The sequence below is a fragment of the Suncus etruscus genome, chromosome 8, assembly GCF_024139225.1.
Source record: "Suncus etruscus isolate mSunEtr1 chromosome 8, mSunEtr1.pri.cur, whole genome shotgun sequence".
Lineage (NCBI taxonomy): Eukaryota > Metazoa > Chordata > Mammalia > Eulipotyphla > Soricidae > Suncus > Suncus etruscus.
In genome coordinates, this window is record NC_064855.1 from 58,129,763 (window position 1) to 58,273,941 (window position 144,179).

Sequence of the window (144,179 nt, forward strand, 5' to 3'; positions counted from 1 at the left end):
ATACTGATTGATTAATATGATCATCTCTTTTTTTCTCCCAAAATTGCATTCCACATGACACAACCCTGTCTTGTTCACACACAAAAAAGCTTATAAACATGGTCTCTCTTGCATCATTAACATTTCATGCACAAATAATACATTTTGCTTGCACAATCTGCATTATCTAGAGAGCTTCATTTCTATTCTGAGTGTTGGGGAGAGGTACACCTAGCAGTGGTGCAGGGAGGTTGCTCTGTGCTTAGGGGCCTAGTCTTGCTCTATAATCAGGGGCCATACCAAGTGGTACTTAGGGGACCATATGTGGTGCTGAATTCAAACCATTGTTGAGGCCATTGCAAGACAAAGTGCCTTACCCTCTGTACTACTTTTTTTTTTTTTTTTGGTTTTTGGACCATACCCGGTGATGCTCAGGGGTTATTCCTGGCTATGCACTCAGAAATTGCTCCTAGCTTGGGCTTAACCCTTGTGCCCCATCTAATCTTACTTCATTTTTAATATTCAAGAGCTACAGAAAATTAGCAAACCTTTTCCCCAAAAGATAGCTAGTGTATTATAATGAAATAGAAAGTCCAGGCAACTTTGATTTCCCTCATTGAGAGTACTATGAAGAGAAAATCAGAGAAATAACAATTTGCATCTTCTGTCCATCCTCCAATACTTGCTGCTGGTAAGAATGGAGAGATGATTTAATGCAGTAATCTTCACAGATCACCGGGGAGGACAGAAGGTTTAAGCAAGGCCATAGTTTAGCAAGAATCATGAGAAAAGACACACACTTTGATAGAAACACACTAGTAGGCTAGAGAATAAGATGCAAACCATTTAACATCACCTTTTTTTTTTCTCATACTAAAATCTAGTAAGCCATGACCACTAAATATAAACAGATGTATGTATTACTTTTTTGGGGGGGGTGGTTCTGGTTCTTTGGTTCATGCCTGGTGGTGCTGTAGCTATTACTCATGGCAGTATGAGGGGATTATGTAGTATCGTAGGATGGAATCCAGTGTCTCAAAGCACAGAAACAAGTACTCTATCCTTGGCCATATTCTTGGCCCTAGATATACATTTTATTAATATTTAATTTACACCAATTATCCAGTTAAATAATTTATATAATTGTTATTTTCATGTGTATATATGACATATCCTTTTACGAGACAGAAATTAATATAATTAAAAGGACTGATTAAGTGCTCACTTCAGCAGCACATATACTAAAATTGGAACGATACAGAGAAGATTAACATGGCCCCTGCGCAAAGATGACATGCAAATTCGTGAAGTGTTCCATATTTAAAAATAAAAAAAAAAGGACTGATTGAACAGTAGGAATGAAACTGGTGTTTCCTTTCAGTAGAATTTGGTGAGACAAAGAAATACCACACTTCCTCAATGGGAATCCTAGATATGAAATACGATTATGCAGATGACCAAGGCTTCCTTGCATTCCCCACAACCAAAAAAAAAAAAAAAGAAAGAAAGAAAGAAAGAAAGAAAGAAAGAAAGAAAGAAAGAAAGAAAGAAAGAAAGAAAGAAAGAAAGAAAGAAAGAAAGAAAGAAAGAAAGAAAGAAAGAAAGAAAGAAAGAAACTTTCACTTGGCTAGGATTTGGCACAAATTGGGCCAATCCTAGATCAGAGTGTTGCCAAAAACAACAGGTGAATTTCATCTTATCTCCTGAGACAGCACTGGCCATTGGGCAATGAACATGGTCACTGACAATCTGCAACCCACACAAGGAGACAGCGCCCAGCTCCCAAAGCTGAGCTGACTTCTCTCAAATTACTTGCTTTCCCCTTACCCTAAAACACACACACACACACACACACACACACACACACACACACACACACACACACACAGAGTAAAACCACTAATCACAACTTATATAATAATTATTTTTCTCTTTATGAGTGACCCATGAAACACAGAACTGTTTTTTGTTTGCTTGTTTGTTTGTTTTGGCTTTTGGGTCACAGCCGGCAGCGCTCAGAGGTTACTCCTGGCTCTACACTCAGAAATCGCTCGCTCCTCGCAGGCTCGGCGGACCATATGGACTGCCGGATTCGAACCACCACCCTTCTGCATGCAAGGCGAACACCCTACCTCCATGCTATCTCTCGGGCTCCTGTTTTCCTACTTTTAAGAAAATGACCTGTGAAGCCCAGAATAATGTGAACATTTCTATGTTCAGAAATAAAATGGAAACGAAACTATATAACTTCTGTGCAAAATCATATTTTTAAAAAATGTCCTCAAGCTTTCGAATATGCTGGCTTTTTTTTTACTAGCTCAACCATTTATCTGAAGAAATTAACAACATTCAGGATATATTATAAATACTAACTTCCTATTTTATTTTTTAAAAGACAATATCTTGTTTCATTTTTTTTGTCTCCTCCTAGCTTGCTTGAAAATTACTGTGAAAATAAAACAGGCATATTTTATAGGTATTTAAACACTTCTAAATAGCATTCATATGCATAAGCATTCACAAATTCTATGGTAGCTAGCAGAAAGGTGTGAATGTTTCCGAGGCTAACACCATTACACCAAATTTAAATCACAAATTTCTGCTGAAACCTGCCAAGAGAGCTGCAGAAGAAAACAGATTATGAAGCCCCAGGACCATTTATAAAAGGGAGAACAAAACCAATCAAAGTGATGTTGTCCCTTAAGGTCCACAAGCTCTTATGTTATGGAACAATACTATTTATAAAGAGGGAACCCTAAATCCCAAGTAGCTCGGGTAACACGGTTCTATTTCCATACTCAACTGAGCAGGTTCCCAGAGAGTCTCTAACTTTAACCAGGGAGTTGCACTCCTCCCCGAACCCCCAATCACTCAGCTTCCAGAATCCTTCACCCCACTTCTAATCAAGTTTTCTTGGAAATCGAGTCCTGCTCATGTGAGCACAAAGTCCTATTAGAACGAGGACCGTTGGGGGCCCGGAGTGATAGATAATAATAGCGGGTAGGGCGTCTGTCTTGTGGCCAAGCCGGGCTTGATCCTGGCACCCCATTTGGCCTCCCAGTCCTACCAGGAGTGATCTCTGAACACAGAGCCAAGAGTAAGCCCATGAACACCGCAGAATGTGGCTCTTCAAACCAAAAAATCCAAAGGAAGATGGTTGAACATGTTGATCCCTTCACTCAGAATGGATCTCTTGGGAGGAAAAGAAACAAGCAGGTACTGACCCACTTAGAATCCCAGGACCCTTTTTTTCTTGGGGTCGCAAACTCTTGGAATTCAACCCCTGTCTACACCGCAGCTCCGCATACAGTCGGGACTTGGAGATGCGGGGACCGACAGTAGTTCTAAAGCGTCCCCCGGAGAAGGATGCTGAGCGCCCGCAAGGGAGAGGAAGGAATGGGATGGCTGGATTCTAGGGGACAAAGAGAGACTCCGGGAGCCACCAGGGCTCCACCCGAATGCCGAAGCGGCTCTTACCTCTCGGAAATTGACGGCCGGAGCGTGTGTGGCTGCAGGAGAAGCTTGCGGGACAGAGAGGAGTGCGCAGAGCATCCCGCGTCCCGGGACTGCGCGCTAGCCAGCAGTGCCCACTTCCCGCAGCCCCACCCCGTCCCGCCCCCAACGGCACCCCGAGAGGAAGGGGGGCCCCGGGAGGGCGGAGCTGGCCCATCCCCACCGTCCTGGGGCAGTGCATCCTCTCCTGCTCCAGCGCGCCCGGCCCTGGCAGTGCAGGAAAAGGCCCTGGAAAGCTGTCGTGGGGAGCGTCGGGGAGTCCCGGGGCTGCAGGCCGAGCCCGGTGCTTAATTTAGGGCGCGCACCCGGTGTCCTCTCATTTCCAAAGCCATCGCTTCTCCCCGAGTGGACGAACCATTATCCCGTGAGCTTAGTGTTGCAGAAGAAAACCGTTCGAAGAGTGCAAATTATTTATTTTATTCTTTCACGAGAGCCAGATTATTTAATTGCATTAAAAAATCTCAAATCTGCTAGTGTTAACTTTTACAAAAGAGGCTAGAATTCAACTCATTTAACAGTTGCGCTCGCCTTTCTCTATCATGTAGTGTGCAGCCGTTGTTGTTGTTGTTGTTTTTTTTGTTTTGTTTTTTTTTTACCATTTGGTTTTCTCATGCAAAACGATGCCGTTTGAACAGTTGAAACTCCTGTTTTGTCTAATAGAAATCCGAAGAGTGTCACCTCTGGGAAACAAGTGATTGGAAAAAGACACTAAGAAAATTTCGGGTAAGATTTTCCCAGTTAATGTTTTTTTATTTTATTTTATTTTATTTTTGCTTTTTGGGCCACACCCGGTGATGCTCAGGGGTTATTCCTGTCTATACGGTCAGAAATCGCTCCAGGCTTGGGGAACCATATGGAAATCCAGGGATCGAACCCAGGTCCATCAGGGGTCAGCCGAGTGCAAGGCAAACTCCCTACCGCTGTGCCACCGCTCCAGCCCCTTCCTAGTTCATGTTTTGTTGTTGTTATTGTTGGAAATGCATACATATGAAGCTAGAATGGATATAACCACCCTCCCTCCTCTTTCTAGACCAGATTTTGGGGAATCTTTAAATTAGAAATGAAAAAAAACAATGACTGTGATGAAGAAAATTATCCTTTTTCTTTTTAAAAAAAAATATATAATATAAAATCTTTAAGCATCATGATTACAAGCATGATTGTAGTTGGGTTTCAGTCATAAACAGAACACCCCCCCCTTCATCAGTGCAACATTCCCACCACCAATACCCCCTCCCTCCTTCCCAACCCTTGCCTGTATTCATGACAGGCATTCTATCACTTATTAAAAATGTCAGAATAATTGTTAGTGTAGTTATTTCCCTAACTGCACCACTACTCTTTGTAGTGAGTTTCATGAGTTGGTCCTCCAGGCCTTCATCTCTATTGTCTCTGGGGATTATTACAATAATGTCCTTAATTGTTCTTAAAACCCATACATGAGTGGGGCTGGATAGCGTGGAGGAAAGGCGTTTGCCTTGCATGCAGAAGGATGGTGGTTCGAATCCTGGCATCCCATATGGTCCCCGAGCCTGCCAGGAGAGATTTCTGAGCATAGAGCCAGGAATAACCTCTGAGCGCTCTCAGGTGTGAGCCCAAAACCAAAACCAAAACCAAAAAAACCCCATAGATGAGACCTGTTCTGTGTTTACCTCTCCCTCTGACTTATTTCACTCAGCATACTAGATTCCATATACATCCATGTATGGGAAAATGACTTCATCTCTCCTGACAGCTGCATAATACTCCATTGTGTATATGTACCACGGTTTCTTTAGCCATTCATCTGCTGAAGGGCACCTTGGTTGTTTCCAGAGTCTGGCTACTGTAAATAGAGTTGCAATAAATATAGGTGTAAGGAAGGAATTTTTTTTTCGGCCACACCCAGTGACACTCAGGGGTTACTCCTGGCTATGCACTCAGAAATCACTCTTTGGTTTGGGGGCCATATGGGATGTGGGGGGGGGGGCGGGAGGATCAAACCACAGTCCGTCGCTAGGATAGTGCGGGCAAGACTCTAGACGCCTTACCACTCTGTATCACTGCACTGGCCCCATCAAGGAATTTTTTAATTGTATTTTTGTGTTCCTAGGAGTGGTGTAGCTCGATCATATAGCTCAATTTCCAGTTTTTTGAGGAATTCCATATTGTTTTCCATACAGGCTGGACTAGAAGACATTCCCACCAGGAGTGAATGAGAGTTTCTATCTCTTCACATCCATGCCAGAACTGATTGTTCTTCATCTTTGTGATGTGTGCCAGTCTCTGTGGTATGAGATGACAACTCATTGTTGTTTTAATTTGCATCTCCCCGATGATTAGTGATGTGGAACATTTTTTATATGTCTTTTGGCCATTTCTTCTTTGAGGAAGTGTCCATTTCTTCTCCCCATTTTTTGATGGGGTTAGATTTTTTTCTTGATAAGTTCTATTTTTGATATTAGCCCCTTATCTGACGGGTATTGGGTGACTTCCCAGTTAATGTTACGTGATTTGTGCCTTTGTTAAAACTCTCAGTCAGCCTAAGATCAACCTCTGCAACTCACAGATTGAGATTCCATCTCAAAATTTAAAACTAACAAACAAAAAAGCAAACCAACACTGTAGACCCTTGACTTTTACTAATTTATTTATTGGTGTTGCTCTGAGCCTAGTCCTGTTTCTGCACTCAGGGATGATTGCTGGTGGTGGGGATGATGCCCGCTAGACTACTGCTCAGATTCCTCTTTTATTCTTTTAAAAGGTAGAATTTACTCCGTTACTGAGATACCAAATTTATTAAATTTGGGATAAAAATAAAAACTAAATCTATGGTATCTTTGGTAGCTAAAATAGATAGCAAAAGGTGATTTTGTTAAGTAATTGTAGCAACACTACAAGAAGGGTTTAAAGTTATCCCAGTTAATTACTGGTGGTTTATCTAATCTGATATCAATTTATCAATTCAATTATTTTTTTGTTTCTTGAGTCATACTGGGTTATGCTCAGGGTTTACAACTGCTCTGTGCTCAGAGATCACGCCTGATATGTGTATGTGGTTCCAGGGATGGAACACCAGTAGACCAATTGCAAGCCAATTAAGTATCTAGCCCGATGTACTATCTCTTTAAACCTAACATTTAAAAAATGTTATATAGTCACTAATATATTTAGTTTTGAAGACCAAAGCTTAATGAGATAAAAGGGACTTGAAGTTAAGCCTAGCCGTGCCTTTGTAATATTGTGTAATTACTTCCTATTTTCCTCTACTGTGAAAAAAAAATACAATAGCCACATTGAGTTTTGTGGTGACCATATGATCATATATATAGTAAGCACCTTGGTCCTGTGTTAAGTTTTTCAGGTACAGTCTCTCCCAGAAATTCACACTTGTTGGGAGAGAATGACCTACCTAAACCCGGAACCTAGGCTCATATGGCTGGAAAGGCCTTATTGAAATGCTTGGTTCTGTTATTGTTGTTCTGTGCCACACATGGTGGTGCTCAGGTAAATACCTGGCTCTGTGCTCAGCCTAGATGGGCTCTGGGTATCACCTATTGGGTGTCAGGAATCAGACTTGGTTTGGCTGTATGCAAAGCAAATACCTACCTATTGTACTAGCCTAGTGCTTGTTTTTTTCTGTCTCAATTAGAATTCTTGTTAAACTCTATCACTGTCCTTATTGAACAGTTGGAAGAACAGTTTAATCTTTTCTTGAAAAGCAATATAGGGGTGGGTTTGGGGAAGCTTTTAAAAGAACAAAGGTATGTATGGTCTTGTGATGAGCAAAAATGAGTGAGTTACCAAGATATCTTGAAGTCTTGCTCTGAATCAATGACCTGATCAGTGATCTTGTGCAAATTTTATAAAACTTCTCTTCTATCTCCAGAGGAACATTTATATATGTGGAGAAAACTTTTATTTCCCTAGGTAATATACTTTAAAGAAAAGCTCTTATTTATGATCATCAGGACACAAAAAATACAAATGACCCAACATTCATACTGTAATGTAACAAGATCTTACATGTGTGTTGACCTGACATTTCTGGAGAGCTTCCCACATTAGGGTTACAGCCCATGTCATGAATTTGAATAAGAGCAGAACCCAGACAGACTAAGTCCCAACAAGTCTGCCTCTAAAGTATCTTTGAAAAATGGTAAGGACACAGAGTAAGGTCTGCAAGGTCAGGAAATAAAAAATTTGCTGTGTACAATCACAGAGCTACTCCAGAATAAATTCATGTATATATGACATCCTTGAAAGTAAAAGAAACCCACCTTTCTATTTTCCTTTGGCATCAAGGTACCGATTAAAGAATAGGACAAAATTACAGTAATGTCCATGGGACTAATAATAATCCCATGAAACTTATAAACAGTAAAGTTGTGTAATAGAAATAGAATTTTCCAAAGCAAAGTGATTCTGGTTACTGGGAATGATGAATAGGAAGAAATAATGAAAGGAAAACTGTGCAGACAAGAGCAATGTGCATAGAAACTTGAAGGGGCATTCCTCATGCTCCACCGCCTTCATCCTATAGTTTCTTCCTACTGACACCTCTTGATCTTTTGTGAGTCTCCTACATCCTCTCTCCTTCCAAACTACCAGATCCCACTTCAGTTTTCCACAAGATACTGATGCCTGTTTCATTATATACCTAATTCCATCTTCATTGGTGTTGCTTATATATATCCCTTTTATTGCTTCTAACTTCATAAAAAAGAATTATATCTTACTCTTTTCTTCTAGTCCTCCAATGGCCCAAAAGTTTATTATACTAGGTCAATTTATATAAAAGTCAAGTGTTTTTAAAATTAAATAGCAGATCAAATAGGATCAAATAGAGTCAAATTATACATAGACATACATATCAGAGTCCATTCATTCTGTAAATATTTTTGGGGGGTTTTCTGGGCCACACCCATTGATGCTCAGGGGTTACTCCTGGCTATGTGCTCAGAAATCGCTCCTGGCTTGGGGGACCATATGGGATGCTGGGGGATTAAACCACAGACCATCCTAGGCTAGCACTTGCAAGGCCGACGCCTTACCTCTAGTGCCACCACTCCAGCCCATAAATATTTCTTGATATATGCCGGGCTCTGATAATATATAAATGAATAAATTCAATGTAAATGGCAACTCTTGCTACTAGGGCTCACACTTCACTAGGTCTATCATTGCCAGGATTAGCAATAAACTTATATAAACTCAATCATACTCATTGATACATATGTTTAAATAGTTTATTGATATAGAAAAGCCTGTTCTAGATATATAGGTTTTTATATTGTACTTATTTTAGTCATACAAAACTCATGCTATTTAATATTCTTTGGGAATTCTACTCATGACTATATATAGATCTTTATTATCTAGTAGAGATTTTATCATTTCAAATATGCTCATTTGCAGACCCTAAAATGTAAATAGTAGATAAATTGGGACTATGCTGTACCAAAATGAAAAGCCTTAAACTACTGGGCAAAGGAGAACCATTGAATATATATAAGCATGAGAAGGAACTGGTCATATTAGTGTGATAAACAGGGAATAAGAGATTACACAGACAAGTGAATACGCCTAGTAAATCAACACTGGAATTCATATCAGGCATTAGAAACAGAAAACAATTCATTTCCTATTCTTTTAAGAACAACACGATATAGTAAAAATTGACAGCCATAAATATTATAATCAGCTCTTGAGAAAATCAAGAGAAAAATCAATGAATTGGCATATACTAAAATTTACATTTCACATACTTTTCAAACAGCATTTTAAAAGAACAATAAGTTATGTAAAAACACATTTTAATTTTGTGTATTTTGTTTTTGTTTTTTTCAGGCCACACCTATTTGATGCTCAGGGGTTACTCCTGGCTAAGTGCTCAGAAATTGCCCCTGGTTTGGGGGGACCATATTGGACGCCGGGGGATAGAACTGCGGTCGCGATCTTTCCTTGGTTAGCACTTGCAAGGCAGACACCTAACCTCTAGTGCCACCTCGCCGGCCCCACATTTTAATTTTATAATAATTTTATCTTCTACATATTAACTACATTTAACCCAGGAAACACTTATCAATGTAAATCAATTTTGACAGTATGTGATTAGAAATATTCTATTACTGTAAATAGATTTATGCTTCTAAGAAGAAAGATAGGAAAACCAAAAATCACTATCAGTGATAAGCACCAAAAGAGAATGTTTTTGCACTTAGGACCTGATTGGTTTTATGTGTTTAAATATATATAACCTTTGTCCATGGAGGACCAAAATAATATGTTATTCAACAACAACAACAAAAAGGATAAAAAAATATATATATTTGGAGAGATCAGGAAAAAATGGAGAATATCCACTAAAAAATAAAATTAGTCATATCTGTTGTTTAGTGTGTGACATGTACAGATCATAATCATATGTCACTTTTCTTTCTTCTCATTCTACAGGAGAATCACCACCTGGATTGGTTTCAGCCTGTTCTTGAGTCCATGTGGGATGTTTACTGAAGTTCATAGTGAGGCTAAAGGAAGAGCTTCTGATCTGGAAATGGGATAGGAGGAAGCCGAAAGCTAATAAATCTGGATATGAGACTCTAAGACTTAGGAAGAAGCCATGCCAGTCCTTTCATGACTATTCCCTTTATCCCCCTCAGCTCTGCTTCAGAAACCTGTTTCTGAGAAAAGAATGGGATGAACAAGTGTTAGCGCCTGCCTGAAACTCTATGACTCCAGACTCAAACCTGCTAACACTCCAGGTGAAAGTCCCCAAAGCACCAGGTACCCAGCAGAGTAGCCTCCCAGAGTGAGAGGACCACCATTTGGGCCTCCCGAAAGTGACTGTGCAATATTTCTGCCCTCCATAACACAAAACAAGCACAGCTGTAGTCCAGCATTAAGTTCACAGACCTGCAACAGCTATAAAGGGAAAGCAAAGCAGAACCCACCATATTAAGTGAGTGGAGAGTGTGGCACTGAAAACTTTACCAACACTTACCAGCTATTTATCATCTTAGAAAAGAAATTTAGAGAGGAAATGTTGAGGATGTTTAATGAGCTGAAAGAAACAATGGTACAGATAACCAATAAAACAGAAGAGACAGGACAGCAGAAATGGCAGAATGAAAGAATTTGGCAGGTCTTAGCAGCAAAGTAAAAGCAGCTGAGGACGATCACTGAGCTCTAAGATCAGATTCAGAAAACCTCTATCAGCCTGTAGCCTCAAAATAAACAGAAGATGAGAGAACTTTGGAATAAACTCCAGAGGAACAACCTAAGAATCATCAGGATTCCAAGGAACTAGGTGATTCTGCTGAGATCTTAGAACTGATGAGTACATACATCCAGATTCAAGAGGTTAGTAAGATACCAGCTAAAAAAGACTTATTCATTCTATATTCTACCATTCAGAATGCTCTATTTTTGTTCACCTATTGCCACACCAATATAAATAAATGTTGAACTATGTGGAGGTTTTCTGTAATAATCCCAAACCATTAAATCTAGATACAGTGTTTAATTTTACTTGTAACTACATACAAATGGTGAGATTATAATTTATCTGTGTAATTTAAAAAAAAAAAATAAGTCACATGAGACACATAGGGATGTGTATGTGTGTGTGTGTGTGTGTGTGTGTGTGTGTGTGTGCAGTGTATGCATATGTGTACAAATTTATCAGAGTGAGCGTAACCTGGGTAGAAGACTGACACAAAATCAAGTTTACACAATGACCTGAAAGACCTTGTCAGCTAGAAATGGTACTTGCCGCAAAGTAAACAAGCCTGTGGCTGAGCACTGGGGGGAACTAGAATGTGTCACCAAAATGTCAGTGACAGATTTGAATAGAAAGACTATAAAATGCTTCAGCCATAGCATCCCTATGCCCCAATAGGATGCTAAATTGACAGGCACTTCTCCCTAAACTGACAGGGATCAGAGAATGGCTCTAGCTGCATTTGGAGGGATTCCCTGGGGCTGCAGCAGAGGACTCCTGCCACTTCCCCAAAGTCAAGGGAAGTCTGTAATGTAGCCTCAGGCACCTTAATCCCTGGGAGTGCCAAAGGGATCCAAGTAGGAATCTGGATATCCCCTTTTTGGGGCCAAAGGTTCTTTCAATACAGATTCTATTGAATGCATGGCCCCAAATCAGTACTACCTTCTCCTTCTAACTCAACCTCAGAAGAGGAATATCTTGTCTCTATGAGGTGCTTAATTTTGAGTAAATCACAATATACTGCATGCAGTACAGCAGTAATAGATAAAATCAGGCTATTTATCCACTTTAAAATGTAAGCAATTAAATCCACTACAGTCAGGTTTTGTTATCTCAGTAAAACTTTCAATTAACACAGTTTCTCCATACAACTTCTTAATATATGGGGCAAAGGAACAAATATTGCTGGAAGATGACAGAAAGAATTATGCAAAAAAATTCCATTCAGTTTTGATTCTCCTTAGAAGAAAAAGAACTTCTACTGTTTATTCTTCATCCACTGGTTTCAAGATAAAGGAACACCAAAATTCCTGTTAAGTCAATGGGAGGTTCTCCTGACACTTCTACATGGATAATTCCTTGGGAATTCTTAAACTGCTCTACTCCCCAAATTTGTAATACCATCCCTGGGCATGTCAATTTAATTCATTTCTCAAATTTCTAGCATTTTAAAAACAAAATCATATATCTTAAGTTTTTAAACATCAGCTATAAAACCACTAGAAACATGAGTCTATTCATATATATGTTCATATATTCATATATGCGTGTTTGAGTCAAAAATCTTTTTTTGCTGTGTTTTGTTTTTGAACCACATGGTGATCCATGTTGCTCATGGATTACTCCTGGCTCTGCAATTAGGAATCACTTCTGATGGTGCAAAATATGGGATGCTGAGGACCAAACTTAGATCGGCAAATGCCCCAAATCTTTCCTTTTTTTAAGGTGCTTTAATCGTCTCTTACAGACATGTTGATGACAAGCAGAACATGCCTGTAGAAGGCACCTCACTGGCATACTGAGGTTCCATGTTCTGTTCCAATGTGTGAAGTTAACTATTCCAGGTATCACTTGCTTTATGAAAACCCTCTGAAATGGAAACATTAAATGCAGAGACATTTTTAAAATTCCATAAATTGGTCACACCAAAATCAGGACTTAAATTATTCAAGCTTGTCTCCTGAATAAAATCCCTTCTTTATGAAATGCTCAGAGTTGAGGATTAACTTAAAAATCCATATTTCAAGCTAAACTCTTGAATGTCTTCTACAACTCTAATGTGATTAAAATTCATATAGGCATTCATTTTTCTGTAATTTCCTATATTCCAAATAAACTTCCTATTTAAAGAGAAATTTTATAGTGCAATGTTCCATTAAATTCTCAGTTTATCAGGGTTTACTCTTAGCTCAATGTCATATAAATTCTACATGCTACAAGAAGGCAAGAAGTACTTAAAAAAATCCTTAACTTTGTGTCATAAATAAATTTGGATAAAACCGCAAGCCTTCCACAGAATCATCTCGGCAAAGATGGCCCATCTTCTCTGCAAGAAGTAACCTGAGAATTGAGAGGGAAAGCCACAATTATATATTCATCCAGATACACAAAAATAAATTATAGTAAAAAGCAAGGGCCACACTTACCTTTCTTTTGCCAAGAGGACAGACATTCCTACAAGCTTAGCAAATTCTTCTGATGTTAGCGATCCCTTTTCTGAAACCTAACAAACATAGAGCAAAATAAAAATTATGTATGTATACATACATACATATAAAAGTGTAAGGTTCACGTAACTTGAACTAGCTAGTCCTGCCCCCCAGTTAGAGGGGGAAATAAGGGAGGCACCAGGACCAAACAGGTGCAAGACTACTAAATAGTATAGGCTAGGTACAGAGGGGACCACATATTCTGGCAGCCCTGGGGGTGAGGGAAGAGCATATGGGAGGTAGGAGAAAAACGGAAGTGTAGGGAGGACAAATTGATGATGGAAATCCCCCCTGATTTTATGTAAATATGTACCTAAAATATTATTGTCAACAATATGTAAGCCACTATGATCAAAATAAAAATTATATTTAAAAAAAAGTGTAATAGGTACAAATGTAGGAAGAACCCAGTGTACTCAAGAAATTATTCAATTTTCTACTAAAACACAAAGAATTTTTACTGTAGAACTAAATCTTTTTCACTAACATGAATTTTATAAAAGCTGAAGGTGTCAGAACAAATATAGAATAGGATCAAATATTAATTTGTTAAATGGAGTTGTATCCTCCAGACAGAAACCATGTGTGTGTTTTGTATGTGTTTGCATTGTTTAAATTATGAGGTAGGTTTGGAAACTGGGAAAAATGATGAAGACAATGTTACACTTATGGTGGGACTGGTGTTATAACACTGAATGCCAGAAATAACTATATGATAAAGAATTCTGTAAACCAATGATTAAAATAGAAAAATTTTAAAAGTATTTAAATATATGTGGTGCAGACACATTTCATTATTTCATAATTTAAATAGTGAATTTATGAGTTATTTAAATTATATAGGTTTCATTATTGAAAGCAATACCTTAAGTATCCTAATGAGTAAGATCGGCAGTTTGGCCAGTAAAATCTGTCTACATCAGTGTGAAATTTCAACCATGGACCAATTATAGTCTGCATGTGTAAGAAAGACTAAATAGCTTCAAACTACAGTTGCTTTACATATTTTTTGAAGAAAATTATAGCATAAAGTTTAAATTGCTGCTTAGCAGTTTTTGAAAGAAGTTCAATAGTGAGTCACATTTTAATCAACAAAATTAAAATTCTTTCCTTGACATTAGTAGCCACATAAAAAGCAAGCATTTCACTAATTCTATTTCCTCTGATAAATGTCATTTCAAAATGTTGTTAAAGTATAACCTTGACTCATATTTTTTGTTCATAACAAATTGTTTTAACAATATAACCAATTGTTTTCGCAAAGAATTTAACAAATTGTTTAACATTACTTCTTAGTTAAGTGATATTCAAAAGGAAATCCTGTTTCTCAAGTTACTAAGCATTCAGGTCTTCATGGCAATTCCTAATAACGGGAGGAAATCAGGTTCACATACTGTCTCTAAGGCTGAGGCCACCATTTCCTCTTCCTTGTGGGACTGCAGCTCAATTACCATGACACCACTGTCAAAAACTCGGAGCCTAAAAAAGCCAGGTGAGAAAACAAAACTGAATATCCCGGATCTCCTGCTGCAGGAGGCACAAATATTTTTTTACTTTCTTTTAAGTTTGAGGGCAAAAACAGAATCAACACAAAATATTTACAACATAAGGACTATAAGGAATCATAGCATAACTTTAAAAAAATCACTTGAAGACAGATCATAAATAATGACCTCAAATCCATCATACTACATAAAATAGGACTGGCTATGGGTATGGGGAACCTGTAATTCACAGCTGGATATTTGCAGTGCTGAGTCTCACAAATGCTTAAAGGAAAGGGAGCTGGTTCTTTTGACCTCATGATGTGCCCAAGTAGGTAATAGTGGGGCCATTAGCTCCCTAGAGTAAAGTAGGGTTCTCAGTGGAGTGGAGAGGTCAGGATGACAAAAGATCATGTGGCCTAACAAAATTTTTGTTCCTAAGAATATCATGTCAAGAGGATGATATTCTGGCTCACCATGCAGGACAAACCTGGCAGGGCTTTTGTAGCTATTCTTTACAATCAGCCTGACAAAGAGGTTCTTTTTACCTGAGAGGCAATTTCAGTGCTTCCAGCATCTTGCATGCATTCACTAAGTCTTCGGGTGAGAGCAACTAATAGGGAAAAATGAAATTGAGTACACACTGCAAAACAGAGTGAGGCTATATAATTATAATGCTCACTACAATGAATGAGAACATTTACAAGGTATCAGTCATCAAGGATTTGAAGCTTAATCACTGAGGCGAAAAAGAATTAACAAAGAAGCAAAAGCTTTATTCACTAAGCCATGCTATCCCATAGAAATATAATGCAAGGCATATGGGCAATTTTTACATTTTCCGGTTGCCAATATTTTAAAAAAAAAAGATGAAACTAACTTTAATGAAAATTTTATATGACTTATTAAATAAAAATAGACATGATCAACACAAAAAGCTTTTTTCCCTTCTTTTGGGGGCTACACCTGGTGGTACCCAAAGCTTACTCCTGGTTCTGCACTTAGAGATCACACCTGACAATGTTTGGGGAACATATGGGATACCAGGGATCAAATCTCGGTCAGACATGTGCTAGGCAAATGCCTTACCAGCTATACTATCGCTCCAGCCCTATTATAAAAATAAGCATTCTTACTGATATAGTTAACATTTCTGTACTTGGTAATCAAGACTTTGAAGTCTGGTATGTAATGTACATTTGCAGGATCTTTTCAATCTGAGTGATGTATCAGATGCACAAACTTGATGCAGTTGGCTAATGGCTACCCATCTGGAGCACAGCAGTGCAGCCAAAAAAAAACCCTGCCCAGTGTGAATGCAACAAGCAGAGCTCTAAATCACATAGAAAAATCTCAGAGCCAAGCTAAGCTAGGGCTGGTACAAATCCCTATCAAATCACAGCCTGCAAGTATAGTCTCATCATAGTCTTAATTTCTGTAAGCCACTATTTCCTCAACCCCCATTTAACTCTGGAATGGGCTAATGTTCCTGATAGGATAAAGTGAGGTGGCAGAGTGGATAAGCACTCACTCATGTCATGATTTGAATAAGAACCAAGCAGAGCTTAACTGGCTGACCTGGGGTGAAGGAAGAGAAACAAGTGTGAATCATTTGCATAGGAAAAACTCCTGACACCCCAAAACAACTTGTCTACTAGGGTACAGTATCTAGAAATGTGCAAACAGTGGGAGGACTACGATAGTGAGGTGAATGGAGAGTTGAAGAATAGCATCTCTGAATTCAGGGTCAGAGGAGTAGGGCAGCTCTTGCATGCAGGAGGTTGGATGTCCAGCCCAGCTCAATAATGAACTCACAAGCAAAGGGCACAACATACAATCTTGCTCAGCACTATACAGAGAGAACATTAGGACCAAAAGGTACCACTCAGCCCAGGCCTAAGGGCCTGAGCAACACATCCTTGGTTCCTACACACTGATAAGGAGGCTCCCAAAACAAAGACAGACAAAACAGGGTTCAATCAATCCATGGCTATATTTAAAAGTTTTGTTTTAATTAAAAAAAAAATGGCCAGAGAGATAGTACACCAGATAGGGCTCCTGCCTTGCACATGGTTGACTTGAATTCAACCCCCAGGACCCAATAGGTTCTCCTGAGCTCCACCAGGAGTGTCCCCTAAGCATTGTTGGGTCTGGCCCCTCAAAATAAGAAAGAAAATGAGTCTCAGAGAAGCTGCATGGCTCCAGGTGTCCAGCAAAGCACTGGAAAAAAACAGAGAACAACATTTCTCCATGACCCCCAGAGTAGTCCTCTGCTCACTGTCCTCTGCTCTCAAAGTTTTCATAGTCCCAACCCATCTTCATGTATTCTTGATGATATAGGAAAACAGTACTGCATTAAAGAGAATATATTTGTTTAAACTGTTATTGAACTACTGAGTCTTACTTCCATTCCTCGGGCTCGGTTGACTAAACAATACACCTCTGTGAGTGACATTATTCCCCCTCGTTCCTGTTGAAATAGAAAACAAAAGTCGTGTTGCCATTATCACAGTTGGCAATTCACAGCAACAGAACTCATAAAATTTCTCAAGAACCTTAAAAAAAATGGGATTCAGATACATGTGAGGGAATCTACTTAAATGGGATAGGAGATATAAAATCCAGTATTAGAATGTATTACAATATTCATTTAAATAAAAGCAGAAGTTCTAGACAGATTTTCAAAAAGTGTAACTAACTAAATGTTCAGGTTTCTCATATTTAAAATAAAACAAGTATATAATCAAATAAGAATATTATCTTTTCACAAACTGAAATGAAACAGCAATTTAGATGATGCCGAACAAGTGCTGCTAATAACACACAAAAACAAGTGAATGGCTGCTGTAGACATCCTGAACGAAATGCATGGTTCCCTCTATTTCGGGTTAGGGCAAGAAAAAGAACTAGAAGCGGAAACCAATGGAATTCAAAAGAAAATCATAAAATACTTCATGAATAGATTTACTGTAATGTCTCTTGACTTGAACAAATCAACTGTAAGAGGAAAAATGGGAGGGTCAGGGAGATGGACTTTACATGCTGCAGGATCAGGTCAATTCCTGGAACCACTTAGCCGTCTAAACACCACACTCTCTGGGAATACTCCCTCACCCCAGTTCTTCTGGGTGTGATTCCCCCCAAAAAGAGAAAATGTGACAACTATTTCATATTTTAAATTTTATTTTAAATATTGTAGAGTAAAATGGGATTATAATTATATTTAAAGGTATCATTATCAATATTACTGAAATATTAACATGTAAAGTAATTTCTGAAATGTGTCTGACAAGAGATGAGTGGCTAAAGAAACTCTAATACAACTACACATGGATACTATGCAACCTTTAGAAAAAAAAATAAAGTTATGAATTTTGCTTACACATGGATGGACATAAAGAGTATTATGCTGAGCGAAATGAGTCAGGAGAGGGAAAAACATAGAATAATCTCACTCATCACTGGGTTATAAAGAAAATAAAAGACAGAGTAGTGATGATATCCAGAGACAACAGAGATGAAAATCAGGAGGACCATTCCATGATAGGTAGCTTGCCACAAAGAGCGGAGAGTACAGTTAGAGTTGAGAAGGTCTATGTAAAGGACATTCATGGCACACCTTCATTTGCAGTAGTACAAACTACGATGTCACAAAAAGAAGGGGGAGAGAGCAAGAGAAGGAGAGAGGGGGGGGGGAGAGAGAGAGAGAAGTAAAATGAATGTCTGCCTCAGAGGTAGGCAGGAGATGGTGGGTGGGAGGGAAAAGGGTATTGGGGAGGGTGAGAGGAAACTGATGCAATGGTGGCGGGAAATGCATACTGGTGAAAGTTGTTATAAACTGTGACTGCAAATTAATCATAAACAACTGTATTTGTGGGAAAAAACCTGTATTGTGAACAACCCTGTAACCATGGTGTTTAATTTAAAATAATCTTCTTTAGTAACATATAAATGAATGAAAATTAGAAACAATTATAAAGTTGTTGACAAATGTGTACTGGGGCCAGAGCAATAGCATAGTGGTAAGGCATTTGCCTTGCATTGGGCCAACACAGGAGGAGTCCCGGTTCGAATCACGGCATTCCATATGGTCCTTCAAGCCTGCCAGGAGAGACTTCTGAGCACAGAGCCAGGAGTAACTCCAGAGCACCATCAGGTGTGATCCAAAAACCAAAATAAAAAAAAGTATACTGAATTAATTTGAATTTCTAAATGAAAAAGTAACATGTTGCTTAAGTAGTAATCATAAGATGAAAAGAATTATACTCATGTTAATCTTTCTGTTGACCTGGAAATAATTTCACACAACTTCAAAATGACCAGGTAGGGTTTAGTTCTTACCTCTAAAGGTGCCTGCAATATGCCAACCAGTTGCTTGGCCAGCTGCATATGGTACTGTGTACCTGAGCCATAGGTCTCCCTGGTAACTGGGTTTGCTATTCCCATGCTCAGCAAATAGGATTTAAACCTGATGGTCTATAATAAAATGAGAAAAGACACAAAAAGAAACTATGCAGAATTAGTTTCCCCACTCCAACATTTGAAATCTTTCATTCATAAATTCAACTTTACTCAATTATTTCTATGTCTGCTCACTTTTTCCTATTATGTTTCAATATTATAAACTAATATTACATTCCTACTAGCTCCCTGCAGGCAAAAGTTTAATTTCTATTATACCTTCACCTATCCTGATTATCTCATACTCCATTTACTTCACTGGTTTGGTATGAGAAAAAGATTAGATAACCATTATGTTGTGTCTAATGCCAAACAAATGAGATGACAGAAAACTCTGAAGGCAAAATAGCTGTGATCAGAACGTAGATAAATTTCATTAAATACATCAACCTTGTGAGTATGAACAAAATGGTCATTCCGTCTACATTTAAATCAGTTTTTTACGCTCCGAGAAAAGGACTGTATTATTCTTTACTATTTGAAATAATAGTGTTTATGATAGACCTTTTCTTTACTACTTTTATCTTCAAATCCCAAAACTCTAAAAGAAATTAAAATACTCTATCAAAAAAGCACACCAAGGAATTCTCCTTTAGAAGACCTCTTTTTTTTTGGGGGGGGGGGTCACATCTGGTAACACTCTGGGGTTACTCCTGGCTATGCTCTCAGAAGTCGCTCCTGGCTTGGGGGATCATATGGGATGCCGGGGGATCAAACCACGGTTCGTCCTAGGCTAGCGCTGGCAAGGCAGACACCTCTAGCGTCACCGCGCTGGCCCCATCCTCCTTTAGAAGACCTCTTATAAAATTTGGGGCTCCCCAGCCTTCCTTTCCCTTCTTCCTTTCTTATGAATTTGGCCATTTGCTCTTTGGTCCCTTGCTTTCTAACTGCTTCTGGACAAGAACCTGAACATCTGTCCCTGCTATGACATGGGGAAAGCACACTGCACCTTTCCAAGCTTGCTCATGAAACTTCCAAATCTGGGCTCCTATACAGATTAAACTGTTTGTGTGAGTGTCCACCAGGAGTCAAGGAGATGCTCCTGCTGTCCCAACAAGGACAGAGATGGAGTTTGGATCAGGGTTGGGCTGAGGGGACTCTGCCCCAGGATGACTGAGAGCATTTAGGCTACAGCACTAAGAGGTACAGAAAAAGGAAGCAGTTGTTTCTTGTGGTTTTAAACATTGATATCATTATGATTCTCAAATGTTCTGTATGCCAATGAGAGCTGGCTCTGTGCTTCTGCTGGCCTTATCCAAGAGGCCTGGTTGGTTAGAGACAGGTGGTGTGGCCAAGAAGAGACATTGTAGAGGCAGATATTAGCCAGCAGGTAATGGCTGGGAAGATGGGCCTGGCCACCTGCAGGGGCACAGGCTGGTGAGAAAGAGGGTTCAACCCAGTGCTCTTTGTCCCTAGAAGCATCATGTAGTAAATGTAGAAGCTAAAGCAGTGGGTAGGATTTGTAGCAGCTGTAGTCCACTCAGGGCAAAGAACAGAGAGCTCCCTGCAGGGATCTTAATCCAAAGTGAGTGCCATGACTGGGAATTCAGGATGGTTCAAGCAAATGTAAATCAGAAGATAAACCAAAAAAGCAAGCACAGTGATAAATCATCAAAACATCGTCAAGTTATTTGTGACATCTAGCTTCAATTACTTTAAAACCCAACCTATTGGGTCTGTGGGTGTGGCTCAAGTGCTGCAAAACCAACTCGTTAATTTATTATTCTTAACCAGTTAATTTAAAATTAAAAAAAAACCTATTTACCTCATCTTCTGTGATGTCACCTTGTTTGTCTTTAATCTTATTAGCAATTGATTTTGATAATTCCACCATTTCCTTAGCCTGTTGAGAAGACAATAAAATGTAGAAGAGAATGTCTCCAAAGTATCTAACAAAATAGTTCTACACCTATCACAATTGGTCTAATTTTAATAAGTGTTGTAAGTACTTAATTTTAATACCTTGACCATTAACTTGCTGAGGTCTTCAAATGCCTGAAAAAAAACAAAAAAAAAATGAGTTTCTGTTGAAGTAGAAATAGTTAGAAGCTTTAAAGCAATAAAGTACCTATTTTCTTCCCTATTATATAAATTTATAAAATTTTCTTACAAATCTCAACATATCTATGTAAAATGCAAGTAATAACTCACCTTAATTAATAATTTTTAAAAACCCAACTTTTACATAACAAACTACTCAGTAAAACGTTTTGTTCCCAACAAATTATACTGATAAAGGAAAAGGTAAAGCAAGTTCAGAAAAGATTCTTTATATACAGTTACTAATTTCACATAGTAAGAAATTTTTTTGCTGATTTAACCTAAAACCATCTCCTGATGAGAGAGCAAGTCTCAAAAGCATGCAGAGTTTTCCTGGTTCAATCTGGCAATTGCCACAACTGTGAGATGTGCTTTTTTTTTTTTTATTTTTTGGTTTTTGGGCCACACCCGGCATTGCTCAGGGGTTACTCCTGGCTGTCTGCTCAGAAATAGCTCCTGGCAGGCACGGGGGACTATATGGGACACCGGGATTTGAACCAACCACCTTTGGTCCTGGATCGGCTGCTTGCAAGGCAAACGCCGCTGTGCTATCTCTCCAGGCCCGAGATGTGCTTTTTCAAGGACAATAATGTGGCTTTAATGTCAGGTGTGATCCACTGAAAAGAGACTTCAGCCTCTGAATAGTAAACCACTAAATTGGTAGATTTGGCTCTCGTGGATGTCACAAAAGAAATACATCTAAATGCCACTAGAATGTACTGAAATTAAAATCTCTTGAAACTTTCCTTTACATGTGGCTAGAGCAATAATACAGTGAGTAAGGCATGTGCCTCGAACGCGGTCAACCAGGTTCAATCTCTGGCATCCCATTTGATCCCTGAGTACTCAAAAGTGATCATTGAATGCAGAGCCAGCAGTAAGCCCTGAGCACTATTGGGTGTGGCAAAAAAAAGTTTTATTTACAGCACTGAAGAACTTCTTCAAACAGAAACATATTTATAACAAGCCATTTCAGTTACTAAAAAGATAGTTTTAGTACAGATGATCTGATAGCTAAGATGATATTTTTTTTTAAATATAATAAAGCATAGTCGAGCCACATAGAGTTGTGGTTAGCAAGCTTGATACATGCCCATTTAATTTACATGCAGGAAAGGAGCCCCCATCTGCAAAAGAATTTTGTTAAATGAATAGAATGTTGTGGAAGTTTCTTATGGCCGACTCACCAAGGCCAATATTGAAAACAAAGGGGAATGTACACACACCTAACAGGAATTTCCTCAGATAAACAAAAGGCTTGTATGCTGGATTCTTATCAGCAACAGTCAGCAAATGCAGGAAACCTTTTGTGGGAAACTCTGGGCACCAGCTCTGAAACTAAATAATCCTAACATTGAGGGTGTGAAGGGCAAATCACACTCCAACCTGGTTTTCAAAAATAAAACTCTCTGCAAGCTTAGATTTTCACTCTGAATATACAAATAGATCCCCCCCCTTAACCTATACAAAGAACAACCAATTTTATATGATGAATTTTATGATAGATCACTTTACTTACTGTGTCAATATTTTCACAATAAGCTATACTATAAGTAATGTGATCTACATGAGATCTTACTGCTTATAGTTAACAAAATTCTTGTAATTCTTTAAAAGATTAACCTATAGGGTTAGGAGCAAGTACAGTAGGTATGACAGGTTCATTCCATGATACCCCATTGAATACAGGTTCAATCCTCTAAGTCCTACCAGGAGTGATCCCTGAGAACAAAACCAGAAGTAAGCCTTGAGCACTGATGGGTGTAGTCAAAAATTTATTTTAAAAAGATTAACCTATAAATTTTTTGTTTTGTTTTGTTTTGTTTTGTTTTGGGGCCACATTGGCGGTGCTCAGGGGTTACTCCTGGCTGACTCAGGGGACCATACGGCATACCGGGATTAGAACCACTGTTGGTCCTGGGTTAGCTACTTGCAAGGCAAACACCCTATGACTGTGCTACTACACTGGCCCCTAACCTATAAAATATTTTAAGTTATTCTGAAACTCAAACAGAAACTTCCTCAATCTTATTTCTACTTTTATTATAAAATTTGGAAGAAGCTACCTGTCTATAACATGGGTGGAGAAATTACCTACAATAAAAATTAAAGTAATATATAACATACAATTCCATTCTATCCTTAATATCTGCCACTTCATAAGGACCTTCTATGCCTATGTCTCATCCACAAGCAATATTTTTCCTTTCAGTTCTGAGAAAAAGAGCATCTATTTTTAAATGATGGGGTATCCTCTTAAGCTAATTCACAACACTGTTTCTTTTTCCTTTTTTTTTTCTTTGCTTTTTGGGTCACACCCGGCAGCACTCTGGGGTTACTTCCTGGCTCTATGCTCAGAAATCGCCCCTGGCAGGCGCAAGGGACCATATGGAATTCCGGGATTTGAACCACTGTCCTTCTGCATGAAAGGCAAATGCCTTACCTCCATGCTATTTCTCCAGTCCTTCTTTTTCCTTTTTTTTTTTTTTTTTTAAGTTTCTGGGCCACACCTGGCAGCACTCAGGGGTTACTCCTAGCTATGTGCTCAGAAATCCCCCCTGGCGGACTCAGGGGATCATATGGATACCGAGGAGAAGACCTGGGTCCATCCCAGGTCAGCTGCATGCAAGGCAAATGCCCTATTGCTATGCTATCACTCTGGCCCCTCACAGTACTATTTCTGATACATGTTCAATCACTACTTTGGTTATTAGCTCAGTAATGAAAACCAAACCTGGCAGTACTCTGACTCTACTCCTACTCTACTCTACCGTATGGGGTGTGGAAGACTGAACCGGGGTCAGCTGAGTGAAAGGCAAGCACCCTTCCTGCTGGACTCTCTTTCTTCAGTCCGAATACTATATTCTTAAATGCCCAATATTCTTGTACATGCTATTCCAATATACAAGATCCTGTTCTGGTATTTCCTGCATCTCTCCACCTGGAATCCTCTGAGTCCCGTCTGATCGTCTCCTAGTACCAGCTCCTCTTTTCGACTTTGGAGTTCATCTCTTGGCTAACAAGGCATCCCTGGGCCCAATAGAGACCTATGTTTTATACTTCTCTTGAAGCCCCTATTTTCTCCTAATGTGGCCTTTATTGCTCTATAGAGATAAAGCCTCTATGCCTGTTTATGTTGAAGAATCATCATAGTGTCTGCAGCTTTAATCAGGGCTCACACAGAATAGGAAGTAAGGTCCATGTGTCAAATAAATCAGTGACCTGTGTAAGAATTACACAGGTTAGACTTAATTACCTAATCTACCTGAAATCATTAGTCTGGTCACAATCAGAAAAGAAGGTTAATAACACATCAGCTCCCAACTCTGAAAATATCACAAAGAAAGGATGACAATAAAAGTCACTGACAGAGGGGCTGGATGGATAGTACAGAGGTTAATGAGCTTGCCTAGCAGGTGTGTGACCCTGGTTCTACATACAGCAATCAGAGTACCACCTGGAATAACTCTCTGAGCATAAAGTCAGGAGTAGCCCTGAGCACTGTCAGGTATGACTCAAAATACCATACTCTCCACTTCAAAAAAAAGTCACTGAGGGGCCAAAGCAATAGCACAGTGGTAGGGCATTTGCCTTGCATGCAGCCAACCCCAGACAGACTCTGGTTCAATTCCTGGCATCCCATATGATCCCCCAAGCCTGTCGGGAGCGACTTCTGAGTGCAGAGCCAAGAGTAACCCAGACCAAAACCAAAAAAAAGTCATTGAAGAGCAACAACACTTCTGGGCAGCTGGATGGTTAAGAAACAGTAAATGACACCCTATCTGAGAATCAGAAGATCTGAGCTCTAAGTCTTGTCTCTGGGTCTGAAAGGATGACTTCTCTAGGAGTAAGAACCCACTATTGTTAACATGCTGAAGGCATATGGAAATCGAGGGTATTTTTAATCTCTAAACCTAGATAGGCTACTAGATCTCAAAACCAAAACCCATGGATAACATACTATGAATCTAAGGAACATGATAATCACAAAGACCCCAAGACACATCATGAGGTAGAACCACAAGACCTTGATGTAAAATATCAAACTTTAAGCTAGAGAAAAGGAAAGCGACAGTGGGACCAATAAATGCAGAATAAGAGAACCCCCGTGAGCCAACAGGAGTTCTTGTGAAAGTGGACAGAGCCATCTACATTAGGGCAACCTCTAACACAGGGCAGTTTTGCCCATGCCAGTAAGGGGGGAGTAGGAGGAGACCCCAATGAGGACTGAGGCAGTCTTGAAACTGAATCACCTCCAGACTGGGGAGAAACTACTAAGAAAGGAATCCAAAAGTGAGCCTTCTAACACAGCATGAAGAAAGCAGAAGGGGGAGCTGTGATCCAAGAGTCAACTGGAATTAGGATTTCTTGGCAAAGATCAGAAATACAAATTCCCCAGGGCCGGAGAGATAGCACAGCAGTATGGTGTTTGCCTTGCATGCAGATGGACGGTGGCATCCCATATGGTCCCCTGAGCCTGCCAGGGGCAATTTCTGAGCGCAGAGTCAGGAGTAACCCCTGAGCACTTCAGGGTGTGACCCAAAAACCAAAAAAGAAAAAAATGAAAGAAATACAAATTCCCCATGACAATTTGCAGTTGACTCCAATAGTAGATAGCTACCCTTGGCTTGACTCCTGGGACCACAAACACTAGTGACAATAATTTTTTTTTTTTTTGGTTTTTCGGCCACATCCATTTGATGCTCAGGGGTTACTCCTGGCCAAGCGCTCAGAAATTACCCCTGGCTTGGGGGGACCATATGGGACGCCAGGGGATCGAACCGCGGTCCTTCCTTGGCTAGAGCTTGCAAGGCAGACCTTACCTCTAGCACCACCTCACCAGCCCCTAGTGACAATAATTTAAAATATATATATTAGCTCCACTATCTATCCAAAGCACAGACTCAACAACACTGAAAACATGAGACCTAAACTGAAAATACTGAACTCTTAATGTGCCAGCCACAGGGTATTGGATGGAGGATGATGAAGTATGAGGGTACTAATGATGGGAGTTGACACTGGTGTTGGGATTGGTGTTGAAATATATGCCTAAAACTCAACAATCAATAATTCTGTGAACAACGAGTCTTTAATTAAATGTTTTTATAATTAACTCCAGCAAACTCAGTCAAATCCTATACTGAGTTATGATAAGAAAACAAGGGACAAAACAACATATACAATGAAAACATGCCCAAGATCAGTCAAAATTTTACCTCAGTAAGCACTTTAAAAAAATCCTGGACCAGAGGGCTAGCTCAGTAGGATGAAGTACATGATTTTTTATGCAGGAGGTCATGTTCAATCTCCAGCATCTCATGAACTCCATCAGGATGAACCACAAGATCAGAGCAACACCAGGAATAGCCCCAAAACTATTGGTTAAGGGAACAACATATCAAAAAGTATTCATTCATATCAACATTTTTACAACATTTAATGGTTATAGAAGTTCATAAAGCTTCTACTAAAGGGGGCCAAAGAGATACTAGAATGGGGAAGGTGCTTGACTTTGCACACAACCAAGCCAGGTTCAATCCCTGGTACCCCATTTGGTCTTAGGAGCACCACCAGAAGTGATCCCTGAATGAAGAGCCAGGAGCACTGCTGGGTGTGGCACAAAAGCAACAAAAAACAAAAACAAAAACAAAAAAACAAACAAAGAAAACAAGCTTCCACTTAGGAAGCCTAAAGAAACATATTGTAAGAAACACAATAGTAGTAGGAGACTTTAATACCCCACTAGATAGACTGATTCAATTTCACCACTAAATAGACTGATTAGCCAGTAAGAATACTGATAAAGAGACAAGAGCCCTAAATGAACAGCTGTAAGAACTAGGATTATTGGGCATATACAGGGCTCTCTACTCACAGAAAGCTAAATACACATTCTTCTCTCGTGCACACAAGATGTTCTCGAGAACAGACCAGTTACTAGGACATAACTCAAACATACATTAATTTAAAAATATAGAAATCATGCAAATATTCTCATGATGCCATAAAAGTAGAAAATAACCACAAAAAGAAAATGGGAAACTTCCAAAACTTGAAAATAAATAAAACACTGGCTTAAAGAGGAAATCAAGGAAGAAATAAAAATTCCTTGAAATTAATGAGAACAAAGATACAAGCTATCAGAATCCCTCAGACATAGAAATAGCAGTATTAAAAGGGAAATTTATAGCAATGCAGACCTACATTTAGAAAGAAGTTCAACTTAACAACTAAAACAGCTCAAAAATCTAAAGAACAAGTGAAACTAAAAAGTAGTATAAAGAGGGAAATATTAAAAACTAGAGCAGAAATCACAAATATAGAAACAAGAAAGCACTACAAAGTATCAATGAAACTAGAAGTTGGCTCTTAAAAAAAATAAACAAGGGGGGCCGGGCGGTGGCGCTGGAGGTAAGGTGCCTGCCTTGCCTGCGCTAGCCTAGGACGGACCGCGGTTCGATCCCCCGGCGTCCCATATGGTCCCCCAAGAAGCCAGGAGCAACTTCTGAGCGCATAGCCAGGAGTAACTCCTGAGCGTCACAGGGTGTGGCCCAAAAACAAAAAAAAACAAAAAAAAAACAAAAAAAAAAAATAAACAAGGGGTCAGAGTGGTGGCAAAAGAGGTAGGTAGGGCATATGCCTTGCATGTGCTAACCTAGGATGGACCATAGTTCGATCCCCAGGCGTCCCATATGATCCCCCAAGCCTGGAGCAATCTCTGAGCACATAGCCAGGAGTAACCCCTGAGCGTCACTGGGTGTGGCCCCCAAACCAAAATAAATAAATAAACAAGATAGACAAACCTTTACCTAGATTCATGAGGGAAAAAAAAAGAAAATATCCAAATAAATTAAATCAAAAACGAAAGAAAAAATTATAACAGATCCCTCAGAAATTAAAAATATTAAGAAAGGTTACTATGACCAACTTTATGCTCTGAAACTAGAGAAACTAGGGGAAAAAGGGACAGATTCTCCGTCTAATATAATCTTCAGATATGAACAAGGAGGAAGCAAAAAGCCTGAACAGGCCAATAACAGCAATAAATAAAAATAGTAATTAATAACCTTCCAAGAAAATAGTCTTGGTCCAGATGGGACGACTGGTGAGTTCTATCAAAACTTCAAAGAAGACTTAGAGCCTTTACTCCTTAAGTTCTTCCAAAGTATCAATGATACTGAATCCTTCCCAATACCTATAAAGTTAACATTATACTAAAGCTAAAAGAAAAGAGAATTTCAGGACTGGAGTGACAGTACAGCAGATAGTGTATTTGCTTTGCATGCAGTTGACCTGGGTTCAATTCCCAGCATACCCTAGGGTTCTCCAAGCCTGCAGAAGTAAATCCTCAGCATTTCTGGGTGTGAACTCAAAACAAACAAAAAAGAACTTTCAGACATATCTCCCTGATTAATAATAACACAAAAACCCTAAATAAAATCTTAGAAACCAAAAGAAAAATAATACACTGTGATAAAGTGGGATCCAAGGTCAGGAATGAATCTAAATACATATATACAAACTAAATACATATAGACAAGAATGTATCAGAGCTGTTCACACACACACACACACACACACACACACACACACACACACACACACACACACACACAAAATGAAGAATGACTGAAAAAGACAGCTAATCAGAACTGTAGTGTAAAGGTTACCTCAGAAATGTTTTTGTCAGTTTCTTTTCTCTTTTCTTCTAGTTTTCTTTCAATACCAACAATTCCTACAGCCCTTATTCTTCCTGGCTGAAAAACAAATGAAGAAAGTAAAATATACAAATATGAAGGATACAATCTTTTGAACTACCACATTATGTTTTCAGTGACGGAAAACGACCTACAAAGAACCATAGAAACACCTCATACAATTAGATCTACTTTCCTTCCAAAACATGTCCATTTTTGGCCACAAATTCAATTCCTCATAAAGAACTGAACATAAATCATTGGTATATTTTACTCTGTATTTTATATGTGAATCAAATTTCCCATTCAGTTTTGTTCTTTGGCAAATTATTTTTCATGGATAAATTATTTCATAAGGTCTCAAATGTGCAAAAAGTTGCAACTAAATTTATGGTTCTTGGCAGCTGTCATTTTTACACATTTGAGTTTTTGTCCATAGCAGATGGTTAATGTAGTCTGGCCTGGAAAACATTACCCTTAGGTATTGTCTATTCTCTCAAATGCGACACTAATGAATGGAATGAGATATAATTTCTATTGCCCCCAGAATTACTCTGGTTAACAGTCATTTATTTTGTTATTCAAATAAATGTCACTTAATTTATTTACTGTCCACAAACACTAAAAAATCATATTATTTTTTTGGCAAGTTCCATAATGAAGTATTTTCTGTAATAAAGATCCATATACAGAGCTGAGAATACTAAATTTTAAGGAATAGTTTAAAGGACCCAGGGGACAGCTGAGGGGCTCAAGGCATGAATTTAGTAAGACTGAGGCAATGAGTTAAGGGCTAAATTCCCAGGGGCTCTGATGACACACCCCAGTGTCTAATGGCTGGTGCACAGACAAGAATGTGAAAGTCCTGAAACTTAAGTGTGTCTTATCCAGTGAGCACTGCAGCCACCGATCTGTGAGCCCTCTACCCAAGCATGTATGGCCTTCTAGCTTCAGGTAGCAAAAATGGAGGAGAAGTGGGAAAAATTAAAAAAGAAAAAAATGTTTTTTAAAATACCTGGGAACCTCCTCTTGTTTGCAGTGATTGGGAAACTGGAATATTTTCCCATCTTCTCTGTGTCATCTCCTCTGACAAACGCCTGTAAAACTGTTATGCACATATATACTTTAACTAATTGGTCAGATTGTATTATCCTGAGACAAATTATTATTTAGCACTTCAGCTGAAAGATCTGTCCTATTGAATACAACTGATGTCTATCATTCAGAGACATCAAAGGCAACCAAAGGAAGTTCTTTTCTTAGATCAACTTCAGAAAGCACAAAAAAGAATAAAGAAGGAACTGACCTATGTAAAACGAGCTATTGTCAACAGATGAGTGACAATGAAATAAATAGGCTTACTTTAAACAATCCTTTCTATATGCAGATTGTTTTTAGTCTATAGGGAAATAGATGCAGTACCAAGAAAAAATATAAAACAATTACCCTTGAAGAAAGTAGAGAATAACTGGTCTAGATAAACATTGCTATACATACATGTGCGCACACACATACACATACACACAATTCAACTATATTTTCAAACTACTGTGAGAATACTTCAATTAGTCCTTTATATTTGTTTTCTATGAACTAAGGGGCACTTGAAGTGCTGTAGGAAAAAAGAACAAATCATTTATATTATTGATAGGCAGAGAAATACCTATTTATTAAGGTCTTAAAGATAAATATACAGGGCTAGATAAAATGCTCAAAGGCCTGGATGCATGTAGGAGGCCAGGGTTTGATCTTGGCACCACATATGGTCTCCTGAGCATCACCAGGGCAATGCCACCATAGTTGGGAATAGACCCCAAGAATTTTACTGGGTGTAGCACAAATCCTTCACTCACCAAAAATCAAACATACAATTTATCAATTGTATATATAAATATATACTATTAAGTATTTAAATGACTAGATTTGCATGAAAATAATCAAGACAGATAGCCAGAATTAAAGCTAATGAGCTTTCAGGTATGAAGTAGCTTAATATTCCACAGCACTATGCTCTCTGTCAACTAGATTAAAATATATTATGGAAAACTTTAGCAGTAGTCTACTAGTATTAATATATTTAGTAGATTTCCAGCTTCTGTTTTTTCCTTGTGATCACACCATCCTGCTTTCTATTTCATAGAAACTTAAATTTAATATTCTTCATTAATCCTGGGGGCCAGAGAGATAGCACAGTGGTAGGGCATTTGCCTTGTACATGGCTGACTCTGGACAGACCTGGGTTCGGATCCTGAAAACCCAGATCCACTGAGCCTATTAGGAGCGATTACTGAGCACAGAGCCAAGAGTAACCCCTGAGCGCTGCTGAGTGTGGCCTAAAACCTAAAAAACAAACAAACAAAAAGAAAAACAATTTATATTCTTTATTAATCCTTAAGTACATATAGTTGGGATTTTCTTGGGGGGGGGGCAGGGAGGCCACACCTAGCAGTGCTCAGGGGTTGTTCCTGGCTCTGTGCTCAGGAATAGCTCCTGGCAGACACTGGGGGATCATATGGGATGCTGAGGATCAAACCCAGGTCAGTCCTGGGTTGGCCTCATGCAAGGCAAATGCCCTCCCTGCTGTGCTATTGCTCTAGCCCCCATATAGTTTCTATTGTTTAAAAAAAAAGTAAAACTCAATATGTTGTACAATATTGTCCTCATCATATTAACACACAAATATATTTTCCAGCCCAATTTTATTCATATGAAAGCTTACCTCAATCTGGCCATGCTCTTTGAAAGATAGTTTGATGTAGGAGTTTCTGCTTCTCTGGAATGGACCTGGTTCCTTGTGAGGAGGAGCTGGGTGAAGATGAACCACTATTTTGGCACTAAGGAAAGTGAATATAACATTTTACTGCCTTCAGAAAGTTTTTAATTCATGTAGAAATAAACATCCAAAAAAATCCTTTTAAGGGGCTGAAGCAGTAGCACAGCAGTAGGGCGTTTGCCTTGCACGCGGCCGCTCAGGATGTACTTGGGTTCGATTCTCAGAGTCCCATATGGTCCCCTGGAGCCAGGAACAATTTCTGAGCGCATAGCCAGAAGTAACCCGAGTGTCACTGGGTGTGGCCCAAAACCAAAAACAAACCAACCAAAAAAATCCTTTTAAAGTTGTATTAATTTAGGTTTTTCTGTTATTTTTGTGTTTTTGTTTTGGGGCCACAAGACAAAAACTGGAATTACTCCTGGCAAGCTTGGGAGAATCATATAGGATACCAAGAAGTAAACACCCTGCCTACATATATACATTATACATACATACATACATACATATATATATATATATATATATATATATATATATATATATATATATATATATATATATATATATATTCACCCCCTGTGTTTTGTATTTGAACCTGGGCATCCAGTGGTATAAGAGGAGGCTATTACCACCTCATTGCTTGTTGGATATTCCTAGCAGTGCTCAGGGGAATCATGCAGTGCTAGGAATTGAACCTGAGTCTCCTGATTGCAAAACATAAACTCAATTTCTCAGTCCTTTGAGCTATCTCCCTATTCCTTAACTCAGTATTAATGAACTTTTAAAAGTATCAACACCTAAGCTACAAACCAATAAACTCAAGTTAGATAATCTATAAATTAAAAAATGTGATTTTCAAAGGTAAGTTCAAAATACTTTGCAAAATTTAAGGTGCCTATGATTTTATTTTAATTAATGGGTTGGGTTTTCCATCTATAGAGTCAAAAGTTAGCAGAGGGCCAATAATTCTGCTAAAGCATACTTCCTTACTTATTTAAAAACAAATTGTGAAAACTTATCAGTGTAAAACTGGCCAGCTGACAAATTATTAAATCCCTACCCAAAACAAAAATTCTGTAGTGTCTTTTTGGAAAATGCCACTCTATCAACAGTATGATCTAGAAAGATTATGAATAGCAAAAACAATTCTTAAAATGTTGCTGCTCTGTGAACACAAAATACGATAATGCTATGTCTAAAGTTCTACACTATAAAAAAAAAACCTGTATTTTTCAGTTATGTTTTCCCCCAACTTACCTAATATATAACCTATTAAAATTAGCAAAACCAAACATTTAACTCTTCCTAGTGTATAGGGTTTTCTTTATGACTATAGATTCACCTACTCTTCAAATTACTTTCCATATGTATGTTGGTCCAATTACCATGTAAAAATGAAGCAAGTGTCAAGGCCTTCTTAGTGTAATAAATGCTCTGGGTTAGTGAACTAACACTGGCCTTGTAAAGAGACTTTATCTATTTCCCTGTAGTGAACATTATCCAGTAAGTTGAGCAAATAAACACTGTAAGTAGAATCATATCTCAGTCGTTCTAAGAGGAAAATTTATAGCTTTGAGACCATTCATCAGAAAGAAGGGGCCTATATAAATGGCAGAACTTATAAAATTGAAAACACTTTGAAGGGTTTTCCTGCCTTTGACTCTGGTGTCTTGGGCATAAGAACTGCACACACACACACACACACACACACACACACACATACACACACACACACACACACACACACAAACTGCACAAATAACAGGTTTTTTTGGTTGTGTTTTTGTTTTTAATTTAGACACATCCACATCCCACAACCTCTGCCATGTAAAATAATTCAGCTTCACAACTAATCTCAGAAGAGATACCAAGTCCATGAAACTTCCAGGTACACTGGTCTTTGGGCTGAAAATTCTAGGGCTCCCTCAACACGAAGGTGGGCTAAGAATCATCCCAGTTCAACAGATCCTGGAGTTCCTGGATCTGTGTATGTGGTCATGTGACACCAAAATTCCACAATACTGACAGCTGAAGAGGAGCACAGCAAATTAGGTGGTAGTATAGAAACTAACGCTTGATAAGAGAAAACAATAACACAGAAAGCTCAATTAGAAACAAATAGCTCAGTAAATTCTCAGGCAATGACTTTAATAAGACCATTATTATAAGATATAGCAAATTTCATATATTTTTACTGAATTATTTCTTAAAAGTCCACTTAGCATTTTGTTGTCACAAACAATAAATAATAAATTATTTTGTGCCTGCTAAGGGGTAAGCTTGTGGGGTGTGGGGTGGAAATTGGGTACAGTGGTGGAAAGGTCATCACACTGGTGGTAGGATTGGAACATTGAGTGTGCAAAGGAACTGTATCAGGAATAACTTTGCAAACCACAGTGTTTAAATAAAATTAGAAAAATATTAAAAATAAATTAGTTTTTAAAGTTTTACTTTCTAGAGGGACCCCCGACCCGACTGCAGGCAGGGCGAGTGCGCCACTCGGCCACCTCCCCACATGGGTACCCAGAGAACCCTGCGCCTGACCCACTCTGCGCAGCTGGGAAGGGCTAGAGCTTATAGACCGGCGAGCTTTGGTCTACTCCCCGGACCTTGGAGTATCCTAGAGCAGCCTGCCCCCTGAGCCCCAGAGTGGACCTGGGACTCCCAGGGGCAAAGAGAGAACGCCAGGTGGGTTTGACTGAGGGAATTTCCTCAGCTCAGGCTCAGAAGGGGTGGAGTTTCGCTGACTCACAGGGAAAGGAGGGAGGACAGGAAGCAGGGCTCAACAGCGCCCTCCAACAATGTGGCCAGGAGCAAAACTGCACTAGCTGCCAACAAAAGGAAAAAACAAACCAGGACATACTAGAGAGCATAGGAGGAGCCAAATCTCAGCGAGCTCACCCAACAGACCCCTCTAGAACCACGCTCAGGGAGGGGACCCATCCCCACGCCACAGGGGGCAAAAGCAGGCTGAACTCCTAAGGCACTGCACTCCAAGCCACACCAATAAATGCAAAGAAATATGGGTAAATTAAGGAGAACCCTAACATCTGAAGATACAGAGAGAAACCCTAGCAAGAAGTCCACCAAAACGCACAGATCCATTAGAAGGAGACTTAAAAGCAGCTATGAAGAACGAAATGGAAGCCTTGATAAGTGAAATGAAGGAAACGCTAGCCACCGAATATAAGAAATCCATGGAGGAACAAATCAGTCAAATTAAAGAAGAACTGTCAAAGAATATGAGACATTCCATACAAAGGGAAATAAAGGAGTTAAAAGATAATGCAACAAGCTATATGAGCAGGATCACACAGATGGAGAAGCACATTGAAGAACTCGAAAGAAAACTGCAAACAAAAACGACCAAGAAACCAGCAAGGAAATAAAAGGCAAAGCACTGGAAGGAAAAGCCTAGTATCTAATGAACAAGGACAAAAGAAATAACCTAAGAATTGTGGGTATGCCAGAAGGGGAGGAAATAGGAAAAGGGGAAGAACAAGTAGTCAGGGAAATATTAACAGAAAACTTCCCCCACCCTCTAGAAAAAAGATTCGGTGCAAATCCAGGAAGTGAAGAGTCCCTAATAAAATAGACCCTAACAAACCAACACCAAGACATATAGTAATCCAAATGGCAAAAACAAAGAGAAAGATGATCTCCTTAAAGCAATAAGGGAAAAAAATAAACCCCCAAGTACAAAGGAAGGGACATAAGAATCAAATCAGATCTCCCATTTGAAATAATTCAAGCAAGAAGACAGTGGAATGATGTATATAAACACCTGAATGAAACTTCCAACCTAGGGTCCAATATCCAGCAAAACTCTCATTCATATGGGAGGGCAGACTAAAAACATTCTCAAACAAAAACGAGCTTGCATTATTTGCGCAAGCGCAAACAAAACCACTCCTAAACGACCTACTCAGAGACGAATTACACAATCCAAACCCCCGATTGTAACAACAGCCACCCTACACAACACAACTGCACAACAGACCTCTCTATCAATAATCTCCCTAAATGTTAACGGACTAAACTCTCCCATTAAGAGACACATCATAGAGAACTGGGTTAGAAAACATAAACCAGACTTCTGCTGCCTGCAAGAAATACACCTACAACTACATGACAAGCACAGGCTCAGAATAAAAGGATGGAAATTAATTATTCAGGCTAATAGAAAACAAAAAAGAGCAGGGACAGCCATTATTATATCAGACCAAATTCCATTCAACCTCAAAAAAGTGATCAGGGAAAAGAGGGACACTACTTACTGATCAGGGGAACACTAGATCAAGAAGTACTAACCCTGGTCAATATTTATGCACCTAATGTAGAGCCAGCAAAATATGTGAGGCAATTGCTTGCAAACCTGGAGAAACACATGAAGGGAAATGTGATAATTGTAGGAGATCTCAAAACTCCACTATCACCACTGGACAGATCCACCAAACAGAAAAACAGCAAAGAAATAAGAGCCCTAAATGAAAAATTAAAAGATCTAGGGCTAATAGACCTTTATAGGACCCTCGATCCCCAGAAAACAGAATACACATTCTTGTCAAGCCCACATGGAATCTTCTCCAGAATAGACCATGTATTAGGATACAAATCTAACCTATATAAGTCCACAAGTGTAAGGATCATTAGAAGACCCTAAGATCACTATGCAACAGAGGTCAAAATTGACTACAAAAAGAAGCAATGGAGAAAAACTAATACCTGGAGATTAAATAACATTCTGCTCAACAACAGCTGGATCAAAGAGCAAATCAAGGAAGAAATAAAAAGATTCCTTGAGACAAATGATAATGAAGAGACAACCTGTCAAAATCTGTGGGACACAGCAAAAGCAGTAATTAGGGGGAAACTCATAGCAATACAGGCCTATGTCAAGAAACAGGAAAATGACAAAACCAACAGTTTAAAGGATCACCTCAAGGAATTGGAACAACAGCAGCAAAGAAATCCAACCACAACCAGAAGGCAAGAAATAATAAAAACCAGAGCAGAAATAAACAACATAGAAACTAAGAAAACAATACAAAAAAATCAATGAGACCAAGAGTTGATTTTTTGAAAAAAATAAACAAGATAGACAAACCACTGGCAAAACTCACCAAAAAAAAAAAAAAAAAAAGAGGGAAAACACCCAAATCAGTAGGATCATTAATGAAAGGGGAGAGGTTACAACAGAACCCCAAGAAATACAATATATCATGAGATCATATTATGAACAACTATACTCAATTAGACTAGAGAACCCAGTAGAAATTGAAGGATTCCTGAAAAAAATACCATCTTCCAAGACTGGATAAGGAAGACCTAGAAAGCCTAAACAGACCAATCACTTCAGAGGAAATTGAAGATGTAATTAAGAAACTCCCTAAGAACAAAAGTCCAGGTCCAGATGGATTTATAGGCAAATTCTATCGAAAATTCCAAGAAGACTTACTACTACTTTTCCACAGGCTCTTCCAAACCATCGAAGAAACAGGAATCCTCCCCAACTCCTTTTATGAGGCTAATATCACACTCATTCCCAAAGATGGCAAAGACACTACCAAGAAAGAAAACTACAGACCAATCTCACTAATGAACATAGATGCAAAGATTCTAAACAAAATTTTAGCAAACCAAATCCAGCATTTTATTAAAAATATCATACATCATGACCAAGTGGGTTTCATCCCAGGAATGCAAGGTTGGTTCAACATATGCAAATCAATCAACATCATACATCACATCAACAACAAAAAAGACAAAAACCACATGATCATATCAGTCGATGCAGAGAAGGCATCTGACAAAATCCAACACCCATTCATGTTGAAAATACTAAGTAAAATAGGGTTAGAGGGAACCTTCCTCAAGATAGTTACAGCTATCTACGAAAAGCCCACAGCGAACATTATCCTTAATGCCGAGAAACTAGAAGCATTTCCACTAAACTCAGGAACTAGGCAAGGCTGTCCACTCTCTCCACTCTTATTCAATATAATCTTAGAAGTCCTAGTAATAGCAATCGACAAGAGATAGGAATCAAAGGAATCCAAATTGGGAAAGAGGATCTCAAACTATCTCATTTTGCAGATGATATGATGATATACATCGAAAACCCTAAAGAGACCACAGTAAAACTCCTAAAAACAATTAACCAATACAGCAAAGTGGCTGGCTACAAAGTCAATACACAAAAGACAGTAGTGTTTCTCTACACAAATAATGAAGTTGAGGAGAGAGAGATCAAAAATACAACTCCATTTATAATAGTATAAAAAAATATAAGGTACTTAGGAATCAACCTTACAAGGGAAGTAAGTGAAGGACCTATAACAGGGAAACTTCAAAACACTCCAGAAAGAAATTGAAGAGGATCTAAGGAAATGGAAGAACATCCCATGCTCATGGGTAGGTAGAATCAACATAGTCAAAATCAATATCCTACCAAAACTACTATATAGATTCAATGCAATCCCAATCCAAATTCAGACATCATTCTTTAAAGAATTAGAACAATCAATCATAAAATTCATCTGGAACCACAAAAGACCCAGGATAGCCAAACACATACTAAAAAACAAGAAGCTGGGTAGCATCTAGCTACCTAACCTGAAGCTATACTATGAAGCCATAGTGATCAAAACAGCTTGGTACAGGTACAAGGACAGAGCCTCAGACCAGTGGGTTAGGACAGAATTTCCAGACACAAACCCTCAGATATACAGTTAACTAATATTTGACAGAAGAGCTAAGAACTTGAAATGGTACAAAGTCTTTTCAACAAATGGTGTTAGTACAACTGAAAAATGACATGTAAGAAATTCAAAATTGACCCATACCTCACTCCTTATACAAAAATCAACTCAAAAAGGATCAAAGACCTCGAAATTAGACCCGAATCTATAAAATTTATCGAGAATAAAATAGGTACAATACTCAAAGACCTATGTATCAAAAAGATCTTCAAGGATGGAGCACCAGGCAAGAGCTTTGGCGTCAAACATAAACAAATGGGACTACATCAAGCTGAAAAGCTTCTGCATGGCAAAAGAAACCCTACATAACACAAGAAGATAGTTAACTGATTGGGAAAAAATCTTTTCACTCAACATATCAGATAAAGGGCTGATATCCAGAATATACAAAACACTCAGAAAACTGAGCCCCCCAAAACCAAATAAAGGCATAAAAAATGGGAAGATGAAATGAATAGACACTTCTCGGAGGAAGACCGAAAGATGGCCAACAAATACATGAAAACATGCTCACCTTCACTCATCATTAGAGAAATCCAAATCAAGACAACAATGAGGTACCACCTTACACCAGTGAGAATGGCTCACATCAAAAATAATGGGAACAGCTTCTTTTGGCAGGGATGTGGTATGAAAGGCACTCTCATCCACTGCTGGTGGGAATGCCCCCTATTCCAACCCCTATGGAGAACAGTCTGGAGAGTGCTCAAGGAACTCAGAATTGAGCTGCCATTTGACCCAGCAATTGCTCTCCTAGGTATCTACCCCCAAGTCGGAAGGACATTCATCCCAAAGTATGTGTGCACCCCACTATTTATTGCAGCACTCAGTATAATAGCCAAGTCTTGGAACCAACCTCGACGTCCAACAACAGACGAGTGGATCATTAAGATGTGGTATCTATACACAATGGAATACTACATGGCAGTCAGAAATGATCCAATCATGGACTTTGCAGCAACGTTGATGGACATAGAACATATTATGTTAAACAAAGTAAGTCAGAAAACGAAAGATAAATACAGAATGATAGCATTATTCTGAAGCACCCAGAACATGCACCTTATATATAACTAATATTCAACAATCAAATAACAGGGTTTACAGGGTAGAAACTCCAAACACTGTTGTTGTTTTATTTATTTGGGTGGCCGGGAGTAAGTCTTAGGGGGCCATAAATGACTGTGTTTAGAGACCTGGGGATCAAACCAGGACTGCAGCCACAAAAGCCACATGCAAGTGTCTTGCGTTCTGTATCTCTCCCTCCAGTTCTTAAATTCAAGTTTAAACAAAATCTATTCTGATGATTGATTTGACACTGATCTTTGAAGAAGGTTAGTGTTGAAAAACTTAATGAGCAAAATCAGTTATTTCTCTCAGAAGAATCTCTAAATTTTAAAAACTAAGTGACATGTTTTTTTCTCGTTTCCTAAGCCAAAATCTAGGAAATTATGGTAACAAAGGTTCTGCTCAGTCTCTGTTGTCAGAATTGGGCCTCTGCACTAAGAAATCTTGATTTTTGTAGGAGACCTGGGCTATAGCCTAAGGTAGGGTTTTCCTTAATGTTCTCAAGGTACGTTCTGCCCAGTCACAGTGTCAAAGTCAGTTTTCTCTAGTTAGCGCTCTTATTTTTCATAGTTCAAAGAATGATACATCTTCTGATTTCCACCTAGTGTTAGGTGATGCGATAGGACCTCCTGGTCTTAGGTTAAGTTGTCATTTCCTCGCTGTCCTCGTTGTCATATTAACACTGGCACAAGTATATCTCCCAACGGAGCTTAGTTCCTGGTGTTGTTGCAGGAGGTTGTTTCAGTTCTACGTCTGGGATCTGGGATTTGAGAATGAACTAACACTGTCTAATCTCGTGGAGACTGAGTTGTATCCACATGATATATGTCCAGGATGGGAGGCACCCTTGTATAAAAAGTGTGAGTTCTTATCTTTAGAAGATAAGATCTTGTGTCTGAGTCCATGATTTCCCCTTATTTACTGAGCCTATACAAAAATATATGGTGTCCTTTTGTATCGCTGGTGCTATTCCGGGTAAGGATGACAGGCTACACACACAGTATCTGTGGTATAGTCTGAGCTTTTGACCCAGGCAAGACGTTTTCTTAGATTTTGTATAAAGCAGCACCAAAACTGGAGCACATGATACAAAAAACGGAACACACCAACAACTCTAGCCTTGTTCTAGGACCTGCGCAAATACCAAGATTGCTTGCTACAGTGGCCTTATTTTCTCATCTACAACCTGACACCACAAAAAAAAAAAAAAAAAGAAACTTTCTTTGACTTACATGTATTATTATTATATTAATTATATTATATGTTATGTTATGTCACTATATTATGTTATATTAGTTTACCTTATTAGGTTAATCAATTTTATCCTTTAAATGAATTCTTACTTAAAAAAAAAAAAAAAAAAAAACAACTTTAGTTTGCCCTGAAGAAAAAAAAATAAATAAAAGATAAAATAAGGCCTCCCAATTCTTACCACAGGCTATGTTCTTTACACTGGCTGTATAGAAAGAGGAGGTACAGTAAAGGCACCCCATATACACCTCAACACAGGCCCTTTGCCGGGTATGTATTGTGAATTGGGGGACAAAAAAAAAAAAAAACAAAAAAAAAAAACAAAAACCTGGGATATGGCAATGAGAAGTTATGGAGCCAGTGGTTGTTCCCATGACAATATGCTTCAAGAGTGGAGAAACCCTGAATCTCTTAGGCCACGGGAATTTCCTTCCTTCCCCAATACTTACTGTGCCTATACAAAAAAAAAAAAAAAATGATGGGGTAACACCAAGCCTTGCCACTGCACCACTTTTTCTGGTTTTGTTTTGCTTTATTTTTTGTTTATTTTTTGATATTATCTCACTTCTCTTTTTTCTTCCACTTTTTTCTTTTTCACTTTTGTGGATATCATTCGGTGATTTTTTTTTCTTTCTATTTTAGTAGTTGATACTTTTCCTTAACCTTTTTATCTCCAACAGAATAGCATAACTTGAATCATAAAATGAAGGGGGAAAAGAATGATACCAGGACCAATCAAATGAACACGTAGTATAAATAAAAAATGACCAGACTGGAACACCAAACAGAATAGATACCCAACCTATAACAAGCTGTAAGGTGGAGACCAGTTACACTAGGATTCTGGGGGGTAAAGGAGGGATATGTGGAAGACAAGCTGGGAACAGGAGTGGAGGGAGGACAAAATTGGTGGTGGGAAAGCCCTTTATTCATTATCACTATGTACTGTAAATAATTCTGTGTAATGAACTTCAGTCACAATAAAAAAATAAAAAACTGAATGACAGAAGTACAGATAGGCAAAAGTAACAGTCTGTGAAAATACACACAGTGAGATGATCCACATTCATTTATTATGATCTAGCGATATTACCACATACCTACTACTGGATTCATGCTTCAAGGTAGAAAGATACTGACTTAAGGAAATTCCTGACTAGTGATGTTTATACACACCTAAGCAATGATCCCCATGTATGCAATCATGAAACAGTAATAAATAAACTAAGTTAATTATTACTTGACAGGAAAGCTTTTGGTAAGCAGTAACAAAAACTGTAACACAGACCTCACCTTTTCCCAATTCCAGCTGCTTGTTCCTCAATGAATACAATTTGGGAGAGTGGAATGGCCATGCAGCACTCCTAGGAGAAAATAGACAGAAAACTCACTGAAGAATTATTAGATTCCATCAGGAATTATTTTATATCATGCACTAAGAGTGCCATATAACTATAAGGTACATAATAAAAAATATCATAGTAACTCTGTACATCAGTAAGATAAACATTAATTCTATTATAACCATGTTAAACTAAGCTATAAGTTGAAAATAATAATGATCACATGAAGAATAAAAAATAAGAATTTGGGGGCTGGAGAGATAGCACAGCGGCGTTTGCCTTGCAAGCAGCCAATCCAGAACCTAAGGTGGTTGGTTCAAATCCTGGTGTCCCATATGGCTGGTCCCCTGTGCCTGCCAGGAGCTATTTCTGAGCAGATAGCCAGGAGTAACCCTTGAGCACTGCTGGATATGCCCCCCACACACACACAAAAAAAATAAAATAAAAATTTTATTCTAGTAATTTAACATAAAGAAAAAAACAAAATAAAAATGAGTTGCATTGGGGCCCGAGTGGTGGCACTAGAGGTAAGGCGTCTGCATTGCAATTGATAGCCTAGGCCAGACCAAGGTTCCATCCTCTGGAGTCCCATATGGTCCCCCGAGCCAGGAGCATTTCTGAGTACATAGCCAGGAGTAACCCCTGAGCATCAAACAAGTGTGGCCCAAAAAAAAACAAAAAACAAACCAAAAAAAAAAAAGAGTTGCATTTTGCTGCATGGAAGAATTGAAGCAGTTTAAAAGCAATTGTAACTACTTTATTTTTTAATATTAGCTAATCTGGCCCTCAGTAATGTGTAGTTATTTTAAAAGAAGCAAACAACATTAACAATTTTAAGGCATGCATTGTTAATATGGGAAATATTGTCATTAAGGCAGTAAAAGATCTTGCAATGTTTAGTGGCCTTTCAAAGGATCAAAGCATTGGGCTGCACAAATAGTCCAGGTCTGTGGCCTATCCCTGGCACCTCAAATGTCCTGAATACCATGGGACGAACTCCTGGGCATGGCCCACAAAACAACGAAGGTTCATAGCTCATATATAGGATGAATTTTTTATGGGTGTGGAGATAAGCAATTAGGAAAAATAATCGAGAGCTTATTTAACTAATAACAGTTTCAAGTAAAAGCTGTTTGAAATAGACACCAGAGTTACACATAACTTGCTTTCTCTTTAGAGGGACGAAGCAAGAGGGTTTCTCCTCTTGCCATGAGTTAGAGGTGGCTCTTTGGAGAAGGCATTGTCTAGGGACATTAAAGTCTTTTTTAAGGAGTCCTGAGGATGGATTAGACACGGAATAGATCCACGGAATATTCGGGTATGGGGTAGGATCTGGGTGGTGGTGTTAAAAACAGGAAATCACCATCTTTTCATCGTTTTCTCATATAAACACTTCTGTATGTTTGTAATGACTAAATAGACAACCCTCTAACTCCTCTCTGCACTCCACTCAGAGATCACATTGGACAATCTCGACATTCTGTAAAGGAAAATTTATTAGATCCATTAATATTTTCTCAGAAAGAAAATAAGGAAAGATTCAGTGGCTTAAAAATTAGAGCATCTCACATGGTTTTTCTGATCTCTCCATATTAGCCGGTGTGTACTAAGAAGAAGGGTTCCAGCATCAAATTTGATCTAGAAAAACAAGGTCATCATAAAACATCAATTAATACGTGATTCAATGTGGACCAGATGTTTTTTTTTCTCAAGAAATACACAACAGTAAATTTATGATAAAAACTACCATTTCATAATTAGGTTTGCTCACAAATCAAAGAGAAACAATGTTATATTCTTCAAAGTCAGATTATTTCTCGTTTTGGGGTCACACTAGACAGTACTCAGGGTTTACTCTTAGCTCTACACTCAGGGGTCACTCCGGGAGGGCTCAGTGCTAGGGATCAAACCTGACTCTGCCACATGTAAGACAAACACCTTACCTGCTTGTGATTATGAGCATCAGTACTTGATGGGTTTAAAAAGGGAGGGGATGAAGTATAGTATATTCTTCACACATATGGAAAAAGCAAGATTCAGGTCCTTGTATGCATAGTATGTTACAAATTTAAATGTAAAACAACACTGTATTTTAATTATATAGATATTGATGTGTGAAACATCTACACAATTCTCCAGAATGTGAGACTTTTCTCTAACTTACTTAGAAGACAGAAGGATCTTACTGAAATTCAAGCATAGGGATGTGAACTTAAACCTAAGCCAGAGGACATTCCATTGCTGTCAATTAACAATGTGAAAATGTACAATGTTGTTGCTCTAAGTGAAGAAATTGTGTAATAGTTCCCTTCGGGGATTATGAGTTAAACCTGATAGGCAAGTTTAGGCTAGAATGCTTTCCTTACTCATACGGAGAATAAACTTTAACTGCTTGAAGTGGATCTAACTTAAGGCACTTGCTAAATAAACTCTTAGCCTATTTTTAAAACAACATTTTGCTAAAAAAAAAATTAGAAAAACACATTGTAGAAAATACAGAAAAATCTTACAACAAAAATGAAGTCATTCATAAGCATATCAGTTCATGTAGGTGTATAAGTGCATATGCTATAGATATATGCATATTTTAGATAAAATGAGACCATAATACTTATAGTTGTATAGCTTTCACTGTGCATGCCGATTTCACATCTTCATGCCGATAGGGACATGCTTTGACTTAATCAACCAAGCCATATGGTGGACATTCATATTGCTTCCATTTTTTTCCTTCTATTTAATATATATATGAAACCAAGCTAAGATGAGCATTTTCCTTTGTTCTATTTTTATGCAACTCTTATTTCCCCAAAGGCAAATTCCTAAAAGTGTAGTAGTCAGCTGAAAGAAAGTAAAACATTTCTAAATGGGGCCGGGCGGTGGCGCTGGAGGTAAGGTGCCTGCCTTGCCTGCGCTAGCCTAGGACGGACCGCGGTTCGATCCCCTGGCGTCCCATATGGTCCCCCAAGCCAGGAGCAACTTCTGAGCGCATAGCCAGGAGTAACCCCTGAGCGTCACCGGGTGTGACCCAAAAACCAAAAAAAAAAAAAAAAAAAAAAAAAAAAACATTTCTAAATAACCTGGTATATGTTGCCATCTTGCTCCTTTACACATGCCTGGCCTTCCTGCATTATTTCTTTAATTAGCTAAGCCACAGAAGCTTCTGTAAATTGAAACAAATGGCCTGTCTGTCTATACTGCTTATGAAAACAAAACACTATCTGGTCATAATAGGGCCCTGAGAACTCTGTATAAGCAAACAAGAAACATATTAAGAGGAAGTGCTTAGGGCCCAGAGAGATAGCACAGCTGCGTTTGCCTTGCAAGCAGCCAATCCAGGACCAAAGGTGGTTGGTTCGAATCCTGGTGTCCCATATGGTTTCCCGTGCCTGCCAGGAGCTATTTCTGAGCAGACAGCCAGGAGTAACCCCTGGGCACCGCCGGGTGTGGCCCAAAAACCAAAAAAAAAAAAAAAAAAAAAGGAAGTGCTTAGGTAGAAAGAAAGAGCAGAGGCCAGAGCTCCACTAGACTGTGACCCCCATCAGGTCACTCTGTTCTCACCTATCCAAAGATGGTCCCAGAGTCCCCATCTTTGGGGGCACTATCAAATACTGGCAGTGTGCTGAAGAATTAGAGCAGAGCACACAAAGAAAAGGCCTATTCTGATTCCTTTAGAGATTTAAGTCCTGCCACTCCTGAACAGAACACAACCCAGAGGCTCATAGCCAAGTCCTTGCTCTCTTGACCATTTTCTAATCAGTAAATATCTATGGGACCACTGAGAGGATTAAGACTGCCTAAAGCTCCAGGCACATATAAAGAGCTTTAATTACTCAGGTTTAGTGATTTGCTTTGGTTTTTATTTGAATTTGGGGCCACACCTGACTGTGCTCAGGGCTTACTCCTGGTTCTGTTATCAGGAATCACTTTTGAGTTCTGTGATCAGGATCATTCTTAGTTCTGTGATTAGGTATCATGCCAGCCCTGGCTCTCGAAACTATACAGGGAGCTGGGGATCGAACCTAATTTAGACAGTGCAAGGAAAGTGCCTCAGCCTCTGTAATCTCATTTAGGTCCTGGCTTTTAGCTAAAATAAATAAATAAAGTACTAGTGCATACAATGAGGAAGAGGATAAAAGATCTTTTGAGGAACAGAAGACTGAGTAATGAATGGACATTTCTATCCACTAGGAGTGGGAGCCCAACTAACGTTTTAACCATCAACGGATCTCAATCAAGTTTTTCCTATTTTCTTAAGCCTCTGCCATTTCTTTCGCTGTCAGCTAAAACAAACAGTAAAATGTGTCCAAGTAGAGCATGCAAACTTCACATTGATTTTTCAGACACTGGTATTATGGTATTATGGTTCTGATATTTTCACCATCCATATTGAATACATCACAGTTGTGTTATGAGTTGGCCACGTTGTACCTGGTGTGCATGTTGGAATGACATTTAGGACCACAAAGAGCAGTGACTTCCGGCAGGGAGTGACTTTGGAGACGACTTTAAGACCCAATCTAGGACTTGGTTCATAAATCTCTTTCAGAGGGGAAACAGGAGATAAGATTTATCATGCACGACCTGGGTTAGATCTCAGACATCGCAGAGAGTCCCCTGGGCTCTGCCTAGAAGTGATCCCTAAACTCAGCCAAGAAGTAAACCCAGAGCACCGCTACTTCCAAAACTCGGGTGGAAGCCTCAGGCTGGTGTAAGTGCCAACCTTGGGAGAGGCAAGCTATACATATGCATATATACACACATATATACAAATAAATATGCATACACATGTACAAACACGAGAAGTTTGGTGCACAATAGAGGGGGAGGAAGGAGAGGAAGTTAGCTACAACAGGCCCGGCACACTAGGATCCCTCTGGCTCCAAAGGTCCCACAAGCAGAAGATCCCCGCAAAGGAGGACCCTGGGACTCATAGCCAAGTGCTCCCCCGGCCCACGGTTTGCAAGTGGCGATCAGGGTCACCGGGAAGCCGAGACACAGAGGCCAGCCAAAGGGGCGCGCCACGGGCGAGCAGGCGGGGCGGGGCGGGGCGGGGCGGGGCAGGACGCGGAGGCGCGGTGGGCGGCGCCTCGCACGACCTCCGGGAAGCGAGTCCGGGTGGGAGGGCCGGGGTCTCGGGCCTGGCCGGCCGGGCCAGCGTTGCAACCCGCGAGGCCGAAGCGCGAGGCCTGGCAGCCGGCCGGTCCCTGTGCCAGTCCCAGTCCCCGTCCCCGACCCCGTCCCCTCGGGCCGCGCGCACCTTCCCCAGCCGGGCCCCAAGGGGCGGGCGGGCGGGCGGGCGCCCTACCTTGTCCTCGCCGTCGTAGACGCGCACCCCCCGCTGCTGGATCACGAGGGTCTCGTTGATCTCCAGGAGGCCGCTGGTCCACACGAACCGGTCCATGGCCGCCTCGCCTCCTCGCCTCCGCCGCTCGCCAGAGCCACCGCTCCAGCTCGGGAACCGAGCGTCGGCCTGCGGCGCCTCCTAGCGGCCGGCGGGGCGGAGCGGAGCGAGCGAGCCATCAGGACGAGCGCAGCTTCGGGTTCGGCGGGCAGGTCAGGCCTGGCGCGCCCTCCGGTGGTTGGTCCTCCAGTGACCCCCTCAGGTGATGTGTCCCAATCGGCCTCTACTTCTTCTTCGGTTTGATGGGCCACACCCGCTGATGCTCTGGGCTTCTGCGCTCTGCGCTCAGAGCCTGGGAGATCATAAGGACGCCAGGGATCGAACCCAGGTCCGTCCTGGGTCAGCCACATGCAAAGCCGACAGACAGACGCCTTACGCCCTGTACCATCGCTCCAAGCCCCTGCAAATGTTCTTTTATCCATGCAATTAGAAATGAAGAACTCAGAATTTATCAGATATAAATAAAATCTTTTCAATTTCCAAATAAACAATCTTCAAACCATTTCAAAATAAATAGGTATTGGGTTTTCTTGATACATTTGGTTTTTTTTTTTTTTTTTGGTTTTGTTTTATTTACTTTTTGGTTTTTGGGCCACAGCCGGTGATACTCAGGGGTTACTCAGAAATCGCCCCTGGCTTTGGGGGACCATATGGGACGCCAGGGGACTGAACCACGGTCCATCCTAGGTTAGTGTGTGCAAGGCAGATGCCTTACCACTTGCACCACCGCTTTGGCCCCTAGCCTCTACTTCTTGTACGTTATCCTTGCATATTTTATACATTTTTATTTTATGTCACTTTATGCATATTTTCATTGTTCATTAAGGGTTGCAAATAACTCTCCCTTCCATTGATTATCTAAGGCCAGAATTGTTAATGTGCAGCTGTCATCAATATGAAGTACGATCCGGTGCCCCTCTTTTTTTTCCCATTAAGATTATTGTGGGCAAGGGCCAGTACAGCAGACAGGGATTTTACCTTGCATGTGGCTGAACCTGGTTCAATCCCTGGTACCCCATATAGTTCACCAAGCCTGACAACAGTGATCCCCTGAGCACAGAGCCAGGAGTAAGCTTTGAGCCACCGAATGTGCTCCCCTCTTCCAGGGGAAAAAACCAGTTATTTCGAGCAAAGAGGCCATTATGGGGATTAAGGCATTTACTTTGCACAGGGCTTGCCAGGGTCCTCTGAGCCCTGCCAGGGTTGATCCCAGAAAACAGAGCTGTATGCCCTGAACACAGCCAGTGTATACAGAGGTGAAGGCTCTTTTCTTGTATACAGTTTGACACCGGTTCAGTCCCTGACACCACATATGTTGCCTCGGGTACTGCCAGGAGTGGCCCCTGAGCACTACTGGGTGTGGCCCAAAGAATGAAGGAGAGAATCAAAAAATCTTGAAGTCAGAACTTTGTTCTTTTTAGTGATTTTTTTTTTTTTGCTTCCCTAGGCTCTTTGCTTGCTATGTTAAACTCCAATTATTAATTTCTATAGAAAACCATGTAGGATTTTGGCAGGGATGGTACAGACTAAGTTGTCTTAGAGAAAATAGACACCCTAATAAAATAGGGTCTTCTGAATGATGAGTATATCTTCTCTTAGGAGTTCTTTAATTCTACTTGGCAATAACCTGTATTCCCCCACAGGATAACTTTGCTAGAAATCCAAAGCTTCCTAATCCAAATTCCTGTCAGTGCTACTCTTGCTAGACTAACTCAGCATGCAAACACTGCAGTCCATTCATTCCCTCCTTCCTGCCTGGACTAAGTCCACCCTTGCCCTTGTCTTCCTTTGACTCTGAAAATTGGCCCACCTGTTCTTGCAGGTGATTGCCAGCTCTGATTCCCAGACTCCATGAGGAACAACTGAAGACGATCATCTATATTCCAGGTGTTGTGTTTTTGTGATCTTTTAGAAAAAAGGCATGCTTTCCCTCCAAAAATTGGGGGGGGGGGAGACTTTTTTTAATTTCTCAAGAGATACCATTCCTTTTTTGTTTTATTTTGCTTTTGGGCCACACCTGGGGTTCCTCCTGGCTATGCGTTCAGAAATCGCTTAGCTGGCTTTGGGGAACCAAAAGGAAAGCCGGACTGGGGATCGAACCGCGGTCCGTGCTAGGTTAGCGCGCGCGAGACAGATGCCCTAACGTAGGCGCCACTGCTCAAGCCTCAAGACTTGCCATATTTGGAGTGGGTGCCTCCGGAAATCTGGGAGAAGTGACAGCTGGGAAAAAGCAGACCGAGTTCCGGAGCGTTTCAAAGCGCGTGTTTGGGTTTGAAAACTGGAAACAGCCGGCGGAGAGCTGCCCCAGCGAACCTGCCCCGCCCCGCCCCGCCCCACCCGACAACTGCAGCCCAGGCCACGCCCCTCGAAGCCCATTGGCCCATTCAATTCGCGCCGTGCCCAATAGGTGGCGGCAGCGGCGGCGGCGGCGGCGGCGGCGGCGGCGGCCGCGCCTTCCGTAGCGGAGCCGGGAAGTCAAACGCTGCGCCTCTCGCTTCGGTGTCAGCGGCGGGAAAACCTCCCGGGTCCCGTCGGAAAATGAGCGTCCCTGAAGTGCCCCGGGACCTGCAGCTGCCCCCGAGCCACAGGGCGCAGTCCGCCTTCAAAGGTGAGCGTGGGTGCCCGAAGTCCGTTTGCGCCGAGGGGCTTGGAGGTTCCTGGGGCCGGGGCCTCTACCCCAGAGTCCGGAGCCGGTGTCTAGAGGTGCGGGGTGGGGAGGCTCCTCTGCGGGCGCCCCCCAGTGTGATGAGGGACCCGCTGGATGGGGATCTGGAGTTGTTGAGGATTTCAGCAATGCTGCTGATGCTTTGTCTTGCAAAGCTTTGGAAGACCGAAGAAGGAAAATCGCACTTGCTCAACCCGATTCTGACTGGCTCTTCTGGTTGTTTCTTAAAGCTTTGCATGCAGAAGGATGCGTGTTGCCTGGCTGGCTGGGATTGTGGGTTCCAAAACAAACCAACACACACACACACACACACACACACACACACACACACACACACACACACACACGAAGTTCTCCTGACTTTTCATTTCTGCACAGTTGAGAATGTAATTACTGAACTGCGATACTTTCTTATTTACAAGGTAAGTCATGTCGAACATGTTTTTAATAGTCTGATGCTATTTTGTTCAACTCATGCTTACTTGTGACCCCTTTGTGATTGTTTAGAGCAAAGAAGACAAAAACTTACAGAACATCTCTTAAAAAGAAAAACCCTTTCTGCGTGCAAACAAGAAAACCAGATATTGCCCAGGTGAAGTCACATTTCTTTTATTGCAGATCTGTAAGGTTATTAGGACTTTTAATACAAATGTATTTAGCTTTACAGATGCTTTTAAAGTTATTGGTCAGAGAGGACAGCAGAGTATGTCAAAATATGGTCTCCCAACACCATCAGGAGTAAGCCCTTAGTACTGCCAGGAATGGCCCCCAAACACAAAAATGCCCCGAGTAGCCATATTTCTTAAATTACTTTTAAAATATAAAATGAGGGTTTTTTTTATTAATTTAATTCTATAGTCTGTTTTTTTTTCTTCACATGTGATTCTTTTTGTATCATTTTGCTTTTTTGGGTACTTTGGGTTCAAAGTCTAGAATGTGTACTCTCAGCACATCTCTGTTTGGACTAATAACATCAGATGTTTAATAGCCTCATGTCACTAATGAATTACTAAGTAGCCCACCATGAGGTCACTTGTGTTAATTTATTTGCACCTTAAGAGATAACAGTTAAGAGAAAAACCATTCCTGTACTTTCATGAACTCTATGGCAACTACTGGGGCCTTCAAGCCTCTACCCTACAATGCTTTGGGGGAGGGATAGGATGGTGTGAGCAGTACTGGTAAGGAAAATAGACTCCTGCCCACATTTCAAACAGGCTAACACCAGAGAGCTTGGGCAAACCACCAAAGGTTACATGATGTAATCATGGCATGCATTCAGGATATCCTAAAGATGGGCAGTCTTGCTTTGTACTGGGGAAATAGACTCCTAGTGTGCTCATGTCCTTGAGATGGTCTCATTCTGGCTTTGCAGATGACGTGCTTAGGGTTTTCTGCTCTGGACTCTCCTACCAGCTGCCTGCAAATGCTTTGTTCACCCATCAAATATTTTCTAAAATTGAGCACTTGCTCTTTGATTGGGTAGCCTAGCCTTTCAGAAATGAGCTTTAGCTGGGTCCGCTGGTGTAAATGACCTGAGTTCTCCCAATTCTCAGAGCACGCTGCATGGATTTTGCTGGTTCACAGTGAGAATGTCCACAACTATCATCTCCCTGATTCCAAGAAAACAATTTGAAAGCATATTGTGTATGCCAGAATACTGACTTTTAGCAATGCTACAGTGTAATAGCATTTTCATTTTGTGCAATAAGGAATCTGGAGGTGGCCCTCCCAAATGTGTTGATTTTTAATTGAGATTAATAGTTTCATCCCCTCTTGAGACGTGTCTGTTATTTTACTTAAAATTTTAAGATAATTTGATTATGACTGAAATAAGTCCTCTAGAGTGGACAAAATCAAAAGACCCCTCACTCCAGGGAGAATGATTACTAATGTTTTTCCAGGCTTTTTCTGTGTGTGGGCTTTTGAGTGGTAGAGACCTGAGTTAGAATCTTCAAGTTAGACACTAAAGCAGGGGTCTCAAACTCGCGGCCATTTGCGTACTACATTTTGTGGCCCTGCCCTAGAGGAATCTTGTTTTGTTTTGTTTTGTTTTAGTTGTTTGGGTCACACACCCCAATGTTCAAGGCTTATTACTGACTTTGCACTCAAGGATCACCCCAACTTTGCCTCCTGCGGCCCCCAGGTAAATTGAGTTTGAGACCCGTGCCTAAAGGCAGTGTTTAATCTTTGTCTTTTCCTTCATATTAAAATGAGGTAGAAAGAGAGCCCCTTGGAGATTAGTGAGATAGTAATGTGGTGTACTATGCTGTAAGTGATAGCTAATATTCATGATCTCGTGCTTTGTGCACAGTAGACTTGTTCTTTATTCTCCTGTTCTCTCAATATCATGATAGTTCTTGTGGATAAAAGCGAGATGACTCAGGGCTGGAGCAATAGCACAGCGGTAGGGCATTTGCCTTGCACCCTTGCACTCAGTTGACCCAGGACAGACCTGGGGTCAATCCCCGTGTCCCAGGCCAGGAGCGATTTCTGAGTGCATAGCCAGGAGTAACCCCTGAGGGCCACCAGGTGTGGCCCCAACCCCCTCCCCACAAAAAAAAAAAAGACTCAATGGACTGAGTACATGCTTTGCATGTGAAGACCCTGGTTGGATCCCAGCAACCTCATGGTCCCCTAGCACATGGCAGGAATAGACCTGGGATGGCCTAAAAACAGCAACCCTTTCAAAAAGATCTTTTGAGGGACCCAGCGGTAACGCAGTGGTAGGGCATTTGCCTTCTTGCCTTGCACGCGGCTGACTCAGGATGGACCTGGGTTTGATTCACAGCGTCCCCTATGGTCCCCCAAGGCAGGAACAATTTCTGAGCGCATAGCCAGGAGTAACCCCTTAGTGTCACCGGGTGTGGCCCAAAACAAACAAAAAAGATGCAACTTAAATATTGTGAGCTTGAGCAGCATTTTTTTAAAAAGACAAATAGAGGTGTAGCTTTTCAGAATTAACTTTATTTTATTTGGATTTTGTAGCCACACCTGGTGGTACTCAGGGGTTACTCCTGGCTCTTTCTCAGAACTTACTCCTGGTAGGTTCAGAAACCATATAGGATGCCAGGGATTGCATTCGGGTTAGCCACATGCAAGGAAGGCATGCCGCTATATTATGACTCTGGCCCTCTAAATGTGTATTTTATAATTTCTATAAACTACATAAATTTATATAAAAATAAATATATAAATTATATAAATATTATTATATTATTATAATATAATTTATGTTATATATTAAATATATATAATAATATATTATTTATTTTAAAATATAAGTAAATATATAAATTAAATAATTTATGTAAATTTATATATGTATAAAGTCCCATAAAATTCGGGACTCTCCTGCTTTTTGATAATTCAAGTTATGTCACTTTCACGATGCCCTATTAGCACCTGGGCCAGGAAAAAAGCACACACGCACTCATCTCTCTCACTGTTTGTGCTCCAGAACATCTCTCTGTAAGGCCCTACAAGGTCTATGCAACACAGCTCCTCTTTGGCCCCCCCTCATTGAACTGCCAACCTTGTTGACCAAGCATTGGTGAGAATGACCCTTGAGGCCCTGAGCACTGATTGGAAGCCATGCTGCCAAGAAAAAGTGTAGTATAAACTGTTCCAATGCCACTTCCCCAAGCAAATTGAGCAAACATGTGAAAAGTCAGGTCATCAAAATTATATAGCAAGTTTCCTTTGCTCTGAAGCTCTGAAATGCACATTCTCCCCCACCCAACACATCATACACACTTTAATTTTTCAGTAGAATCCATTGCTGGTCTTCTCTCTTTCCCCACCTCCATATTATGCAAAATGGTTTTAATCACCTGTTAATGGAGTTTGTTGTCTTTATTACCCAGTCTATATCTGTAAAATTTAGGTGTTAAATGCTTGAAGGAACAATTTTTTTGAGTATGCATTCTAAATGCCTTGCTAACTAGGAACTAGAGCCCATAGTTAATAAGTTATGCTGTATTTTTGCTAAATTTAATATTTCTTTAGGAAGAGCTATTAAATGTTAATAATAATAACTTGATACAAAAACTAGGGGGCTGGAGTGATGGCACAGCGGTAGGGTGTTTGCCTGACTATATGGGACAGACCCGGTTCAATTCCCAGCATCCCATATGTTACCCTGAGCCTGCCAGGAGCGATTTCTGAGCGCAGAGCCAGGAGTTATCTCTTGAGTGCAGCTGGGTGTGGCCAACCCCCCCCCCCAAAAAAAAAAAAAAAAACATCTAAGTCAAAAGGGAATTGGGCTGTGTGGAAAAGGTGGTTTGGAATGAAATTATAAAGTGTTTTATAGCACCTGGAGGTTTAAGACTTAAATAGCTTAGGTTCTTCAGCTGTCTTGTTTATTCAGTTAGATCATCCTATTGGAAAGAAAAAATCAGCTTATGAGAAATAAACTTCAACTCGCTTTGAAATAAAAAATTTTTATTTCAGTTAATTGTTAATATTTGTTCATTTCTCTTTTTAGAAAGGAAACTGCTTTGGTAGAGGTCTTATTTTATTTTTATTTTTAATAGGCAACACCAGAGTGTGATAACGTCTAAGGTTCGAGTCCAAGGAGAGACAAAAGTTGCAAAACCTAAAGCAAAAATGGTAAAGAGATGTACCTAGTCCATAAAGTCTTCATTTTCTAAACTCTTGCTGAAATGAGTTCTGAAATAATTATTTGTTTTAAATAATTCTTTTAGGCTAATAAAGAAAATGCTGGTACAACTACAGGGAACAAAAATAATATATTGATGGAAAAAAATTGTATTCCTTTAAAGCCATCTAAGGAATTAATCAGTCCATCTAAAGCAGTTGATACACAAAATTTGTGGGATAATAATCAAACTTTGCCTTTACTATTTAAAGATGAACCCCAAAGTCAACATATGACATTAAGCCAAGCATTTCACTTTAAAAACAACAGTAAAAAGAAACAAATAATTCCAGAAAAACCAAGGCAAGAGGCTAGCATGCCCAAGAAACCTATTCTTGGATCTTATCGAGGCCAGATTGTTCAGTCGAAGGTTGATTCGTTTAGAAAACCTCTTCAAGTGAAAGATGAGAGTTCTGTAACCAACAAAAAGCCCACAACTACTGTCCCAAAAGTGACAGCCACAGTCACAAAGCCTCACCCAGTCAATACAAGCACTGTCACAGTGAAAAGTGAAAGAGCATCAAACATAAGGACTACCACAACATTTCTGAGCACTTCATCGCAGAACAGATCACTTGTGCGCTCCCCTATTAGAAGTTACGAAGAGAATCAGGACCCCATGAAAAAAGGCATCAACAGACCCTTTTCTAAGGTCATTGCTAAGAATGGACCTTGTGAAAAAGGAGTATTGAAATTAAATGCAGTAGCCTTAGGTGTAAAAATCAGTCCTTCTCAAGATATAAAACCAAATAAAGCACTATCAAGAAGTGTGATACCTGTAGTTGTATCCAGGCCTGCTTCATCTTCTAATATCAAACTGACAGAAACATCAAAAACCGCAAACCAGAGCAGACACACTATAGCAAAAACAACTCTTGCTGGCAAATTGACTTTGCCCAAAGAAACTGCAGAAGAGAGAAAGTAAGTATGTCTTAAATTACTGGCAAACTTTTTACTTAGTTAAAATATTGATTTTACATTAGTTTATGACTATAGGTTTCAGGTATTTAGTATTAGTATTTAGTATCTGCATAAGATTTACCAAAAGTCTAAGTTAGCTTAGTTTTTGATATACTATTTGTGAATATAGCTTACAGTTTTCTTGAATACATTCAGTTTTGTTTTGTGTGTGTGTGTGTGTGTGTTCCCCACTATCAATATTGCAAATTTATATTGTGGAATAGAGTAACTGAAGGTATCACGTGTGAGTATGTTTTATTAGGTTGTTTTACGTAAACTACATTAAAGTACTAATGAAACTGGGAGATCATTCTTGTGAAAGCTCAGTATTTTTCCTCAGACTTTTGAACTGTACATGGAACTAGTATGAAACTTCTTTAAGATCTGAAAATGTTTTTAACATTTCCTCTGCTTGACAGAATTCTCTCATCACTGTTATTCTGTTATTCTCATCACTGTTATTCATAATGTTATTCTGCTGCTTCTACCTACAGAGCTCGTCTGAATGAATGGAAAACTGGTAAAGGCAGAGTGTTGAAAAGGCCCCCTCACTCTGTGGTTATTCAGCCTGAACAGACAGGACAAAATGAAAAAGCAGTGGGGTCCTTTTGGACGACCATGGCAGAAGAAGATGAACAAAGGTTATTTACTGAAAAAGTAAACAAGACATTGGCTGAGTGCCTGAACCTCATTAATGAGGTAAAGTCTATGCTATATACGTGTGGTATTTTGTAGTTTGCATATGACTTTCATATGCATTTTACAAACTATAAGTGTCAGCGCATTGTAACCAAGCATATATTTCATTATGTGATAGTGACCTAATGCTGATTGTGAGATTGTTTATCTTTAGCCTTTACCAGATTCTGTTTTCATTTAGTATATCAAAAGAATATATTTTTATTTTCATTTATGTTCAAAGTATTCTATTTTTCTAAGATAAACTGAAGATGGATATTTACTTTACATTTCCAATACTTATTTTTCAGTGTATTTACAAATTATTTTTCCCACTTAGTACCTTTTACCAAAGATTAACAACACAATTAAGCAAGTCATTGTCATAGATACATGTTAATTAAAGTAATTTGTAAACAAAATCCCACCAAACCAGCATTTTTTCCATTAGGGGCCATATGATTACCCTGTAAGCTTCTAGGATAATCAGGAGGGCCATGGATGAAAATTTCTGCTCAACTGTAGATTGTTTTGTTAATAGTACAGAATTTTTATGTCCACTATTTAACTATACATACTTTTCTAGAAAAATTATTCAGATTAATTTTAGCATTAATATGAAACTAGTTGAGAGCCCTGCATATTTCTCATATTTGATGGGTAAAAATATCTGAAATATAAGTGGAATTTTACAGTATACTGAAAGATGAACATAAAAAGTAAGACATTTTTTATTATTAATGTTTCTCACTACTGGTTTGTACTTTTTGCTGCCTTATACTTCTGGGCTTCCCTGCAGTGCTCCAGGATTCCAGGGTCCTCTCTCAGCAGTATTAGCTGAGAGAGTAGTAATACTGGAGTTAACAGGATAACTCCCAGCAGCATTCTGGAAGGATCGTGTGATATCTTGCCAGGGGGTCAGACTGTGGGTTTTAAATGCAAGGCTTGTACACCAGCCCATTAAACTCCTGCCCCTGATATGTTTGTTTCTTGCAAACCATTGAGAATAATGGGGTATTACACATAATAGTGTCTTTTTAAAATTAATAATCTATCAATGTCTTACTACTGAATAACGATATTAAACGTATTTAGCAAGTTACTCATTGTTCCTTGGATAAAAGATTTCATTCATTGTATATCTTTCTATTTTAGGGATGCCCAAAAGAAGAGGTACTGACCACGCTGAATGACTTAATTAAAAATATTCCAGAAGCCACAAAACTTGTTAAATATTGGATATGCCTTGCACGTATTGAACCGATCACAAGCCCTATTGAAAATATTATTGCCATCTATGAGAAGGCCATTCTGGCAGGAGCGCAGGTGAGATAAAAATACCAAACTTCATTATTATAATGTATATAATTCTGAATTTGTTGAGAACACATCACAATTTAAAATAAAAATATATGTATATATAATAATATTTTAAACCTTTTAAACTTAAAGAAAACTTGACAGCTTTCAAAAACTAAAATTTTATTCACATGTGGGTGTTTTTTGAAAGTTTTTAAAAGCCAAATGAGTTGTATTACAAAAGCTTCTAAAACATGCTCATGTAGTAGGGATAATCAGACCAAAAACTAAGCTGAAATGGACATTTAATGAAACATAACTGGGGGTCTGGTGGAGGGGTACAACCTCTGCCCCACTTCTTCCCACCTCTCCACCCTTGCCAGGTAGGACATGTGAGAACTGCACAGCCTGAAGGCATAACTAAAGTCAAGGCTTCAACAAGAAAGCAGTACTGTAAAGAGAAAGACATGACCCAGAGTAGAAATTACAAAGTAAAATTAGCCCAGAAAATTGAAAACATATTTGGTGAATGGTGAGGACTGTTTTAGAACTGTAATTCAGAGCTTTCCTTTTGTATAATATCTTGGATATCTTATTAATAATGGTCTCAGAAGAACATAATTAAAATGCATATTTTGTCTGAAATATATTGACAATTTAGTGAGCTTTTGAATCAGTATGTTAGACCAATTTTAAGTTGTTCAGAAATACCTGTAAATATATATTTATAATCATGAACTTGAATGTAGGAGAAAAGAGCACACTTTATAATATAACTTTAAAATTTAAACAATGTAATCAACTCATCACTAAATACTAATGGTATTAATTTGTTGCTTATTAATTTTGGTTGTGTCAGGTAAGCAGCTTTTTAACTGATGAGCTAGTCATTGCATTAACTTTAATTCTTCAAATTGGAAAACAGCCTTTTAACTGTTTGAGAATAAAAATGTTCTAAGACATATGCCTCAGAACCATGTCCTAATTTTAAAATAAGAAATTTAGGGGATGGAGAGATAGTACAGTAGGCAGAGCATTTGTCTTGCATACAGGCTGACCCCAAGCACCATATATGTTTCCCTGAACACTTCCCCAGAGATGATCCCAAAACAAAAAAAGTTTAGTCACTGGTTTTTATATTTTAACTTTGACAATTGAATTTAGTGTCTGACAATATAAAACTTATGGGTTTGCTTTCTTCATTTAAACAAACGAAGCCTATTGAAGAGTTGCGGCACCTAATTGTAGATATTCTAACAGCAAAGAGTCAAGAAAATGTTAAATTGGGTAAGTTTCTTTTTTTATCCTTAAAATGAATTGTGATTTTATTACTAAATTTCTTTGAATGATTTTATTTTTTATTTTATTTATTTCTCTATTTTTATTGAAGCATCACAATTACATACATGATTATAGTTGGGTTTCTGTCATAAGATGAACACCCCCTTCACCAATACAACATTCCCACCACCAAAGCCCCCCATCTCCCTCCTTCTCCACCCCCAACCTGTAGTCAAGACAGGCATTCTACTTCTCTCACTCATTACCGCTGTTATGGTAGTTGTTAGTGTACTTATTTCTCTAACTGCACTCACAATACTTTGTGGTGAGCTTCACATCATGAGCTGGTCCTTCCGGCCCTCTTCTTTATTGTCTCATTACAGTAATGTCTTTTATTTTTCTTAAGACCCATAGCTGAGTGAGATTATTCTATGTCTATCTCTCTCCTTCTGACTTATTTCACTCAGCATAATAGTTTCTATGTTCATCCCTGTATAGGAAAATTTCATGACTTCACCTCTCCTGATGGCTGCATAATATTCCATTGTGTATGAATTATTCTGTTTTTTTTTTTTTTAGCTTTCTTTTGGGGGGAGTTGGGTCACACCCAGTGATGCTCAGGGTTACTCCTGGCTAGATGCTAGAAATCGCTCCTGGCATGGGGGACCATATGGGAAGCTGGAGATCTAACCTAGGTCCATCCTGGGTCATCGCATGCAAGGCAAATGCCCTACCACTGCGCTATATCACTCCAGCCCTATTTTTTAAACTTTCAAGGTTTGTAGGTTACCTCTTTCTCATACTTCTGTTGGCACACCTATTGAACTTTCATTGGGAGATAGAATAAGAACAAGGATTTGTCGCTGGAAATCTGAAAGTTCTCTCACCTTTATAGTTCTTGATTTAAAAAATAAGGCAGTTTGACTAAATGATTGAAGAAAACTTAGGTGAAAACCTTTTGTCATCTTTTCAATGCTCTCTTTCTGGCTCTGAAGCTGTGGGGCTACATATCTGAATCTGGGGGTCACTTAAAAGCAAATTTGTTTATGATTTATGCTTAGAGCTTATTCTGATTCCTAGCTCTGTACTCAGGGATCACTCCTGGTGGTCTCAGGAAACAAAATGGGGTGCCAGGTATAGAACTTGGGTCAGCCAAGTGCAGAACAAATGCTCTACCACTGTAGAAGGCCTAGGACCTTCTTTTAATTTCTACTCCCTTCCTTCTAACTGGACAGTGCTGAGGTCTACTTTCACCTGGGAGGGTCGTGGAATCATATATGATGTTAGGGACACAAACCTGCCACTGATTGTTTAAAACACAGTTTGAATGTCCTTTTATTGTAATAATCTTTTTCCCACACACTTAGATTATATTGATCTGTTTTGTACACTTTATTTTTTTTCTCTGCAATATTTAAAATTAGGCACTTAAGTATTTTTTTGATTACTGAATCCATAATTTTTCTCTCTCCACTTCTTCCCACTGAAAAGGCCATCATTTTATTATATAACTGAAAAATACTTTATTAAATTTTCTCTGGAGAGGTTCAAAGGGCCATAGTATGTTTTGCATGTGAGGCTCATGTTCTCCTGCATTGCAGGAGCTTTCTAGATGTGGTTTTCCATATCTTTCTCCCCATTATAATTTTATAAATCTTTAGAGGGCATAGCAGCTTTGTGGATTTACCAGAATGTCTTTATGAATATCTTGTATCTAACCTGTTTCTTTTGTACTGTTTTTTAAATTTTTTTTTTTTTTGGATTTTGGGTCATACCTGGTGATGCTCAGGGGTTCCGCCTGGCTCTACCCTCAGAAATCGCTCCTGGCAGCCTCATGGTACCATATGGGATGGCAGGATTTGAACCACTGTCCTTCTGCATGCAAGGCAAACACCCTACCTCCGTGCTATCTCTCCGGCCCTATTTTTTAAACTTTCTTTTTCATATTGCATTCTCTGAAATCCTTTTTTTTTCCCCTCCCAAGAAAGCAAAGGAAAGGATAATGAAATCCTTCTCTAGCATCAAAGACTAGAAATTTAGGACAAGGATCTGGAAGATAGTTCAAAAGGCTGAGAGTCCATGTAAGTGATGCCCATAATGCAAAGGCATCCATTTGTTCAGTAATTCCTAATTCAGAAAGACTTACTTGATTGAACTGGCTTTCTTACTACCTACTTAATACCTTTCTTTTTTTTTTTTGTTTTTTTTTTTTTTTTGGTTTTTGGGCCACACCTGGCGGTGCTCAGGGGTTACTCCTGGCTGTCTGCTCAGAAATAGCTCCTGGCAGGCACAGGGGACCATATGGGACACCGGGATTCGAACCAACCACCTTTGGTCCTGGATCGGCTGCTTGCAAGGCAAACACCGCTATGCTATCTCTCTGGGCCCCTTAATACCTTTCTTAACTAGTATATTTATCATTTTACCATCACCGATTTTTATTTTTCATTCTCCCATTCTAGACCATTCTTTATAGTGACCAAATTTAATTGCTTTACATTTTTTTCTTTATTGGGAGGGCCTTTCCTGGTGACCTTAGCGCTGCTCCTGGATCTGTGGTCAGGGCAGTGTGGGCTGGTATTTGAACCAGTGACATCCACTCATAAGGCCTTAATATACCTGATCTCTCTGACTTTTAATTGCATTATTTATCTTTTAAGTTGTATTTGTTTAAGTTTTATCTTATTGTTTATATTTATAATTTATATTTATTGTTTATATTACGTTAATTTATATTTATATTATTGTTATTGTTAAATTCTTTATTTAAGTTTGTTTGGGTTTTTTTGGGGGTCTCACCTGGCTGTGCTTAGGAGTTAGTCCTAACTCTGCACTCAGAAGTCACTCCTGACGGGCTCTGGGGACCATATGGGATGCTGGGATTCGAACTGGGGTCCGTCCTGGATTTGCTGCGTGCAAGACAAATGCTTTACCACTGTTCATCGCTCTGGCCTCTGAGTTGTTTTTATTTTTTTTAAGCAAACTTTTTTTGGGGGGAGGGGCCATACCCAGCCATGCTCAGGGGTTATTCCTGACTACATTCAAGAATGATACTGGCAGTATTCTGGGAAACAGAGGATGTGAGGGATTGAACCCAATCCCTGGCTATGTGCAGGGCCGTAGTGCTCTACCCACTGTACTTTCTCTCTGGCCCCCAAGCAAACTTTTTTTTTTTTTTGCAAAATAATATCTTTTATTTTTTAATACATTTATTTGGGTTTCAATCATAAAAAGAACATCCTCCCCAGTGCAACATTCCCACCACCAGTGGCCTGATCTCCTGCCTCCCCCACCCACTGTCTATATTCAAGACAGGCATTCTATTTCTCTCGCTCATTACCATTGTCATGGTAGTTGTTAGTGTAGTTATTTCTCTAATTGCAATCTCCACTCTTTGTTGTGAGCTTCATTTTATGGGTCGGTCCTTCCGGCTCTCATCTCTATTGTCTCTGGGCAGTATTGCAAGAACAACATTTATTTTTCTTAAAACTCATAGATGAGTGAGACTATTCTGTGTCTATCTCCCTCCCTCTGGCTTATTTCACTCAGCATAATAGATTTCATGTACATCACGTATAGGATAATTTCATGCTTCATCTCTCCTGATGGCTGCATAATACTCCATTGTGTATATGTACCACAGTTTCTTTGGCCATTCATCTGTTGAAGGACTTCTTGGTTGTTTCTAGGGTCTGGCTACTGTAAATAGCACTTCAATGAAAATAGGTGTGCAGAAGGCATATTTGTATTGTGGTTTTGTGTTCCTAGGGTATATTTCTAGAGTGGTATGACTGGATCATTTCCAGTTTTTTGAGGAATCTCCATATTGTTTTCCAGAAAAGCTGGACTAGATGGCATTTCCACCGGCAGTAAATGAGAGTCCCTTTCTCCCCATATCCCTGCCAGCACTGATTGTTCTTCTTTGTGATGTGTGCTGGTCTCTGGTGTTGAGATGGCACCTCATTGTTATTTTGATTTGCATCTCCCTGATGATTAGTAATGTGAAACATTTTTTCTTATGCCTTTTGATCATTGTATTTCTTCTTTGACAAAGTGTCTATTCTCCCCCTTTTTAATGGGGTTAGCTGTTTTTTTCTTAAGTTCTGTCAGTACTTTGTATATCTTAGATATTATATTAGCCTCTTCTTTGATGGGTATTGGGTGAATAATTTCTCCCATTCTATGGGTGGCTTTTGTATCCTAGTCACTATGTCCTTTGAAGTGCAGAAGCTTCTCAGCCTAATATAGTCCCATCAGTTTATCTCTGCTTCCACTTGTTTGGAGAGTGACGTTTCCTCCTTGAAGATACCTTTAGTCTCAAGTCATGGAGTGTTTTACCTGTTTTACCTACATGTTGTTTTATGTACCGTATGGTTTCGGGTCTGATATCAAGGTCTTAAATTTATTTGGATTTGACCTTTGTGTGTGGTGTTAGATGGAGGTCTGAGTTCGTTTTTTTGCATGTGGCTGACCAGTTGTGCCAACACCACTTGTTGAAGAGGCTTTTCTTGCTCCATTTTGCATTTCTTTTTTTGGCCACCCCCCTTTGATGCTCAGGGGTTACTCCTGGCTAAGTGCTCAGAAATTGCCCCTGGCTTGGGGGGAACCATATGGGACGCCGGGGGATCGAACTGCGGTTCTTCCTTGGCTAGCGCTTGTAAGGCAGACAGGACACCTTACCTCTAGAGCCACCTCGCCGGCCCCCATTTTGCATTTCTTGCTCCTTTATCAAAGATTAACTGATTGTATGTTGGGGAACATTCTCAGAATACTCAAGTCTATTCTACTGATTTGAGGGTCTATCTTTATTCCAATACCATGCTGTTTTAATGGCTTTGTAGTACAATTTAATGTTGGGGTAAGTGATGCCTCCCAAAATTCTTTTCCCAAGGGTTGCTCTAGTTATTAGGGGGTATTTATTGTTCCAAATGAATTTCAGGTGTGTTTGATCCACTTCATTGAAGAATGTTATGGGTATCCTTAGAGAGATTGCATTAAATCTGTACAGTGCTTTGGGGCGTATTGTCATTTTAATGATGTTAATCCTCCCAATCCATGAGCAGGCTGTGCATCTCCATTTTCTTGCGTCCCCTTTTTTTTGGGGGGGGGGGGCAGTTTGGGCCACACTCATTGGTGCTCAGGGGTTACTCCTGGCTGTCTGCTCAGAAATAGCTCCTGGCAGGCACGGGGGACCATATGGGACACCAGGATTCGAACCAACCATCTTTGGTCCTGGATCGACTGCTTGCAATGCAAACGCCGCTGTGCTATCTCTCCAGGTCCCTCTTTTAATTTTTGAAGCAGGGTTTTGTAGTGTTCTTTGTATAGGTCCTCCACCTCTTTAATTTGAACTTGTGTGACACTAATGTGAATGGGGTTGTTTTTTTGGGGGTTTTTTTTGGGGGGGGTTGTTTTTTTAATGTCCATTTCTTCTCTATCATTATTGGTGTATAAGAAGGCAATTGGTTTTTGCTTGTTAATTTTGTAGCCTGCCATTTTGCTATATGAATCTGTTCTTTTAGAAGCTTTTTGGTAGAGTCTTTGGGATTTTCTAAATATAGTGTCATGTAATCTGAACAGTGGTAGCTTGACTTTTTCCTCTCCTATCTAAATGCCCTTGATATCTTTTTTTTGCATAATCACTATGGCAAGAACTTACAGTACTGTGTTGAATAGGAGTGGTAAGAGAGGGCAGCCTTTTCTTGTACCAGATTTTAGAGGAAAGGTTTTTAGTTTATCTCTATTGAGAATAATATTTGCTGAAGAGGGGTATTCTTTGCATGACTGAAACCCAACTACAATCATATTTGTAATCAAAGTGTTTAAATAAAGATATTAATAAAAAAGAATAATATTTCTAAATGGTTTGTGGTAGTTGCCCTTGACTATATTGAGAAAAGTTCCTTTCGTTCCCATCTTGTTGAGAGTTTTTATCAAGAATGGGTGTTGAACCTTATTGAATGCCAACCAAACTTCTTGCATGTAAAATATATCACAAAGTCAGAAATGTAGCTCAGTGTAAAACGGCATGCTTTACACACGTATACCTTGGGCATCATAGTGAGCAAAAAGGAAGTTAACTAATGAAAATTTATTACAATTCAACCCTTCTTGTCTATGAGTTCATCACTACCTCCATCTACCTTGTTCCTTACCAAATATTCTAAACCAGTTTTCTTTAACATTCTACATCTGGTCAGTGGACCGGTTATAAACCACTGTTATAAACCCACCAACTCTTTAATGTTTTTAAGAGATCTTTTTGTTTAATGCTTCATTCAAGGTCATCTTTCTAGGTCTTGTCAAGTTCAATTTCTTTTCTGTTTCTGAAACCTACCCTATTGTATATGAAGTATCCCTGGTCATCTTCAAGTCCCATAAGTAAAGTTCTCAGGGGAGATGGGAGAAGGATTTTAAACAGTACTTAGAAGATCCAGGGGCTGCTCAGTCCTGTTGGTGCCAGGGGTAACCCATTGGTGCTTGTGGGCCACTAGAGCTATACCTGGCAATGCTCAAGGCCATTTTGTGCTGGGGATTGAACTCAGGCCTCTGTATGCTAGATGTGCCTAATGACTATTTCTTCAGCACAGTTATTCTTGTTAAATATTCCCATCACCTTTTGGACTTCGCTCAAACATAGCATTTTTCGTTTTTGGGAGGGAGGGTTTGTGTCACACCCAGCAATGCTCAGAGGTTACTCCTGGCTTTGCACTCAGAAATCACCCCTGGCAGACTCAGGGGACCATATGGGATATTAGGATTCGAACCACTGTCCGTCCTGGGTCTGGGTTGGCTTCGTGCAAGGCAAACACCCTACTGCTATATTATCTCTCCAGCCCCTCAATTTTCTTAAAATTATTTTCAAGCATGTGTCTTGGATGGAATATAAATCTCTTGAAGGACAGACATGATTTTATTATATTTGTTTTTATCATCTATGACACTTAGGTGATAGTAAATTTTTCATAAATAAATGGCAACAATTTTATTTTGAAAGAGTTAGAGTTAAGGGATGGCAGTTTGTGAAAATTCAACTAATTGTGAATAATATGAATGTCTTAACATTTTGTTCTTTAGACATGGCTAAAGTATTAATAAACATGTTTCTGTAGGAGAAAGTAACAAGGCTTGTGCAAGTAAGGAAGAAATCCAAGAAGTCAGTATTGAAGATACCAACATTGAAGATTTAAATTCAGAAAAACCAGAAATGGGAAAGAAACAGCACAGAAATACTGTATTTCAAGAGTGCGAAAAATTGCAAGATGTACAAAAGAAAGAACCAGACAATGATACTAAGACCCCCAATACAGAAACTAGAGCAAGTTGTTTAATTAAATATAATGTATCTACTACACCATACTTGCAAAGGTAAGCTTTGAAAATATAAAATGCTGTGGGGCTGGAGAGATAGATATTACAGTGGGTTTGCATGTTGCTAACCTGGGTTCGATCCCCAGTTTTTCATATGGCCCCTCGAGCACCACCAGGAGTAATTTCTGAGTGCAGAGTTAGGAGTAACTCCTGAGCATCACAGATGTGACCACCCCCATAATGTAGTATATTATCATTTGTTTTTAATTCTTATGGATAATATGTTATTTTTAAAACTTTGAGTATAGTATAGTATAGTATAGTATAGTATAGTATAGTATAGTATAGTATAGTATAGTATAGTAGTTATAGTAATAATTAACCAGAGGCAATAGAGATGAGGGCCGGAGGGACCAGCCTGTGATATGAAGTTTACCACAAACAGTGGTGAATGCAGTTAGAGAAATAATTACACTGACAGATACCATGACAATGATAGAGAAATACAATGCCTGTCTCAAAGACGGGATGGAGAGAAGGTTAATGGGGGACATTGGTGGCAGAAAAGTTGCACTGACAAAGGGGGGTGTCATTTTATGGCTAAAACCCAATTACAAACATGTTTGTAACCACGGTGCTTAAATAATTTATTTTTAAAGAAATAAACTTTAAGATAGCTTCAGTTATAAATACTATTTGATAACATATACTTCAAGTAAATCAAATGTCAGTGATTCACCTGTTTTATTTGCTTATTTTGGGGTCCCACTCTAGGCTGCTTGGGGGTTCCTCAGTGCTGGCAAGTCCAGTCCCAGGACTTGAGCCTGCAAAGCTTGTTTTCCAGACCCTTGAGCTATCATTCCTGCCATTCACCTTTTCAATAACTGCATACGTTTTGAATTTCTTGAGTTTTACCATTTGGACAAATACATATACCATTGTATTTTAATATCTGTGTGTTTATTGTAATAAGTTTGGAACAAAACAATTAGCCAACATCACAGATTTTTAAGTTGTCTGTTCAGGTTTTATTTTTTTTTTTTTTTTGGTTTTTGGGTCACACCCGGCAGTGCTCAGGGGTTACTCCTGGCTGTCTGCTCAGAAATAGCTCCTGGCAGGCACGGGGGACCATATGGGACACCGGGATTCGAACCAACCACCTTTGGTCCTGGATCGGCTGCTTGCAAGGCAAACGCCACTGTGCTATCTCTCAGGTTTTAATAGTGAATGGAAGAAAGAATAAATTCAGGAGCTGACACAATCAAATAATGATTGTGAATGTATTAGTTACAATGTAATAAATTAGTGGAAGTTAAATCTGTTCTGTAAACTCTAGAAATACTTTATTTTTGTTTTCTCAGCATAAAAAAGAAGATATCGTGTGATGAAACAAATTCTGCATTTAAAGATCTTAAGTTCCTCACACCAGTTAGACGTTCTCGGCGCATTCAGGAAAAGAGTTCTCAGCTGCCAGATATGTTAAAAGACCATTATCCTTGTGTGTCTTCACTGGAGCAGTTAGGAGAGGTGGGAAAAGAAACAGATGCTTTTTTGTGCCGCCCTAATGCAGCTCTGTGCAGGATGTTCTTGGAGTCAGAAGTAGAGGAGAAGTAAATTGATGAGCAGCAGGGGTTTTTGTGATTGCTGGCTGTTGGCTTGAGGTCAAAGGTAGCCAGATATATAGGTGTTGATGACACTGATCTCTTATATTAACACTCATATTGTGGTAGGTGTTGCCTTCCAAGTATCAAAGCTAATTCTACATTGTCTTTCTCTTAGGTCAGTAATTTGTCACTATGAACATGTTTTACGTTGCTATTTGCTGATTCACTTTACTTTGAATAATCTTAATTCTTCTAATAATTCTTCTAATAATAATTATTCTAATAAAGAAGTCTAATGTGTTAAACACAAGTACTGTATTATCAGAAACAGAGTGATCTAGATAAGTCCTTTGGCGTGCAAAATTTTAAAAATCTAAGCTATGTGGGACAGATCAACAGAACGTTGGATAGGGAGCTGGCCTTGCACGTGGCTGACATGGATTTGATCGCTGGTATTCCAAATAGTCTCCTAAGCTTGCTAGTAATGATTACTGAGTACAGAGCCAGAAGTAACCGTAAACTAAAATTAAACTATACATTCCTGACTTTAAATACAGTACAGATTTTTTAATTAAAAGCTAACTTATAATTCAGGATCAATATGAATGTTAGTATTTATAATGTTCACCTATCAAACAGATGATTAGGCTTTATTTTTTCCCTTTCCCACCATATCCTTGTTATCCACATTGCTGTGCCCTCTTATAATTCTTGAAGTGCCTATAATTATTGGTGCTAGTGAATCCAGTGAATCTGGACTTTCTAGACCTACTTTGTCCCTTTTATTATAATTGAGAATCACAAAAGTTTAGTTAACTAAACTCCATTTCTAAGAAAATATACTTCGTGGTAAAAAAAAAAAGATAGCAAATGTATTACGTAAGTACTTGTATTTAAATTTGAATTTCTGGGTCAGGAGTGATAACCAGTGGTAGGGTATTTGCCTTACATGCAGCTGACCTGGACGGACCTGGGTTTGATTCCCAGCATCCTATATGGTCCCCCGAGCTTGTCAGGAGCAATTTCAATCTAAGATCCAGGAGTAATCCCTGAGTGCCACCGGGTCTGCCCCCCCACCCCCCGGTCTGAATTTCTTCTTATAATTTAACTCTCTAAAACGTTAAATCTATAAATTGTATTCTATTAAAATGGAGTTAGAGAACGAGTGTGTTAGACTATTCAAGTTCAGGTGATTTTTCTAAAATAAGTGATAATTAAACTTGTGTTTCTTCCTCATGATATAGAAGTTTTCAGCATTAAATCTTATCTCCTGAAATGTACGTGATAGTTAGGTACTGTGAATTGTTCTCCCTACTAAAAAAGAGCCACAATATAATTGTTTCCTATGTCTTTGAACTAACAATACTTAGAACACACCCTGTTTGGGGGGGACCACACCTAGCATTGCTCAGGAATTATTCCTGGCTCTGCACTCAGAAATCATTCCTGGCAGGCTCTGAGGACCATATGGAATGCCAGGGATCAATCCTGGGTCAGTCATGTGTAAGGCCAATGCTCTATCCACTGTGCTGTTGCTCCAGCTTCAACACCTACGTTTTCAATTCTGGTAGTTCAAATAAGTATCTGGTCATTGTTAAAGATTATATGACTTTAAAACTGTGTAACATGATGCGATTAATGATCACAGAGCCATGTTCATTCTATTTGTATACAAGCACAAATCTCATATTTATTGACTTCTCATTGTAGACTAGAGTTTTTATTCTTTTTGAACTGTGTACCTAATTTGTATTCAATAAAATACATGTGTAACTCTTCCAGTCACATTTAAATATAAAGTATAACTAATGCACAATGAATAAATAAATTTGAAACCTGCCTTTGAGATACATTATAGTGGGACTTGATTTGAGGTTTCAGCACTTCGGTGTGTGCTTCGTGGTATATTTCTTTTTGAGAAACTTATCAATATTCAGAATGTTTAGTTTCACCACAGAGCAATAGTGTGAAATGCCTCAGTGAAAGAAAACTTGAGATAAACTCTGTTTCAAAAGTTTTGTAGACTGTTTCCCCTCCTGAATTTAGTGAAAATCTGTTTCTAAAGAGTCCTAGATCTAATTCTCTTCAGATGCCAAAAAATAGCTGTCGTGTATTTGACTTATATGTTTTTTTCCAAGCAAAATAGCTTCGAGATGAGATGATGCATGAACTTCCAAGTCCACGATATTTGTTTGGATTTTTAGTTTTTGGGTGGTGCTCAGGAGTTACTCCTGGATCTACACTCAAGAATTCCTCCTAGCAGTGCTCAGAAGACCATATGGAATGCTGAGAATTGAATTCAGGTTGGGTGCATGGAAGGCAAGCACCTTACATGTTCTATCCAGCTCCAACAATATCGCTGCATTTCAAATTCAAATACCAGTTTTTACCTTAAGAGATGTGGGAACTGCCACAAAGAACAGTGAGTGCAGCTGCAGCACTAGCTACAATGACAATAACCATGCCAGTGATAGTGAGGGAGAGAGGCAGAATGCCTACCTTAGAGATAGACAGGGGGTTGGGGTGGGGAAGGGAAATGAGGGGACATTGGTGATGGGAAAATTGCACTGGTGAAGGGTGGTTGTACTATGACTGGAGCCCCAGTCTGAAAATTTCTGTAAACATGGTGATTAAATTATTTGGGGGGAGGGGGGGGTCGGGCCACACCGGGTGACGCTCAGGGATTACTCCTGGCTAGATTCTCAGAAATTGCTCCTGGCTTGGAAGACCATATAGGACACCCGGGGATTGAACTGCAGTTCCTAGGTCAGCCGCATGCAAGGCAAACACCCTACCTCTGCGCCACCACTCCAGCCCCTACGGTGATTAAATTGAAACTAAATATAACCAGTTTTACCCTAACTCCGTAATGGCGAACCTATGGCACACGTGCCAGCGGTGGCACGTGGGAAGGTCTGCAATTAAGGTATGCGGTGCTTGCCCCATAGTTTTTAGATACAAAAATCTTGTTACTAAGGTTTAATTGACCTGCTGGCACTTTTGAGGAAATTCTGTGGCTTTGTGTGGCAGTTTGGGCACTTGGGCTCAATAAGGTTAGCCATCAGTGCCCTAACTTAACCCTAATCCAAAATGTTATACTAAACCTAAGCCTAAACCTAGCACTAACCGTAATCCCTACTGTAAACCCTAACCCTTACACTTCCATTAACCCTAAGTCTAACATTAATATTAAACCTAGGGTCCAAAGCGATAGCACAGCATTTGTCTTGCATGCCACCACCCCAATGGACCTCAGATTCCCAGCAACCCTTATAGTCCCCCAAGCCTGCCAGGAGCAACTTCTGATTCAGAGTCAGGAGTAACCCCTGAGCACTGCCCGGTGGACCCCCCAAAACAACAAAACAAAAAATACTAAACCTAAACTAAGGTTACTTAACCCCTGAGCCTTTTTTTACCCTTAATCAAATCCTAATCATAATTCTAATACCTAGCCCTAACAATCCTAACCCTAACTAACACCATAAACCCAAAACTAAACCTGATTGTAACCCTAATCCCTAACTCTTAATACATTAATTCTAACCCAAACAACAAAAACATGGTTCCATGGAAAACTTTTCCTGAAGGATCAGGTGAGAAACCTGGTCATTTGTGTGCCACCTGCTGATATTCCCTGATTGATTAGACAGGAATGGGCAAATGACCCAAGTTATAGTTAGCATCTACTCCTAGATATTAAAGTCAGAACCAAAGCTCAGTAATGAGACCTAAAATATAGATATGAGACATTGAGTTTTAACTAACTTTATTAGGGGGCAGAGCAATAGCACAGCAGTAGGGCATACCTTGCATGCTACCAGCTTGGGACAGACCAGGGTTCAATTTCATGCATCCCACATGGTCCCCCAATCCTGCCAGGAGCAATTTCTGAGCACAGAACCATGAGTATCCCCTGGGTGCTGCTGGGTGTGACCCAAAAGCAAAACAAAAAGTAACTATTGGGTAATAAACTTTTAACAATTGGGTTATGAAAACCAACAAAGAATATTATAAAGTAACTACCCAAGAAATAGACTCCCTTTTTTTTTTCTATAGAGTTGTGATCTCAGGTACACATTGGGGGGGGGGGGGTCACACCTGGCGGGGCTCAGAAATCGCTCCTGGCAGACTCGGGACATGGGATGCCAGGATTAGAACTATCGTCCTTCTGCATGCAAGGCATTTGCCTTACCTCCATGCTATCTCTCTGACCCTCAAGTACATACTTATTAAATCCAAATACAAAGCTCAAAACCTCTACTCCAACTGTTCGTAACTACAATTTCTGTGGATTTTATTTGCTTTGTTAGCTAGAAACTACCATAGTATGCAACTATATAGGGACCTTTAATTTCTGATTTACTGCCATTAGGAATTTTATTGGAAAATAAAAGACAAATTTATATCTAAAAAGAGTGGCTATGAGCTATATATTTTGGGAATAAATTTCAATCTCATACTAGCAAAAAAGCTGCAGGTAGATTTTGAGTATTTTGGTAGGAAATATAAGATTCATCTTTTGTTTTTAATACCTAGTAGCCTCACAGCATTCAAGAGCTACTCTTGTCTCTCTGCTTGGGACCACTCCCAGCAGTGCTTGGTAGTTATGTAGTACTGGAGATTGAATTTGGGGTTCCTGTGTATACAAAGCAGATGCTCAGTCAATTTTATCCTTAAGATAGCAAGACACACTCAGAGCATAAAAACCGGCTAACCTTTGCAAAAGCTGGCTCCCTGTGTGTGACACCAGGCGGGGAAAATCCGCGAAAGTACACCGGCCCAGTGGGGCTCAGCTGTGAAAGACTGTGAGTGTGACCTGTCTATGTCTGTCTACTGTCCTCTTGCGTGAAACTCTTGCGAGTGGGGCAAAAAGAGCCTCCAGAAACCTCGCTTGCCCAGACGCCATTTTCAGGGAGGGACTTCAGAGCATAAAAACCTGCTAACCTTTGCAAAAGCTGGCTCCCTGTGTGTGACACCAGGCGGGGAAAATCCGCGAAAGTACACCGGCCCAGTGGGGCTCAGCTGTGAAAGACTGTGAGTGTGACCTGTCTATGTCTGTCTACTGTCCTCTTGCGTGAAACTCTTGCGAGTGGGGCAAAAAGAGGCTCAGAGGAGCACGGCCGCTCCGCTTCGCTACGCGGCCGTGCACTCTTTCTAAGGAAAGAACTCCATTGCAACAAGAAGGAAAAATCACACTAAGAACGGCGCTATATCACAGAAGCAAACATTTCTCTCTGGACTGTCTTCTCTGTTGCATGCTCGGGCCTAAGATTTGACCCAGTGTGAGGCCTCATCCACGGAGGACTCCCCTCCCTTAGAGGCAAGTCAGCCCATCCAGAAAGGGAGGACCCAGAGGAGTGTGCTGCCTACATCATATAGACAATGAATACCACCACAACACGTAGAAAAACCCACAATACAAGTGTGACAATGGGGAAACAACGCAGGCCAGCATCAGACATAGAGAATGAAGATGACAATTCTGAGGACCAGATAATGACTGAACAACTAATCAACCTCTCAGATAAGGACTTTAGACTAGCAATATGGAAGGTGCTCAACAGACTCCAAGAAACCATGGATCGAGTTGAACAGAACACTAATAAGAACCAAGAAAATATGAAGGCAGAAATGACAAAACTCCAAACTGAAATAACATGTCAACTAACAGGACTGAAAAAGTCAGTAAATGAAGTGAATGACAAAATGGATAAGCTCTGGGACAGGGTATCAGAAGCTGAGAATAGACTTGGTGCTGTGGAAGATGAGATACATAACAATTCCATACAGCAGGAGAGATTGGACAAAAAACTTAAAGCAAATGAGCAGACAATGGAAAAATTAGTCAAAGAATGGGAACAGACGAAAATAGAAGTCTATGATAAGATCAACAGAAACAACTTAAGAATCATTGGAGTCCCAGAGACCCAGGAAGAAAATTTCCAGGAAGAATCAATGGTCAAGAACATCATTAAAGAGAAACTTCCAGAGCTAAAGAATATATGTGATCAAATCCTGCATGCCCGAAGAGTACCAACCAAAAGAGACCCCAGAAAAACCACCCCAAGACACATCCTAGTCACAATGACAAATCCCACAGATAGAGACAGAATTCTGAAAACAGCAAGATCAAAAGGGGAAATCATGTTCAAGCAAGCTTCCCTGAGATTTACAGCAGACCTGTCACCAGAAACGCTCAATGCCAGAAAGCAGTGGTGGGATATTGTGACAAGACTGAATGAAATGAATGCTTCATCCAGAATACTATACCCAGCAAAACTCACTTTCCGGTTTGATGGAAGAATACATGGTTTCACAGACAAAAAAACAGCTCAGAAACTTCACAGACACAAAACCAGTCTTAAGAGAAAAACTGAAAGACCTAATCTAAGACAAGACTACCCAAAAGACACACCAAATTTTGAAATAAAGATGGCGTTAAATCCCAGGACAATTCTTTCTCTCAACGTCAATGGACTAAATGCACCAGTTAAGAGACACAGAGTGGCTAAATGGATCAAAAAACTCAATCCAACCTTCTGCTGCCTACAAGAAACGCACCTGAATAGTCAGAACAAACATAGACTCAAAATAAAAGGCTGGAGAAAAGTTATCCAAGCAAACAACACCCATAAAAAAGCTGGAGTGGCCATACTAATATCAGATAATGCAAACTTTATACTCAGGAAGGTTGTAAGGGACAAAGACGGACATTTTATATTAATCAAGGGGTACGTAGAGCAGGAAGAATTCACTCTCCTAAACATATATGCACCGAATGAGGGGCCAGCAAAATATTTAATACAACTGTTGACAAATCTGAAAAATAATATCAACAACAACACAATAATTGTGGGGGACCTTAACACGGCTTTGTCAACACTGGACAGGTCAACCAGACTGAAACCCAACAAGAATATACTAGACCTGAGGAGAGAAATGGAAGAAAGAGGCCTAGTGGATATATATAGGACACTCCATCCCCAGAAACCTGGATACACATTCTTCTCCAATGTACATGGGACATTCTCCAGGATAGACTACATGCTGGCACATAAAACATACCTCCATAAGATCAAGAGGATAGAAATTTTGCAGACTACCTTCGCTGACCACAAGGCTCTGAAATTATTTGTGAACTCCAAAGGGACTCAGAAGAAACACTTTAACACCTGGAAGTTAAACAGCCTCATGCTCAATAACCAGTGGGTCCGAGATGAAATCAAGGAGGAAATAAAAAGGTTCCTGGAAACAAATGACAATAAAGACACAAACTCTCAGAACTTATGGGACACAGCAAAAGCAGTACTGAGAGGAAAATTTATAGCTTTGCAAGCACACATCAGGAAGGAAGAAGGAGCTTACCTGAGTAGCTTAATGACACAGCTAATAGAACTAGAAAATGCTCAACAAAAGGACCCAAGAATAGGAAGACAGAAGGAAATAACAAAGCTGAGAGCAGAAATCAACGAAGTGGAAACTCAAAAAACAATCCGAAAGATCAACGAAAGCAGAAGTTGGTTCTTTGAAAAAATAAACAAGATTGATAGACCACTGGCAAACCTAACAAAGAAAGAGAGAGAGAGAAACTTGATAACTCGTATCAGGAATGAAAAAGGAGAGATCACTACTGATATGACAGAGATTCAAAGGGTAATCAGAAACTACTTTGAAAAACTCTACGCCACTAAAAATGAGAACCTGGAAGAAATGGATAAATTCTTGGACTCTTATAATCTTCCACGGTTGAAGGAAGAGGATGTAGCATATCTAAACACCCCCATCACCATTGATGAAATCAAAACAGTAATCAAATGTCTGCCGAAAAACAAAAGCCCAGGTCCAGATGGATTCACTAATGAATTCTATCAAACTTTCCAAGAGGAACTACTGCCAATCTTGGCAAGACTCTTTCATGAAATTGAACAAACAGAAACACTTCCAAATAGCTTTTATGAAGCCAACATCACCTTGATACCTAAACCAGACAGAGACGCTACCAAAAAAGAAAATTACAGACCAATATCACTGATGAATGCAGATGCAAAGATCCTCAACAAAATCCTGGCAAATAGGATTCAATGCCTCGTTAAGAAGATCATCCACTACGATCAAGTAGGTTTCATCCCAGGAATGCAAGGCTGGTTTAACATCCGTAAATCTATCAACATAATACACAACATCAATAACAAGAAAAATAAAAACCACATGATCATATCAATAGATGCAGAGAAAGCATTTGATAAGGTCCAACACCCATTCTTGATCAAAACTCTCAGCAAGATGGGAATGGAGGGAACCTTTCTCAATATAGTGAAGGCCATCTACCACAAGCCAGTGGCAAATATTATCCTCAATGGAGAAAAACTGAAAGCCTTTCCTCTAAATACTGGCACAAGACAAGGCTGTCCTCTCTCACCACTCCTATTCAACATAGCACTGGAAGTACTTGCTATAGCGATTAGGCAAGAAAAGGATATCAAGGGAATCCAGATAGGAAAGGAAGAAGTCAAGCTCTCACTGTATGCAGATGACATGATACTCTACTTAGAAAACCCTAAAGACTCTATCAAAAAGCTTCTCGAAACAATAGACTCATATAGCAAGGTGGCAGGCTACAAAATTAACACACAAAAATCAATGGCCTTTCTATATACCAATAGTAATAAGGATGAAATGGACATTAAGAAAACAACCCCATTCACAATAGTACCACACAAACTCAAATATCTTGGAATCAACTTGACTAAAAATGTGAAGGACCTATACAAAGAAAACTATAAAACTCTGCTCCAAGAAATAAGAGAGGACACACAGAAATGGAAACACATACCCTGCTCATGGATTGGCAGGATTAACATCATCAAAATGTCAATACTCCCCAAGGCATTATACAGATTTAATGCCATCCCTCTAAAGATACCCATGACATTCTTCAAAGAAGTGGATCAGACACTTTTGAAATTCATTTCGAACAATAAACACCCTCGAATAGCTAAAGCAATCATTGGGAAAAAGAATATGGGAGGAATTACTTTTCCCAACTTTAAACTGTACTACAAAGCAACAGTTATCAAAACAGCATGGTATTGGAATAAGGATAGGTCCTCAGATCAGTGGAATAGGCTTGAATACTCAGAAAATGTTCCCCAGAGATACAACCATCTAATTTTTGATAAAGGAGCAGGAAATCCTAAATGGAGCAGGGAAAGCCTCTCCAACAAGTGGTGTTGGCACAATTGGATAGCCACTTGCAAAAAATTAAACTTAGACCCCCAGCTAACATCATGTACAAAGGTAAAATCCAAATGGATTAAAGACCTCGATATCAGCCCCAAAACCATAAGATATATAGAAAAGCACATAGGCAAAACACTCCAGGACATTACAGGCATCTTCAAGGAGGAAACTGCACTCTCCAAGCAAGTGAAAGCAAAGATTAACAGATGGGAATATATTAAGCTGAGAAGCTTCTGCACCTCAAAGGAAATAGTGCCCAGGATACAAGATCCACCCACTGAGTGGGAGAAACTATTCACCCAATACCCATCAGATAAGGGGCTAATCTCCAAAATATACAAGGCACTGACAGAACTTTACAAGAAAAAAACATCTAACCCCATCAAAAAATGGGGAGAAGAAATGAACAGACACTTTGACAAAGAAGAAATACGCATGGCCAAAAGACACATGAAAAAATGGTCCACATCACTAATCATCAGGGAGATGCAAATCAAAACAACGATGAGATACCACCTCACACCCCAGAGAATGGCACACATCACAAAGAATGAGAATAAACAGTGTTGGCGGGGATGTGGAGAGAAAGGAACTCTTATCCACTGCTGGTGGGAATGCTGTCTAGTTCAACCTTTATGGAAAGCGATATGGAGATTCCTCCAAAAACTGGAAATCGAGCTCCCATATGATCCAGCTATACCACTCCTAGGAATATACCCTAGGAACACAAAAATACAATACAAAAACCCCTTCCTTACACCTATATTCATTGCAGCACTATTTACCATAGCAAGACTCTGGAAACAACCAAGATGCCCTTCAACAGACGAATGGCTAAAGAAACTGTGGTACATATACACAATGGAATATTATGCAGCTGTCAGGAGAGATGAAGTCATGAAATTTTTCTATACATGGATGTACATGGAATCTATTATGCTGAGTGAAATAAGTCAGAGAGAGAGAGAGAAAAACGCAGAATGGTCTCACTCATCTATGGGTTTTAAGAAAAATGAAAGACACCCTTGTAATAATAATTTTCAGACACAAAAGAGAAAAGAGCTGGAAGTTCCAGCTCACCTCAGGAAGCTCACCACAAAGAGTGATGAGTTTAGTTAGAGAAATAACTACATTTTGAACTGTCCTAATATTGAGAATGTATGAGGGAAATGTAGAGCCTGTTTAGGGTACAGGCGGGGGTTGGGTGGGGAGGAGGGAGATTTGGGACTTGGGTGATGGGAATGTTGCACTGGTGATGGGTGGTGTTCCTTTTATGACTGAAACCCAAACACAATCATGTATGTAATCAAGGTGTTTAAATAAAAAAATTATGCATTAAAAAAAAAAAGAAAGAAAAAAAATTTTTTTTATACTTGCTAGTTATCACCAGTGAAACCAGTAAATGAGACTGGAAAATTGTTCATCTACAAGGGTAGTTTGTGGTTGATTTAAACTTTTAGAAATGCCTGACTTTTGATGGTGGGAAATGTGCACTGGTGAAGGGGTGAGTGTTGGACATTGTATGATTAAAACTCAATCATGAAAAAAAAAAAAAAAAAGATAGCAAGACACCTTTTTTTGTTGTTGTCATACCAGCAATATTCAGGACTTACTCCCTGGCCTTGTGCTCAGGGATCATTCCTTGTGGTGCTTGAGGGAATGCTTTATGGATTGAATGTGGTTGATAGTATGCAAGGCTAGCACCTTTGCAGGGGTCCAGCTCCAGATGAACGGGCCTGAAGCAGGGCACCCCAAGGATTAAGAAAAGTGCAAGCTCCAAGGTTAAGAAATGGGGCCCAAGTGATAATATAGCAGGTAGGGCTTTTGCTTTGCACATGGCTGATCTCAGTTCAATCCCCAGCATCCCATATGGTCCCCGGAATCCATCATGAGTGATTACTGATCGCAGAGCCAAAAGTAAGCCCTGAGTGCTGCCAGTTGTGGCACAAAACAAAGAATGTGCTTCTGCCACAGCCAGGCACATTGTCACTGCATCAAGAGCATCACACAATAACAACGAAGATAAGAGGATACAGACATTTATGAAGAAATACCAGAATGCTCCCCTATGATCCAGCTACACCACTACTAGGAATATAATCTAGGAACACAAAAATACAATAAAAAATCCCTTCCTTACACCTATATTCGTTGCAGCACCATTTACAATAGCCAGACTCTGGAAACAACCAAGATGCTCCTCAACAAATAAATGGCTAAAGAAACTGTGGTAAATATAGACAATGGAGTAGTCCATATACAGAATGGAAAGTAGAATATATTATGTGGCTGTCAGGACAGATAAAGTCGTGAAATTTTCTATACATGGATGTACATAGAACCTATTATGCTCAGTGAAATAAGTCAGAGGAAGAGAGATAGACACAGAATAGTTTCACTCATCTGTGATTTTTAAGAAAAATAAAAGATACTATTGTAATAGTGCCCAGAGACATAAAAAATAAGGGCTGGAAGGACTGGTTTTCAATGTGAAGCTCACCACATGGAGTGGTGGGTTTAGAGAGATGACTACACTATTATGACAATGTTTTGAGTGAGAGAAGTAGAATGCCTGTCTCAAATACAGGCAGGGGTTGGAAAGAAGGAAGATGGGGGGGCATTGGTGGTAGAAATGTTGCACAGGTAAAAAGGGGCTGTTCTTTTTATGACTGAGAAATAAATTTTTTTAAAATGTGATTAAGAATCTAAATTAAAAACTTCCTGTCAAATTCATCTTCAACATTTTTAAGGGAATTCAACTGCCCTGCATAGGGAAGCTCATGAATTGACAGACTTTTAAATATCTGGTGTCTTTAATCAAGAAAGTGATACTAGAATAGCTGGTTTCAGACCCAACTCTTAGGCCCTGGTAACCAGCTAATAGTTTTTAAGGTCCAATAATACATACACCAGCCAGAACTTGGAGTCTCAGACTTGCTTATCATCCTTCTCTCTTTACTAAATTACGTTAACCAGCCAGTTCATCCTGAAGTTGTTTAGCTTGCTGAAAACCAAAGCTCTTGATTCTTGCACCTGTCCCAAATTTTGTGAGATGACTAGAATGTTGACCAGCTTTTATTTCCAAAACAGGCCTCAGAACTGAGGTCACTTGAAACTCTGAAGTGCCCCTATACGAGTATTTCTATGGCCCATTAATCCTGACACTCTTACCCCTCTTCCTGTTCTCTATCCAGATATCTAGAGACAGCTTTTCACTTACTCAGGCACAGAAGTAAGCTTCAAGGTCTATAGAGAAACTTGGCTGACAATGGTTCAAGAGAGCGAAATTGTGAAAAGTCAAACTAAAACTTAGTCCTATCTCTCGGATTATCCTCAGCTGCTAGCCATGTCTCCATCATTGTGCAGGTAAAATTAGATCATTTTAGTGGTATGGAGAGTGAAAGAATATGAGAACTGTTGACAGAAGCACACTGCATTCTGGAATTGCCTGCATCCCACCTTAGGTGCATGTTTTTCCCCCTTTTATTTCCTGATAATCTTCTGTTGTCTGTGTCCTTTTAGGGAGCATATTTTTTTACTCATGGCATTTCTTCTTTCTCTTTTTTCTCTCTCTCCCAAAGCCTTCAGCTAGAGAGGGGGAGAGAGTACAGGGGCTAAGATTATAGCCTTGCATGTGCTGATCCCAGTTCTTGGACTGGCACTGATCTCTGGCATATGAACACCTGAGCACTGCTGGGCGTATCCCTCCCCTCCCAAAGAGAAAGAATCAGTAACCTCCTTCAATAAAACTGTTTTACTTCACACAGATAAAAAGAACTCTTAGCAGGAAAGATGGAAATAGAGCTTAGTGTGAGCACTTTTCTTACATGTGTGTGGTCCTGGCACTGTGTGAAAAAAACTGTTGTGGAGGGAAACAAATTCAGGAGGGAACCACAGTTGGAATGGGTTGAGAACTATTGCTCTAGGTGGCCCTAAAAGAATTTATCCTATGATAGAAAGCTGAGGTCATCTCTTTTTAAAATTTTTTTATACTTTATTCTTCAAAATAATAAACACATTTGCAGCTGGGCCTCAGTCATAAAAAAAAAAAAAAGCCCCCTTCCCCTGTGCAACATTCTAGGACACCTGGAACATTATAAAAGGAGTAAAGGTTTATGGTAACTTCTGTGCCAGAAGCTGGGGTAAAGTATGAAGAGATTCCTAAGAAGAAGTAGTGGTCTCATTGGAGAGGGTCTCTGCACCAATGCTGGCATGGAGCTATCTTTCTCGAAAGAGTTTTTGCCTTAGAACTGGAGGAAACACCTCTGGTAAAAATAGCATTGAAAAAGTAAAGGGTAAAGGATGGGTGAAAATGGCATAATTCAGGAGATAAGCATCTAGAAAATCATTCAGGCAAAAAGAAGGACCTGAATGACAGTATAAAGGTGCTCCTATTGGGAGGGGAAGACTCATAAGCAAGGGGTTTGTGAGGCAACATAGAATAACCATTATTTCTAGGCTGAGCAGTAGTACATTTGCCTTGCACACAACCAACCTAGGTTTGATCTCCAGTACCCTATGTGGTCATCTGAGCAATGTCAGGAGTAATCCCTGAGCACAGAGCCAGAAGGAAGCCTTCAGCACCTCTTAGTATGTCCCAGAAATGAAAAGATGTCTACAAGAAGCAACAGTATTTCTTCCAAAAAAATTTTTGAGAGCAACTAGAGACATGAATTGTGGTTCCTCGAGCATTGCATGGAATGGACCCTGGTCACTGCTGGGAGTGTTTCACAAATAAAAATAAAGATTTTAATGTTATTTCAATGTCTGGGTGGGAGAAGTCTCATAAGATCCACAATTTCGAGGAGAGGGGGAAGTCATATTATAAAAAACAGGGTATGCTGTGTGTCAAACTTGTGGCCTCAAGACAACTCCTCTACCACTAATTTGCACTCTTGGTCTTGTTCTCTACCCTTTTTCTTTGGCAGTACTGGCAATTAAACCACGGCCTCAAACATAGCAAGTAAATGCTCTGCTGCTGAGCTCATCCCTGGCCCATGAACATGGGCATGGAACATTAGCTCAATTGGTAGAGCATGTGAGAAGTCCAATGTTTAATCCCTTTTACCATCTGCCTATTGGGGATCTTTGGGGTGGCCCTGGTAGTCCTCTAGCACTGAACCAACAGGATCATACTGCCAAGCTGAGCATTATGAGCACAAGTGGGGGGAGATTCCTATTGTTTTGATTGTTATACAAGTAAGATAAATAGGTAAAGTAAGACTCATACAGAAAATTCTTTAATAGTCAACAAATCAAGATGAAAAGACTCTTTTGGGAGAAGGAGCGCATCTTGGAAAGTGTTCCATATACCATATCGCCTGCCTCTGCATAAGACAGATTCCTGCCAAGCTGGTACAGCACCAAGCACTTTGCCTCGGAGGGCCTATGAACTGACAGAGCTGCGTGTATCCAAGATTCCTGGTTTCAGTCATCATATTTGGGTGACCAGTCCCTCTTCTAATATGTTGCTGCATAAACTGGAGTGTATAAATGAGCTGGGCATGGAGCTGGATGAACCTCTCTTGGAGGCTGACACTCAGTAACTTTCTATGTTCAAACCTCCCAAGACTGTAAGGAGAAAAACGATCTAAGCTGAGAATCCACTCTTATCATATAAGAGTGCAGTTGCGAATGTGTTAAGTGAACTTGCTGGCCTCTATGAACTGGATGGACAACTGAAGGTCTGTCTTGCCTGGTCTCAGGTGTGTGTCTCCATAATGGTCATCTCCTTCAGACTTTATGTGGAGGAACAACAGGGCCAGTGCTAGCCTTCATGGTTCCATTCTTCTCTGGGGCTTCTCCCATCAAAAACCTGAGATTCACTCTTCCTACCAAGCCCATGGGGTCTCTCTGTATGGACAGCTATTGTGGAAAATGCAATTAGGACTTTCCCTCTACCTATAGTCTTTCAGAGCCATAAAGGAGTTGACCTGCAAGTGAGAATTTCAGGGTGGGGTAGTGGCATGGGTGGGAATAGATACTCATTTTGAAAGAGAAGTAGGATATTGTAGAGCAAGGTCCTTTGTGGGAAGTGACTCAGTCTCTTTCTCTGGCCAGGCTGTGTCCCCATGTACTGAGGTACAGGCAGTCCCTACAGGATTCCTCTCCTGGGAATCCCAGTCTGGGCTACAGCTTTGAGCTCCTAGTCTGGATGTTCTAGCACTTCTCTGCAGCCCCAGTCAAAATCCACAGGGAAATTCTTGAAGAGCTTTATCATTGTCTACTCCAAAAGTACACACCACTGCAGACTCCCTGATCAGTCCCTATTCTGTCCTTTGTAAATGAGAAGGGGCAGCAGAGAGCTTGGGACTACTTTGACTCTAAGACCCTCTGATCTTTCCAGAGGCTTCTCATCTAACCAGCCATCAATTCAATCAGCACCTGTCCTAGTCCTGCCTTTGTCTACTGCCTTCTATCTTCCACCGGGGAACAAGAGCAGCTTGTTCCGCACAAGAGCAACAAGGGTTTAGGGGGCAGACCCAGAAGCTTTTGGACCTGGAAGTCATGTCAGCAGCACCCAAGTGAGAAACAGAATTCAATTCAAAGACTTGACCATGTAGTCCTCCTAGTCAAGGAATACCTTATTGTGGTTTCTTTAGGAAAACTCAAGGGACCCGGCGGTGGTGCTAGAGGTAAGGTGCCTGCCTTGTCTGCGCTAGCCTAGGACGGACCGCAGTTCGATCCCCCGGCGTCCCATATGGTCCCCCAAGCCAGGAGCGATTTCTGAGCGCATAGCCAGGAGTAACCCCTGAGCATCACTGGGTGTGGCCCAACCCCCCCCAAAAAACAACCCCCCAACCCCCCCAAAAAAAATCAAGACCCTCACATAAGTAGATGACCAGGAAAAAAAATTATTCAAGCTGGAAATCCTTTTCTCCAGTTTGCTGAATAAACTCAGCCTCCTGGGAGGAGTTCTAGTGGGGGGGAGTATCTGGGGGGTCATCTATGTATATGTCCAAATGAGGAGCAAATTGATAGTCAACAGTCTCCAGAGCTAAGGTAAGTGTCAGACCTTCTGTGAGACCAGCACTCCCAGACTTTATCTACAGAGAGCTGAAAATACACATGACAAAATCTCCGCTAAGAAAGACACCAAAGAATCAATGTAGTTATCACTGAGCAGGTAAGGCACAGAGATTTCAGCCCCATGGACACTCAGCACATTGGGAAGGTCCTGTGAGCTCTCAATTTCTAGAGTCCAGTTATCCTTGACAGTGAGGCAGTACACAAAGCTAGCCATCTGCAGAATGAACCACTTTCCTCAAACACTGTTCTGTGGGAGGGCCAGGAGCCACAAGTCAGTACACTTAACCTGGGTACAAGAACTCAAACCAGCAGACAAAGGAGCCAGGGAAGAGGAGACTAATCTTATGATCTGTGTCCTCATTTCCCATGTACTCAGGTAGACCCATTCAGTCGCCACCATCTTCTGGATGCAGCCAAGTCAGCATCCCAAAACACAGAAACTGAGAGTGGGCTTGGACACCTCTGGGTTGGCTCAAATATTCCTCTTTATTAGTACCTCCTTATGGGTTAGCAAGAATAACTGACTCTGGGCTATGTGGAGGATGGGCTCTGTTAGCAAAGGTTTTGGGGAGGTTGAGTGATAGAGAAGTCTTAGCATGAGCAGGATCAGGGCATTAGCCAGAAAGAACTGGACAAAACTCTGGCCTGCTGTTTCTGAATGTAACTTGTCACACTTAGCTCTTTCTAGGAAAAGAAGTTGCTTCTGACATTCCTCGCCACAATCAAATGGAACCTCTCTACCCTGATCAGCGAGCTGATGAGCCAGGGATCCCAGAGTGGTTGAGAATTTTTGGCCAGGATCAGACAGGGTCTCAACTTTGGTCTCAAGGTTGCAGGCGACCTTTAAGAGATGACTTCACCAAAACCCCAAGTAAATCTGGTCCTGGGTGTAGCCATGAAGGCCCAGAGTGCTTTTGAGGTTCTGGGTAATCCCACCACCACAAGGTCCAGGAAGCACCACATCCTCAGACCCTTGCATTGAGCTACCAGCCCAGTTGCTTGAGAATCACTAGGAAGAATCCCTTAGGTTTCCTGATCTTAAATCTTTGGACCACCACTTGCAAAACCCCACAAAAGTGACAAAAGAACCAAAACCATAGCCAATGAAGGGTCCAAAGAGTGCAGTGGATAAAGAGCTTGTCTTGCCCATGGCCTACTCAGGCTCATTCTCTGTTACCCCTTATGATCCACTTAGTTTCACCTTGAGCACAGAATCAGAAGTAAGCCCTAAGAACTACTTGAATCAAACAAAACCAGAAAGGTCACAATAGGAGTTAATCATGGAGTGATTAGTGTATCTCTAAAGCCAAACTAAACCCAACAAAAACAACCCAGACCCACTGAAGCCCTTTCATATGCGTGATAAAGAAATGATACCTTACCAGGAGTCTGCCTCTCTCTCTGCACAGTGTGTGCTTTGTAATGACGAAAAAGACATGAAAATGGTAAGTGTTTAAAATATAATTTTCCACTTTAACCACAATATAAATTAAAAAAGAAGTACAATTTTCTCAGCCATTTTCTTTAAGGGCAATTTCCTAGAAAAGAAGAATTGCTAATGCTTCTTGTCCTTGGGAGCTACCCTAAAGAGCCTGATGTGCTGTGGATTTGTATCAACTGGAGGCACAGGGTTCTCTGCTTAAAGTTTGGAATGTTCGGTCTTTGCGTGTATCTCTACTCTTCTGTCTCCTGAACCTCTCCTGAAAGGTCAAGAAGGGCCCAACAAAAACTATCTCCTAGAGGTTCCCAAGCCGAAAGGCCAAGAAAGACTGAGTGAGTGAAAACCTGCTACTAGAGATGCCCTGGCAGAAAGGCAGATCCTTTGTCTGTGAAGGTAGGCAGAAGAGGTCTGCCCCTGCTGTGAGATTACCATTTGGGAGAGACTGAGGGGACCTGTCGTCTTTGCATGTTTCTCTACTCTTCTGTCTCCTGAACCTCTCCTGAGAGGGCCAAGACGGGCCCAGCAAAAACTCTCTCCTAGAGGCTCCAGAGGAGCGTGGCCGCTCCACTTTGCTTTGCGGCTGCGTGCTCTTTCTAACTAATGAACCGCACCATAATACACAGAAAAAAATCACACTACAAGCATGACAATGGGGAAACCTCGTAGGTAGACACCATGCACAGAGAATGAAGATGTTAGCTGTGATGACCCCAAAATACCAACCATTTAATTAATCTCTCAGGTAAGGAGTTTAGAATAGAAATATTGAGGATCCTCATGGAAATCAAAGAAAACATAACTGAAATAGAAGATCTGAAAAACATGGTAGCTGAACTGAAAACCTCAATGGAAAGCCTCTCCGACAGAGTAACAGCAGCTGAGGACAGAATCAATGAACTGGAAGATGAAATGCAGAGCAACTACATGCAGCAGAAGAGGTTGGAAAAGAACCTTAAGACAATCATACAATAAAAAATGTGAACAGATGAAAATAGAAGTCTTTTATAAACTCAACAGAAACAACAGAAAAATCATTGGAGTCCTAGAGGCCCAGGAAGGGGATCCCCAGGAAGAATCAACAGTCAAAGACATCATCACAGAGAAGCCCCCAGAGCTGGTTTGGAAAGTTCAAAATACTGAGCAATGCTGCCACCTGCAGTCAAGTGCCGGTGGCACTTGATTTTTTTCCTGAACAATTCTGAACAATTATTAACCATCCCAGAAATAAAGCAGAAATAGAAGAAGTAGATAGTCCTTTCAATCAGTTGTCTCCTAGGCTGAGTTAGTACTTAGTTGTGATCAGTGTTAAGGCCACTTCTTCACTTAGTGCATTCCTTCACTCCCATTAGAGTGTAAGTCTTGTACAGGGTCTTCTCAATCACCAACCTGTTGGACAGACCAACAGCCTCTCCCTACTTCCACCACCACCACTGCAGTCACCATTATTTCTCACCTGGATTTAAAATCACCTTCCCTGAATCACTTGGCCATTGAATTTCTTTTCCTTTCAATGCCCTTCTTCCAGGAGAAAACAGTGCAACAGGGGCCAGAGTAATAGTATAGATGGAAAAGCATTGGACTTGCATGTGGCTGACCTGGGTTAGATTCCGAAACTGCCAGAAGTGATTTCTGAGCACAGAGACAGGAGTAACTCCTGAGTGCTGCAGGCTGTGGTCCAGAAACAACAATAAAAATAAAATAAAATAAAATAAAATGGTGCAGCCTCTTTCTCTTACCTTATCATGTTTCATATTATATCTGAATAAGATTCAAACTCCTTAATATGGCTTTGACAACTTGTACTAATCCAGCCTCTTTTTCACCCTCTGACCCTGACTAGCTTCTGTTGTGACCTTTCTGGTTTTTAGAAAAAAAAAAAACAGATTTCTAGGTACTTTTTACTCTTTGTTATAATAAGAGTTAGATTTAATGCCACTTTCCCAGGAAGAATTTCTCTGCCCACTCCTTTAAACACATAAAACCTCAGTCTCTACCACAAACTAGTTGCATAGTGAATATTCATCTGTTCCCTCTCCTTTTACCAGAAAACATGGCTCTGGTGCTGTTGATAGAGACTATCCCCGAGAATGAAGGATGACTTTCTGAATCCCCAAACTCAGTAGTTGACTGTAGGCTGGAAGAACCCATTACCCTGTTTGTATATATCTGTAGATCTTGGGCAGCAGAAGGAAATAGAATAAATAAATGAGTTTGGCATATGCCAATGCAAGGTTGAATTCCTTTTTTTTTTTTTTTTTCTGGGTCACACCGGCAGTGCTCAGGGGATACTCCTGGCTCTATTCTCAGAAATCACTCCTGGCAGGCTCGAGGAACCATATGGAATGCTGGGATTAGAACCACTGTCCTTCTGCATACAAGGCAAACACCCTACCTCCATGCTATCTTTCCAGCCCCAAGGTTGAATTCTTTAGAAAAAAAAAGATTCATGGGGATTCCTAGAGGATCTCATTAAAGGAATTAGTCTAAACCAAAAACTTTGGGTCCATTTAAATAGCCCCCCCCACACACACACTTTCCTTAGAGTTTCCCCCAGGCTGGGCAACCTTCACTAGCACTACAAACACACATTCACAAGAATAAACACTTCCAGTTAATCATCAGCTTGCTCTCTGATCTCCTGTGAAGGATCAGAGTGGGGTCTCAGGCACAAAAGCCACATCAAAAGGTACTCTGGGAATAGTCATTTCCCATCCTGAAGTCCTCATTGAAAAGACCCCAATGTGTCATTCAGGTTATTATGGCATTTTCTGGGCTTTAACTCTCTCATAGCAGAGTCTGAGAATAGCTCATCACTCTCCCGAAGGGGAGAAGGGCTGTGGGTCATAAGTCTGCAGCTAAGTTTCTGCTTTTTTCAGCAACAGCAAAGCAGTTTGTGCTTGCATTTTGGATTCTGACTACATCTGAATTAATAGAATTCCTCTTACTTTTTCTTCTCCCTGATGTTCTCATTTATCTTGATCAGTGATTTATTCTTTGTATTGAGAGGCTGATGCCAAATTATGCTAAATCAGAATTTAATATACATGAGCTCTACTCTCAGTTTAGAGACAGTTGGTGATAGTAGTTGCCAGGAGTGATAAATACATTGATTACAATTTGTGTTAAATGCTCTGAAGGAAGAATGATTGATATTCAGTTGGCAATTTGCAAACAGTCCTACTGAGATAGAAGCAGTCTAGGAGAATCACTCCAACTGTGACAGGAGAGATTGGAATACTATAAAAAACAAAGGACCAATTCTTGGGTCAAAAGTAAAAGAGGCCCTGAGTTAATGACCAAGACAACCTGGTGGTTATCAACTTCCTAAAGAGATAAAGAGAAAATATTGGGAATTTTGTTTTGTGTTTTGAGCCACACCCTATATTGCTAGGGTGGGTGTCTTATTGTGGTCAAGGTGGTTCTGTTCTCAGGGGCCCCTCCCATTGTTGGTTGGGAGACCATATGGTGTCAGATATCAAGCCTAGGTTTTCTACAGGCAAAGCAGTGCTCACGTTTTCCCTATTTTCCTTCCATTTTCTTTTTTTGCAGTGCTGGGAATCAAATATAGTTTTTAATGTATGTGCTTTACTGAACCAAATCCCCATCCCTAGAGAGTGTTCTTTGGAAAGTCACTTCCAGTCAGGTACAGTGTTCTCAAAGACTAGAGCCCTGATACTAGTCTATATTTATCTTCACTAAAATACTTATCAATGTGCACACCCATAATGGCATCATTTGATGCTGATAATAGATTCAGAGTATAAAAAGTATGGAAGTCAATGTTGGCTTGTTTAACTTTAGTACCACCCCAATCATTCTTCTCAAACCCAACTTCTTCAGCATATTCCTCCACCTTTAGATAGCTCATCCATTAGAAGCCTAAGGAAGGGCTCCTCAGGAACCTACAAATTGTTGCCAGGTCAGAGAGAGTCTGTGAGTCATATGGAGAGTTAGACTTGTGACTGAGACCTCAGGGAGTGCAGGAGTGTGGCAGCCCCTTTGATGGAGCCTTTTGCCTGTTGATTCTGACACTCACCCCAGTCGCATAGCTTCAGAATAGAGTTAAATGGTGAGACACCACCCCAAAAAATGGTAGGATACCCAATTGATGTCCCAGAAAATTGCTTAGTATGAGTCATATAAAAAACAAACTGGGCTGGATATATAATACAGGGGTTACAGTTACTTTCCTTGAACCTAAGCTGATTCTGGTTTGAATCTCTGGCATTGTATATGGTTCCCAGAGCACCTCCAGGAGTGGCCCCTAAACAAAGATCCAGAAGTAATTTCTGACCACAGCTGGATGAGGCTCCAAAGCCCCAAAGAAAATAACAAACTTTACAGGACTGTTACAGTTGGGGAAAGGTGCCTGTCCTTTCAGATGTTTCATCTCCCATAATACTCCTTAACCTTGCCAATATCAGGTGTGCTCCTCTCTAAAGATTTCAATCAGTCTCCACAGTCTGAATTAAAACAACAGGCATCTATTCCCTCAGTTCTGGATGTCTAAAGTTCAAGACTCCAGAGGACTGGTTCCTCTAGAGACTCAAGAAAATCTATTCCAGGACTCTCTCCTGGCTTTTGGTGGCTGATGGAAAACTTTAGCATCCTTGGCTAAATTTTAGCATCATGCCAATCTCTGCTTCTCTCTACATGACTTTCTCCCAGAAACTTTTGTATCTATATTTCCCTCTACTTTCAGAGACACAATCATCAGACCAGGGTTCACTCTATCTAGTCTGATCTCATCTTAACTCCATCTGCAAAGAACCATTTCCAAAGAAGTCACAGGGATCCAACCCGTAGGACATAATTAAACCCACAGCAGTAGTTATTCTCCAAATCTTCACTTTATCATCTGCAAATAAAGGCTCAGAGTGTAGTTTACTGAAAAATATAGATACTAGGCAGTATAATTTGGTTAATTTGTGTAGACCTGATTACTACCAATCACTGAAGCCTTCTCTGTTAGTCTCTGTTGACAGACTTTATTTGTATTTCTAATCCCCATGTGTACTACATATCTTAATTAACCCCCCTCTTTTATTCACTTTCAGCAACAATCTGCAACTACTCAGGACTACTTTTGGCTTTGTGCTCAGGAATAACTTCATAATGTATGTGGTGCTAGGTGCTAGGAATTCAAATCAGGATGTATGCAAAGCTGTATTATCTCTCTAACTTTTAAACCCTAGTTTTCTAATCTCTAACTTTTTAATCTTTTTTTATTCTCTAACTTTTAAATCTCTCATTTTACTTAGAAGCTGGAAGAATTTAAGTAGCTTGCCCTGAGTTGTGCAAGTAGGTAAAATGGTAACATCTGGGAATGAAGTCAGTAATTCTTGAGTCAGTGCAGCAGAGTAGTTGTGAAGTGGCTTGTCTCTGTGAGTCATGTCTCTGACACAACTTCCTATCCAAACAAGACTGAGTCACAACTACAAAGGATGTGTTCTGAGAGCTTCCCAGAGAAGTGCAGGAAGACAGAGAATGAAAACCAAAGCATGCACCTCAGTGTCTTATAGTGAGTACAAGTTGAGCAAGGACGAACAAGTTTTATCTTTCTCTGATATCCTAGGAGAAATTAGACAGAAACTGTGAAGAGGACAATCTCATTAAAGAGAATTATGTCAAAATAAGTGAATGATTTTACCACAAGATGCCACACGGGGCCTTGGGCCCACTCTGTTGTAAGTGGGCTATACTGAGAAGGAGTCTTCACTTGTGCTAGATCTCAGCAAAACCCACGGAGTTTAATTTTAATTGCTTCATTCTTTTTCTTTTCCTTTTTTTTTTTAGTTTTAGGGCCACACCCAGTGGCACTTAAAGGTTACTCTTGGCTCTGTGCTCAGAAATCACTCCTAGCAGAATTGGCAGACCATATGAGATGCTGACTGACCTTTGGCTGGTGCAGTTCCAGGTTGGCTGGTACAGGCAAACGCCCTACCACTGTGTTATATTTCCAGTGATATAATATTTACTTTTAAAAGAGAGAAAAAGGCAGGCCTACTTCGGTAGCAACACACTCCAAATATGTCCTATAAAAATGGGCCTTAGATGAAGAGTATGTCCGGAACCTTTTATTTCCTTCCCCTAATTGCTCCATTTTTGAGGCTGAAAAGATATTACATTGCCTTGCATATAGCTGAACCAGACTCAATTCCTGATATCCCATATGGCTCCCTGAGCCCCATTAAAAGTGATAGCTGAGCAGAAAACCAGGAGTAAGCCCTGAGCACCACTAGGTGTTTGCTAAAAAAAATTTTTTTTTGCTTCATTCTTCCCCATCATGCAAAAATATAGTGTCACTTATTAGGGCAGTTATGTACTTTTCCCTAATAACAAAGACATTTCACACTCCTACTCACTGAGTCCTTCCAACATGGGAACTCTGGACACAGGGTGACTTGTACAATAGAGAAACTAGGCAACTTCCATCTACTTGTGGGGAAGATATGAGAAAGCACTTGGCACAAGGCCACTAAATAAAGTTTGACCAGCTCTGAGCACCTCTTACAAATTATCACAATTTGGGTCATACTATCTGAGGAGACCACAGAAGAATTATAGATTGAAGCATAACTTTGGAAGGATGTAGGTTTAGGTGGTAGCACTAGCTCTATTGTGCAACTGTGCACTCTTTGAGAACCCAGGTAAATTGATTCCACCTCCCCCCCACCCAGTGGAGATAGTGTCACAGACCTCATGAAGTCATAAAATCAACATACCACCTTGATTATTGTTTTCTAACAGGTGTTGAAAAAGAATCTTAAAATAATTGCATGTGTGTTCTTGGGGGAACAAACACAGGGACTCACACACATAAAGTATCAGTTCTACAACTGAACCACATCCCACACTGCTGTTTTCAGTTTTGTTTTACCTTGTCCCATATCTGTGAATTTCTATTTAAAAGAGAGCTGGCTTAAATTATGAACATTAAATACAGTTTGGGCAGATACTTTGGGATAGAAAAACAATTGACAAGAAGTGGTGTAGATTAAAAGATATGCTCATTTCTTGTATGCATTTAATGTTATCCCACAGAAAAAACAAAAAATCACATATGTATGGTACATTGTGGTGTTTGGGGTGACCTGTACCACTCTATTGCCTACTGCTCAGGATGGTCATTATAGTGTGTTTCATTAGGGTGTATTTATCCTGGAAAGTCTGACACCCATGGTCCAGACTGAAGAGATCAAGAAACCAAGTTCCAGGATCCCTTTCTCAGCAGCCCTGAGATAGAGAAAAAAATAATAAGTTCCCTTTTTAAGAAAATATGTAAAAGAAAGTAATATGGGCAGAGAGATAGTGTGGCAGTTAAGGTACTTGTTCTTTATGAAACACACACATTTCTCTGAGAACAGAGCCAGGAATAAGTTAGCACACGAATAAGTTGTGGAGGTTAGCACAGTAACCCCCACAAATAATGACTATTAGGGAAAGAACAATAATAAATTAAAGAATTCCTTTTTTAAAAAATTATTTTATTGAGACCATTGTGATTTTCAAAGTCCTTCATAGCTGGGCTTCAGACATACAATGAATCAGGGACAATCCCACCAATAGTGTCTACCTCCCTCTATCAATGTTCCCCAAGCACATCCTATACCATCCCTCTTAGCCCTTCAGCTTGTCAGAATTACAGGCCCATTTTAAGTTTAGCTTGTTGAGTTTGGGTGTCTTGATTCCATTGTTGTTACCTTTGGCTTGGATATTTAGTTCTGTCCTTTTTAAACACTATTAATACACCTGAGACGGTTTGGCCCTTGGCCCCGTTTATAAATTAAGGAATTCTGGACTTTGTTAACTTATGTCTTCAAGATAGTAAAGCTATATATAACCAGACTTTAATTGTCCATTAACGATATTTTCCTAGAGCTTATTTAAGCCTGAAAATACTTTATATTTTGTTGTGATTTTTTTAATCTCTAAGACAAAATCCTAAAGTGCAGGAATGAAGTTAGACTCACATATGCATTTGTTTACTTTGTATGACTAACTAAGTTTGATTTACACCATCTGAGAGGGTGCCTCCTGGAGATAACTGCTTTAAAGGCTCCCTTCATACACACACAGTTTAGCAACCCAATCTTACCTTGAAACAGATCTAACTGCAGGAATCAAGTGCACTCCTCAGAGTAAGAAAAATCTAAAAGACTGATATAATTATGAGATGGCATTTAAATTAAGTCAAAAGTTCTAGAAACATCTTTTGGTTGTGTTTTTCTTCAGTAAAGTACAATCCTGTTTCTTGAAACAAGCATTATAGGAACAGAAACTGATTAATTGTTCTTGTTAGTGACAATTTATTAAAAATTGGCTCCAACATCAACTAAATACAACTATTTAAATAAAATTTTTAAGTATTTTTTTATAAAACTTTTTGGAAAACAGTAGCAGAGGCTATAGTTCAGGGGCTAGGGCATTAGCCTTTCATTCTGCTGACCCTAGTTTGAATCCCCAGTACTGCCAAAGGTCAATCCTGAGCACAGAGCCAGGAGTATCTCCAGAGCACTTCTGAGTATGTCCTCAAATGCTTTCTACTCCACATTCCATAAAAAAAAAAAAACCAGTAGCAGTAATGTCTGGAAGATGTTCAGTGGCTTAGAACATGCTCCAAGGCAAGTGCAGAGTTCAAACTCTGGTGGCATCTTGTGCACTTAAGTGATCAGGAGAGTTGTACTGCTTATAATCTTTGTAGAGAAGGTCCAGAAGATATTCAGTGGCTAAAAGCACCCATGAGGCAAGTGCAAGACCCTGAGGTAAAACCCCTGCTCTGCCAATATGCTCCGAGGTAAATAAATAGCTTTGCTCTAAGGGACACCCCCCACCCCGATGAGAGAGCATCCCGACCTGTCTGGTAGATGATTCCTCCCTTAAGAAGTATTCAGGAAAGGCATGAATTTCGAGCTGAATCCCCAGTGCCCAGCTATACCAAGATGATCTTGACTATCCCATTGGATCTAAGGTACCCATGGGAAACAAACAAACAAACAAAAAAATAGCAGCAAAAACATGGATCATCTGTAAACAGTAACAAACAAAGGCTTAATAAAGAGGAGAAAGCCTTTCTTTAAACATTCACTATATACAGTAAAAGTACTTATTATACAATACTCTCTATCTGAAATAATGCAATCAATAACAAAAACATTGGCGTTGTGTAGCTCCTCAAAACCTTCAGGGGTATCATGTGGCTGAGGCAGGCAGATTTTCCAGAAGACTCCTCCGGGCTGTTTTTCTCACACACCGGGGGCACTGGGAGGCCTGGAAGCATTCTTTGTGAAAGCAGGCTCTACAGGCTGCAAGCAAGGGGACAACTATTAGCTTCCTCACATACTCATCCCTACTTCAGGGAGATAAAAGGCAAGCTAAATCCAAAATCAAACCAGAGTTTCCCCCTAACACACACACATGAATGCACACATGCAGGTGCACATAGATTGAAACATAATGGGATTAAGAAACATCCAAAAGATGAGGAACAGCAAAATGGCTCTGACTGGAGAGAGCTGTCCTGAGCCCTTGCTGGCTCTGATCCCATCCAGTGACTAGATCCCTGACCCCATTTAGGACAAGGCTAAGGATCCTCCCAACTCTATAACCCCTACACTCCCAGGAGAGCAGCACTGACCCATTGTTGCCACTACACCAGGGTTCAGCTTTCTCCTCTGCCCAATCCTGTTACCTCTCTGGTGGCAAACTTAGAGAAACTTCCCTAGGGAGCTGTACTCTGTACCTCAAAGGTCTCAGCACAGTCTAATGGGTGATGGGCGAAGACCAAGATAGCAAATTCACAGCCCAGATCTCCCCTCACAAAGTAGTGTTTAAGGGCATGTGGTTTCCTCAGACAGCAATAGCAAGTGGGCCAAGGGTCTGTCTGTCAACCTTTGATGAGAAGGGTGTGAATGTCTGACTGCTGATGTAAATGCCTTAGACCTTATGACCCACTGTTCTCATCACTACTACTCATCTGTGCCATTGGCATATCAAAAAGGCCAGAGACAAAACTTCAGAATAGCAGGATGTACGCCAATCACAATGGCTGTAAGACTACCCTAGTACAGAAGAACTGAGACAAGGGCACACGAAGGCCACCAATACCCTCCTCCTTATGTACCCCAAAGTTGGTTTTGATCTCTCCAAACTAACACACAAACTCATAGTAGCAGCACAATATTTTTTCAAAGGGACTACTGTTCTGAAGCTATTGGACTGAAGTAAAATTCATGTTTAAATGATGACCCTGTCAAGCTTAAATGATGAAGTTATAAATATACCTGAACATCTTCTGCATGTTGCAGTCTGAAATGGGAAAATCACAGAAGGATTCTGGCAAAATTCACAGATGAAGCCCTTTCCTTGGCACAGCTGTAAATAAAAATCGTGGTAAACTTTAAATTTTTCTGTTGATGAAGAAGCTGACTTAGTACTTTCGTTGAATTTTAGAAACATCAACTTTGGGGCTGAAAAGATAGTATAATTTGTAGGGCACTTGCTTTGCATGTAGCTAGCCTGGGTCTGAGCACTAGAACCCTATGTGGTTTCCCGAGAGCCCTACCAGAAGTAATTTCAGAAGGAAAAACCAGAAGTAAGTCATAAGCACTTCTTAGTAAATCCCCCTAAATAAGAAACATTGTTTAATTTTGTTGCTGTTGTTTGGACTGGTATGCTGGTATTACTCCTAGTTCTAGGTGCAGCAGTGCTTGATCCAGTGCTGTGGATCCAATCCAGGACCTTCAAGTGCAAGGCAAGCACTTTAACTCCTGTACTATCTCTCTAGTCCAAGTAAGCATCAACTTTTAAATACTAAGATTCCAGTTTCTAGAAGGAGCAGGATGTTATCTCCTGGTACAACAAATGATCAGGTCAAATAAATATGCCTCCATTTTACATGAAAAATGTCCACATTAATGTAGTTTGAGATGTCAGAGAAAGATGCTATTGTAAACATGTGTTCTTAAGTGACTTAGTTTTGCTGCTGATGGTAATACTCCCACCCTTCAATCCACACAAGGCCTGGATCTAAGAGACTGCTCAAGAAAACCTTGTATCACTCCTGCCAAAGTCTCACCTCACATCTGGCCACATGGGCAAGAGAAGTCCTCAGAACATACTTGAGTGAGGACACCAGTAGTCCCTTCTTGGTCTTCACCAGGTCATCCAGTGAGAAAATGTGGTATTCATCTGTCAAGTGGCTGGGCACCTGCTTGAACACCTGTAATGTGCTGGGAGAAAAAGCAAAACTCTGGACTACCACAAGAAGGAGGTAAAACAGTTGGGGTGTGGGTGAACAGGGGCCTTTGCATCCTCCTGGGGTTCACCTTTAACTTTTCAATTTATTAATTTTTAAAAATATCTCCAAGAACATGTTAACCTCATTTGCCATTTTTACATGTTGCAGACAAGTTTGCTTGGGAAGTTAGACATTTTAAATTGTTTGATGGATTAAAGAGATAGAGCTAGAGTAAAGCTAATAAAAACATGCTCAAAGATCATAATTGCTCCCTTATTCATGCCAATGACCTATCTGGTGAAAGGACAATTTTACCAGATAATTGTTACACCCTCTTCTTTAGTAACCCCACACATTATTTTTAGTGTTTCTATACACCTCCCATCAGAGCTTCACATCATAGTTTGACCTTATTTTCTTGATTAGATAATAGCATAAATCTGTGACTATTCTACAGTGAAACTGGGACAAGTTGCAAGTCTGCGATCATATCTGTTTGTCCCAGTAGTGGGATGATGACTTCTGACAAGCAGGCTCCTGTGTACCAGATCCCTGAGCCCAACACTGCACTGAAGACTCAGGCATCCAACTGCAAGCACAAATGCAGGTAGATATTCCATTTTTTAATGGGCCATGACCTTTCCCATACCTCCTCATTTCCATACAGATTACTAAAATCTCCTGAACTGCATGCCTACACCAGCTACTCTAATGATGCCAAACCATTTAATTCAAGGCACTGATCCTACTGTTTTCCCAGACTAAAGGTTCCTGAGAGTCAGGAAAAGCATAGAACTCACTATCCCTCCCAATTCAGGGGCCAGTCAATAGTGGTACCTCTCAGCAAATCTGCAGGTCTTCAACAACTTCTTTATATGAAAAAGTTGCTTCTGGATTTCCTAAGGTGAGGAGTCAAAGGGGATAGTTGGGAGTTAAATGTGATCAGTGGCATTGTAAAGGCATGAATAACTTTCTTTCTCTAATGCCTTTGACATAAACCTTTGGCAGAAGGTCCATAGAGCAGGGGTCATGACTGAATCGAGGTCCCAACACGTCATGGGATCTGAATCCTACACAATAGTAGAAGCTGAAGAAAAAGGAGGAGGAAGATGAGGAGGAAGAAGAGAAGAATCAATGTATAAAAGGATATCCTGTTATTTGTAACAGTACGCCTATGACAGTCAAATAAGCTAAACATGTAAAGAAAAACAAAACAAATACTTCATGGTGTCACTTACATGGAAAATATAAAAAATGTCAGAAACATATTTAAACCATATATACCAAGGTGGGTAATAAGGGGAGACAGGAAGATAATTAAAGGCCATGAAGTGGCAAGTAGTTAGGATAAGTAAGTAGAAAGAGAGAACACAGAGCATGCAGGCTACAGTTAATAGTACTGTGGTACTGTGTTCCACACAAACCATTTGCTCAATATGGATTTCAGGTACTCTTTCCATAAAAATGGCCAACTCCATGAGGAGATAGATATGTCTATTATCTTGACTTGTCATTATTTATAATAAAACCAGTATCACATCTCATTCTGAACACCTGAAATACATGCAATTATTTAAAAAAATAATGTAGAAGTTTGAAGAGAGCACTTGCCTTGCACATGGCTTATCTGGTTTTATCCCTATATGATACCCAAGGCCTTGCCAGGAATAAACCTTCAGCATAACTGGGTGTGAAATCCCCTAATGCAAAGGCAGTTGCTTACTTTCACACGATCCAGCTCCTTCACCTTCCCCAATAGACTGTGGCCCACATTCAACAGATTGATAACAGGTTGGTGCCAAATGATGTCCAACAGGCGCTTGGAGAAATTGCTGACTTGGTACTTCCTGAAGTCCCATGAGGTGAGGATTCGGGCCGGTATGCAGGCTTCAGCATAGGAGTGGCAGCAGTGGCAAAAATACTTCCCCAGGTATTCACAGTATCTGAGCCGCTTCACAAACTCTGAGGAGCAGGGAGAAATGTGAGCACCTCTCAGCAGCCCATCTACCCTCACCACCAAGGGCTCGCACTCTGATGGTTGTTTTCCTGCTACTGAAGCCATTCTCAGCTGTAGAATTAAATAATTAAGGATGGGGCTGGATGGCGATGGATGGTGAAGGATTTCTCTCTGCCATCCCAGGCCACGTGGTTCCACAACCCCATCCAGCCGGAGAGTCCCAGGCCCAGGTGAAAGGCGAAATCAAGACTCACTCACAGGCAGGCATCAGGAAGCATTAACTTTAGTCATGCCCTATTCACCACATATGTGTGGCCTACTCATAACCTTTCAAGCACTAGTTATTCTTGGCCCTGCATCTAAACTTCATTCAGCCATCTTTCCTTTGGGCTCCATGCTGGTCCAAGATCAGAACGCAGAGACCCAAAAACCAGAGCGCCCAGCAGCGCAGAAAGGGCCCCGAATCCCCTCAGTCCAAGGCTTATCTAACTTTTCCAAGACCCCTCCCAGAAATGGGCGGGGTCTTGCAGGTAAGGTCACACCTAATATCCGGTTCACAAGACCCCTCCCAGAAATGGGTGGGTCTCAGATAGGTACACCTACACTCAGCCTCAGAGGATATGGCAGGGATCCAGGCCTTGTATGAGGGCCATCATGAGCTTTGCTTTTGTAGAACAGGTGTTGGGAAAAGAGATGGGGAAAACCAGAATTGCTACGTCCCTGTCAGTTTCTTCATTTCCCAGAGTGCCACATGGACAGGCACCCAAGTTCTCTCGGTAACTCAATGACCTTTTTTGTGGGTATAGGTGCTAGGGCCTCTTGAGCCTGGTGCTCTTTTTAGGGTCAGAGTTTCAGAATCATAGTTCCTTACACAGGGGTAGACAGAGCACAGAACTCTCCAGCAAGACTCCTGGATTTGGAGACTGGACATTATACACTGCACTGGAGCCAAGAGAACAGGTGGTCGAGGGTCTGAGAATCTGGTAGGGTCTAGATTCTGCCTCCATCAGATAGGGAAAGTAAAAATTAGGAGTTCTAGGACAGCACTCTTCATTCCTGATCCAATTTAGCAAAGAAAGAGAAGGACAGGCAAAGGAGCCAATAAAATATTTTCCATTATAATTTTTTGCCCAAACATCAAAAATCCAAACATTTTAATAGCAGTTACTTATATACTATCAGTGCAGGCAGGATTAAGTTATGTCTGCCAAATTCAGTTTTCTTAGTCCTTTAATAAAAGCAGCACAAAATAGTTTATTCTTAATCAGTAGTTCTGAACCAGAAAACATTTCTATATTTTCTCAAGAGGAGAGAATGCATTGATGGGGGCCAAAACCAAGGGCTGGGGTCAGAAAGGTAGTATAGCAGACAGGGCATTTACCTTGCATGTGGGTGACCTGGATTTGACCCTAGCACCACAACTAGTCCCCTAAGCATTGTCAGGAATGATCCCTGAGAGAACAGATTGAGAAGTAACATCACTGAATATAGCTCCCAAATTAAACAATACCCCAATCCAGAATATTCCAAATGGTACATGTGTTCCATTCCTTGAGCAACTTTCCCATCTTTAATATCATTACTTTTGGGGAAACAGGAATGAGGTTGAACCACACCCAGCATTGCTCAAGGATCAGTCTTTGTTCTGTGCTCAGTATCATGAGTGAGTTTGGCATCATCAGGGACCAGTAGGAAAGCCATGGGGTTGGCTCTGAGTACTCAGTGGGGAGGGAATTAAGATCCAGAGACCAAAAGAAGCCTGTTAATAACTTTAATATCTTCAAGGAAGGTGGGGTTGGGTAGTGCAATAACACAGTGGTAGGGCATTTGCCTTGTGCTCACATGGCCAACCAGGGTTTGATCCTCAGCATCCCTATGGTCTCCCAAACCTGCCAAGAGTGCTATCTGAGCACAGAGCCAGGAGTAACCCCTAAGCACCACCAGATGTGTTCCCAAAACCAACCCCTCCCAATAAAGGAAAGGTGTGTGCACTGACATCGAGCTCTTACAGCAGTTCCTCATCAAAAGCATCTCTTGCAAAAACATCTTACTGCCCAGCTTTGTTGTCCTTCATCCTGCTATTAAAGTGTGAACAGATGACCCAGATCCATACTTACTAGGTTCTATTGGAGTTCCACAGCCAGCACAGAGAAAATCCTGGGCTACTAATGCAAGGTCCCTCCTAAATATAGAAAACAGTAGGCCATAGATCAGAGATCATCAATTTCCTCTCTCTCTCTCTCTGTCTCTCTCTCTCTCTCTCTCTCTCTCTCTCTCTGAAGGGAGGGGTCAAAACAGGTGGTACTCAGGGGCTGCTCCTAGCTCCGGTGCTCACTGACACTCCTGATGGTATTCAGGGGTCCACGAAGTGCTGAGGACTGAATTCAAGTCTCCTGACTACAAAGCAAATGTCCTAGTGACCGCAGGGTGCCATTTGTTTTCTCCTACTTCCATTTGGGGGTGGGCAGGTAGGAGTTTGTGTTAACTATATCTGAGATCCAAACAGTAATTAGAGGCCCAGTCAGCACCCCAACTTACTTGGGTGATGGATGAACATTAAATATGATTTGAAATCTAGGTGGTGCCCAGTCTTCAGTCTCTCTCATCCTCAACTTTAATTTAATATCCTGTACCACCGCAGTGTTGGGTTCAAAGCCATGCTCTTTGTTAACAACCTACATGACAAGGAACAGGATTTAGGAACAACTTAAACAGTTCATTTCAGGAACTTATATAAACAGGAAATTTAAATGTGCTTTCAGTATTAGAATGAATCATAAAGAATTAAAACTGCTTTAAACTAAAGGTCATGGAGGAGGTCTACGTGTATGGAAAACCAGTTACAGACAGCTTACATCCCCACCTGCTAAGGGCACATTTCTTAGTATTTTCAGTTACTTCATTTATTTCCAGAATTCCTACTACTATAACTTAGACTTTGTGAACTGGAAAGATTTTTTTTTATTATTTGTAGTTTGTTGTTTATTTGTTTTGTTTGATTGCTTGGGGGCTTAACCTAGCAATATTCAGAGGTTACTGCCAGTTCTTTTCTCAGGGATTTTAAAAGTGGTGGTGCTTGGGAAACCATCACATATATGACCTGGGGATCAAACCCAGGTCAAACAAGTGCAAATCCAAATACTCTTTGTACCCTATGTACAGTCCCCATGGAAAGCTTTTGTACAGAGCAGAAGCTCTAGCTCTTTCAGATGCTATAAATCAAATATCTATTCCCTACTACTGTCTCATATTTCCCAAGAAACAGATCTTCTAATTCAGTCATTGCTTCGAAATGTTCAGTAGTTTAGCCCCACCTCCCAATCAACCATTGCTTACTTACTAGCATTTAAAATATAGACTCCTCCATGAATGAGTAATTGCTTCTCCAATATTTGTCTCCCAACCCCCTAATCCTTATTTCCTGTAAAGGCTAATCTCATCTCACTACCAGATCCAGTCACAGCAAATCACTCCAAGCATGGAAACCCCTAGCACCTCCTGACTATTTTGCTTCAGCTACACTTGGCCTAGAAAGTCCTTCCATCTGTTTTCATCTGACCTCACACTTGCTCAAGTTTTGAGATCTCCCTCATAAAATTAATTATCCTCCCTGCACTTTCAGTGAGTGCTTTTTCTACCATTATTTTATCTCATATTCTACCCATATTTTATCAACCAAGTTCCCCATCTCCCTGGAGACTTCACACTGTCAGAGGACAGAGTGCCAGTCTGGATTTCTGAATAAGGCATCCTGGGTCCTGACTCTTGTCCCACCACAATGAGCTTCACTGAAAGTCTAGATTTTAAAAGTGGTCCTCAAACTATGGCCTGTGGGCCACATATTGTATTTGTATCTGTTTTGTTTCTTCATTGCAAAGTAAGATATATGTAGTGTGCATAAGAATTCGTTCATAAGTTTTGTTTTTACTATAGTTAGACTCTCCAATGGTCTGAGGGACAGTGAACTGGCCCCTGTTTAAAAAGTTTGAGGACCCCTGGATAAATACTAAAAACAACAGCTCAACAGGATGCTCCTGAGGATGAAAAGTATGAATTGATGAGCACAGTCCCTGGAGTATTCAATAATAGTTGTGTCCTTCATATTGAGTATCACCCTACCCAGAAACTATATCTCCCATCACTGAGAAATCATACAATGAAATACATAATTACCTGCAGTGAAAAGCAAAATAAGAACTTAGGCACTTTTGGTTCGAGGCCAATGTATTTTGATACTTACCGTGGAATCAGATACATTCAGGGAAGCTGCCAGCTGATAATTAACTGCTGACAACATGCAGCATTTGTGGAATACTTGGTACAAATCTTTGGCTATTTGCTCAGGAGAATTGAAGTTGGACATATACCTTAGGCCGAAATGTAAATGAAAATAAGAAAAACTTTGTTTACAAGAAGTATGAGAAAGAACTTTTTCAGGCTTTCAGCTATCTGCCCTATTCTCAAGCTCACAAGAGATATAAGATACGAAGTGAGTCTGATTATCTTTCAACACAATCCCTCTATGTTCAACAGCAGCTTGTATTTATTGAAGGTACAAGATAAAGTGAGAGAGTGAAAGATTACAAGATTCAGAATCAGAACTCCTGTGCTCAAGCCCTACCTCCACCATCCAGAAGCACCTAACAGCATGTGTCCCGTGGCACAGCTTGTATGGTCCTCAATTTCTCATCAAAAAATAGGATTTCAAAATTCCAAGCCAGCCCACCCATGGGGATTAAATCAGAATGCGTATTATCACTAAAAAACTTTGCAAATGATAATCCTTTCATAATAAACACCTGGTGAACTTGGCCCAAGTTACCAGAGAATTGAGAAATTCAAAGGTGAAGGGTGATGAAAAGAGTGAGTGCTGGTATACATAAAACACATACCTCTTAGAGGGGCTGTAGGGACAGCCATAAATTTCAGTGGCATTGCTAAACTTTTCAAATTCTACTGAAAGATAAAAGAATAGTCAGGTCTTCCAAGCCTTTTCACTTAAGTACAGTTAATTTTGTTTACTTACATATTGGTTTGGGGGTTCATATCTAGTGGTACTCAAAGTTTACTTTTGGATTCAGGGATCATTCTGACGGGCTCAGCAGATCATATGGGATGCCAGGGATCAAATTCTGGTTAGCTGCATGCAAGGCAGTCATCCTATTCATGGTACAATTGCTCCAGCCCTCACAACTAATTTTATAGGCAGAACATAAAAAGATCTTCCTGCACCTTTGAAAGAGGCTTTTCATCAGCATCTTTAAGCTCTGTATTCTTGAGGTTTCTTTTATGAGATGAAAACTAATCAACAAAGAGAAAATCTCACCAAAACAATCTGATCTAAAATTTCACCAAATTATAACTGAGAGGCCAGATAGGAGACCATAAAGAACATCTGCTTTTGCATTCAATTCTAAAACTGAAATGAGAGAGAATTCCCCAAAGTGGTGCTCCTCTTGGGAGATTCAATGCAAAGGCCCCACAATATGGTACTGCTCTGACCCTGTGGTGTTGAGGATTACCAGATTCCCCTCAGAGGTTGACCACACCCTAGACAAGTATCTTAACCTCATTTCTATGGCTCCAGCCCCATAACCTGACCATGAACACCACTCTATCATAGTATTGCATGAGCGGGTAAGAGAGGAACTAACTCAGACTTGAGAGCTCCCAAAATCTTACCTGGAATAACAAATTCATTCGAGTCGCATTTGCAGTCCTCTTTTATAGTCTCATAGAGAGTAGTTGGTTCAACTACAGGACTAACCTGTAACATAGCACAACCTAGAAAAAGAAAGGATGAAGGTTTTACCAATAAGAAAAGTAAAATAAACCAAATAATCTATAGCACTCAAATAAACTGAGGAATTGAGAAATGAGTCTAAGAATTTTAACTTGAGTACTCACAAAGCTAAAAAGTAAAGGAATCAACAACCATCAAAAATGAATATTTATTCTTTGAATAAGACATACAGATGCCATTACCATTTTCATCTTCACTTATTATCAAGGAAATGCAAATCAAATTAACAATGAGGTAATCATCTCCTATCAATGAGAATAGCCTATAGCAAAAAGACAGTTTTGGCAAGGATGTTGTAAAAAATGAAGCCTCATTTACAATTGCTAGAAATGCCCTTTGGTTCAGTCTCTATGGAAGGCAGTATGGAGAGGTCTCAAAAAGTCAGAATAGAACTCCCAATTTGACACAGCAGTTCCATTTCTTGGTTTCTATTTCCAAAGTCACAAAACATTAAGTTTAAAAGTTTTATTCTTTCCTTTGTTCACTGCAGCGCTTAGTGCAACAACCAAGATATAAAAGCAATGCAAATGTCAATAGCCGATGAAGGGATAAAATAGTGGTTGTATCTCTACACAATGGAATTCTATGCAGCTGTAAATAAAGATAAAATCATGCAGCTCCTTGCAATGTGAATATAACTAAAGATATCATATTAAGCAAAATAAGTCCGAAGGAGAGGGGAATAAACAAAAAAACCTATGTTTTTTATATTTTATTTTTATATATCATATTAAGCAAAATAAGTCAGAGGGGGAGGGGAAAAAGGCAAAATCCTATGGTTCAGGAATAAACTAGATATAAATAAATAAAGTATATTAAAATGTCATGAGATGCCCAAAAAAAAAAAAAAAAAAAGGGCCCGGAGAGATAGCACAGCGGTGTTTGCCTTGCAAACAGCCGACCCAGGACCAAAGGTGGTTGGTTCGAATCCCGGTGTCCCATATGGTCCCCCGTGCCTGCCAGGAGCTATTTCTGAGCAGACAGCCAGGAGTCACCCCTGAGCAACGCCGGGTGTGACCCAAACCCCCCCCCCCAAAAAAAATGTCATGAGATGGACTCTGAAGCAATAGTACAGCGGTAGGGCATTTGCCTATGCCTTGCATGCGACAGATCCAGATGGACCTGGTTTGATCCCTGGAGTCCCTTAGCCAGGAGTGATTTCTGAGCGCATAGCCAGGAGTAACCCTTGAGCATCACCAGGTGTGCTCCCCCCAAACAGACAAACAAACAAAAAATGTTAGGAGATGGACAAATATTAGATGATCTCATTCTGCAAAATATAGCAAAATAATACATAAAGTAAACAGTATTTTGACAAAATAAATTTTAAAAAATCTGAAATGACAAACAATAGGTCTTGGAATACAAAACTGTCTACCTAGCAGTTGTAGGAGGGAGGTGAATCAAACTAGAGGTGACATGGAAAAATTGGTGAGGGTCATGGTCAATTTGTGGGTGAAACTTACAGTAATTTTGTACAATAATATCGTAAAGTTTAACTCTATTATAACTACATAAACTACAGAAGGAAGAAAGGAAGAAAGGAAGGAAGGAAGGAGGCAAGATGGGAAGAAGAGAAGGAGAGAAGAAAAGAGAGGTAAGTATGAGATTACAAAGACTATTAAAAAGTTTGACACAGATTTGACAGAAGATGAAAAATACATAATTTTTTCATATTTTTCCACTTGCCTTCATAGCCACTGTCTGAAGAAGTAGATGACCCTGAATTTTGCTTTATATTGGTAGAAAAAGTCACTTCTGACTCAGCCTGATCATTCATAAATAACCCACTGCTTTCTTCTGTGTTCCAGTTCTCTGTGTGCTGTTGACTCAGGATGTTATATTTTATCCTCTCCATTGTGGATATAATCATATCTGCAAAATAAAAGTGAGCATTTTCCTGCAGGAAAAAAAAGAATGATGAGTTATATAGTCATCAGTATAGTTAACATTTATTTTTATTGAAGGTATACTAGATAGAAGAGTTGATGCTGTATTTGAGAAGATTTAATGCATAGATTCACTTAATTAAGCTTTTATGGATTGTGATGTAATTGATAACCCATATCTTATAGATACATAGATATAGTCCTCAGTAAGCCATACATAGTGTAAACTCATTTCCTGTGTGACATAACCCCAAGAGTAGGTGATAGTCCACTGGTAGACATCATTTATCAGTCATGAATATCCTTCATGGAGCATAGATGCTATCTCATGCTCCTTCCAATCAAATACTGAAATGAAAAGGATTGATCATGCCTCCTCAAATAAACTTTCTAGAATTTAAGTCAGAACAGTATCATATAAGCAGTCTTTGGCAATAAAACTGTGGTTTTAAATGATAAAAATAGAGAAATGTTCACCTTTTCTATATCAGCAGGGAGCACAAATGCTTCTAATGGGAAGGAATTCAAAGAAGTGTTTCTTCTACTGACTTGAACAGCACCTGCCAACAGAAAGTTGTTAGCCATAGACAGAAAAAATCCAAAATTTATCGAAAAAGAGTAATTCTCAGGTGTGGCTTTTAAATATTGTCATACTGTCCCCACCCTGCACACATATTCACAAACTACTAGCATTATCTTAGAATAAATAATAGAAAATTAAAGACCACTGGTCACAGGTCTTTTATATATTTTAGCTATTGGCTTAAGGATGATCACGATCTCTAAGGCTACTGGAGTGACTTGAAGAATTTCTCAGGACAGACAGGTATGAATCACAAGAACAGAGAAAACCATTGAATATAGAAAGAAAAGTTATCATTTTCAAAAGAACACACAGAAAGGAGGCAAATGAGGATACGTAGTAATAATCTAGGAGGATATAAAAAGGGTCATAAAAGATATCTAGGGGCTGGAATGGTGACACAAGCCATAAGGCGTCTGTCTGCCTTTCCTGCACTAGCCTAGGACAGACCTCGGTTCGATCCCCCACATCCCATATGGTTCCTCAAGCCAGGAGCAATTTCTGAACACATAACCCCTGAGCATCACCAGGTGTGGTCCAAAAACAAAAACAAAACAAAAAAAAATCTAAAAAAGAAAAAAAAAAACAGGAGCTGGAGAGATAGCCAGCAGTAGGGTGGCACAGAAGTAGGGTGTTTGCCTTGCATGCAGCCAACATAGGATGGATGGTTGTTTAAATCCCAGCATCCCATATGGTCCCTTGAGCCTGCCAGAAGCTATTTCTGAGCGCAGAACCAGGAGTAAAAACAAACAAAACAACAACAAACCAGCAAAGAAACAAAACAGGAGAAATAGAAGCAATCTAGAAGCAGGGCCAGAAGTATGAAATCTCCTCTCCCAGCCACTGCAACTAACTATAAACTTTCTGTTACAGAAAAGATATCTGTTTTTAAGGGGTCAGCATTGCTCCTTTAAAATGATTTTTCTCTAGTAGTAGCAAGAAGAAACTGCAAAGGGTATGTCCAGCTGACTCAGCCTTTCTACACCCTTAAGTCACTCTATGACTGGCAGCCAACACACTCAAAAATAAAAGAATATCTGTAGTGTGATTTCTTATTGCAGTATTAAGGGCTGATTTTTTATTGCAGCAGTAAAGGCAGAAACTTTCTGTCAGAGCTTCATTGTTTCAACTTTCAACTGAGAAGTGAGTCCCACATTATGCTGATTCTGCAGTTCTCAGGAGTGGCACAGAGAGGCAAACAGTGTCACTCATTCCAGTCCCTCATCTCATCTCCCCATCTCCCAGAGACTGACCCGAAAGGGGATTGTTAGTTTAAGAACACATGAGGCTTGGTAAGTAATAATTATCAGGTTGGAAGGCTACACAGGCTCTATAACATCGATTTCACTTTGCTGCTCAAGCAAGAAAGCAGCTCTGGAAAAAATGAAAATTTGATGTGTAAAGCCAGGAGGTTGATTAGATCTGAATTAAGTAAAAAAAAAAAGTTTCTGCATTCTGAGAGGAAAAAAAAGACAGAAAAAAAAGTCAGGTAGAGTAAATACCCTCCCAAGCATCTAGGCACCAGCTTTTTAGCTGCACTGAAGTGTCTTTGCCCCCTCCATTGGGATCTTCATCTAGTAAAAGGTGAGGAAGTTAGGCATGTAAATGTTTGGGTGAATGGACAGCTCACATACAGTGACCAGACACTGGACTGCTATTTCTTACAGTTTAGGAAATGTGTCTGGGCTCAGGAAGATTTTCTGTTCTAGAAAGAGCAGCCTAGAAAATCTAGGAAATATAGAAATGGAAAGATCTGTCATAGTGGCAAATGCCCATTATCCTCATTGTCACCCCCATACTAACGAAAAGCAAACAGATCACTAAGGACTCTGCACATTTGTGCATGCAAATGCTTGTGTGTGCATGTGTGTGTGTTGCAAAGGCCTAATATTGTAGGCTCTGTGTACCACTAAGTTATATCCACGGTGAGTACAACTTTTGCCTAATCCTATAGAAATAAACCCCACTCCTACATACAAGCATTCACACAGAGCAGGCAACTTTAAAAATATTTCTAAAGCAAAGTACTTTTAAAAATTCATTGACTTTTAAATGAGAGTTCTAACAGAAAAATAAAAATTAATATAAATCAAAAATAAAATATATAGCTATTTACACATAAAAGCATGCCTCAAGTTAGAACAATAATAATTTATTAATTCTAGCTTGGCATTTTGAATGGATTAGACACTACTTCACAGCCACAGAGCCCTTTATTTAAGTTTATATATATTTGAGGGGTGTGTGGGCACCACAGTTACTGTTTTTATTTTATTTTGTTTTATTTTGGGCACACCCAGGAGTGCTCAGGAGTTACTCCTGGATCTGCTTTCAGAAATTACTCCTGGCAGGCATGGGGAACCACATGGGATGCTGGGATTTGAGCCACCGTCCTTCCTAAATTGGCTGCATGCAAGGCAAATGCCTTACCTCTGTGCTATCTCTCTGGCCCACAGTTATTGTTTTTAAACTTTACTGTTTTCTAGTAACACTCTGTGCATATACATACAGCCAAGATCAGTTTGCATCCTGTATCACTCATGGTGTGAAGGAGGTGGAGCTTTGAACACCTGTGCAATGCCCAGTTCTCTACCACCACAGAAAATTAGAGTGCTAAGTATCTCTCCTTAGAGAAAGAACTGTAGGTTCCTGGCAATAAGCACAAGTTGGTAGGTGACACCCATAAGCAACAAAGTTGAATGCCTGCTTTTCCTTGAAGTCTAAGGAGAAAGCCAGTATCATATTTCACTGTTATCAAAGTGTTGAGTTAACAACATTAAATGAGAGAATACATTAGCTTTTGGTCCAAGTGGAAACCATGACCACCTATTTTTCCCTCCTAAAAACTATAGTTCTATAGGTAGGGAACTGATCCTCAGATCAAGTTACCTGTATCCTGGGAAGCCATCTGATGGGGCAGCAGGAAATCACTGCCAGTCTCAGGATGTGGGGAGGTGGCCAAAATCTTGGAAAGAGGCATATTCAAACAGTGTGATGGAAGTTCATTTTGCTCCTCCGATGAAGTCAGAGAGATTTCACTGCACATTTTACTTGCACCAAGGGCCAAGGAACTGTCCATAGAATCCACAGTGTCCTTTGAAATTGAGGCCTTTGTACTGGTGTGCTCCAGTGACAGCAGTGGAGGGTACAAGGTAGAGACAGTTTCCCGCATAAAGTAGCTTCTGCTATTTTCTGCTGTTGGCACCAAGGCAGGAAAATCTGGCAACTCTTGCTGTGCATGTGTGGGGTTAATCCAGGCAGCTTTATGCCTACTAACCTTGACATCTGATTGGCCACAGGGATGGTGAAAATTCAGGAGGCTGGATAAGCCATCAATATTGCCAGAGTCATTGCTAAACTCTTTCAAAGGGTCCAGAGGACAGTCCTGCTTGCCAGTAGACTGGGAAACCATCTTTTGAGTCTCTTCTGGCTGGTGTGAACTCTCCTGTACTCCTGATTAGGAACTTGAACTCATCATATACCCAGTTGAAAAGCTTATCTGCAATGAGTAAGAATATTCAAGATAGATAAGAGTTTAATAACATTTTTACAATTTTACTTGAGTTACAATACTGTTAATGATAGGGTTTCAGGCATACAATATTCCAATGCTATATCCTCCACTGGAGTGTTTGCTTTCCACCATCATACTCTCATTGTTAATTCATACCCACCCACCAGTCTCCTTGTCCTTGGAACTCAGTTCTGTAGACTGACTCTCAGGTTTTGTTGCTTTAGATCATTGTTGCTTCCTTAGTATTTTTTATATCCCACATATGAAAGAATTTATTCTATACCTGTCCCTCCTTTTGTGACTGGCTTGATTTAGTATGATTCTCTCCAGTTCCATACATTTTCATATTTTTATCTATCCCACATTCAGTAAAGTAGGCAGGAGACGTGAAGCTAAGAACAATATACTAAAATTATTTTATGTAACATTAGTTTACAATTTGATGCAATATCATGTAAATTTATGATTAACTTATACTTTAAAAAGAACACACTCTAAGTTTATACTGTCTTTAAAATGACTTGCCATTTAACCTCAGTTTTTAATTTTATTAGGTGAGACACTGAGGAAAGTCTACAGAATTGAGAAGTATCCCTTGTTATCACAGAACCCAGAAAATATTTCCTTCTACTCTTTTCCCACTGTCCTTTACACTGTAAATCTGAAAGCACTTCAACAACAGTAGTGGAGTGCACATATGGACATTAGTTGAATGTAAGCCTTTGGAATCCATTCCAAGGCTTTAAATACTATCATTAGGGGTGTAGACTACTACCAGATAAATTTCTGTTGCTGACTTCCTCTTTGGCACTTGTGCAGGGGGTGCATCACAATCAAATACCAAAACACACTCAAAATTTCCCCAAATGCACTCCCTGATTTCTCTCATCTCAGGAGACATAGCTACCATTTGTTGATACCCCAAATCTTGCAATTTATATTAGAGAGAATTTTATAAATTAAAATTAGATATCATTCTTCTAATCAAACCTTGCTATTAGCTTTCCCTAAAACTAAAAATAAAACTCAGATCCTTACCTTGTTCCAAAGCCAGGACAGGTCCTGGATCTCTGGCCACCACCGACCCCATAAATCTCAGCCTTACAGCAGGTGTAGAGTCTTATACCCTAAGAGGCATTGATCAGTCCCTCTGCCTGGAAAGTTCCTCTCCAAATGATTGCACACCTAACACCAACGTCATCTTATTGCCAGCTAGGCTGATGAATTACTTCCTCACAGAAACTTTTCCTCATCACCACTCTTGATGTAGTTCCCTGTTACTGATTGCTTCACTTACATCATAGTACCTCTCACTTCCTGATGTATTTTTTTACTCCTGTTACCTTCCACTTTTAACTTCAGCTCTCTGACAACTGCAGCCTTGTTTGCCTTTTGTCAGGTCACATCCATCAAATCTAGATTGTATATGGGGGCCTAAGTAAGTAAAGGTATGACCTGAATGAATTTACCTCTGATGGAGATAAAAACCATAGCTATAGAACTGACTTTCATGGAAGTACCACTATTCGCAGTACTACAGATGGACAGAAGTGAAGTGTTGTCATACAGCTTTAAAATCACCTTTACTTTCACCTTTCACCCTTTAATCAATTCATTGATTTAGTTAATTAGCACAAGTATCCTTAATTATGCCAAACCTGACCTTCAGGTGATTTATGTTAAACTGTGGCTAATAAAAGTGGCAGACAAAGCAGCAGAAAATGAAACTTGGCTGACTCAGTAAGATTCAAGAAGCTGCTCAATAACCCCAGGCTGAAATAAACCTTTTCCCATGACTCTGTCTGATTTCTTATGTGAAATTGCAAGCTGAGATCCCACAGAATGGTGCCTGAAAGGGACATAAGAACTCCAAAATAGTGAGCAGAGTAACAAATTTCTCAGGGTACTGAATAACAAAACTCGTATGGCCATGTCAGCCCTGCTTGCTACACCAAATGTGCTATGCCTTCCACTGGAGTATTAGCTTCCATAATTCCCCTTCTGAATTGCCTCACACTGCTCTGGAGTATTTACCAACATTTTTCAAGATGAACTTAACCTGGCATATCTGTTAAAAATTCTCCCATGCACCCAAGAAGGGAAGAGTGCTTTCATAGTAGTGAAGAGTCTTTACTCAAAAGACTTTTCTAAGGCTGGTACCAGACCTGGAAGGATAAGAGAAATTGCATTAAAGATGTCTGAAAAACGTGTGCCAGGATATAAGAGTAAAAAAAAATTCTTACTCAAAAGACTTTTCCAAGGTCAGTTTAGAACCTGGTGTGAGGAGCAACGTGGAGACAGATAAGCCAGTGCTGGCAATCCACGTCTTAGGTACTATTAAATTGTTCAATGTTTGAAACGGCTATGGATTCGTTAACAGAAGTGACACTAACGAGGATATTTTTGTTCATGGGACAGCTATAAGAGAGACAACCCCCGGAAGTCTTTGCACAGTGCTGGAGATGGGAAGATTGTGGAGTTTAATATCCCGAAAGTACAGAAAAATCCAGAAGTTTCTAATGTAACGGGACCAGGGGGCATACTATTGCAAAGCAGCTGCTAGGCTCTCAATTGATGTAGGTTCCACCAATTCAACCTTCAGCCTCATCAAACTGAGGACCCCTCAGGTGGGACAGAACCAGGTAGTGAAGCAGAGCTAGATGAAGACTCAGAACAGGGTCCCAAACGCTGGTGCCCACGGCTCTTTGCGGAAATCACTTTGTGAGAGGCCTTAGGCCCCTCTGCTACTGCAGCCAGTGAAGAGCACTGATCAACTGTGGATATATGGATGTCTGTTCATATTGTTCTCTATCCCTCTAACACCTTCTATTTTGGCCTCAGCATTTCCCTCCTGTATCTTTGCAGATTCATGCTGTGAGACTGCAGGAGACCATCATAATCCTGACTGCTCTTTACCAACAGATTACTTAGTCCACTGATCACTATCTGATATTTTTCCCATCAATGGGTCTTTGTAACAAATTGAAGAGGGGGAATTTTTGTCACACATCTTTAAAATCATTTTATTTTTTCCTTTTACCTTTTCTGAGTTTATTAGCACAAGTACCCATAATTACATCAACCCTGACCCTCAGAGGATTTATGATAAACTATGCTAAGATGTAGGGGAAAGCAGCAGAAAATGAAACTTGGCTGACTCAGTTAGACCCAAGAAGCTGCTCGACAACCCCTGGCTGAAATAAACCTTTTTCAGTGACTCAGTCTGATTTCTTGTGAGAAACTGCAAGCTGAGACCCCACCGTGAAGTATGAAATTTTCATCCCAAATCTTTAGGTTTTCTACAGTACTGCTAAGAAAGAAGGGAATGAGGATGGGAATGGGGAAGGGAAATGGGGAGTAGCCCAATATGGGCTACTGGAAGCAGCATTAGTTGATCTTAGTCACTCTAATGGTTAATTTATTTATTCTGAGTTTGTTGGTCAAACTCAGAGATGCTCAGGCATCACTCTGATGTTGTTGGGGCTAGAACCTAAGTCAGATGTGTGCAAAGCACATATCTTACCAACTATTTTATATCTCCAGCCCATAATAATTAAAATAATTTATTTATTTTTAATAATATCTTTATTTAAGCACCATGATTGCAAACGTGTTTGTAGTTGGGTTTCAGTTATAAAAAATAACACCCTCCTTCACTAGTGCAACCTTTCCACCACCAATGCCCCCAACTCCCTTCTCCCCACCCCCTGCTTATATTCAAGACAGGTATTCTATTTCTCTCACTCACTACCATTGTCATGATAGTTGTCAGTGTAGTTATTTCTCTAATTGAACTTACCATTCTTGTGGTAAGCTTCATATTGTGGGCTGGTCCTTCCAGCCTTCATCTCTATCAGAATTAAAATAATTTTAATGTATTTGCTAAGGAATTGGGCTGGGAGTAAGACACTGATGGAGGGACACTGATACTCGTATGGATATAGACCAGAATACCAACTCTATCATTAACACAATTGTAAATTATAGTTCCTAAAAGAAACAAACAAATAAAGAAATAACCTTGGGTTTTTTGGATTTGGTGTCCTCCATTCTAGGTCCCACTTTTTGAGGTGACCCAGATTGAGAGAGAGAGAGAACGAGAGAGAGAAGAAAGAGAGAGGAGAGAGAAATGAGAGAGAGATGGACCTATCTCCCCCACAAACTGCACAGACTCTAAATGTGTTGCTGCTAAGTGTCAGAGATGGAGGTAACTCAGTGCATGAAGTGCTTGTCATTCTCTCTTGACTTTATGCCCCATTTCTTTTGGTCACACCTCTTTTCCTCTCCCATCATTTGGAGTGGGGGGGCTTATAATCACAAGGAAAACCATAACTGTTTTTTAACAAAATTTTAGAACCACAGAAACCAAGAGTAAAGATGAATCATTTCATTTTTATGTCTAAGGTCCACCAAAATGACTCCATTCCCAGAAATATCATAGTTAGCCAACTTATAGCTTCCAGACGTCTTTGTTTATTAACACACACAAACACACATGCACACATCTGTAGACATTTTATTTTCCTTTTTTGTACATACATAAGGATTCATTCTTGGCATATTTTATAGCCTATATTCTTTTACTGTCACCAACTGTCTTACTACCTTCTGAATTATAAATGTAATTCAGTTAGCTCGATTCCTATTTGGGTGAGTTAACTTTAAGTTTATTTGGTTTCCTTTGGTTTTGTTTCCCCATTGCCTTTCATCTGGCTTTTTCCCCCTCCTCTTGGGGGGGTGGGGCTTTGTTTATGAGATCAATAAATGCTAGTCAGGAGTTGAGACTGAAGAGGGAAAGTCAGTTTTGTCTAAATGGCCTTTTACTGAGCATGCCAAGTTATGTTCAAAATCAAGTGGACAGAGCTGGAATCATTCTTTTATCATACCTCAATGAGAACTCTAATCAGCACGGTTCCTCAGAACCTCTTCCTAGCTTTTTCTATCTACCTCTTTTTATGTTCTGATTCTAAACAGACTGACATCCAAAAGGATGTTAAGTCTGAAACCATCAAGATACCCCAAAATTGAACTCTATGGCATCTGAAACAGTGGCCAAAAGTTTAAGTAAAATACATTTCTCATGCAGCTATGTCCTCAAACAGCACAAGCTGAACACTGTGTTCTGTGACCAAAAGGAGCAGGAAGGAAATAGTGCTGTGTTGCAATGTGACTGGTGATGTCCTGGCCCATGGATTCTCTCCTATCAACTTAACATTTGTCAACAACTTTTTGTTTTGCAAATTTGCTGTAAGAAAAACATGGGGGAAAGACAGAAGGCAATTAAGAGAAATGGTGGGGTGGGGTAAGAAGGGGAAGGTCCAGTGGCGACAAGAACAAGGAATACCAGATACTTTGAATAAAAAAAAAATTGTGGTTTTCCAAGACACACAAATGACTAACTTCTTTTGGTCACTGCATATGTCACTAATCTACTCTCATACTGCATAATAAAGCTTGAAATCTTTCAGTTGTTGTTAAACAGTTCTGAAAAATGAAATGGAGACTATTAGGATTAGGGAACTTACCAGAGTTTCACCATTAGTAAATAGCAAAAATAGAATAAAAGCAGGATGCATAAAATAGCGCTTTTTTTCTTGCCTTACAATGAATTGCTTTGTGACCTAAATATATATACCTTCCACTTTTAGGACCACTGCTCAAATAATGTTTTATGTAATCCTTATATGTAAAAAAATTTCAAAAAATAGATATTAACACATGAACTGAATACAACTTAAAAATATTAATTAAAAACTCACCCAAAATATGGGTACATATTTGCACTTAAAAGATTACTTCATTCCCATCTGGAGGCAAGATAAAATGAAGAGCCACATTAGAAAATAGTTTTAACAGTCTCTAAAAGGTTCAACATAGAATTTCCATTCTATTTAGAAGTTCCACTCCTGAAATTTACACAAGAGAAATGAAGGCACATTTACACAAGAAACTTGCTTGAACATTAGATGAATGTTATTGACAACATAATGTTATTGACAATGTAAAAGTAAAACTAATCAACTATTACATGGGTAAACTGTGTTATTGGTATTATTCAGCCATAGTACAATGCATGCTGCAACATAGTTGACTACAAAACCATTTGCTATGCTAAGCAAAGCCAAAAGAAGTCATAAAAAAATATGAGATATCTACATAAATGTCCATAATAAAAAAATCCATAGGAATTGGACATAAAGCAGAGTTTGACCAATGTGGGGGTGGGGTAGAGCCTGGGACAGGAAAGGTTGCTGGCAAAAGGGGAAAGGGTATCTTTCTGATGAAATGTTACCTAAATCAACTATGGTAATAATGATATACCTGTGATGCTATGAAATCTCTGCATTATGCACTTTAATTAACCTCTGCATTATGCACTTTAGGTGGACAAATGAAGTGCTTAGTGAAGTCTATCTAAATTTCAGTAATGAGGTTACAAAAATGAAAGGAGTTTGCTCACTGGCCTTCAGAAAGGTCTAGGAAGACCAGCAGGAGCTTATATTTCCTACTCTGGGGATTATAGGTGACATTGTAAATTGGGTTGTAAATCAGGCTATAAATTTAGTTATAAACAAGAAGTTGAGAATAGAGGAGAAAAAATAAGTACATAAAGAAATGCTTAATAAAAGAGCCTCAAGTAGGAATAAAGAAGTTAAGGAAGCAGAAGTGAAATTACCACAATGAACCTATCTCGAAATAGAAAAGAAATAAGGTCAAGTGATAGTAGAGAAAACAACATGGGCATGACTGTTTTCAGTAACTGAATTCTGAGTGGATTTCTTCATTGGATTGCAGTATTATCTTGATAATTAAGCCAATATTGCTGGGAGGATCCACTAGCCAGATTTAGATGAAAAAATAAGTCAATAGCTTAGGTATCATGCTACTTTTTTGAGATGCTTATCTTCTAGAAATATATACAGAAATGTCTAAAAATGATTGATAGAGTTTCTTGAATTTGCTTTAAAAGTCTACAGTGGAAAGTGCGATGGGGTCTGGCTAGAATACAATTGGCCTCACTGATACTGCTGAAGGTGAAATAATTTCTCTACTTTCAAGTTTGAAGTTTTCCTTAAGGAAATTTTCCCAGGAACTGGAGATAGTACAGTGGGAAAGAATTTGCACGTGCTTGACCCAGGTTTAATTCCTGGCACCACATATGGTCCCCCAAGAATTGCCAGTAGCAGGCTCTGAGCAACACTCGGAGCCTCCAGCCTCAAAATAAATAGAAAGAAAAATATTCTAAGTTAAGAAAATAGAATAGAGGGGCCGGGAAGGTGGCGCTAGAGGTAAGGTGTCTGCCTTACAAGCGCTAGCGTAGGACGGACCGCGGTTCGATCCCCCGGCGTCCCATATGGTCTCCCCAAGCCAGGGGCGATTTCTGAGCTCATAGCCAGGAGTAACCAGGAGCGTCAAACGGGTGTGGCCCAAAAACCAAAAAAAAAAAAAAAAAAATAGAATAGAAAACCTTTACCTTGGCTACATTTTCCCATCTATTCCACTTTTTTTCCTGCCCATCTATTCCTAACTTAACTCTCTGATCTTGTTATTTACAACATTCTCCTCCATTCCTCATCTTTTTCTTATACCATTGCTCCCAACCTTTTGCCCCAGCCTTTGGATTATGACATTTTTGTTGCTTTTCAAAAAAACTATATCCCTGGAATTATACTAACCACATGTACTGATCTGTTGTTTTCTTCTCATTCTACAAATTTTTTTGGAGATCTTATTCATTAGCATCAGTTTATAACACACATACCAGTTTCTATATGCCTAGCGCTGATTTAAATTATTTTCTTTCTCATATCTCTCTCTCTTTCTCTCTTCTTTTCTCTCTCTCTCTCTGTATCTTCTTCCTACTATGAGATAGACCAACACATATTCTTCCTTTTATAAAGATGAAACTAGCCTGGTTAGTAGATGGAGCCAGTTTCTCACCCAGGAAGCAGTGTTTCCAGTCCATACTCTTTACCATCCATTATCTCATTCTCCACAAGGAGCACGGCAAAGACTTTATAATTCCAAACATCTCTCCAAATTATCAAAATCCACCCAAATTCTATAAACTTGCAACAATGATGACAATAGCCAGCTTTTCTGCATATGGCAGGGTACTTTAAAAACATTTAAAAGATGTACATGTAGAAATTCAGTTGTCATGTTTGCACCACGCAAGCTCCATAGACTCACTCTTTTTTTTTTTTGAAAGAGTTGTTAACCAAGCAATAAAAAAAAAATCAGTTGTACACTGTCATGCAGCTGAAAGCTGGCAATCTCAGGAGGAGAGGGCAGGCTGAGCCCCCATCCTGCTGAAGCCATACCTGCTGCAACCATCACCCATAACTGCTGCTTTGCCAATGGTCCTGCTTCACCACTTCTCTGTGATTCTCTATTGAAACACCCATCTGACCATACTCCAGGTATGTCACTATTTGGGCTGATATCATCGGAACTCTTTTAGAACAAGTGTTAGCACCCCAGCCCTTCATTCTCCTACATCCAATAGGCTTAGCAGCTGAGAAGACACCCCACGAAAGCCACAGTATCAGTAATAGTGCTTTGAATTCCTGGACAACTTCATTTGTTTGATGCTGTTATCCCCATAAGAACGTACCAATTTAGATGTCAATATGTAGCTGAAGTCACTAATGTTTAAAGACAAATGAAATAACAACAAGTGCTAACTAAACCTTCTCCCAATAAATGTCTTAATGACTTCATTGAAGATCCAATCATTTTCACAAATTTGTTTGTCACTATACTTCTTTCTTTTTAATTTTCTTTCTTCCTTCCTCTTTCTTTTTTCTATTATATTTTAATAATTTTTCTCTCACTTATCTGGAAACAAATGTATTACAGTCAACTAAGTGATGCAAGATCATTAAATAAAGTAAATAGATTTAAAAAGATCCACCTGTAAAATTTCTAGTCTTCAACCTCCCCACTACTTAGCTCAAATGTGGTCATACCAAAAGAACAACTTGCAAATATAATAGAAGGGATAGGAAAGCATCTTACATATATTCAGTTATTTTGACATCAATAATATGTTGTCATAAACGAATGCAGAAAAGTTTAAAAACGGGGCCGGGCGGTGGCGCTAAAGGTAAGGTGCGCCTGCCTTGCTTGCGGTAGCCTTGGACGGATCGCGGTTCGATCCCCCGGTGTCCCATATGGTCCCCCAAGCCAGGAGCAACTTCTGAGCGCATAGCCAGGAGTAACCCCTGAGCGTTACCGGGTGTGACCCAAAAACCAAAAAAAATAAAAATAAAAAAAAAGAAAAGTTTAAAAACAAATAACAATGCCTTTCCTCCATTTTCATCCTCACAAATTAACAAAGAAAAGCACTTATAGAGGGGCTGGAACAATGGTGCAGCAGTAGGGCATTTCCCTTGAACGTGGCTAACCCAGGACGGACCTCAGCTTATCTCCTGGAGTCCCATATGGTTCCCAAGCCAGGAGTGATTTCTGAGCACATAGCCAGAAGTAACTAGCCCCTGAGCATCACTAATTGTCGCCTTCCAAAAAAAAAAAACAAAACAAAACAAAAAAAAAACACAACAACAACAAAAAAAGAAAAGCACTTTTAGATTATAGGTGCTTTTCAATATGACCTTCCTCCAAATACTTGGTCTAATTATATTTCTCTCTTTCAATAAAAGAAAAGCTACCAAGAATAAAATGGAAGTATTTATTTGAAAGTAATCAAAAAATAAAAAACAAGAAATTCTGGTCTATCTCATAGCAAATTTGAGCTTTTTTCAATTGCCCTAATGAATTGTCCCAAATGAATGCTACAGATGACAAAAAACAAACAAATAAAAATAAAAAACAACAACCAAAATCAAAAAACCCACAGACTAAAATTTACTTTTATTTGCTGAGAAAGCATTCTATTTTCATAGTTCATACTCCTGCTTCATAAGATTAAAATCTTTGTTCAATATGGAATTATTATCACTATTGTGTGGATGACCAACTGAGGCTCAGATAAAGGGGCAGGAGGGAAAAACATCACATAGAACCCTGTGTCAGGTTCAGGATTCAGTTCTATTGCTGGGACACTGCTCCAGATTCTCAACCATACCACAGCACTCTGTGTGTGAGATAAAAGCACAGAGAAGATGTTAAAAAAGAACAAGTGTTTCAAGCAAATATAACTGTAAGGCCAATCTGGGAGAAATTATTCACTGTGTGACTTTGCCGAGATTTTTTTGTTTTGTTTTGTTTTTGGGTCACACCTGGCAGCGCTCAGGGGTTCCTCCTGGCTCTATGCTCAGAAATCGCCCCTGGCAGGCACAGGGGACCATATGGGATGCTGGGATTCGAACCACTGTCCTTGTGCATGAAAGGCAAACACCTTACCTCCATGCTATCTCTCTAGCCCCTTGGCTGAGATATTTAACTTCACTGTGCTTCATTTTGTTACACATGTACTCTGAGAATTAAACATATTGCAACATGTGTATTTCTTTCAGGCACACAATATTCTATGAATATTAGCTATTATCACCACTGAAATTATTTTATAAAGACCCACTTCAGTATAAGGCAGTATTATTCAGTAGACTTCATTTTATTCCTCAGCTTCTTATTGGACATAACTTTCAGTTCCCTTTAATGAAAATATGAAAACAAAGCAAGGTCTAATGTGGTAGGATGAAAGAAACTACATAATGAATAGGCTGGTTTTGTTCATATGCATCATCTCTGGAACACTGGAAACATTTATCTAAAAAGAACCATCTACATTTTCATAATAACAAAACGGAGTGAATCTCTCCTTTCTGAATTAGTAACATGAATCCAGATTTAGTACCAAAGAAAGCTATTCAAATGTGCCCACACAACTGTGAGACTTCAGATGAGAAGACTAATCCTATGAGCAAATCATGCCCTCATAGTTCTTATCTATCTCAAAGTCCATTTAAAGGAAAATACTTATACTGTCATATTTATCGTTGACTCTGCATTAAGTTTACCTATGTCAGAAAAGAAACTGTCCAACTTCAGAACCCAAGAGAGATAGGACAAGCCTAGTTCCAACCCCTTCACAACAGAGCTTGAGCTGAGAATCACCAGGAGGTGTTCTTGGACCCCCTGAACTTTGTTTGGAAGATTCACCAAGCAAAGGATTTGTCTAAGCCTTAAAGGCCTCCACTATCCATCTTTATCGGCATCCCTGGCACCGTACCCAGTTGGAGGCAAGCTTTGAAGAAGTTGAGCCAAAGGTGACATTCCCTTGCCTGTTTGACATTCAGGAAATATAGTGGCAACAAAAGTTAGAGAAGCAGGAACATCTGCCACTTTGAACAGAAAGGAAATCAGGATGATGCCAGCACTTTGATGAAGCTAACTCTCTATTATAAGTTCTGTAGGTGAATCAGGGATATCAAGTCTCGCATCTCCAAATGAAACTTCATTACAGAAATAGAAATTTACATTTTTTATACCTCCCAAGTGTGCTCAGTTCTAGCATGAGCTGTATCCCCAGATTCCACCATCCTCTAGGGATGTGGCCTTGCCACAGTCAATCCCTTCTGTGTATTCAAAGTCCACTCCCCACTTCTTTCAACCTATAAAAAACTTTCATTTTGGTTAGGCTTCCCCAGTACTTTCTAGCTGCTCATTTAAGAATTAAACCCATCTGTCTTGATAATTTACTGCTGGATGAGAGATAGGGCCTACCATGCATTTGACTCAAGTTCCATTCCTGGCATCAGATCATTCCCCCAAACATCTAAACAGATGTTGAGAGGACTATGAGCACCTCCAGATGTGGCTCTGGAGGCTCCCAGCTCTACCAGGGAATCTGAGGTAATTCTAAGTCCCACGAGGCTTGGGCAGCCCTGTAGTCTCAGACCCTCACACTGAAGTGCCATCCAGTTGACTGAAAAGTACTCCCAGTACTCCTGAACATACTTAGAACACACACACATTAAAAAGAATTAAAAATAAAATAAAATATTGTTAATACAATTAATATTCATCTAATTATATTATTATATCATATTAATATAATAACTTTTATTAATTCACTTAATCATAGATTTAAAATTTTAAGTCATAAATTTAAAAATTAAAATTGAAATTGGGTGAGGGGTAGTTTGAGGTGTTGTCTCCCAACCAGACCAGTGGATCAGTGCTTTGAGGTGGTAAAAGGGATCATCACTCATCAATTTGATGATAAGCTGCTTGGAGGATAAGAGCCACGTGGAACCCTTGTACTCTCTTCCCAACCCCTGAATTGTGTCTGTGCGTTTTAACTATGCTTTTAAAAACACTTCCCTATGAACTGTTACCTTCCAAACCACTCAGTGGGATCTTTGAGTTACCCTCCCATTCATCACACATGTAAAGTTCAACCAGGTTTCTTGACAAGTTCATCAACTTCCTTCTTCTGATGGATTCTAGAATAGGCCTGAAGTGTATGAAACAGGAAATAGGAGTCTAGGGGGCACGAGAGGGAAACCCGACATGTTCCAGGCCCACAGATCATCTCCCTTCACCCCATGATAACCCCCTTCCGGCAATGTACCCCCTGCCTGCATTCCTCGATGGGTGTAGCTCTCTGGTGGTCTTGTAGCGTGAGGTGCTTTGGACTGTCCAGGTGGCATCTGAACCAATATCTTCCCCCATCTTGCTAGATATTAAATCACATTGCCTACAAGTGCCCAGTGCCTGGTGTCAGGGTCCTGGACCTCCACACCACACTTTTAGCTCAAAGATTCTGCCAAACTCCAGTAAAGGCAATTGCAGACAGTGTTTGACTTGCTTACCTCCTCTTAAAGTGCTGCTGTGTCTATCAGTTACGTTACAATCATTCCTTACCTGCACCTTTCCTCTGCCTTTTCATTCCCTTTTGGGGTATCTAAGTCCTCTTTCTAAGGTTCTCAACACTCCCGCTCTGACAGATCACAGAAAATCTGTGGCAAAGCATCCCTCGTTGCCAAGGCCAAGAAGGCTCCACAGCTGGAGTGAAATGCAGCAGTTCTGAGATTTCCCCCACACTCTTCCCTTGCAGCCAGGGTCTACCTATTGAGCTGCTAAGGCGAGCCAAGTTTGGTTGGAGTCCAAAAGTAGCAAGAGAGTTTGCTAACCTGACTGACTATTGCCACCAACTATTTATAGGTTTTGCTGTGTGGAGCGGTCCCTGTGGACCTCCCAGTCACTTGCTCGCTTTAGGAGTCCCAAGAAGAGCTGGTGGATTCCGAACGCCGCTGCTCCTGGAAGAGCAGCTTAGAGCAAAAGGCCCTTGCCAATCTGCTCTGTTCTGCAAGTCAACTCCAGAGAGACCCGCCATCTCTCAGATTTTGAGGGTGGGAGAAAGGGTTGTTTTTTGTCTGTCTGTCTGTCTGTCTGTCTGTCTGTCTGTCTGTCTGTCTGTCTGTCTGTGTCTATTTCTTTTTACATTCTCCGCGTGCCTCAGCCCTCACCCACCCTCAAATCCATCCAGTCTCTGTGCAAGTCTCTGGGGGGCACCCCTACCCACCAGCCCACCTCTCCCTTCTCACTACCTGCAGGAGGGGTGAAAACCGCCTCCAGTGAGTACGGCGCCCCGGCTTCCAGTTTTGCAGGACTTGGGGCAGTGTGGCGAGGTAGCCGCTAACCCCAGCAGCCAAAGGAATAGGTAAGAAGGAAGCGAAGCTCTTGACAGAGCCACGCGTCCCCCACACCCACCCCGAAATCCCCTGTTTTGGAGACAAACTGTCGGGGAAGCGAAGCGTATCTCTCGAGGGAGACGCCACGCAGGCGAGAGGAAAACGAAGCTGGACGCTCAAAGCAGCTGCACTCCCAGCTGTCCCCACACCCCCTTTCAAATGCCCACCTCCCCAGGATCATGGGCTCCGCCTCCCCACCCCTGCAGGTGCCAACCCTGTGCTCTCCGCTCCCCCAAATTACGCGCAGCAGTGGCGGTGGGCACAGACTGAGGCTCGCTTTTTGGGGTGGGTTTAGAAATAATCAGAGCTCAGATAAAGCGGACGCGAATTCCCTGCCCCCCCAAAGGTCCCCAAGAAACAACTGTCAGCCCCCCCCCCCTACCACGACAGGGAACGAGGAAAGGTCTTCCCGAGTAATTTAAGACTCGCCTGTGCTGAGTTCAGTGCGCTCTGCTGGACTGAGACTTACCCAAGAGTGAACCTTGAGTTTCGGACCTCCGAGGCGACACCCTCTCTCAGGAGTTCCCTATGAACGTGCATCCCCCACTGTCGTCACCTAGTCTTGGCAGGGAGGCTTTGAAATCACAGGGCGCAGCTGGACTGTGTGGGGGATACTGGGGGGAAGCTCCAACCAATACTGAGCGTTGTCAGAAAAAGAAACCTAAGTCCTGGCTGTTGGAAGGACTGAGTGCACGACTCCCTCCGCCCCTGGGGGGCGTCCGCGTGCTGCAAAGGCTTCCTAAATTGCTAGGGGTAAAGTTAGCTCCGGGGATTACCTGCCAAAATTAATCCCACAGTCATTCCAAGCTAAGAAGAGCAGAAAAATCTTTACTGACCTTTTGGCTACCTTGCTGAATTCATAGAGGCTGGTTCGGCTTTCCAGTTTCAACGCACTATTTACACACACACACACACACACACACACACACACACACACACACACACGCACGCACGCACGCACGCACGCACACACGCACACACGCACGCACGCACGCACACGCACACTAGCTGCGTGACATGAAACAAGTTAAACTCTATGCCTGTTGGCATCCTCTGTAAAATCAGACTAATTAATACTAGCACCTACTAGACTAATACTGGCCATCGAATAAGTTAATACAAAGACTTAGTTTCTGGCATCTGCCAACACTTGTTTAACAGCTATTGTTATGGGGTCGAGGGGCTACTCATTCATTTTTGTATTGATTAAAATTTAGTCCTGCCACTGATCAAATATTACATAAATTGTGAAAAATAAATATAAAATAATTGTGACATGAAAAAATGATGTATTTAAAAAGAACAGATGAGGTTGTTTTTGCTTAAAACGTCATGAATCACTTGGGAAAACATGGGAAATGTAGGGAGGTTTTGTAAAATGCTGAAGTCTATTCCATGTGTTTTGTAGATGACTAACTTGTAAATCTCTAAACATAGAGGAATCTGAAGCTGTAGATCATGGAGTTGAATCATGAGTTGTTTTCAAGAAAGGAAAGTATATATCTTTCAATTGGCTAGTAATTGTGGAGGGGAGAGAGAGGGAATGTAAGAGGGAAAGGAAGAAGGAGAAAGAGGGGAGAGGGTGAGTGAGAAAGAAGGGGAGAGGGAGGAGAAAATAGAAAGAGAAAGAGAAGGAGGAACGAGGAGGAAGAAGTGGAGGAGGAGGAAGAAAGGAAAAGGAGTAGAAAGGAAGGGAAAAGTTAAGAGGGAAGAGGAATATCTAAAGCCAAAAGAATGCTAAAACAGGGCCTGCCAGAGCTATAGCAGAGTGGGTAGTGCATTTACCTTGTACATGGCCAACCCAGATTTGATTCCTGCCCATTTAGTCCCGCAGTCTGCCAGGAATGATTTCTGAACACAGAGCCAGGAGTAACCTCTGGTAGTGGCCAGTTGTGCACCCCCAAATAAAAGATTGTTAAAAACAACAGAAATTATCACTCAGAGAAAATTAGCAGTTCTTTTAGTGAAAGAAATAAATCCTGAATAGTGTAGCATCTAGCAGACTGAACATAGTTCAATGCAAGCAGAGTACTCTTACAGAAAAACTAGAGATTTGGCACCAAGATGGTAAACATTTATTCAGTTACCTCTTTTCCTATTGAAAATATCTTTACCAAAAAAAAGAAAGAAAGAAAATAACTTTACCAAAAGCTAAATAGGTGGGCCTTTTAGTGTATAGGGTTTATTCAATGTACACATCTTATAAATTTGGACATGCTCATTAAACATCTAATAACAGATAGAGAGCCACTTACTGGGGCATATCTCTAGAACTAAAAAAGTACAAGACAGATTATTCATATTAGGAATACTTACTGGAAATAGGCTCTGAACTACCAGGGGTCTGGAAGTAGAATTTCCCAGGTGCTAGATGCAGAGGAATGGACTTGTCAGTATGTGAAATGAATCTGTGCATTCTGCAAAAGTTATTACACAAAACAAGCATCAGATCAGGAAAGGCAATACTGCTTGTTCTGTTTTCTTTTCCATGAGGGAAAGGTCTTTTAGGTCACAGTGACAGACTAGACTAGAGACCCAAGGGCATTAAGAATGGGCAGGAACTACTCACTCCCACTGCTCATTGGGCTTAGGCCCTGTCTCAGTGCACCCCACACAAAGATCTTTTATGGTCTCATCAGCCTGTTAGAAGACTAAAAGTAAAAGCTGGGCGACTGCCCACCCGCAACTCAGCCTGGCTTCACAAGAAGTGATTTGTACCATCATCAGAGACGCAACCCTGCTTCCAAGCCTCGTTGACAGTCAGCAAAGGGGAAATCAGTCCGTGCAAAACAGGAAGGAAATGAGATGAGCAGAGCTGCATAATAAGCTCTGAGAAGGAGTCTCCTGACATCCTCACCACACAGGCACCCAGAGAAGGAGCTGCAACCAGCAGGAGGAGAAACCAAGACAGAGTCAGCAGAGGAATAGGCCAAGCAGGAAAGCTGCCTGCAACTTGTCTCAATTACTTTTTCTCCCTCTGTGTGAAACATTTATTAGCCTCAAAAGTTCAAATACATATAATTCTACTTACTTGGGAAACTTAGCATAAGCAAATTCTTAGAGACAGAAAACAGAATAAGAATAAAAAGGGGTTGAGGAGAGGCAATGGGAAATTGCCAATTTAAAGATATTGGGTTTCTCTTTAGAATGAAGAAAAAGTTCTGGAGATGGTGGCAGTGGTGGTTATGCTTTATTATTAATAGACACTGACTTTGTAGACTTAAGAGTGTTTAAGAAAGTAAACCTGTTATTTACATTTTGCCATAATAAAATATATACATATTTTTTATGAAAAATCTATTATGATGGACAGGATATAGCTCAAAACTCTGAAACACTTGCTTTGTATGTTGGATCCCTGCATTTTTATATGTGTGTACCCTAAATAGTACATTTTAACAGTTATACATTTATGGCTTTTTTAATAATATATTTGTTGGAGCCCTGGATTTGATCCCCAAACCACTGGTCTCCAAATAACCACTGAAACCAATTCAGCACTTTCCGTGGCTCCAAAACCAAAATATATTTATTGGGGTCATAGGGTGTCTTGGTGGCTTAGAATATATGCCTTACAAATACAAGTTCTCTGGTGTAACAACCTGCATTGGATGTGATCCTGGCAGCTCTGCTGACTGTGATCCCCACTTTTTCAAACAATTTCCGTACCACAGTCAGGTAGATGTGAGCAGCACAACACAAGGTATTTTACTCTTGTGAGCACCATTAAAAGATAGGTAAGCTCAGTGGCCAGGAAGTGTGACCCCTAGTAAGCACATTGTGTGAGCATAACAGTGAACCCCATAAGCACTCCAACCAGGCAATATATGAGAACTACAAGTATACAAGAACTACAGAGTGCCACCTGGGATGAAAATGTGGCTTAGTGCACTAGAGTTCTTACCTAGCATATGTGAGGCCCTGGGTTTGATCATTACTACTATTGGGTTCTCACAAGGAGTGATTCCTAAGCACTGTCACATGTGCTCAAAATTTTTTAATTAAAATATTAAAGAAAAAATATTAAAGAAAAAAACAAGAACTTAGACCCCAGTAAGGTTGTGTATAATATTCATAATTTAAGGAGCTCAAGTTATGGTCAACACTACACCCAGGTGTACAAACACCTCAACCAAGTGGCAACCCTAATCTAGTCATCAAAATAACAAGGGGAGACTTTATTATTATAAGAAGTAAAAGCCTAAGTGAAAGCAATATGCTAGAAAAGGAGCCTTATCCTAGAAACTCTTTTCTTTCATTTTAGCAAGATTTACTTGATTTGTGCTTTCTTTTAGGAATGTCAGTGCCCAGCTTTTGAGTTGCATTCTCAAGATCTAAAAGAACAATCTTGCAATCATGCTTCTGCTAGTGTTCATTTGTTTGATACATTTATGGATCATATAAAAAATACTGGCCTTGAGAACCTGCCTGGAACCTATGGTGTCAGGTAAATGTGAGATTCAGGGGGAAAGGTCAGAAGGTTCCTGGCTTTGAAGATGAAAGGACATTATTAACCGAAAAATGTAGGCAATTTCCAGAAATTGTTCAGACAAGGAAACTCCTTATTTCCTTGACCCTTCAGAGGAAGCAGGCCTGGCTAATACTTTGATTCCAGCTCAGGGAGGACAGCTCTAGTTCTGACCTCCAGAACAACAAGTTGATACATTTACCTTGCTTTAAGTCACCAATTGTGTACTAACTTGAAGCAGCAATAGAAAACAATGACAATAGCAACTGTAATATACTATTGCAGCTCTATAATCTTTTAGCTGTGAAAGCAATGGAAAACTTGTACAGACGGCAAGAGCTGGGGTAATTTGGGGTATACTGATGAAATGCAGTTTCTGGAGCTGCAACATCAAGAGATTTCTTGGATTTCCCTCTCTTTTTAATCATCAAACAGCTTCAACTATATTCTCAAAGGCCTTAAAATGCTATTGAGTTAGTTAATTTTGGCAAAATATTGTCTATGAACCATGACTGATATACCTTGATAGTCTGAAAACTTTATTATTTCATTATTCTTCAATGTGGATAAATACTTCAGATTTCAAGATAGTTAAATGGTAGACTTCAAGTAACAGATAATCTATTAAAATAATAGGCTCTCTTTTCTACTTAGATAGAATATGTGAATTCTATTTTAAAACTTATGCCTAAATACTTGCCTTGATTGTGTGATGCTCTGGGTTTGGTTACCATCACACACACACATACACACACACTACGCACATACATACGCGCGCATGCGCACACACACACTAATACTACTCACAGAGTAGTAACTTTTCTTATATAAAAGGGAACTTTGTTTCTACTTCAATGCACATGGAAGCTCTTTAGTTTTGCTGGAAAAAGATCTGTGACTTTCTTGTCAACAGAGTAAACACCCACATCACATACAAAACTACACACATGGTTTATTTGAAGCAGGAAAGTCAAGCAGAGCAGAGCAGTGAATCATGACACCATTTGGTCAGCTAAGTGAACTCCAGAATACTTTTATTGTTTTCTCATGCTGTGGCTGTTGTCAGAATTAAATCAAAAGTAAAAGAAATGGTCACTTGAAAGTTACCATCAGTTAAAATTCGTGGAGTCAGTGATGTGGTTTGCTAGTAAGAGGACATGTCTTGCATATGGTTCCAATCCCTAACACTGAAAGAAAAGAGGAAAGAAAAGGAAAAGAGAAAATTGATGACTCAAGAACCCTGTGTTGTGCTTCTGGAATGGAGCAGGAAGCAGAGCTGATGCATGATCAGATCCCAGAGCAACACTCACTCAGACTCTGTGGACCAAGGAACCCTTTCTTCTTTCTTACTCTACATTGTTTCTATTTAGTTGCTATATTTCTTAGACTCTTAAACAGTTCTACTCAGGCCAAGGACATGTCCCACTGGTAAACCTCATGCTTCACATATATGAAACCCTAGGTTTAATATCCAGCATGGCATACACAAAAAACTATTTCAGTCGTCTGGAAAATGTGCAATAAGAAAATGTGCGATATACAGAGCAAACTGAAAACCTGGCTAGAGTGTGCTGCTTCTGTCAATTGAGTTTGGCTGTAATAAAAGTGAAGCACAGAGTTATCTGAAGGTGGGAGTATAAAGCCATTTGAAGGAGCTGAGCTGTATTCTGGGAATAGTAGGAGCTACAGGCAGGTTTCAACACAAGGACACGATCTGATTGGTAGCCAACAAATGATTGTATTCTTCTCTTGGTAACATCATGTTTTAACTACTCAAACTTTAATGTGCAAAGGAATTACCTTGCATCTTGATAAAGTGCAGACTCTAATCCAGCTATTTTAAGGCAGGGCTCTCAGATGCTGCCCAAAAGAAAAAAATCCTGGGTGATGTCAGGACTGACAGCTACATTGCTAACACTACATAGCAAACACTGATTTTTTTTTTTTTTACCCCTTCACAACCTTCAATGAGGGAGCAGTTGAACAATATTCACAAATCTTTTTTTTTGTTTGTTTGGTTTTGTTTTGGGCCACACCCAGTGAAGCTCAGAAATCGCTCCTGGCTTGGGGGACCATATGGGACGTCAGGAATCGAACTGTGGCTTTAGCCCCCCAAATCTCTTTTTTATGATCAAATAACTGAGTGTTCTCCTAGAGTGGCCTGCATAATTCCCTAAGCAAAGAACAATAAGTACCAAGTCACTCATGCTGTGTGCTTCATTTGTTCTGGATCATTGCTCAACTTTTCAGGTCAGAGCCCTGTCTTATCTTGCTCTCGATGTGCTTAGCTTTCACAGAGACTTAGAAATTCCTCTGTTGCTATCTTTATTGGGCTTGATTGCTTCATGTGACATCAGGCCAAGAATATCAAATTCTTCAAAAATAATCACCAGGCTTTTGTTTGGAAAATACAGGAAGGGAAGAAAAGTGAATTATAACTTAGTTTCTTTTACATTGATATTGCCAAAACACTGGACTTTTGTCTCTCTATTGTTGATATAGCATATATTGTAGAAATGTATGATAAGTGAAAAATAGTTTTCATTTATAAAACTATGCTTTTGATGTTTAATACACAGAAAACAGCCATTAAATGGAACTGTTATTTTTTTTATAAAAATGATATTTAAGGAAAAGGGAAGTAACATGTATAAAACATATAAGTAAAACAAACTAATAATCATGGGCAATAACTAAGGTTATTTGAAGAGAAGGAAGATTGAGAGACAAAATGAACACTCAATAAAAGGTGGGGGGAGGCCAGAGTGAAGGTGGTGGGTTTTACTTGTTAAAATATTTTAAGCATAAAAATTTTAAATTAACAGTATTTTCAAAAGTACAAGAATCAAAATCTTAAGAACAAAGTGGGCTCCATTTTATTAACTACACTCACTGTAGCCTTGTCATTGATAAAAATAATGATTGTGAGATAGGGACATGTTCTTTAATTTTGGAAAATTAATATAAGATAGGTTTTGATTACTATAGAAATTTATTAGTTAGAATTTTTTATAAGAAGACCTCATAGATAATTTAAAACCACATATTACTAAATAAAGTAAAATGAATTTTTTATGTCTTTCATTATAGGCTCAATAGAAAACCTAAGTTAAACAGTTCATATTTTTATTTCCCCAGTTGGAATTTTGAATTACACAGTATCTGGGTCTCTTCTGAAGTTTGGACTTTTGAGTTGAGGTATTCTTTTAATTTGTTGTACATACTAATACATACTCAGGTCAATGTAATAGTCTGAGATGTACCTGCAGATATATGATCAATTAATCTTTAATAAAGAGATAAGAAATGCTTAGTGGAGCAAGGAAAATGTCTTCAATAAGTGGTTTTGGAAAAACTGGTCAACTACATGCAAAAGAACAAACTCAAACTATCTAAAGTGGTGCACAAAGATCAAATTAAAATGGATAAAAGACATTGATATCAGACCTGAAATCATATGATTCATAGAGGACAATGTAGACAGAACACTTTATGACATTGAAGCTAAAGGAATCTTCAAGGAAGAAACACAACTGGCTAAATAAGTGGAAGGAAAGATAAACAAACGGAAATACATTAAACTGAGAAGCTTCTGCACATCAAAGGAAATGTTGACTAGGATTCAAAGAATATGCACAGAATGGGAGAAACTATTCACCCAGTACCTATCTAATGAGGGCTTAATATCTCAGATCTAAAAGGCATTAGTAGAACTCAGCTAGAAAAAGAATCTAACCTCATCCAAAAATGGTGAGAAGAAATAAAAAAATAAAAAAACAGACATTTCCTCAAAGAAGAAATGCAGATGGCCAAAAGGCACATAAAAATGCTTCATACCAAAGAGTCTGGCATATATCACAAAGAACAAGAACAACCAGGGCTGGCATGAATGTAGGGAGAAAGTGTCTCTTATTCATTGTTGGTGGGAATTTCAACTGGTCCAGCCTTTTGGGAAAACAAGATAGATATTTTTCAAAAAACTAGATATTGAGTTTCCATATGATCCAGCAATACCACTTCTAAGAATAAATATACCATCGGAACCCAAAAAACACAATATAGAAAATTTTTCTGCACTCCAATTGTAGTACGATGTACAATTGTCAGAATTTGGAAACAAGCCAAGAGCTTGAGAACAGATGCATGGTTAAAGAAATGTGGTACATATACACAGTGGAATACTATGCAGCTTTTAGGAAAAATTAAGTCATAAAATTTGCCTTTACATAAATTGTTATGGAGAATATAATGCTGAGTGAAATGAGTCAGAGGGAGAGGAATAGACATAGAATAATCTTACTCATTTGTGGGATATAAAAAATAGTACAGTAATAATAGCCAGAGACAATTAAGATTAGGCCAGGAGGACCAGTTCATGGTGCATTTAGGGTAGTGATGGGACCACTAAGACCATGATAGTTGGATCTGATCATTCTTGACAATGATGAGTGCCGAATGAAGATAAAGTGATATGCATGATACTCCTTCATTAACAATAGTGAAAAACCACAGTTCTGAAAGGAAAAAGGGATAGGGGAGTAAAATATCTGGCCCAGAGGCAGGTGGGGGGTGATGAGGAGGAAAACTGGGGAGATTGATAGCAGGAAATATTCATGGGTAAGGAGTGGTGTACATTGTAAGACTGAAACCCAATTATGAACAACTTTATAACCAGTGTTTCAATCAATGAAAAAAAAATAGAATTTAAGGAAAACTGACTCTCAGTGCATCAAATTTCTGATATACTTAATAGTCATGGCGAAAGGAGGGATAATATTGATTTTCTCAAACATTTTTGGTTGTTAACATTAACATTTTTTACTTTCAAAAATTATTTAATAAAACTTAAGACCATTATTTGTACAACTGTGCATTGTATTATTCTATCAGAAAAAAGAAAATGATACTAATTTTTGAAAACCTGTGACACTATAATTCTTAGATGTATTACTTCTTTTGTTTGTTTGTTTGTTTGTTTGTTTGTTTTTAGGCCACACCTGGTGACTCTTAGGGGTTACTCCTGGCTATGAGCTCAGAAAGTGCTCCTGGCTTGGGAATTTATATGGGACCCTGGGAGATCAAACCGCTGTTTATCCTAGGTAAGCAAGGCAAACACCCTACCACTTGTGACACCGCTCTGGCCCCTTAGATGTATTATTTTTTGAACTATTTATCTATGGACTACATAGATAGTCCATACTGTTCTTCACCTAAACAGTATGTGATACAGACTTCCTAAACTTTTTTTATTCATTGTGATTTATTCCGCAATTTCTTATCCTCCTCTTAGCGTTTTATGTCTGTTTTCTCTTTAAATTTTTTTAAAGAAAAAACATTGATTATGGAAATAAACAGGATCAGGCATAAACCCAAACTCTCTCTTATCCAGCAGCCTTCCCCACATGGGTTTTCTTAGGTGCAGGGGATCTAGATTTCAGGACTGGTGCTCAGTGTAGGACATCTCTAGTCCCTGTCCTTTGCCACTTACCAGGTATGTACCTTGGTCAGGTACCTCTTTTGTGACTTAGTTACCTTCTTTGCAAAATGGACATGATATTATTATATATTGTACATGGTTAGTTGAAATGTAAATTTTGGCACTGCAACTGGTATAGAGTTGATAAGTACCTGTATGATAATGGTTCTTCTGTGCTGCAGTCTGACATTCTATTACAATCAATCCTGCATTTGTACACCTTAAGATTCAACTCCAAATACTTGATGTCCTTCAGACTCTTGAAAAATATTGACAATCTCATCTCAGGTTCCCAGATTTCCCAACACTACCATACATTTCCTTATATACAAGCAATAAACAAAACAGGAATCCATTCAGCAAATTTGACTGATAAGCAAACTTGAGGCTATGGGATTTTTATTTAAGACTCCCTATGTTTAAATTAAAAGTTTATCTGGCAGTGGTGATTCTTTCTCAGAGATAAGCTAGGAACTTATGGATATTTTTGCATTGTGACAAGGACACAAAGCATGCAACAGTATAAAAGATATTGATTTAGTTAACATGGGGCAATACATTTTATTTCACACTCAGCTTTCTTATCTGGAAAAGGCTTGTGTTAAGTGTATCTATTTCAATAGATCAATTAGGAAGATTTGACATCCTTTGGAGTTCTCCCTGTAGAAGGTTGTCCTGGATTTCTTTTTCTCTTCTATAGTGCATGAGATTAGCTTCAGCACTGAATCATATGCCAAGCCATTTAGGTTTGTTTTGTAAATATATTTAACATTAACTTGTTTTATACACACACACACATACATGGGGAGGGGAGTTTGATATATGTGGCAGATGCATGAATTTCTCTGTTAACACTGATACAGATAAATAAGGAAAAAACATATATGATTGTTTGAACTTGGGTAGTGTTTAAGATTATATGAAAGATAACCAGTTATCTGAAAGATAACCAGACCTGAATAATTAAATTTATTGGGTAGATTAAAACAATTACTCTTTTTTAATAATTTCTTTTCTCTTACTAAAAGTTCTGCTTGGGGGTCTGTGAATTTGGCTTAAAGTATTGATGCTTGCTTTGCATGCTGGAGACTAGGTTTCCATTTCTAGTTCTTGTTAAAAGTCCCCTCAAGAGTGACCCCTAAGCATAAAGCCAGGAGTTGCCTTTGAGAATTGCCAATCATGCTCCAAAAACCAAAATAATTTTTTTCCTACTTAGAAGAGGGAGTATACTCCTTTTTATCCTGCATCCATTTGTTTTGTAATCCAGCTGGAATTTAAAAACCACTTAATCTGTTTGAAACACAGATTCACTTACAGTGCTGTTCTCCTCCTTCCAGTCATTGCTATAAAAAGCCAGTTTCTGGCAATCTAAATTCCCACAAAGCCCACTGGTCTTTGTCCTAATCCATCAAATCTCAGGTCATTTTCCTTTCAGTGAACTAAATATCATTCATTTTGTGGGCTTTTATATTTAGACTTATGAATAATTAGGTAATGTGATGATGTGGCCATTGTCTTCTTTTTAACAAAGAGGGATTCAAGCAGCTAAATATAATAATACTCAATGTATTTCCCTTATTCCAACATACTTTTAGCAAAAGAACTGTTCCCTGTATAAAAGATACAAAGCAATGAGTATAAATAGTGTGCTTACTTTAAAGCCCCTAAACTTCAATTTGCTCATCTGTATAGTGTATTTACCTCAGAAGTTAGGAATGTAGTTAAGCAGTAAGGCACATGCTTTGCATGTCTGAGGCAAAGGGCCCCACGCCCCACATTAAAAATAAATTTCTTCAATTGGTTGATTGTGAAAGTTCAGATATGGACCTAAGACTATGACTCAATGGGAGACAACTGCCTTGTTTGCTTGTATATGTGAGGCCCCAAATTCAATCTCAGGAAATTCAAACATTGCCAAGCATGATCCCCATCTTTATAATAAAGAGTATGATTCCTTATCACTGCAAAAAATGTAATATGTTGTGACCCCCCCAAGAAAACAGAATTTAAATAAGCATACTAATATGTAACTGAACTCTATTTTTGCCTTTTAAAGATAACAATAATTTTTCTACTGTCCCATTAAGTTACCAGGTAGTCATCCACAAAATCACATTTCCAGTGCTTTGTATTCCTGCAAGCAGAATAGGTAACACTCACAAATGGCCCTTAAATCAGCTCATACTGGGAGCACTTCTGAGCCAATGCCAAAGGGCAGATCTTTGCTTTTCCTGTAAGAATCCCTTCTGTGTCAGTGCAGAACCTTGCCCTGGTTAGGTGTTGCATGGAATGGTGAGCACATGAACACTATCAGATTATTCTTGAATGTTGATAACTTCAGGGCAGTGGATCCTATTATAGGAGGATGTTGATCAATCCACTGTGGGATAAAGGGCTTTGAGAGTCCAGAGTGACAGCTCACATAGCTGGAGGACATACTTTTTTTGTAGGCATGAGGTGCCAATTCATCTCTGGCACCACATCACTGGAATTGACCAGAGAACTAAGCTGGGAGTAGCTTCTTAGCAGAAGTGGGTGTAGTCCCTCCAAAAAACAGCAAACAAAACAAAATGGACTTGGAGCTCTATCTCCATCAGTTACCAATGGCTTTTATTTCAGACACAGCTCTGCAAATTTGGGGTCACTTGTATTCAAGGAGCCTAAGTTAATCATTTGCAAGATGATAACATTCATCTTCTTTGCCTTATCGACATCTACTCTAATCATCTTTGATTTGTTCTAGAAAGTAGACTGGGCATTTTGGGAGTTACAATTCTAAAACAATGAAATTGGGACTTTTCCTGGTTTCAAATAAAATATAATCAACTACCCTTAATATTTTGCTGTATTTCCTTTGCCTTTTTTCATTTGTCATTACATTACAAAAACTTGAAGTCATCTAGCATATATAATAGCTTTTTAAAAGGTAACATTATGTATCAGAACTTCTACTACGATTAAATATTTAAAAAAAAAACCCTTAGGTCAGTGGTTTAGAATAATGCCTGTTGGACTTTTACCCTCACAGCCCCTTTGCACAGGAAATTTTCATGTGACCATGTGAAAATAAGTACAATAATTTCTATTTATTTAAAAATAGGTAAACGTTTTTATATATAAACCAAACATTTACTGATAATTAATCATGTATTTAATTTATTCATTGGAGAACTCACTTAATAGTGTTCAAAGGCTCTTCATGGCTTTGTGCTTAGAGCTCATGTGGTCTAGGACTGGCTGCATGCAAGGAAAGAAACTTTCATCTTATACTATCTCTTTACCCTCACCCAAGTTTATAAACAAGCTTTTCAAGTTCCCATATTCAGTAATGTGAACTTGTGACCTATAGTTTAAGAATCTGGGGCTTAAAATTTGCCTGTCTTGTAAGTGTTAGGCTATGAGCTCAATCCCCATGGCAGCCACTTACACCAAGCAGAATTTTAGCGCTCTGCCGTCTCGTCTATAATTGGCAACTTAAATTTTGCAGCCTGTGATCCCATCACTGCAGTGATTTCCAACCACATGCCTGGCAGGTATGTGCAGGTGCTGTAACTGAACAAACAGATGTGCAATTACCATAGCCAGGAACCGTGATCTGAATGCTGTACTCTGCTTGGGGACTTCCAATAATCATCCAGCCAAGAGTGTACACAACCCTATTTTCAGAACATTATAAGAGAAAGGGAAAGGGAATGAATGAATTCATTAATTAGTGAAATCACAGAAATTTCTATTTTAAAAAACAGTCTTATTTTAGATGACTGTGGAATAAGTCATCATATGACATTTTAACTAACACATAATGCTTTATTTAGGTGATAAAATGATCATCCATGGCACGGATAAGTTACATATAAAAATGTATGTAAAACGAGACATACCATAATATCTTCTATTTGTTATAGCTCACTTTTTTATACAAAAGGTGGGCCAAGCTCCAATGATAGAACCAAAAGAAGTCAGAAAAGTTTCAGTGTGAGAAGTGGCAGATTAGAGTTTTGATGAGTCTCTTTTTCTCCTATGATCACTAAACTCTGGCCTGACTGGTAGCTGACCTTTGCCAATGGAAATAAAACACAGGACCCTTTTTTACCTTTTGTTAACTATGAACTTAAAAGTTAGGTGAGTTCATCAAAGATCAGACTCTCAGATTGTTCTGAGAAAAATCTCTGTTCTAGGCCCTTAAGCAGAATTCTATATGCATATATATTATATATTATGTAATATATAGTGATGATATGTAATAGAGAATATGTTAGAGATATACTTTATAAAACATTATATAAAGTATTAAAAACTCACGGTAAATATTTTTAGTATTCTGAGAAGCAAAGTAAATTAGATTATGTGTCTCTGATTCACATATTATCTATATCTTGAGGTCAACATGTAAGGTGATTTTTCATTTTTCCTCTTACTAGCCTTGTCAAACAGGTTTTCATGGGAATGAGCAGGCAGAAGGAATTAGCTTTTTGTGTCTCCATGATGGTTAATGGGCTGTATAGGTTTGGGTCCTTTACTTTCTTCTCTTCCCTTTCAGAGTTTGGAATCTTCTGTGCTGCTACTACCAGTTGTACCTTGGCTCACAAACTTGTCTAAGAATATAGAGGGGGTCAGACTGGTTTCTTTGGTCATCTAAAGTTTCCTAAATATCTTGATACCTATATTTTGTTTTTTACTCACCTATTTCCAGAAGACCCTAAAAGTAAAAATCCATTGGGCTGCAGAGATGTGACAGAGGTTAAAACATTAGCCTTCCACATAGCTGTGACTGAGACAATGATTGTAATCTCAGTACCACTCACGTATGCCCCTTGAGCAACAACAAAAGTAGCCCCTGAACACAGAGCAAGGTGTGGCCTCTGCTAGGTGTTCCCCTGCAACAAAAAAGTAAAAGTTCTGTTGGCAAAATAATTTTTGATTTTACAAACTAAATTAGTATGAATTGCTATTTTTCCTTTGTCATCTTGCATAAGAGAGAAAGAAAAAATTGATTAGTTAATTCTTATTCATCCTAGTTTTTTCATTTGTTTTAGGGCCATACTCCAATAGTGCTCAGGACTTACTCCAGGCTCTGTGCCCAGTGATAACGGAATTCAGGGGACTATCTTGGTTGCTGGGGATTGAATGAAGGTGGGCTGTGTACAGGGAAAGCAAACTACCTATAGTACTCTCTATCCAGCCCAAAATTGTTGTTTCATAGTTGCAAAATATTACATCAAGCTCTCAAAGGATTTTCAAATTGAAGACATTAGATTTACAGTTGACCAAAGAGATATTAAAAATTAATTTAAATATAAGAACTTACCTTAAATAAATCTGAACCATACCTGGCTGTGTGTGTGTGTGTGTGTGTGTGTGTGTGTGTGTGTGTGTGTGGTGGGGGTAATGGGTTGGATGTCATACTCAGCAACACTTAAGGTCTATTTCTGGCTCTCCACTCAGAAATTACTCTTTGTAGTGCTCAGGGGACCATATGTGATATCAGAGATTGAACCTGAGTCAGCTACATGCAATGCAAGTATCTTGCTTGCTGTGCCATCTCTCTCACCTTATGGCTTTTTTATTGGAAAATGAGGTGACTTTACAGCTTTTTCCAGCATCAGAGTCAAATGCACTTGTTGGTCTGTGTCTCCCCATCACACTGGGGCCTCCTCTTGTCCAAGTATAAATTCTTCATGGGCTGCTGTGTATGGGTTTCTGGGGTAATTGCTGGTTTAACGATTCCTGTTGTTGTTTTTAATTAAATATTTTAAAATATTGTGAGTTACAAAGTTATTCATAGTTAAATTTTAGACATACAATGTTTCAACACCAATCTATTATCAGTGTCACCCTCCTTCCACCAGTCTTCCAGAGTGCATCTCATAGCTCCCTCCTACCCTAACCTGCCATGATAACAGATACCTAAAAAGTTTGGTTGCTAAACTTTTGGTTTTATGATTTCATTGTTGTTGACTCTGTGGCTTAGTCCTGTCTTTTCTTTTGTGTGTGTGTGTTTGTTTTTTTGGGCCACACCCATTTGATGCGCAGGGGTTACTCCTGGCTACGCGCTCAGAAATCGTCCCTGGCTTGGGGTCACTATATGGGACGCCGGGGGATCAAACCGCAGTCCGTTCCTTGGCTAGCGCTCGCAAGACAGACAGCTTACCTCTAGCGCCACCTCGCTGGCCCTGAGTCTTGTCTTTTCTTAACATTACCAATGCACCTTAGTACTCTTGAATGCTGTCCCCTGTTATTTTACATCTGTCTTTTCCTCTCTCACTCAGTTTCTTTCTTTCTCCTAATATACTCTGGGGCAAAAGTGTTCTCAACAACCCCCATATAAATCATAGCATTCCTTCCTTGTTTTTAGGCAGAGATGAGGATGAAAATAAGTGGCAATATAACATGAGTAACTGCAATCAGCTCAAAATCCTACTCAAAACATTTGAGAAAATCCAGGTGTCAGCCACATGCCATTGGAGTGGGTGAGGAGGACATTTTAATGGGGACAAGTAACAGTGAAGTGGAACTTTGTTGGAGTTTGAGGACAAAGGAGGCAGAAGATGGTTAAGAAGGACAGTTAACCACTTAACATTCTGCCAAGACTGATCTTTTTGAATATGATGACATTTGAGGGAAGGACAGAAAACAACTCTTAGCTCACTGAGGAATGTGCCTGCTTCCTATGATAAAATAATCTCTGGAATTCAGCGATGAACTCCCTCCAGTTAATTCTTTGAGAATATGCTTTGAAGAAGAGACAAATGAAAGCTCCCCAAAAGTGTCCCATCTCCAGGATTCTCAACCAATTGAACAAATGATTTCATGCTGCTCAGCCAAGTAGTGCTGAGGATTGTTTGGGCCACCCTGGCTATATTCAGGAGCCTAGTCTGCACCCAGAAGTTCTCTGGAGACCATGTGGTGCAGAGGATTAAATCAGAGTTGGGTATAAGCAAGATGCGAGCCTTAAACACTGAACTATGGGGCCGGCCGGGCAGTGGCGCTAGAGGTAGGGTGCCTGCCTTGCCTGTGCTAGCCTTGGATGGACAGCAGTTGGATCCCCCGGCGTCTCATATGGTCCTCCAAGCCAGGAGCGACTTCTGAGCGCATAGCCAGGAGTAACCCCTGAGCGGGAAACACTGAACTATCTCTCCAGTTACCTAGAGGATTTTTTGCACTACATTTTCTGGCAGTAGCTTTCCATGTACTCTTCCTTCATAGCTAACTTTTTTTTTGGGGAATTGTCGCCCAATTTCTCTTCACATAAAAGCATGCTCACCAGGAAGGACAGGGCCTCCCATGATATTTGATCAGACCACCAAGAGGTTACTCACAAACAATATTTTATTTCCCCCTTTTTCCAGTATTTGTTGTCCTTTAAACAGTTACACAGAAGTGAATGGTTTTCTCTCTAGCTTATTGGCAAAAGAATATTTGCTGGTCTTAGGGACTTGAAACAGAAGCTATCGGCATGTTATTGGTATATCCTAATATCTAGGCTCCTGAATATTGAGCTAAGACACCCCTAACCCTGCCCACAAAAATGTACCAGCAAAGTTCCTTTTAGTTCATATGCTCACAAACTTTAATACACACACACACACACACACACACACACACACACACACACACACAACCATGCACTCTCCCTACCACCACCACCCCATACACACACTCCTCTTCAGATGTCAATTCCTGGGCGCATGAGTGAGAAATTGAAGGAACTGGAAATATGGCCCTTTAGAAACTTTTCTGGTGGGCTCCACTTCCTGTCCCAGAATGACATAGTCCCTCAGAACTACTGTGGGAGCTTCTGATCCCACTAATGAATTGGAATGTTTTTCTTTTTCTTTCCCTTCTTTCATTTATTTGGTTTGGAGTGATCATCACTCCTGGCATAAATATCAGTTCTTGTGACATGACTAGTTCTGACCTTCATGATTCATTTCAACCCAGAGACACATCTGAGTCCTATTTACAAAGCATGTTATACAACCATACAAATAGATTTACCGAGTAAGCTCGACTCAAAAGATTAAGTCATCTCATTAATTTTTTTAATTTTTCTGTGCTGAAGAATTAGATTAGCCCTAGCACAGTACTGTAGTAGTGATAGTAGTGGTGGTAGTGGTAGTAGTAGTAGTAGTAGCAGCAGCAACAATAGTAGTAGTGGTGGTGGTGGTGGTGGTGATGGTAGTAGTAGTACTACTACTACTAGTCTATTATGACTACTTTAGTTTTAGTGCATTTAATGGCTACTTCTGGCTCTGTGTCACTGATCTGGGATCACTTTTGGCTGCGCTCTTGAGTTTATGCTTTGCTGAGGACTTAACCTAGTTATCGTGCTTGCAAAGAATAGCTCAAAGTTGAGCTATTTCTCTGGATTGTAATGTTCTTTAAAAGCTATGAATGTCCTCTGGGGTAAAGGTACTTTAAAATATATTAATTTTTTCTTAATAAAATCTTAAATAAACACTTTTCTTCACCTGGGATTATTGACTAGCTGTTTCACTGCAACTAGTTTTACCCAAGATTGGTCTTATTTTTAGAATAAATATCTCTATTTTTTTTTATAAAATTGTAACTTGTATATTAACATTCTTGGTTCCAATGCAAACCATGGAGTATTCTGATCTACCTTACAAGCATGTAAAAGTGAAAATAGGAAGCAGCTGATATTGTCTAGTTGAGAAAGTAGGTATTCTTCTTAAAAGGAAGTGTGCACAATAAAACTGAGTTTACAACTAAACATCTGGAAAGTAACAGAGAACCTTGTTAAACTGTAGGTGTCGCTACATGAATTCTGGAATGAGAAAAGAGTAGCCTTAGCAATAATGATTTTTCTAGATCCTGCTAGAACAGAATGAGTGACAATAAAAAATAACTATAATTGAGAAATAACTTTATCACCAAAAAAGGCCAGAAAAAGAGAGAGATGTAGTAGAAATGCATAAAGAGGTAACACAGAAAAAGATGTTAGGGACCGAGGACTCAACTAGGGTATAGAGAAGAGGTACATATATATATATACACATATATACATATATATACATATATATGTACATATATCATGGTAAAAGCTCTCTATATATACATATATGAGGTATATATAATATATATATATATATATCATGGTAAAAGCTCTAAACCAGAGATCTCAGCCTTCCCTGGAGAAAAGGCAATTGACCCAGGAACAGAAACATGTATCTTAAATGGAGAATTTTCTGGCTCTGAATTCTGACATGATTCTAGAATCAAGCTCCAGTTTGGCTTCACTTGGTCATGTTCTCTAGTGAACTTTCACAAACCTGGGCCATGACTTTGACAAAAGGTCTGATGCCTTAAGTCCTTGGGGATGACATATATATATATATATATATATATATATATATATATATATATATATATATATGCACACATATATACATGTATATATATAAACTACTAAATATAACACAGCTGAAAGCATGAAACTCAAACTACAGTAATTAAGTTTAGAACTGTTAATACAGATTAAGGGACACAACTGATAGAGGGATTGGAGATGAAACATTGTATATCTAAAACTTTATTGTCAATATCTTTGTAAGCCATAGTGACTAAATAAAAAATAAAAACAGTTACCATCAAATAACATACAATACAAAACTATATACATATATATTTACTTCCATTCATATAAAATTTAAAGGTTACTGAACAACTCTTTTAGGGCTATTGGCATCTCTGACACAACTACTGATGAACATAAAGAGATAAGTACCAATTTCAATAGCCTGAGTCCCATAAAGTTTTAGAGTAAAGAGCTATGATAAACTATAATGGGGTTTCTATTGCTGATATTGTTCTATTTCTTAATTGATATATTGGTTCTAAAGGAGTTATGATGCATATAATATATAAATATATATGTATATAATAATCATGATGTATATAATTATTAATTAATGACATAGACATCATTCA

The 144,179-nt window shown here is 39.7% G+C and overlaps 3 protein-coding genes and 2 non-coding genes across 5 annotated transcripts; 3 read left to right on the forward strand and 2 right to left on the reverse strand.

Moving 5' to 3' along the window:
* Nucleotides 1-1,196: 1,196 nt before the first annotated feature.
* LOC126016985 (U6 spliceosomal RNA) lies at nt 1,197-1,303 on the forward strand. The gene has a single exon (XR_007498665.1). It is a non-coding gene; the product is annotated as a U6 spliceosomal RNA (small nuclear RNA).
* An 11,096-nt stretch (nt 1,304-12,399) lies between these two features.
* Nucleotides 12,400-47,475, reverse strand: VPS36 (vacuolar protein sorting 36 homolog). Its single transcript, XM_049778809.1, has 14 exons — nt 47,372-47,475; nt 43,633-43,701; nt 42,014-42,084; nt 31,587-31,701; nt 29,883-29,972; nt 28,841-28,927; nt 21,090-21,122; nt 20,893-20,970; nt 19,008-19,142; nt 17,071-17,136; nt 15,215-15,279; nt 14,577-14,661; nt 13,120-13,196; nt 12,400-13,033 (listed from the first exon to the last, which is right to left on the reverse strand). The coding sequence occupies exons 1-14, from the start codon at nt 47,465-47,467 to the stop codon at nt 12,940-12,942; spliced, it is 1,161 nt and encodes a 386-aa protein (XP_049634766.1). The 5' UTR covers nt 47,468-47,475; the 3' UTR covers nt 12,400-12,939.
* On the forward strand, nt 40,885-41,017 carry LOC126016593 (small nucleolar RNA SNORA51). The gene has a single exon (XR_007498384.1). It is a non-coding gene; the product is annotated as a small nucleolar RNA SNORA51 (small nucleolar RNA).
* A 2,530-nt stretch (nt 47,476-50,005) lies between the features above and the next one.
* Nucleotides 50,006-68,005, forward strand: CKAP2 (cytoskeleton associated protein 2). Its single transcript, XM_049778895.1, has 9 exons — nt 50,006-50,075; nt 50,640-50,724; nt 54,668-54,743; nt 54,839-55,713; nt 56,247-56,451; nt 57,586-57,756; nt 58,947-59,016; nt 66,123-66,378; nt 67,683-68,005. Exons 1-9 carry the CDS (start codon nt 50,006-50,008, stop codon nt 67,933-67,935), a joined length of 2,061 nt encoding a protein of 686 aa, XP_049634852.1. The 3' UTR covers nt 67,936-68,005.
* A 26,630-nt stretch (nt 68,006-94,635) lies between these two features.
* On the reverse strand, nt 94,636-110,540 carry RUBCNL (rubicon like autophagy enhancer). Its single transcript, XM_049778783.1, has 13 exons — nt 109,996-110,540; nt 107,001-107,083; nt 106,324-106,534; nt 104,514-104,615; nt 103,718-103,784; nt 103,072-103,198; nt 101,370-101,506; nt 100,949-101,013; nt 98,598-98,836; nt 97,712-97,773; nt 96,713-96,866; nt 95,919-96,009; nt 94,636-94,940 (listed from the first exon to the last, which is right to left on the reverse strand). Exons 1-13 carry the CDS (start codon nt 110,516-110,518, stop codon nt 94,828-94,830), a joined length of 1,974 nt encoding a protein of 657 aa, XP_049634740.1. The 5' UTR covers nt 110,519-110,540; the 3' UTR covers nt 94,636-94,827.
* Nucleotides 110,541-144,179: the final 33,639 nt, after the last annotated feature.

What these genes read in the sequence shown, in the direction of transcription:
- VPS36 (XM_049778809.1), bottom strand. Translation starts at nt 47,467, where the DNA reads ATGGACCGGTTCGTGTGGACCAGCGGCCTCCTGGAGATCAACGAGACC. An exon ending in TCTACGACGGCGAGGACAAG is followed by an intron (nt 43,702 to 47,371) that starts GTAGGGCGCCCG and finishes TTGTTTTTCTAG; the next exon opens with ATCAAATTTGATGCTGGAAC. An exon ending in GGAGAGATCAGAAAAACCAT is followed by an intron (nt 42,085 to 43,632) that starts GTGAGATGCTCT and finishes ATTTTCTCCTAG; the next exon opens with GAGTGCTGCATGGCCATTCC.
- CKAP2 (XM_049778895.1), top strand. Translation starts at nt 50,006, where the DNA reads ATGAGCGTCCCTGAAGTGCCCCGGGACCTGCAGCTGCCCCCGAGCCAC. An exon ending in CCATTCTGGCAGGAGCGCAG is followed by an intron (nt 57,757 to 58,946) that starts GTGAGATAAAAA and finishes AAACAAACGAAG; the next exon opens with CCTATTGAAGAGTTGCGGCA. An exon ending in TCAAGAAAATGTTAAATTGG is followed by an intron (nt 59,017 to 66,122) that starts GTAAGTTTCTTT and finishes ATGTTTCTGTAG; the next exon opens with GAGAAAGTAACAAGGCTTGT.
- RUBCNL (XM_049778783.1), bottom strand. Translation starts at nt 110,518, where the DNA reads ATGGTTTCCCAGTCTACTGGCAAGCAGGACTGTCCTCTGGACCCTTTG. An exon ending in AGCCCCTCTAAGAGGTATGT is followed by an intron (nt 103,199 to 103,717) that starts GTTTTATGTATA and finishes TTTCGGCCTAAG; the next exon opens with GTATATGTCCAACTTCAATT. An exon ending in AGGAGCTGGATCGTGTGAAA is followed by an intron (nt 97,774 to 98,597) that starts GTAAGCAACTGC and finishes TCCTCACCTTAG; the next exon opens with GAAATCCAGAAGCAACTTTT.